We start from the raw sequence: 142,695 nt of genomic DNA on the forward strand, positions 1-142,695 counted from the left end.
TGATTACTACGGCACTGTGGGGACCTTTGATCGTGTACAATTCGTGCGATGCTGCCACGATTTTGCGTACTCCAAGAGGGCGGGGGTTCAACCTTACCCAAGGTCGAATTTGGTGTGGATACTTGATGGGGCGTCCATCCACCGACATCCTGAAATCGTGCACTATCTTAGAAGCATTGGAATTGTACCGATTTTTCTTCCTGGTTATTGCCCGTTTTTCAATCCCATTGAGTTTCTGTTTGGCTACGTGAAAAAAGCGCTCCAGCGCTTCTACGTGGAGTTTAATGATCGTGATTTGATGCCTTTCATATTGGAGACGTCCCGGCGCCTTGAAAGGGTCAGTATGGCCCGAGTATTGGAACACTGCGACTGGATGGCTGACGGTACCTTCAATTCTGTCGGACCATTGTCATCCGGGACGCGATCAGCTCCAGAAATGCATCAAGATTTGGGCGAGATTGAGGAAATCTTAGATGAAGATGTTTTAGGATTTCGTACGCTAAGTTTGAATGCTTCTGATGAGTAAAATAAAAAGGAATCAGGAATAAATGCTACTACTGGAACAACCCGGTAGCTATTGGTGCTCGATGTCTTCAACATTTTCCATGTTCTCCAGCGGATCGGCCAGTTCGTCTGGTTTGGGAAGGTCGATGTGGTGGAGGAACGACTCGATCTGAGCCTTGCGTGTCTGAAGGCTTTATTTTCGAAGCATTCCAAACGTCGCCCATATGCATCCCAGTCATTGCGAAGGCGAACAGCCTCGGCAATGGATGCGTTCACACAGTCGAGCGCCATGTGTGTTGATTGGTTGATACTATTGAGATGCTCCTGCATCCGAGAAGCACTTGCTTGGGGGAGTTTCAAAATGCGTGAAGGCGTTGGAGCTCGTATTGCATCATCCCATGTGGAGCGATCAAGCGTCCGAGTCACTTCATTTGCCCACATTCGCCAAACTATAGCTTCACCAACGTAAGTAGCCCCCATGTGTCCTGTAGACGACTTACAATCTCACGGAGCGAGACCTCAGCTGATGCACCAGCTCTGTCAGTTTCTGCAGGCCGGATGCAGTCTTTCATGAAGGTCTGACGATCTTGCTTCCTTCCGATTCCAGCTCCATAATCGTAGATAAGCAGAGTGACAGTTTTGTCGTGCATAGATTGAAGCCAAATGTTCCAGTCTCCCTCGGATTTGAGCTATCGACAATGTGTTTTTTTTTTCACCTTGAATACCATGAGCTTGGTCCAACTGGATAGTGTAGCAGGCATAATGGTCCAAGTACCTCGGTTTTCACTGCCCTGCCTTTAACTTGACGGCTGAACTGCTCCCAAAGTTTCTGCAATATCTCTTGGAACGAAGTTCCGCCAGCAACAAAAGGATCAAGAGTGTTGCCGGAGGAGTCGCGCTCGCCTACTGTTACCTTCACGATCGGCTGGACGACCAGCCGGTAGACGTGGGAGACCACGGGCTGGTAGACTTCACTCGAGACCGGGCTGCGGCGCCGTTCTGGATATGGGGAGACTCAGACGTGCTCTTGAGATGTTGGTGCTGGTGATGTCGTCGACATCTTCGAGACTGGCAGCGTCAATAGAAGTCCCTCCCATTTTGCATAGAAATCATATGCTCTTTAGTGGTCGAGCAACTGACGCTCGATTGAGATCGATCGATTAAACCAGGCGATCTGGAAAGTTTTGAGTAGAACCCACAATAAAACCAAGCCTCTCCCTAATAGAGTCATTTTACAAACTACCAAACCTGCTATTACAAACTTGCTGACCATCTATTCGACAGAGAGGGGGGCTTTTCCGTCATTTCCCAAAATGCCTCATCAAAGGCAGTCGGTTAGCATTGCTCGTAGGCAAGAGGTGATCAAGTGGATTAAAGATGTCGGGGGAGGGATCTCTACTCGCGCTGTCGCGCATTTTTTGTCTGTCGGTTAAGGTACCGATGGTGGAGCGGTCCGACGTTGGTGGCGCCTTCGTGAGAAGATTTGAAATGCTGCATCTCATCAATCTCGAGTTGCTGGCGGAGGTTGCAAGCCTCGGTCTGAGACACTAGAAGAACTGCTTTACGAGGATTTTGTGACTAAGCGAACGAAAAAGGAGATGGTGACGCGCAGACGGCTCGCTAACATGGCCTTAATCATTTATGCGAGGGAAACGAAAGGACAAGACGCACCACTCTTTGCTGCCTCGGACAACTGGGTCTCAAACTTCATGATCCACTTTGAGATTTCTCTACGCCGCCAGACTAATCTAGCAATACTCGAGGACGACATGCTGGTTGACCGTGCTGTCGCCTACGATTTTGTTTAAGAACTCAGCATGGACGAGACGGCTGTCTATTTCGAAGACGCTCGTTCAAACACTTTGGATTTCACGGGTGCCCATCATGTCGTTGTTCGCTCCACTGGTTTTGCTTCGATGCGCATTACAGTCGTTCTTGCTGTAAGTGCAACAGGCCGAAAGTTGCCCCACGTTTGGTCTGGAAAGGAAAATCTTCACAGTCTTTTGAAAAAAAGCCAAGTCCACTATTCGTGGCACGACAACCCCGACCTTGGGCTGGTAGCCAGCTGTTCATGAAGTGGATTGATTTGGCTTTTCTATTTGTGATGCACGGTGAAGGTAAATGCTTGGTAGGGACAGCATGAGAGCCCACATATTGAAGGCTGTGAAAGCTAAGTGCTCTTCGAAAAACAATTCGATGTGTAATGTGCCTGGTGGCATCACGCCTTTTAACTTGTACCGCGGAAAATTTCAGCAACGAATAAAGTCCTCGCCCGTATAAAGTCCTCTCTGTCACTTTCGGGCGGCATTTTAAAATATTGTCCGGACTCTAATAAGGCGCGTCCTTTAGAAAGACCCACCAAAAAAGAAACAGCACACCACACTAAACAATGGAAGGTTTCGCAAAAAGCACCGTTGTATCCACACAAAAATCTAGCCACCGTATAATTATTTGCAGTACTATTACACAAGGAGGATATAACTACGTAGCCCTCGTTTTCAAGCACGCAGCATGGATGATGAACACGGCGGTCATGTTGGACGCCTGCCATGGCCTAAAGTGTTGAGCTCAGGAGACACTGTTTCGTATAGCGACGTTTTAGCGGGCTTGCCAGCCTTTTCCCGACCGACTAGTGAGCTACATCACTGCACAATAGATCACATCTCTAGCTACGAGGACAACCTAGCGACTGCATGGTACAAAATGCGGTACATAGTAACAAAGTTTACCTCCAAGCGTTGCAAGACGTCTGGTGAAACCTGTCGCTGTCGGTACAGCTACTAGAATGCCAAGAAAGTGACGGCAAAGTTGTATTAGAGCAAGGCGTACACATCATGGTTGAAGATGCGCCGCCTTCACCTACAACAGTTAAGCTAACTCCAGAAATGAAAGCCTTTTTACTGTCATATTGACTAAACTGTATGCTACTAACATATTTTGAGAGATTGGCAAATATTATACACAGAAAGCTAACATGATTGGCTTGTTTCTAGAAATATGGAGTGGTTTACTTTGAGTGTACTACTTGCTGTTCTTGCAGAGCGACACTTTGCGGTAGATTGACTAATATTCCTATAGTCTGTAACGTACTGAATACCGCAAACTTTGTAAGCTGACTGCGCTGATAGGCCAGCAATGCGTCGATCACCGTAACGTCCTCAATGCAGGCCTAAAACGTTACAAGCATCGTTGTGAGGGTGTACATCATTGAAAGATGCAAGTTTGCGCTGCCATCGGTACTAAATGGCTTATTTCTCCACAATATATTTTCATATGTATTAAAAGCATTTGTGTGGCGGACGATGGATAATTGGTGTTCAGTAGCTCGCAATCGTGAAAGGCTTAAAATGGGCAGGGTTGTATATAGCATGTGCGCTAGGATTTGAAACAACCAAAACAAAAAAAATACGGTCAGCCGCCCAAATGACATCATTTTCTTAAAAGTTGAATTTGTAAATATGCTAAAACCTACAAACGTGACCTGTCCATCTACATATCCACCACGGATAGTACTTCACTGAAGTACTGAAGTCTATAGGTAGAGCGCCCCGTGCCCGACTTAGAGGAACAGGCTATTGCTTAAACTGCGTGGGTTGCGCGTCGCTTGCTCTTCTCGGTTCAAACTGCTGACTGTATGGTACATTTAGTAGTTTGCTGCTGAGAGCAGTAGGTTTTTTAAGAAGTTATCATCACTCAATAATTATACATCAATATTGTGCGTTGCAGCGATCTGGACACTAAACTCGAAGACACCCAAGCTTTGTGCGCGTTTCTGTGTCGTGAGATAAGAGACCATCGCTTTAGGGGGCCAGCCCCAGCGCTAGCCAAGCCGCAGATCTATCAATAAGGCTGGCGGCGCAGAAATCGGCCGGACTCAATAAAGCCTGTGCTAGAGATTTGTCGATAATGCATGTACGATTGTATAGATTCTCGTAGAGTTTGAGAAGATCCAAATTCTCTGCTAGTTTTTTGAGATAGCAAAGTGATGAATGGTGTAATTGAACCAGCTCTTGGCACCGGTGCGTTAGGCAATCCATTTCGAATTGCATGTACAAGACTACTAGAAAGCTATGTGGATGTGGAGCAAAACTCGGATCTTTCAACAAGACACTATGCACGACTGCGTAAAGCACTGGTACCATGTTTATGATGTAGGTATTTCAGATCGCGCTGGACGTTTTCTGTCAATTCCTTACTGCTGTACACCACAACGTCGCAATGAAGACGTTGCATGGTGTTTGGCTTTTGTAAAACATGTGATTCTGGAATTGTTTGGCGTGCAAATTTCGCCCGACTTTGTCGTGATGGACGCTGACAAAGCTCAGTACAATGTCTGCACAACTGAACTACCTGATAGCACGGTCTTAATGTGCTGGTTCCATGTTACACAAAATGTACAATGACAAACGCAACAAGCAAAGCTGGATGGAGTTTCAGCTCAGTTGATTTTCCGGAATTTGTATGATTTGCACTACACTACCGATTAAGAGCACTATCTTCGTAAACGAGAGTTTGTTCTGAGGTCAAGGCATGGAGCGGGTATGATATGTCCTCGGTTTCGACGTGTGGCAAATCACATTATTTCGCAGTGGATATTAGACGCCCGCTTTTCACGCTTTTAAGCTTTTCGTACCCCCACAGGCTACGCGGCTGCTACCAACCCGCTTGAGCAGTACCACTTCACCTTAAAACTTGTGATGACAGCAAACGGGCGAATCCGGCAAAGCTTGTAGTCCGCCTTGATTTGTCACGAATTTCGTTTATCTCCTCGATGCAACTCTTTAGCGATCAGCCTACTGTATCCAAACGTTACTGACTGCTTACAGGAATACTAATAAAAAGGTCATGACTGTAGAATTGATTCACCGAGACATCAATTTAGCTCTGGCTCGTGTCGCACCATCTCCGCTTCCCACGAGTTCATCACAAGAGCCAGGAAAATCTGTCCTTTCTCCTGCTGCAAATACCAAAAATCCGTGTACGTACGAGGCCAAAACCTACGCTAGAATAAGCTGGGTCGACATGCCCGTCGGTGGATGGGTTGTTGATGCTACTGCACGCACGTGTTTGTGTCTGTTCTATAAGAAAGCTGGGATATGCCTACACGTTGTCAAGGCAACCGAATTTGCTGAGCTTGCATGTCCTGGTATGTCAGCTCCTTCAAAGATTTGTGCGGCCGCCACAGCAATCGCGCACTGCAGCTCGACGGATTGCAAATGGCGTCGTAGATACAGACAAAAACGAAGGTGGCCTAATAGATCCATAAGGTATTATGTACGGGCCACCTACACTTGCTGATTTCATGGAAGCGAGCGAGGCCCTGGTAAAGGAATATCCAGACCCGGTAGCACAGCTGCGTGAAGTGCAGAATGCAGTGGCTGTACCGGTACCTGGGCAGCACCGTCCTGTTGCTCCACCACCGGCAGATCCACTGCCTGAGTACATGTAGAGCAGCAAGTTGCAGTACCACAGACCGATCCTGTTATTGCGCGACTTGAAGAGAACAGCACACGTCAGGCACTGAATGTGCAGATACCGGTGTACATTCCGTTGCCTCAGTCTACCAACAACTTGCGCAGATCTGCAAGATCAAGAACACCCACACGCAGAGCACAAGGGCCCCGAGACCAGACCAAGTGTCGTCGAAGGTAACATCCTACATTTTTACAACTTTGAATTATACAGTTTTGGAGATATCATCAGTGATGTCATCACAGCCGCATGCCTATCTGCATCCCGATGGATCTGCTAGCAGTGGGCAGGTTGAGCTAGACCTTTTCAAGCGTATGTTGTATTATACAAATGCTAAGTGAAAGACAAACCTCGGTTGTTATATACAGCGTTTGGGAGCGGAGGGGGGGTGTAAGGACAAAACTCGTCAGATTCGATAGTTCAGCTTCATACAAAGTGGCGTCAACTGTTATATCAGACAGAGGCAATTGGGCTTGCCACCAGGGTGTACGTAAAAACCAATGGGATTCCTTTGATATATGGCCATAATGTATGGAATCGCGAACGAAACCCATAGTAGCCAATACAAAGTACGAGTGAAAGGTGCAAAGCTCTATCTTCAGTTGCATTTAGTGTCTTCTATTCATTGGCAACAGCGTAATAATATCACATATGACGCATCGATAACAGTGCATTATAAATGTGCTCTATTGGTGATCGTCGATGGTGCCTCTGCTCCACACTTTCTGCTGTGTATATAGTGCAGATCAAGGATTATGGGGTATCTCCATTATGGACTATGGGCCCATAATGAATGGAGCTGGGATTTGGCCCTCCCCATCAATAGTCCATAACCATTTGCTGACCCCTGCAGCCAGATCGCAGACGTCGTAGGCGCAGATCTCACCCAGTTTTTTTCTTCGAGCGGATCAACTTCACCGTCTCCGGCTCGAGGTCGGTGCAGTGTGGCACCTCAATAGGCAACGTAATCCCCATAGCACGTAGCTCGAGGATCAGTGAGAATCCGAGACGGGCAATAGGCTCGTACAAGGGCATCACGATACCTCGCTAGGTCGTCGTACGCTGCGTGATCTTTTTGTAATCGAGACTCGGAATTTGAAGATCTTACATCTTATTTCATCTTCATTTTGACAAATTTTGCTGGAGTTATTAATCTTGCACCTGTCTTTACACCAGGCAACAACAGCACTTTCAAATAAAATTCGAAGCTATTACATAGAGAGCCAAAGTCGCGCAGATAAATTCTTTCGCACGACGGTCGGTATGCACGTGTACAGTGCAAGCCACCGTGTCTGTCAAGATCCTTCTTACGAAGTGGCATCGTTTACGTTTTTGAGGCTACTTAAAGTTTGCGATCTCCTCTCGCTCACTAAAAAAGATGTGAGTTTTCTATAAACTACAGTATTTCTTATTTAGTAAAGTCTGATTAATCGACTGAGTTTCTCGTGGACACAGTTGGCCTTCGATTAGAGAATGATCGGTACAACCCACTTTTAGACTTTTGAGGCTTGGTAGGTGTATCGTTAATTCTGGGGGTAGCGCGTTTGACCTCTTCTTCTTTTGACGGAGTGCTGGCAGCGCTATTGAAAGAATGTCGCGTCATGATGGTCTTCAAAGATGGGTTCACGCGAATGTCATCAACTCCCTGCACCTGCGCCTGAGAGTTGCAAGCGCTCGTATTGTCAGCGTAGTCTTCGTTGGTTGTACTGAATGGAGTGTTTGGATCCATAGTTGGTACACTCCCCCTTTTGCTGGTAGTCGATCCCTTCCGACCACGGCGGTAAGGAGGTGGTCTCTGCATGTTTCGAATCCTATCCATTTCGTCCTCTTCTTCAGTATCATCACGTCTTCTTGGAATCGCCGGGCGCAAATACACTTTGTAGTTCGCCATGAACTCAAAGTAAGCAGATTCCCTAGATGGGATTGCCGATATCGGTAAATCATCCGTCAACGAAAAATTCCACGTACGGGCAATTGTTTTGGTCTCTGGAAAGGCCTCAGAAGCAACTGGGGCACTTATTTCACCACCAAAAGCGTTAGTAGTAGTACCGATTCCTGGTTTCGTCGCGAACACAAACATGGTGAATCCATTTCCAGCATCAAGATGAGTCAACCCTAGACGAATCGGATCTGGTTTCGCTGCGGCCACAATCTCACGCAAGCTTGAAACACATGATATCGAAGTCGACAAGTTACACGCAGCCGGTTTGGAAGCACGCAAATCCATGTACGAGAGCTGTTTTGGTTTGGAAAGAACCGACTTTGTACCGAGTGTAGTGTTACCCGATACGGGCATTCCTAGCTGTCCAAGAGCGTTGTCACCCCACACAAACACTCGCTCTTTATCATCAAGGACCAAGGACATGTTGTGCTTTGTTACAATGCTCCGAGCCGTGACTCGATGTGTCGCGCTCTTTAGAATCGTTACAGGATGCGGGACCCACACGCCGACAGTTGAATTTTCCTCCAAGTCGATTCCCAACTGTCCTTCAGCCTCTCGCCCCCACGTATACACGACACCAGATCGAGATACAGCCATTGAGTCCGATGTCCCACAGCAAATGTCACTTATCGATAAGTCCTTGAAAAACTCGAGTTGCCGTGGTACCCACTCACTTACTGCAGCTCCATGGCCTAGCTGCCCATCGACTCCATTCCCCCAAGAGAAGACATCTCCGCTAGCTGTGAGAGCTAAGTTGTGAGTACTGCCAGCGCAGATAGCAGTGACTGTCGGAGGTGCCATGTAGCCATTGTTACCAGGAATGCCGATCCCAGGGGCACTTGACGCTGCTAGCCACGTCGACACCACAGCTCCTTCATGTTGGTCTTTCTCGTCTCCCAGACCGAGTCGGCCATTCATTCCATCCCCAAACGATATAATACTCGTTTTGGTCTTCGTACTAGTGCTCCAACTATCCGAGTTAGCTCGCGTTATTCGAACAGCGAGTGTCAACGTGTGTCGGTCGCCGCAGCTAATGTCCTTAAATCGCACTTTGTCTTCATCTTCATCCGTCGTAGAGTTGTTCGTTGGTTTACGCTTTGTGTTCGCAGCAAGGAGAGCTGACCATCTCATCGCTACCAGTGTCGGAACGTTAGTGTTGGCTTCATTTCCAGTACCCAAACGTCCGTAAGATCCACAGCCAAACATGTAGAGCTCACCGACATCCAATACAAATCCTCCGTGGACACTTCCACATGACAAACGAATTATACGTCGTCGCGGTTGTAAACAGTACGGAGAGGACAATGGCGTCGGCGCAGCAACGTACGGTCGCACGTGACTCTGTCCGAGCTGTCCGTATGTGTTGTCCCCGAACGAATAAGCTCGTCCATCCTCACATTGAAGACAGCTCCAGCCGGAACCGCAGCTAACCTGAACTATCGGAGAGTCGAGATGTACCGAAACTTCGTGCACAGCTGATAGTTCACTAGGATTTCCTCTATTTGGAGACAAGATAGGGTTTATTCTTGTGGGGTTGATGGTGGCCCAGTCACCTAGCAGACATAGTGTGTACTCGTGCGAGTTGGACGTCGTAATCTCGCCATTATTGCGCCATTTGGAGGTCGATGTGGCACCACTAGCCGCGATCTCTGACATTGTCAGTGCCTCGATCTATTGTTCTCTTTTTTAGATGTTTATTATTAGAGTAAACTGTGGGATAATGCAACTTTATTCTCTTATCGTGGACGGATTTAAAAAAATGGCGAATGGATTCATCGTACAACATTATTCGCAGGGGAAGAAAATACTTTTTCGAGAAGTACAATTCTGGGATCGTTGAAGGGTGTAGACACGAGTCAGTCCTTCAAGTTTTTTTAAGAATCGGTCGTAGCATTAACGTTATGATTAATCTATACTTCAATAAGTAGAATGTAAGTAAAGCGTATTTGGTGTTAAACTGACTTTAGATTTCCAGATTCATCTATGAAAAATGACCATGAGCCGTCCTAGTTGTAAATCTCGTGCTCGCGCCTCGTTTTAAGGCACCCGGGCGCAGAGCTAAAACGGCCACGCAAGTTTAAGTGTCTCGTCGAGATTTTTGTCACTAAAGGGGACCTTTGACTCGCCGAAATCCACCGTAATGAGTGCTGTACGCGCTTCGTCCGTAAGTTGTTCCCACATGATGAGATCCTGATACTGGCCGTCCGTTTCAGAAAACTGTAAGGCCAGCCACTCAAAGCTGTTCCAGTATGTGTGGAAAACCCGGATGGATTCGTTTGAGCCTGGGATGATCGTGAAATTCCAATGTCGATAAGATATTCTATTACGACGGATTCGCTGCGTGCCAACATAGTACATCGGATCAATGTATGTTTGCTTGTAGTATGGTTCCCTCGGTTCAGTAAACATAAATCCTTTAAGCCCTCGCGTTTTCAGGAGCTGTTGTTGCAGCGATGCACCAATAATCTTGGGCGAATCAAGCACCGGATTATCAAGCCACAGCACCATACTTGCCCAGTAGTGACGACTTACTGCTTTATAACTCTAAAAACCTTTTGGAAAGTACCACGCAAACACCATCGCCCATTTATCGCGGTACCATCTCGATCGACCGTACACTTGAGACCCCAACGGTGCATCCGTACAGCCCTCCGTGCCTTTCGTCCCCTTGATCCCTCCGCTAACCTCACCAGCAGCATTCACAGCCGGAAATGAAGCGCACCCTTCTGCAACAAGTAGTTGCGGTTTAAAAGTGACGGCAGTCTTTTCACTTATCGTAACTGGGAGGGGCTGGGCGAATGGCTGGACTTGATCATGGTTAATTGTACCGGCATGTGCGGAAGCGAGCAGCAGTTGGAGACACAGCAGTAGCGCAGCTGCGAAATCCATCTCCCGAATACGACGAGCTGTATTGTCGGCGAGTTTAGAAGTGCGTTGCGAGGTGAAGCACATATATATGAATTGGTTTTCGTAATACATGATTACAGGCATTGTATTAGATCATGCATTATCGTAATCTAGTCACCTTCCTATCCAGCGTAAAGCCAGCGCTGCCGTCACTAATACATGTAATGCCCAATCTTAACTTTGAAGCAATCAAAATACAAAGCCGCGCGCTCGCACAGAACAACTCTGGATTTTTGAGATACACACCGTCATCCAAGTTAAAAGTAAGTAATTTTAAACCTAATCAGATCAAAGGAAAAGATCGGTTATACTTATCGCGTTGAAGCTGTCGATAAACGCCGAAGGTCATAATTTTATAATTATCGTACATCCATTACTTGTTGTTCATTAATCTAGCAGCAAATCATGCAAGTAAGAGATGGATGGTGTCTATTCAGTTTCGACATTAAAATGACTACTATAAATACAGTATACGGCTATAGCCGCTGATAGCATCCGAGACGAGAGGTATCATGTTTTTCAAGGTTATTTAGAACAGGTTTACCGTAATGGAGTCTGGCTTCGTTTCGCTGAAGCCATAGCACCGAAGCGCGAATTCTAATGTACAGTATACCGTTTCTTTCTCGAGAACTTAGGAGCTGGGGGGACGCAGGGGTTGCACTTACTCACGTGGATTCAGTGGGATCATAACTGACGGAATCTTTCAGCGTTTGGTATGACTTGAATAAAACAACACCAATTCCAGATACCAAGCCAAGAGAAACCAGAGCACCGACAGCTTTCGCCCACTTGGGCGTAGGCTCATGCGCATGCTTCTTCGTGGCGTGTACAATTTGCGATTGCGTCGAAGGTGTCAGCGCATTCTGCATACGGTAATAAGACGCGGCAATTGGTGGTACGATAGCTTCACTCCTAAGACGGCGAACTTTCATATCAGAGGTGATACCTCTGGCACTGTCGGAGTCCAAACCGTGAGCGTTGTCGATCAGGGCAGTATCGTCGGCTCTAGTGAAGCTCATGGTAATCGCGCAGAAAGTTACCACGATGATGGACAGTGAGTACGTGCCGTGCATTTTGGTGTGGGCCTTACGGGAATATTCGGTAATGACCGACTCTCAGAATACATTCCCAACGAAGAAATTTTGTTTTTGTCGATTACGATTCAGAAGTCAGTAAACCATTATATCGGTCGAAAAATTTGACTCCATGTTCTTCCATGACACTGCCGTGCTTCTCCGTGGCTACGTTTTTTTAAGGTTACAAATCCAGTGGCTTTTACCCGAGATTGTGGCGTTGTGGCTGTACAGACAGCACAGACTCGATTTGTGCTAGATGGGACCTTGATCTATGTAACATTACCCTATTAACAGCACGGAGCGCAAGTGCCACTCAGAAACCAACACTGGTCCTATGGATAGAAGACGGATAATAAACAAGAATTTTAGTTCTGACCTTGGCATGGTGTATTTTGACCCAAAGTCTGTATGACTAGCACTTATCATGACGTTGGGAGTGGGGGCTGGCATAATCTACGCCTATTAGATCACCTCAGCGGCTAACACCGATCCTTGAACTCCAGTTACATTCATTTCCGTGACAGAAAGAAGAATGGATCAACTTTGTACAGTAGGTAAATTTATCTATTTACTTAAAAGGCCAGAATCACTCTTATCACTTCCACATATTACTTTAAATTTTTTATCGATCTATGAGAGTGGTTATTTAGTCTACATTTGATTAGCTCTAGGTCAAAACCTTACTTTAAAATGGGGCGAATCCTGCAATTATAGTGAAAGACCTATTATATTCAAAGAACAGCGTTACCATCAAGTCGGTCAGCTGAAAGTGGTGCCAAAAGATCATTGCTGATCAAAAGGGGCTCGCAAAAGCAAGGGCAAACCCAAAAGACGTTTTGCACGAGTAGCAGTGAGTGCGGAGTAGTAAGTATCTGAACACCGTATCGATTCATTTTTCCGCTCCTAGCCTTCGTCTGTTTGAAATAGCTTACAATATCATAGAACAGCTCACAAGAAGAGAATGATGTTTATTGCGAAAGCTCTAAAGCAGTCGAGGCTCCTCCTTCTCGCGAATGTTAGCTTGATTTATGGCGAGAAAAGGGATAGACTCTACGCCTTTGAAGCGACTGTAACTGCATTAAATAGATCTCCATCAGCTACGAGCATTTTTACCTTGTCCAAGATGTATCCACCCTGGCGTTCAGCGAAGTATATGGTGTACGCCTTCAAGTTGCCGAATCTGGGGTGGAAGTTTTGATGCAACGTTTGAAACCGGTATCGACAAATGCCTCTCGAAAGCTAGTGGAGACAACGTGAGTTTCTGATAGAGTTGTGTTTGTAAACTTCCGGCGAGTGGCTTCAAGTCCGAAGTATCCTTTATCGATTGTAAGATGGTTCCAAATCTCACCTCGTTTACGGGCTTCGCATTCTTCAACACGAAGTAGATATCAGAATACGAATTACCCCCCACTCGAGCAGCGTACAGTTCGATATATCTAAGCCACTGAATAAACAAGGGATTGTTATCAAGTGACGCCTCTCCAAGACGTACGTGCTGCGGAGTTTCTCGCGACTTCAGCCATGCCTCATTCACTGCTCTGTGACTCGATGGTAATGACAAGACCATGCGCACTTGCATGTTTTCTGCGATGTTCTTCGTCTTCGGGGCTTGCCGAAGCGTTTCAAACAGTGTGGCCAACCCTTCTTCCGATTTCGCTGACTTGAGCAAGTCAAACACCTTGTCATCACTGTGGTTCAGTGATGACTAACATATATTAGCCACTTTGTTGGTTGGATTTGTGCCAGCGTCCCAGGCTAACATATACTTGCCATCATTGACCCACAGCTCTCCTCTGTGCTTATTCCTGTAGTTGATAACATGTTTTAGCCACTTGATGTAGGTCGGGTTGTCGTCCAGCGTCCCGATAGTTTTTGTCTTGGATAGACGTTGGAAAATGACCTCCGGATCCGTCATCTTCAGTTTGTCAAACCATGGGATCCATCCAGGTGTTCCGACAATAACATTGCAATAATATTATCACAGCCCTTATAATTAAGATATTGTTCTTCTGAAATCAACAGCGAAAATAAATAATTGCAGCCAAAATAAGCCTTCCATATAAAAAGGTTTTTAAGCTGAAAACACGGGAAAGTAATCGAAAAACAATATTAGAAAGACCATGTGAAAATAATTTATTGAAAGTGATAGCTCCGCTGTCCGTTCGTACGAAGCACCTCCTGCGTACCTCAAAAATAAATCATTTATTGTATAATATTGCTTTGAAATTTCAATACAATGATTAATTCGGAGCACCTCGATCCACCCTCTCTCTTGGTTGGTCTTGTCGTCGGTGTTGGGCTCATCATTCATAGCCGAGTCATGAGACCTTAAGCCTCTTCTTGAGACGCCCGTAGTGAATGCGTTGGGCTCGTAGATGATGGTGCTAGGCTCTTTGACATATGCTACGTGCGGATTGAACGAGGAGCAAGCCGTGCTCGCAGCAAGAAAGAGGATGGAGGTCAGGTGGAGGAGCATGCTTGTCCTCTCACCTCTGGAAAGTTTGCAAAATGATAGGGTCTTCTTGTGCATCACAAGTGTTACGAAAACGCCACAACTGGCATAGGCGTTATGTGGTGACGCGTAACGCGAGACAGCGTCAAACAAAAGGATACTTACGAACCATTTAGAGTTATCGAGATATTCGAGCTTATAGTTGGCCAATCGATTTTCGCACTTGACCGATATTTGGTGTAAACTTCCATCGAAAAAACTGTAAAACTAACCTTAATCAATTGCGTTTAACAAGGGCTTTTAAATAACACTTGAATCTTTAAAACTGAAAAAAAATATTGAGCCCACAACACTCCTAAATGCATCGTCATTTCGAGGGCCTATAAATGGAGATAATTTTTTTAACGACCACAACTTTTTCAGTTTTAAGCATTCTGAATTTAAGGGCTCAAGAGATAGAGGAGACTGTTGTTGTTGCTAAAGGCAAATGCCGAAGTGAGTAGATTAAAGTCAATTAAATATGTCCTCTAAACTTCAGTGCTCCTGGCCATCCACCAGATTAACCGGTTTGGGACCGGTCCATTTTGGAACGTCACGCCGGTTAGCCGAGCCGTGCAGAGTCGGTGCATATCAACACTACCACTCACCGCTACTGCACGTCGTTCATCTTCTTGATTCCACTTGCTTCGCGAAGGAACGCTAGCGACTTCGTTTCCATTGCTTTCGTAAGCATGTCAGCTAACTGCTGCTTCGTGTCGATGTAGGCCACCTTGACTGTGGAACGTTCCACATTCTCTCGAATAAAGTGGTGACGGATATCCACGTGCTTGGTCCTCGCGTGATATCCAGCGTTGCTTGCAAGTGCAATAGCACCTTGATTGTCTTCCCAGATCTGCGTCGCTCCCACTTGCTCGTGACCCATGTCCTTCAGCATGACACGTGTCCACAGTATTTTCTGAGTACAAAGGCCTAGTGCCATGTACTCTGCTTCCGCTGAGCTAAGCGCAACCGTCCTCTAATACTTGGACTTAAATACCACCGGAGCGTTCCCAATCATGACCATGACGCCAGACACTGAACGTCTGTCGTCGATGTTGCTTCCGCAGTCTGCGTCCGTAAACGCTTCTGCCTTGACAGCTAGTGCTCCATATCCACTCGTTCCACTCGTTCCACTTTTGTATACGATACCATAATGGTGAGTGGACTTCAAATACTGCAGAGCACGAATCGCTGCCTTCCAGTGTTGCGCTCCAGGATTCTCTAGCAAGTGTGACAACTGCGTGACAACGTAGGCAATACCCGGTCGAGTGCAGGTTGTGATGTACGTGAGGCACCCGATTAGGGACGATACGGCCGTGGCCGCATTTCGGCACGTTCCTTTTCCGTAGTCGGCGACATCATCTTCGACAACTTCAGGTTTGCTGCACAAGGGTTCTCCACCATCCTAGCGTTCCGTTGATTGAATCGTTCCACAATGTCGTCAATGTACCGAGTTTGCTTGGTCATCAACGTTCCACATTCTATATCGTGGTCAATCTCCATTCCCAAATTGAATTTGGCCTCGCCAAGCTCCTTCATCTTGAATGCGCTCTTCAGGGCGTCCTTGACCTCGCGAATTTCGTCGCGATTCTTGGCCGCAATGATCATGTCGTCCACATATAGACATACGTACACGAATGCATTTTTGAAACGAGTTGCCATTCCACGTGGAACGAGCGTTCATGTTCCGTTCCGGGAATGCGAATTCAGCTCTGACTGCATAGCTCGACGCCACTCTTCTGCTTCATTACTGGCAATAGCTTCTGCGTATGTGTTAGGTGCATCTGGAACGCCACTAATGCTGCCCGCGTACGCCAACACTGCCTCTGCGAGCAAACCATCTTCGTCGATTCTGGCACGCTTAGGAGATGGCGGTCCATCACTTCCACGCTTCACATCTTCATCGTCACCGTTCCCAAGTAGAAATAACGGTTCACGAGGGCGAGTAGATCGTTCCGTTTCAGGATGGAAGATCATTCGGTCCTCATGGAACGATGGAGACTGTGAATGGAACGTTGCCAAATCCAACCCATTTAACCTGGGTCCTTCCGGCGCGGGTAGCCGCTGTATTTCTGCGCTCCGTTCCGGTTCAAGGTCGTTCATCTCAATGTCTTGAGCAGGCTCCTCTGCTTCTTCCATCAGTTCATCCTGAGCAGGCTGACGTTCCACTTCAGATATTGGAACGATCGTATCATCGCTCCTCGTCACATGGATGACTGTTCCTGAAGCTGGCGACTGCGTGCCATAGATTCCGCCCACCTCACGCTCGTCCAGCCTGACCGACCGTGTCACCTTGACCTTCGACGCATCCATGTCGTACACACGATATCCTTTCACGTTCTCAGCGTACCCGGGGAACGTGCATCTGAAGCTCTTGGGTTCCAGCTTAGTTCTCATCACGTCGTCCACATGAGCGTACCCTTGTGATTTAAATACACGTATGTGTTCCATCCGTGGCTTCACCGGGAACTCCAACTCGTACGGCGTGACATCATAGTTTGATGTGTTCGTGGAACGGTTGATTAGATACACTGCAGTACTAACCGCTTCCACCCACCACTGCGTCGACATAGACTTGTAGTGCAGCATGCTTCTAGCCTTCTCCATGATGGTACGGTTCATGCGTTCCGCCACTCCATTCTGTTAAGGGCTGTATGGAACGCTATGTTGATGCACGATACCGTTCCGTTTGCATAGTTCCAAAACTGTCTTGTTCACGAACTCCGTTCCATTATCGGAACGAAGACATTTTAGACGTTCCCCCCACTGGGTTTCGTACAATGCCTTGAACCTTTTCAGTTTACTGCCCACCTCGATCTTGCTCTTCATAAAGTACGCAACGACAAACCTTGAGTAGTCGTCTACGAACGTCAGAACATATTTGGCACCACCCTTTGAGATCGTTCTCATTGGGCCCATTACGTCCGTGTGCACTAGCTCCAACACACGCGCCGTTCTCGTTAGCGATCGTAACGGGAATGTCGTCACGGTCTGCTCTCCCTTCATACATCCACCGCACAAAGTCTCGTTCCCATTTTTCACATGTGGGATACCAATTCTGGAACGTAGAGTCTTCGTCAGCGCGTCCTTGTTGGGGTGACCCATGCGAGCGTGCCAAAGCTTCCACTCGCTGTCAGGACCGGCGTATTGCACGAAGTGTGCCTCCTCCTGCTGACAGCTCAGCAGGAACGCCTTACCGACCTTCTTCCCTGACGCTATCGCAGCGTTCCGTCCCCAAATTACACAGCTGGAACGCTGGAACTCCACGCTCATGCCTCGTTCCGCGAGCTTCCCGAACGACAATAACCGTCTATCGAGCCCCGGAATGTGAAGCACGTTTACCATTCGGATGCGTTTCCCGTCCAAACCAGTCAACTTGACCGTTCCAGTTCCTGCGACGCGCAGCTTCTTACCATCTGCAATCGTCACGTTGATGCCACTGTCTAGTGCCTCGTACCTAAATAGGTCGTTCCGGTTAGGGGTCATGTGCGACGTCGCACCACTATCAATCAGCCACCCGGTCGAGCGTTCCCCACCAACTACAACCACGGCATCGTCTTGACTGCTCTTCTTCGCAGCAGGACAGTCCCGCTTCATGTGACCCACTTGGCCACAGCTGAAACACTTGCCCTTGAAACCAACGTTTCCGTTTCGGACCGTTCCATTTTCGATCGTTCCATTTTTGACCGTTTCCTCGGCCGTTCCGGAACTTGCCTGCGTTCCTATTCACTTGAAACGCCATCTCCGTGGTTTCCTTCTTCTCGAGTCGCTCGTACTCCTTCAACAGCTTTTCCTTGGCCTCAATGAGCGTCACATCCTTGGCGTTCTCCACGATAGACGAAATGAGCTCGTACTCAGCGGGGAGGTTGCTCAGCAGCACCACCAGCTGGCGTGCCTCGTCCATGGGCTCTCCCAGCGTCTGCAACCCGACGACCAGCTCGTCAAACGCATCCAGATGCTTGGCCATAGTCGATCCACTCTCCATCTTGAACTCATGGAGGCGACGCGTCATCGTCACGCGGTTGTGGAGCGTGGTGCGGTTGTAGAACTCTCGCAGCGTTCCCCAAGCTTCTATGGAACGAGTGGCCGACCGAATCTTGGTCTGATGCTGGCATTCCACTCCCTGAGCGATGATGCCGAGCGCCTTGGTATCATTGACGAGCCACGCCTCGGTGATCTCGTTCTCCGGCTTGACGGCTTGAATATGCGCAAGCAGGCCCTTCCTGGCTAGCGTCATGCGCATATTGTACTCCCAGTGAGCCTAGTTCCCACTCCCGATGAGGACTTCGGCGCGCTTGGTCGTCTTCATGTTTTGGAACGTTCCGGTAGAGTTGAGTGCGGCTGTTAACCTGCTGATGCTGCTAAAGGCAAATGCCGAAGTGAGTAGATTAAAGTCAATTAAATATGTCCTCTAAACTTCAGTGCTCCTGGCCATCCACCAGATAAACCGGCTTGGTACCGGTCCATTGTGGAACGTCACGCCGGTTAGCCGAACTGCAGAGTCGGTGCATATCAACACATACGCGTTTAGAGTGCTTAAATCGCGACTCGTACTTAGGTTCGTAAGTATCATTTTGTTTGACGCTGTCTTATATGTACATGTACTAATGGAACGTTGGGCTGGTAGTGCGTTTCTAATACTTTAGTTGCTGTGAAATATTATTATTCAGTGATACTTAATTTAATTCAAAAAGTGCTACAAACACTAATCAAGCGCCGCAGCTTTTATTCTAGATGTTTGCCTTCCCGCCTCCGCTTCGCTTGGAGGGGATAACTATTCCAAAAACTCTGAACCCCAAATCGACTTCATTAATTTCATAAATCTGGGCTTCATTAAGACCAGTCGCTACAAATGCTGGGTTCCCAGTAAGCCGTGGAATTATTTTTTCAAAAGACTGAGCCCCTAGCATCATACTTATCATGCTTAAAAAAGACTACTCTAGAGATTTTGGCAGAGTCTCATTATTATTGTTAGCTTTCACCGTACCCTCATCTTCCACCCAGAATCACCTGCACTTCAAAAAGCACTTTTACAAACGCTACACAATATATTTAGTTTAGCGTCGTGCTCGATTTCATGGGCCGTTTCTGAAACTTAGCTCGAATCAATGCAAAGGATAGAAATGGCCTTTCCAGCTTGCACTGAATACCCGCTTGTACTGCCTGTTTAAGCTTGTAATTAGCTGAAGAATAATCACTTCTCATACCAAACGCTATGAAAGCTACTTTGAAGTAAAACAATATTCAAATTGTAACACATTCAAGTGCATTCATTTTGTGCTGATACAGATATAGTCATTAGACACTTCAATCTGCGCCAGTTATGGTTAAATCATTTGGATACAATGACACACGACGCATTGCTGTTGTTGTTGTTGTTGACGGCGGTGTCTTTTATTTGATAGTAACGATGATTCCAGGATCGTTTATATCATTTGGGCTTAAAATTTATCAACGTTTCCTAATGGGGTCTACTCAACCTACTATAATTTCATCTCTCGTATTGTGTTGTTGTCTTACCGCTCCAATTAAATCGTCTCCTACGCTCTTGTCGGCGACACGTCCACCCGCAAAGTAGTATCGGATTTTGCTGTCTAAACAACTCCTAGAAAATAACGGTTTACAGCAGTAACACATCTGAGTTATTATTTAATCTAAAAATATCTATCTTCATGGCTCAAGTGACAAAGTTTATTAGCACAGCGTTGCTCTTACGGCCAGTTCTTACGGCCAGCTTCTGCTGTACATGTACTATGATTTGGCAGTTCAGTCAGCTACCTCACACTCAGATAAGTTTTTAATTTTTCTACAACAAAACAGTTGTTGTTATTTTTTAGTCATTGCCACTTGCAGAAACTATTGAGTACAGAATTTTACGTATATCATTATTAGGCCCTCGGGAGCACACATTCCTACGTGTACGCTAAGCTTCTTGCATCATTGGAAGCGTCTTTAGGGGCTTTTTTCATTTGAGAATAAGTAGCTCTGTTTAGCACTCAAATATTAAAAGCAACCTGCATTATTAAAATAGTTAATATTAGTGGGCATTTCAATGTTTTGTCCTTTTCACTTAGCCTGATGCTCAATTTAAAAAATACGTGTCGTTTAAATCGAGGTTTATAAAAGTACGAACCGATCTAGCTAGACTGGCTGATAAATCAAGCTACGACAGTCAAATCGACCGCTCGGGATCGATCGACCACCAAATCCACATCGATATCCTGTAAATCGACCCTTTTTGCCGTTTTGACATGGTAATTCGATCACAGATAAAACAAATCGATGCCTGCCTCTTCCCATCTTATTTTTACGCATGGCTTTAAGCTCCGACCATGCTCGATCTGGGCTATAAACGGATGGACATTTCATCAGAGGTCGCAAACGGCTAGCCGTACCCGAACGGGTAGCATTCGGTTATAACCGCGGCCGAGTATGGGTAGCCGAAACGTTTTCCGATGCGAGTGAACGGGTGGGTACGGGCAGCCGAAACCTACGACCGGTTGGTGATGGACAGCCGAAACTACCAGATGACTGCAAGGTTCCAGTATTCATTCACAAATTGGAGGCTTCCGTAGTAAGCTTGCTGGTCCCGTACATCTCGTGGAGTTCTAGCTGGTGGGCTCGTACGTGTCGGTGGTGGAGTTCTGAGTGGTGGTTTCGTACGTCTCGTGGAGTTCTAGCTGGTGGGCACGTACGTGTCGGTGGTGGAGCTCTGAGTGGTGGTCTCGTACGTCTCGTGGAGATCGAGCTGGTGGGCACGTACGTGTCGGTGGTGGAGCTCTGAGTGGTGGTCTCGTACGTCTCGTGGAGATCGAGCTGGTGGGCGCGTACGCCTCGGTGGTGGAGTTCTAGCTGGTGGGCCCGTACGCCTCGGTGGTGGAGCTCTGAGTGGTGGTCTCGTACATTTTGGTCGTGGGTTAACAAAATGAATTCTTTTGTTGTTCGAGTAGTTGAAAAACGGCCCCGTAATGATGGCGAAGTTGATGAAGACGTGAGAGCAGACACTGCTAACATTAAAAATACAGAAATTGAAGTCTCTTGATATGAAGTCCCTCAAAGCTGCTATAAAGACTGAACTATTGTCAGTAAAAGATGATGCAGTTCTTACTCCTCAAGCTGAATCATCTTCGAGCCGTTGGAAATGTTTCTCCTTTGTTGTAGAGAAAAAAGTGGCGTGCGTTTTACAGCAAGTAATAAGCAGTACGCTGCGTGCCGAGTGTGCTTTCAAGCGTACGTTTATGAAAGTGGAATGGGAACCAGTACGTTGAACGGACACACTACGAAGTGTTCCATACAAAATGCAAACCTAGGTATTGGATCAATGGTTAGGTACATCGCTCATGACAAGGTATCTGCGCTCGACAAACAGGAAGTTTGTCGAGCTGCAGCAATAATGTGCAGTACAGATCTACGGCCATTTTCAATTCGTGAAGGCTCAGGATTTAAATTGCTCGCGTCTACTTTAATAAAAATTGGGGCTAGACTGAAATCACTTGTGGACATCGATGCGTTGCTACCTGTTGGTAACACTGTGAAAAATCACGTCGTGAAAGTTGCAGAAGATGCTCGCTCTCGTGTTAAACGACTTTTGGCAGTTCATTTTAAAGAAGGCTGCTCAGCAGATTTCACGGTTGATTTGTGAACAGACAAAGCCCGCAAATTGGCTTTCATGTCCATCACGTGCCATTGAATAGACGAGTGTTACAAAATGCACTCACGAACGCTCCAAGTCAAGCATTTCAGCCCCAAATCTCACACGGCTACTGCGGTACTTGACTTTTTAACTGTTGTCTAAGAGATTACGACATTTACGAAAGCAGGCTGGCAACGGTTGTGAGTGATACCAACTCAAATATATGCGAGCGCGAACTTTTCACTGTTGTCACCGATATCGACTCTAACATGTGCGGTAGCAATGGATTTCGTTCTGAGTACGATTGGATAGCTTGTGCTGACCACAAGATCGCAATCATTTTGACGACGGTGCTGTGTAAAACTACTGAAACGGTTGGAAACACAAGGTCGGACCCATTTTATCAGTTTAGAAGGAGCGTCCCGAAGGTTTTTGAAATGATTGAGGGGTGCAAGACGTTAGTGCGCTACGTTAAACAAGCCAGCCTGCAGCCGCAGCTCTCAACCACTCTCAAACAAGAGAATGTCACTAGGTGGGGCTCTCATTATCGTATGATGCACAGCATTAAGAAAATGTATGATGAACTGCCGACGCTGTTAGCATCGCGGCGGCTATTTCACTATCTCGAGCCCATAAACCGCCAGCTTCTTGAAGAGCTTGTTAATGTTTTGGAATCGTTTCAGGAGGCTACCTTGAACTAGAAAGCTGGACAAAATCAACGCTGCATTTGGTGGTCTACGAGCGTTTTAGATTGCTGGATCTACTGAAACCTTGTACCGAACCCGAGGTTGTCAGCGAAGACGGAAGCCCCGATAAGGTTATTCCACCCGATTCACCTTCCCTCATTGCAGTAAAGCAGCTCAGTTTAGCTCACGGCATGCCAAAGTGGAAATTGGTTGACAAACATTATGTAGCGGCGATCCTTGACCCGCGCCAGAAGCGTAAGCTACGATTGTACGGAGTCGACGAACTTCAAGTTACGAATGCTCGCAATATTTTGCTAGCCTTAATGCGCGTATCTTCGACTAGGATATACGTTAATGAACCTGGTTCTGGTGTCAGCAGCTCTAACGAAGCCAAAAAACAAAGACGGGGGTTTATTAGCTTGACGAGTTGGACGAAGAGAAAAATACCACGGATCCACCAACAAAAAGACCAGAAGAAAATTGAGATGGACAGGTATTGGGCCCAGCGTTTGAGTGAAACTGAGATGTGTAACTTCAATTTACTCACGTGGTGGGCAAAAGCTGCCAACTCGGGTAGAGATGGAGAACTTCTAAGCTTTTCGTTATTGGGGCATGTGGCGAGGTCGGTTTTGGCAATTCCAGCTTCGAGTGCTATGTCCGAGAGCAACTTCTCCGACGCCGGAAACGCTTTTGGAATAAAGCGAACGATGCTGAGTCCTTCAGTATTATACGACATTCTAGTTGCTCGCTCTAATGCACATTTGCTATAGTTCGTAAGAACACACTTCTTTATTTTTTATGCACTTATACAGAGTTCTTTTTTTTAGTCAGCCCAAGACAATTTTTCGCGGTTGCCCGAAAAATATTGCCGGGCGGGTACGGGTATCCTTTTTTCCACGTTTGCGACCTGCATTCCATCTGCAAAGCACACGTATTGTGGCTTGCAGGTTTTTTGGCAAAACGGATGGTAAGATATCCGATATATCGGGTCCAATATATTTTGCAGCTCCGAAATGGAAGAGCATGTCTCCTGTCTTGCTACGATTTACACAGATCGTTCTAGCCCAAATAATCAAATAAAGTTCGTTTTGCTGATTTAAAACGGCAAAAATGAGTGGTCGTTGCTTTGCTTTGAGTTTGCTGCATTTTTTTCGCCTATTAATTCACTGTCGTATGACTTACCCCGACGACTTTCGGTGGCGTGCAGTCGCTCTCCTTCACGTCTACAATATCCCTGTCACGCATGTGTCAGAGCAAAGCTACGGTCTATACGACGCTGGTACGCTCTTTTCTTAAGTGATGGCATTGTCAATGACAAGCCTGAACAAAAAGAGAAGAGGACCAAATGGCCACCAGAGGTACTTCAGTTTGTGCAAGCGTATGTGGATGACCACCCACGTTTTACATTGAGGAGCTACGAGATAGCATCTCCATACAATTTCCTCTTTTTAGAGCGATTTTAACCTCTACTATTTGTCGTGCTCTCAACTTTGATTTAAATCTCAGCCGCAAGGTGCTGTCGAAGGCGGCACGCGAAGCAGTTCCAGCCGAAATTCGTATCTTCAAGGAAAAGCTGCTACCACTTTACTCGTACGCTGAGCAATTAATTTTGTTTTTATGAAACTTCCAAGGATGGACGTCACGCTTATCGACGCTACGCGTTGTCCCGGCGAAACACGAAAGCTATCGTGAGGTTGCCATTTCGACGGGGAAAAAGACTCTCGATTTTGGCTGCACTCGACGTCTCTGGGTTTATTGCATGGGAATGGACAGAAGGAACGTTTACAAGAGGAAAATTTCACGAGGCTTTTTTAAAGCATGTCATCCCGCTGCTAATCCCGGGGCCACTTCCAAGATCAATTGTCGTAATGGATAATGCGAAAATCCACGTTTATCCTGAGCTTCAAGCTGCAATTCATGCGTGCGGTGCTCGCCTGATCTTTCTTCCACCATACTGTCCGCAGCTAAACCCAATCGAGCAAGGTTTCGGCCTTTTAAAACGATGAATTCAACGCCACGCGAATCTTGTATTTCCTCTCTACCCAGAATCGGTATTGGATGTTGCCATGAACAAATGCACCCAGCGGGAACGAGAAAGTTTTTTGGGTCTTTCCAGCACTGTGGCTACAACAGTTTCTCGCTGCGAGATGAAGTATTTGAGGGTTTAATCGATAGCTGCAAGAAACACGAGTAAAGTGTAATACATTCAGGCGAACAAGTGATCTAAATCAATCCTAAATCAGAGAGTTCCATGGCTTCTCCTTCATTGTCTTCTTCTTCATGCTCTTCTTCTTCTTTGTGCTCAAAGTCTTCTAGGTTTGGTTGTGATGGAGCTGTTGGCGTGAGCTCGTGATAGATTCCAGACGTAAAAATGTCGTGGTCTGGTAAGCCAATAGCTCTCCTCAGTGAAACCAAATCAACTTCTACAGGAATCCACACTCCACTCCATTTCAGTTTGGTAATGCCTGTTTGAGCTAGCGCTTGTTCTTCAACCTGTATGCGCTGGGTTCTTAGTGCTTCCCGCTGTCTATCTAATTCCATCGCTTGAGCAGTAGTATTGTCGTCCGGAACGTGAAAGACAGCGCTGTCTGGACGACGCGCATTGACGATGTCAAGATGATGTCCGGTAATACCACCAAACGTAACCGCGTTGGTAGCTTCGTGAGCTAAACGCTGCAAGCGTGCTCGCTGTATGCGCTTCTCGGTAGCTCGCTGAAAGTCAGCCGATGCAGCAATCGGTGTAGCGTTTTTCACATACAGGAACGCCAAGAATCTGAATCCACTTCCTGGGGATCTGTCACTAGACTTTAAAAGCTGCCACCGCCGGCCCAAAGACTCCACGAAATTTGTAGTCGACAATCGCATGTATTTGTCTTGATTTTCGTTGCTCGATCGCTTCAGGTAAATGTCACTGTTCTCCCGCAATTGTAGTTGCTTCTTGCGCTTCAGTACGTCACCACTTGCTGCTAAAGCATTAAACTTCATAATGCACTTTGCGCGAAACACATCGTAGCCTTCGCCTATGTCAAACATCACATATTGCTTCCAACCGCCTCGAGCACTACCGTGTGCTTCGCCAATTCGGACAGCTAAACAGGCAGTTAAAATTCTTGGTCAATTACCTTCGGGTTCACTGGTAGAAATCGAAGCTTGATTCTCTCTTGCATCCATGACAAAACGCACACACTAGCAATTGCAGACAACTCGACTTGTGGTGACAATTGTGTTTTGGAAATGCCACTGCCAGTATATTAAAAACTAATCTGCACAAGTGCACCGTACATTTAATTAGTATATACTCAAGTAAAGCGGCATAGAGGACATTTGATGGAACTTACATGCTATCTCGCCGCGTGGTTGATGCATCTCGTTGTCTGTTAGCAACCACGATACCGCACCACACACGCTCTACCGAACAAGAACGTCACATGTCTTCGCCACCTATGCCGCCACATGAACAACGCAAAGACATTAGCCAGTCACCTGTAATTTGCTGCCCATAAGACGCTAGTACCTGTTTGTCTGCCTCTCCCTCCAGTCTATCGCTTTTGTTTGTCAGTCTAGCCTTCTTATACTACAAAAGAACACAAACACGAGAGGATATTAGCAGCTAGACAGATCATACAGGGGAGGTAGTGAGGCTTTACCTGCCGGAGCCTCGTGTCTTGCTGGTGAGGGCTGCGGACGGGTAACTGTGACTTTGGGGGGAGGTCGGATTAACGAAGTTTCAGCAGTGGCAGAACGGTCGCTTTCTCTCAGAAATACATCAACCTAACCCTCGCACAGACCGATTTATTTTGTCGCACCTCTACGATATCCGACGTCAAAACGATGGGCAAAAAGACTGCAAGCCACAATAATTCTTTGTAGTATTAAAACGGTACCGTCTTCTGATAATGGATATCCTTGTGCAAATCACCATATGTACACTGTGAACCCATGAATTTACTGATGTAAGATACATAATCCAGTTTTATCCAATTGAAGCCGCCTTGCTCGACAGCGGCAGGCACGTTTGACATCCCTAGCATACACATTTTTAACCCCCCCCCCAACGCGAGAGCCTGTATTAGACACTAATCCCGAAAATGCTTATTCTGTATTAGACACGATAAGGATTTCTGACGTCTTTTTTGTATGTGCGTTTACAAATTTTAAGTCAAAGGGGGTAGTTTTTTTTTGTTTTTATCACATGTATCTTCCACTCAGATCAACTGAGATCTGCAAGATCTTGATTTTCTAAAAATAAGAAGCCACAGGTAGAAGTGTGCGCCACACAATTATATCAAAAATTGGAGGTGCATTTGCGCGCCACTTGTTTGCCACTCATTCTAGAATCTCCCCCCGTTGGCAAACAATGGCCTTTCAAGCGCGCTGGCGAGAGCTGAGAAGAGAAGGATGGTCGTCAAAGAGACCCCAGGGCCTATCGGTGGACTTCACGTACATTATGCCTGGTCAAAGTACGAAGGGCGTCCGCGGGAAAGATTTCTTCGTGGGTGAAAAAGAGTTGATGGCCTTTTTGGATCAGCTGGATCTCGGTACGTATGATTATGCTTAGTGGGGATTTTTTAGTCTAACGACTTGTGTTTGCAAAGCGGAGCTTCGACAGCAGAGCTTTAAAAGGCCTGTACCAAATCCACAAGTCAGTACTGCGTGTGATCCTCCACCCCAGAGTCGAGGGGAGATTGAAACAGGTATGAATTGCTATCCTGTATTAGATGCAATATCAACTGATTGTATCGTGTATCATACAGCCGTCGCTACATCCAGCACCCCTGTACGAGATGCAACTGAGTACAACGACTCAGGACCGCCAGGTAGCCCAACTGAGTTACCAGATAAAGCAATTTGTACAAGTAATGAAGGTATGATGCTCTCGTGTATAATAAATGCTTTAGAAGTCTAATCTTATTGTGTCTTGTACAGGTTTAACGGCCCCTACCAGCTCGCAAGAGTGTAGTGTTGGTGGTGATGCTCTGATTGCATCATCAACCCACATCTCGCCTGCATCGGGTGAAGACGGTGGGCTACTATTTTGTTGATGTGAAACTTAGGTATACACTAATGCGTGTTTTGGTTTGTGCCTCAGAGATACCACTTGCTCAGCGAACCTTAGAGTATGACCTGATTGGAGATGACGATAGCAGCGAAGAAGACGTTGTTGAGAGTGACGAAGAGTTCGTGAGTCTCGTGAATGAAGGTGGCGATGAGATAGAACCTCCATCGGAGGTAGTGACGAATGAACCTGATGCAGTACAGCCTCTTGCGATAGGTATTGTTATAATGTCCATACACTTTTGTATTTTACGTTACTTATTCATATCGTGTATTCTTGTTAGTAGACGACCCAAACCTTGTGCAGCCTGGTAAAAGACCTGAGGATTTTGCTGGCCTTGATTCGGATGACAACACTGAACATGGGTCTGTGTACGACGACGACGATGACTTGGGACCAGAGGAGCCTGACCCTGCTGAAGTTGAAGATACTGAGCCTCCAGTAGATATGCATTTTGATGAGTCACTTCTCGAAGCCGTTGGTGGAGCTGACTTCATTTCAGGTGGGCGCATACACAAGAACATACCGACAGACATGAAGTTCAATGGTTGGTCTGCACCGAGAACTGAGTTACCGTATCCCTACATGGAGGAGCCGTACGATATGAGACCAGATGATTAGATCAGTGAAGATTATCCAAACATTTACAATGGAGAGAGTGGACCTACTGCGGAAGCGTTGTTGGCTGCTGAAACTGCTTCTGGGGCTTTCTTTTGCTTTGCACCGCCACAGATGTGGGAAAATATTGCCGGTGAGACTGTTGACTACTACAACGAGCACATGGCCGCTCGTGTGGAGGCCCAGTATGCCAAACAGAAAGCTCGGAAGTTGAAGCGTCCAGACTTTCAAGTCCAGACTCCAGAACAAATCAAGACGTGGCTCGAGAAGGTGGTTGATGTTTCGGGAAAAGAGGTTTGCATTTTTGTTGGTTTGCTTATCGCGCGGACAATTTGTCCGAACAAGGAAAGATTTGAGAGCCATTGGAAGACCACTGATGAAGGGGCCATTCCTCGGGGCTGTTTTGGCCAGTTCATGACCAGAGACCGCTTCGCTCACATATCTCGAAACCTACACTTCAGCAGCAATATAGAGCGTGGAAATTGCGTCCTGTATCCGACACTCTGCAAGAAACGTTCCTGCGCAATTGAATTTTACCGGCAGTGATGGTATTCGATGAAGCTATGCTTCCGTCGCGCTCCACCTTCAATCGCATGCGAGTGTTCATGAAGGATAAACCTCACAAATGGGGAACTAAACTCTTCATGCTGAACCGCTCAAAAACAGCATATTGCATACGGTGATTAAAAGCGAGCCTTCGGGCTCGCTTTTTTTTTGCTTCTAAGTTCTCTTATCGTGTCTAGTACACTTTAACTGACGCTGTGCAACATGTATGGTACAGTTTCGAGGTGTATTGCGGCAAACAGCAGCTGCAAGACACAAGTACACCACCTGACACAAATTGCGGACCAGCAGCAGTCGTGCGAAATCTTCGCCATGTATTTGGACCTACTGGACCTCCAAAGTTTCGGTTGATTATCACCGACCGATTCTATACGTCCGTCGTCCTTGCAATGCAGTTGCTGACCATGAAGTTCTACAGTATTGGTACTATTATGACCAACAAACAAGGTTTGTGCGAAGCTATTCTTCCACCAAAGAAGAAGAACGGGAAACGTGCTTCAAACAAGAGGCCACCACATATTGTGAAAGGGACATATCAAGTGGCTGAGTGTCTGAAGGTGCCCACGATCAAAGCGGTTCGTTGGTATGACAACCAAGGTGTCTTCTTTCTTGCAGCGGGAGGAAGCGCAGCTAAGGATCGTATTGTTCGTCGCGATCAAGGCACCAGAGAGCTGGCGGAAATGATGGCACCCAGACTGGTGAAAGACTATCAAACATACATGGGAGGTGTGGACGTACACGACCAGCTACGTCTACAGAGGTAAGTGTTGTTATTGAATATGTACGGTTTAACATGGAATGCTTATCGTGTCCTATACGTAATCTGTATTTAGATACTCACTGCAGCTTTTGCGTCGATACAAGAAGTATTACAAGTCACTCTTCCTTGGTCTTATTGACCTGGTCATAATCAACACGTACATTCTTTTCAATTGTCGCCGGACTTACGATGGAAAGTCAAAGGTGTCGCACGTGTACTTCCTTAAAATGCTTCACCTGGAGCTGTGCCAACTACAAACGGACGATTGGAAGCAAATGCTACGTCATCGCGGCATGCAGCCCACCCCCACCAAGTCCAGAGAAACTGCCAACAGTCACGTTCCGGTGCAAACGGATGAGTGGCGTAAAGGTAACACAACGGATACCAGAAAACGCCGCCAACGCGCCTGTAAGGTCTGTTCAGTGCTGAAGTCAGCCAGTGAATCGCGTGGAGGTGAAAGTACGTTTTTCTGTGGTGGGTGTAAGCTGAAATCGTCGTCCAAGCACCAACAAGCGGCGCGAGTCTTCCTGTGCAACAAGGTCAAGCACACAAGCAACGAGCAGGCACTCTCGTGCTTCGAAATCTGGCACAGACACTGGAAAAACGGTACACGCATCCCTCAGGCGCGCGCGAAGCGCCATATTCGTGCGCGTAAGCCAGCGCAAAGCAATACGGGAGACGGCAGTGATTGCAGCGACGAAGGTGACGTCAGCGACAATGGAAATGAAGCTCCAAGCAGCCTTCGCCAACGAAAGCGTGCGCGCGCTAGTGATCACGGCAGCTAGACTCGTCTGACTATCTTCTGGCTCTTGTTTTTGACTTGTTTTAAATAAACATGTATATCAGCTGTCTACAAACTCTAAATTTCAGCAAATATGTGACCCGTCTTGCACCTACTACTGCGCTGTCTGTGCACTACACGGACACGTTATTGTAAATATCCTGTATCGTGCAGACACATTTACCGGATGGGTACATTGCTATACACGATTCAAGACGTGGGGTTTGGGGTGTGCCCTGGCTGTGGCCAAGACATGATAACTAGCAACTAGACTTAACTATGTGTTCCCATCTTTGAGATAAATAGTATCGTGTATGGGGTTTCGGGAAATGGGCGCAGCCAGAAGCTCTCGCGTTGGGGGGTTAAAATGTATCAGCCGAAAAGATAAGCAGATTTTTATTTCACATGGTATTTCGCTGTAGTATCTTTCGTAGCAGGTTTAGCGCGATACACAGTATGTGGTTTTATTTATTACAAGCACTAATGCTCGAGCTTTGATTCCAGTCCTCGGACATACGCCGCTGTTGATAGCAATAGCGTAACCTACACATTAGCAGCCTCGTAGTCACCGCTATTCTTGTACTTATCTTTCACCTATAGTAGCTTGAATAGAACTAGATCAAGAAAAAGAAAACTTCAAGGCTGCCTATTTTTCGGTCTTCTCGCGCTGTGTGGTCAGAGCTTTTATAGTGGGAGAGTGATACATGTCGTTGCCGCTGCGGGTGACGCCGCACAGTCGCTGCTGGCGGTGCTTCCGGGAGCGCGATATGTGCCTCGTTGTAGCATGCTTCTTCGCCTGGTTGCAGATTTTGCTTTGCATCCACCGCAAAGGCACAATGTTGACATAGGCTTCGTATTGGAGGAGTCCCTTACTACTTGTAAACCTGTCCGTCTTCTCCTGATACGTATCCAGCTCCAAAACACCGGTCTCGCCGGCTCCCGAGGTCGTTGTGCACCTAATGTAAACTTCCGCATTTGCAGCTTGCTTGCCGGTTCCTTTGCCAGCTTGTGCACTACCCCTGACCTGCCTCAGTGGTGGGCGTCGGAGGCTGTGATTGAGGATGTTGAAGGCAAACCCTTGTAGCTTACGCAGTTGGCTCAGACGCAGAGGACAACTAGCCGCGCTGGTCCATTAGTTCATGCGTGTGATGCGCATGGGGGTCATGAAGAATAACACGAAAATTGGTTGCCCTACGCGTATGATCGCTTAAGGTAAGCAAATTTTATATGAAATGATGCACTTATAAAATGAAAAAGAATACGAGTTTGTATAACCAAACCATTAACTACTACAGCAATCTAGCAAAAAGCTGATCGGGCTCGGCGTGTACTCTGCTGTCAGCGATGATATCTTAGGTCTTCGTCGTTCGATTAGCTAGGTTAACATTAAACGTAGCACGTTGCGCACACATAACTCTGTTGTCGACGACACATGCTCTACGTAACTGGAATTCCTCAGTATTTCTACTCATACTGTCGATCCATAGGCGGGTACAGCTACTGGATCGTCATTGCAGCTCACGACACAACCTACATGATCACAAATGTAAGTATGTGCTGCAAAACAGATTTGTATGAGACTTAGCAGACTTGCTGAGTGGGCTCCGACCATCTTTGTATTTGACGTCGTACAAGCATTACCTAGCCTGCTCTAAAATGATCCGACTTTCTATTGCTCTGTAGTGACGACTACAATCATAGAAATGCCTCCACTTGTGACTGCTTCTTTGTGCTATGGAGTCGTCGATGCACACTGTATATAACCTCTACATATCACGTCAGATCCATGTTGGCGGTATCTTCATTTGAGTTGGTGTAGAAGTAGTGCTCCGCTCTTCTGATAAGGGATTGACTACCCAACAGTTGGTGCATGTCAGCTCCACTATTGTTAGTGTTCTGCTCTTCCTATCCGTGGCTCGTATCAGCGTAAAAGTGTTTGCGGAATCAACTGTAGTGATTCTATCTTTTCTCCAGCTCTAGTGAAAGTGATACCTCTGCAAAAAATCTGTATCACTTGCAAAAACAATTGCACTGGAAGTTGTAATATAGCTGGCTCATGCAACTTGCGCATATAAAAAATCAAGTGGTGGCTTTCAAGCTGGTAGCAAAAAATCCCGCCGTCCGCACAATTAAAAACCGCCCTCACACACCAAAGCAAGCAAGATGCAGACAAAGCGATATAATTTTATCCTCCTCGAGTTGATGGCGTTTAAAACAGGCCATTCCTTCAGCACATATACTGTTTTCAGCAAAAGCGTCTTACTGGTGGTTACACTGGTCAATCAAGTCGGACCCGCAATTAATGAAGCGATGGGGGAGGAGGTTGCGAAGGTGCTCGCCCTGCCACTACTTTGGGCATCTCTCGTCCCGGATGGAAGCTTTGATTATGACCTTCTTCCTAGTTTACGAGCCTTCGCCAACGCTCGAAGAGCGCTGCTGTAAGCCCCGTTGAGCGATTACCCATACACGTTACCGATGATGGTACACAGCTTCGGCTTGTTGAAGTTCGTGATACCCCACCGATGACAACGATTCTGTGCAAACGCATGGAACCCAGAGCAACATGTCTGCGGACAGCACAAAGAGTATGTTGCACTCCATTTCCAGCTATTTAGCCTGCAACGCCAAGTTGCTGGCTTCTTGAACGAGGTCCTCCGCTCGCGTACCGAAAGCCAGCAAAACCATCAAAAGTATTTGGCTGTATTGCGGCGTATTGCTCTACAACCTGTTGCAAGGAGAGTGTTGTCCAATTCGATCATGGCCATCGAAGCAGACACAGATGGTAGTGCTGCTCACGAAGCTCACCACGCGGTACTGTCATAGAGATCGAAGGATCTGTACGAGTTGGGGGGGGGGTCGGTTTGAGCGGCTTAAAGCCAGCGAAAGATTTCACCGCTGCGGAGCGAGGAGCCAACAAGTTTACTTACTCGCGCCGCATAGTGTTCTGGGACGTAGTCTCTGGGTTTGCTCGCGCAGGACTCACCAGTGGTGCTGCTATCAGCAAAGTATACGCAGCATACGGTCGACAGCTTCCTGTGACTCAAGTTCTAGTTGCTCTTCGCCGAGACAAGCAACAAGGTGCTCGTTTGTCTCTTCAATTGTAGCTCTTTGTGCGTTAGATTCAGTAAAAAAAATTTCCACCAATCACATCGTGGTCGCACTCTCGTATTTATTCTGTGAATTGTATCGTCATATTTGCTGAACTCTCAAATTACAAAGGTCCACCCAACCCAAGCTTTTCACTTGTCTACTTCGAGGTACGATGGCATTATGTGCACTGCAAAGTGGTTGCAAACAACGCATGGAGGAGGCAAGTTTTCGTTGTGCCGCGCAATGCTGTCCGTTCGTTCGCACTGCCGAAAGTGCAGAAACACTGAAGAGACTTCAGCTCGTGAACCACCGTGATAGGCGCCGCGGGCAACTCGCCGCCTATGGTGACAGTGTCGGACCGTGTGTTCGCTTAACGTGCACCTGTGCGATCATGCATGACAGTTGTCTGCGTTATCGATAGCGATGAGGTCGTTTAAACTTTAATAGCTTGGCATGTAGCTTATGTCCTCTGTAGCACTCCGCGATCTGCACACCTTGGGCAGGCAGTAAAGTGGATCGACTCCGTCCTTTAGGATACCACGCCTATCCAGAAAGGTTTTACTGTTAAAGCGAAGTGTTGGTCGTTTTTTTTTACATTTTCGGTCTCTTTGGCTAGGGCGAAATGCGAACTTAAGCCTCGGAAAAGGAGTCTACATGATCTAGTGTCTTATGATGCTCGAGCCGATGGCGACAGGATAACGGTGGGTCTCTGCTCTGAAGGAACTCAATCTCCAGTGGTCGTTGTTGTTCTAGTCGTTTTGTCGTAAGTTCACAACAGTACAAGCTGACGATTGTCGCCTACTACAATATTCACAATAAGAAACCAATGAGCACTCTCGACTAGTGCAACACTGTCTCCTGATTGGTCACTAGACGCACACAAGCCAGCAAATTTGACGTGCGTGGCCAGGTGTTTCAGGTTCAGCGCTCCATCGTATAAGACGCACGAGGCCGCCACCAGAGGCAGAGAGCGAGAGCGCGCGACAGCAGCAAGGGCCAGGGCGAAGCTCGATCCGGCAGCAGCGCTTTAGATCAACACTTTCACGGCGCCACACACGTGGACGTTTCCATCTCCTGACTTCCGTCGAAAAGCGCAGATAAAACATCAAGTTGCCTCTGAGCAGCTGCCCCCTCCTATCGCTTCCAGACTTTTTCCGCATTCACTCTCAATTCCGCATTCGCGAAAGGGAAACCAAGCGTGACGTGACGTGACGGACGAACACTAGTCCGCACTCGATAGGACCATGGGCAGAGCGCGCACGTTGAGTCGGAGGCGCGCCCAGAGCGGCGCGTCGGCGGACTCCCGCGACGATTCGTGGCAGCCGCCGTCGCTCACAGCCAGCGAACGCGCCTACATGATCCGCAAGGCCAAGGAGGCGTCTGTGGCGCTTGTAGACCACGCGCACACCCTGGACGGTCCTGTGCAGTGGCACTACACCGGTAAGTTTCGCGGCATCCAGATGTACCGCGGAGAAGGAAGTTACGATCATGTGGGTACAACCGGCACCGAGTTCCTGTGCGGTGTGACCACGATGATGGGGTCTATCGAGGAGGTAGCGAGCCATTTCGACCAGCAGACAACGGAACTCATGCTCTCCAAGAAGGCAGAGGACGTGCTGGACTGTGGCGTGCTCTACTCGCTGGTGCACGGCGACCCACAGAACCCGTACTACCGTGTGTCGGCTAAATATCAGCTTTACGAAGGGCCCTCCGCCTTCTCTCGAGAGCGAGACTACTGCTACTTGGAGTGTCAGAACACGTTCCGACACGCGTCGGGAAGAAGAGGTTGGGTGCTCAGTATGCACTCCATCAAGCTACCAAGTTGTCCTGAAGTGGACGGCGTCGTGAGAGGCAGTATGTACCAGTCTGGCTACGTGTTTGTAGAGGCCGAGAAGGAAGGATACATGGACGTGATGCACAGTCTTCAGATCAATTTCAAGAGCACTAGTCGGTTGCCGCATTTCCTGCTGAATTCGGCGCTAAAGCGACGTATCCTGTCTGTCGTCTCCATCAGTCGAGAGATCCAGACGTCGAGAATGGGACGCCAGACGCTACTGAGGAAGAAAGACCTGATGCCCAAGCGCACGAGATCTCTGTGTACGCTTTGCTCACGCAAATTCTCTTTGTTTGTACGTAAAACGCGATGCCGCGTGTGTGGTGAAGTGGTGTGCCAGCCATGTGCGCCGCAAGTCATGATCTCTGCGAAGCGTGGCCCCATCAAGACGCGAGTGTGCACCAGATGCTACCACTTGTCTCCTAGTGACGAATATGAACCGGTCGGAGCGCTGCCTAGCTCTCATAATGGAGGCGACCGGCGACGCTTGCAGAATGAGACACGCTACTCGGATATCTTGCAAGATCATCACGACCATCCGGACTTGTACCATGAGGAAGACGAGGATAGCATGGAAGAGGACGGAGACGAAGACGGACTTGAAGAGCAGTCGGACTACAGTGTGTTCGCCCAGTCTCGGTTCACAGAAGCGAGCCGGGACTCCATGGCTGCGAGTCAGTTCAGTGCCTCCAGAAGTCAGTTTGAAAGCCACTTTGAAGACTCCAGTCAGTTCGACGCTACCAGCGAGCTGGACGACAGTCAGTACTACGACGGCGGCTCCAGCGAGAACAGCTTCGTTAGTGGTACTAGCACGTCGTACTGGCAAGGTGGTAATAGCGCGGTAAGCAGTATGGCTGGCTGGAACCAAGCTAGCAGTGTCAAACCTGCGGATGGCTACATTTACGACCCGCAGGCTTCGACGTCGAGCAGCAATTTCTATGGAGCAAGTAACTATGGAAGCGAATATGGGGCGAGTAAATATTCGACTGAAGAGGAGCGTCGGAAGCGGCCGGATAGATACAAAGCAGCACCGATCCCTGAAGACGAGCCGTCGAGTCATCGTGGTTACAATAAAAGCCCCAACTCGAGCTACGACGACTATAAATTGGCTCAGGGCTCCAACTACAACTCCACGCAAGTATCCGATTTCAAGGCGACGCAGGATTTCAAGGTTACGAAAGACCCCAAGCCGGCGAAAGACTTGAAGTCTACAGGTTCTAGTCAGGGCAGTCAAACGTCCAACACGAGTACTGCGAGCAAGACTCTGTCAATCCAGAGCCTGGCCAAGGCGCGCTCTGCGCGCTACGGAATCAAGAGTCAGTTCCCGCCGCCACCACCTCCACCACCACTGTCCCCGCCACTGGAGGAGGAGGAAGAAGAAGACAGTCCTCTGCATCTTGGAGAATTAAATACGGACAATACTCACGGCTCTAAGAACCGCAAGCCCAAGGGGATCGCTGCACGGAAGATGTTCACTCCGCCGCCTCCACAACGAGAAGCAAGTTCATCAAGGTCGTCATCAAACCGCGATCCCAAGGTGCCTCGAAATATGGCGTTCAACGCAGCTGTGGCCAACAGAGACTCGCGGGTGTCCCAGACAAGCTCCAGAGATTCAAGACTGACCAGTAGTACCCGCTCTTCTGCGATTCTGGAGCAAATGCGTCGCAATCGCGGCCGTACGTTCCAGCTTACTCCTGAAAGCGACCGATCTTCGGCGGTGTTGAAGTCGCTGGAAGAGGAACACCTGAACCGGATGCGCGAAATCGAGCGGATGCAGGCTGTGGCCAAGGAGAAGGCAGCTCGGCGCTCCATGTCGTCAAACGGAAGTCGCAATTCCATGCGAAGTGCTCAGAACTCCCAGAATGGTGTTAGTGCTGCTGTTGGTAAGGAACCGGAGCAATTCCGTCGCAGTTCTCGTCGCTCTCGTGGTGCAGCAAGCTCCTCGACAGGCCCGATGCCTGGTTCTCCGCCCGGAACGCCGCCTAGCATGCGTGGCCGTCGATTACCGAATCCAAACTCTTCTTTTAACAGTCAAGGACACCGATCGTTCCGTGGGGATCGCTCGCGTCGTACAGATGCCAGTAGCGACTTTGGAGCAAGTCGTTTCCTCTCGAACCGGTCGAATGGCGCGTTTGCATCGGCTCAGAGTGACGATCTCATGTTCGACTCACAGCGGTCTGGTAAACGCTTCGACTCGTCATTGAGCTCAAGCAACAGCAGCAAGTTTGGTGGTAAGCGGTTCGACGCGTCCCAAGTTTCGGGAACTCACATGACCAATCATCCGGACGATCTCGCGTTTGATGCGTCTCACCTATCGGTGGATAAATCCAAGTTCTCGAGCAGTATTGCGATACTGGAGAACCCTGATGGGTCTCCGGAGAACGTCGCAATGATGGAGAGACCGAGTCAACAGCGCAGCTCGAACGACTCACTTCTAAACGAAGATTTACTGGATCAGTCTTCAGCCGGTATGAGTGACCACATCAGCTCGATGAGAGCTCGTGCTGCGTACAGGTTGCCAGACGAAGAAGACCGTCCGTCTGATGAGCTACGAAAGAGGCAGGAAGAGCATCGTAAGCGCATGGAGGAGCTATCCAAACTGGCAGCCAACCACGTCGTCGTGGAAGAAAATGTTCGGGATAGCACGTCTACGCTTGGAGGGCTGCACGACAGCTCGATTAGTCTAACGCAGTACTCTGCGAATCGCTTTGGTGACAGCACGATCAGCTCGGCCAGCTCCGCTAGTTCTGTCGACATTGATGACGAAGAATTTGACTTTGAGACGAGACCTCTTGGACGTACCAAGCGCAGCGGCACTATCCCCTTCTCGTTGGAGGAGCTGGAGCAGGTTCCAGATGTGGAAAGTGACGACGAGCAGAGTGAAGGACCGGATGACTCAGACACTTCGTTCCGCCTGAGCGAGGAGCACGCAGAGTACGCGACGCCATCGTACCGATCGAGCGAAGAGTCTGCGGGTGTCGAGTTCGAGAGTGAGCCGTCGCCGGCGTACCGCCCCGGTGAGGAATCGGAGAATGAAGTTGAACAGAAGCGTGGATTTGCCGCGATGCCATTCCGCTCAAGCATCGAGTCGGTCAAACAGGAGCAGGAGCAGAAGAGTGGGCTTGCTACCCCATTGCGTCAGAGCGAAGAATTGGTCGAACACGAACACGGGTTGGCTGGTTCGATGTACCGTCCGAGTGATGAGTCTGTAGAGCAGAAAAGTGGAGTTAATACCCCACCACGCCGTTCAAGTGAACACAATAGTGGATTTGCTACTTCACCACGTCGTCAGAGCGAGGAGTCAGTGGAGATGCAGAGCAGCGGATTTAACTCTTCGTCACGTCGTACTAGCGAGGATCTGCAGAGTGGTTTCGCCACTCCTTCTCGTCGCTCGAGTGTGAGCTCCGACGAGCATGAACACGAGAGAGAGTTTGCTAACTCAGCGTTTCGGATGAGTGAGGAGTCTGTGGAGTCTGCAAAGCACGAACCTAAGAGTGAATTGGCTACTCCTACGCGCCGTTCAAGTGAAGGTCTTAAGAGTGGGTTTATGACCCCACCACGACGGTCGAGCAGTGATTCAGCGGAGCGTGAAAGTGAATTTGCTAACTCAGCGTACCGACCTAGCGAGGAATCCGTGGAACACGAACTGGAACATGAGAATGGTCTTATGACGCCTCCTCGTCGCTCGAGCGACGAGCACAAGACTGGACTTGTCACCCCACCACGTCGTCTGAGTGTGGAATCGGTGGAGCAAGAGCAAGAGCGTAACAGTGGATTTGCTACTCCTCCCCGTCGCTCAAGTGAGGACCACAAGAGTGGGTTTATCACGCCACCGCGCCGCCAGAGTGAGGAATCGGGGGATCACGCACTTGCAAATTCGGCGTATCGTTCAAGCGAGGAATCGATGGAGGACAAACAGGAGCACAGCAGTGGACTTGCCACTCCTCCTCGTCGTTTAAGCGAGGACCACAAGACTGGACTCGCTACCCCGCCGCGCCACAGTGAGGAATCCATGGGGCACGAGTACGACAATGGGCTCGCTAACTCGTCATACCGTTCGAGCGAGGAATTGATGGAACATGAGCAGGAGCGTAGCAGTGGATTCGCCACTCCTCCTCGCCGCTCAAGTGAAGACCACGAGACTGGCTTCACCACCCCGCCACGCCGCCAGAGTGAGGAGTCCGTGGAGCACCAACAGCAGCATGCGCTGGCTAACTCGGCCTACCGCTCGAGCGAGGAATCTGTGGAGCACAAACTGGAGCACAGCAGTGGAATTACCACGCCTTCCCGTCGTTCAAGCGAGGACCACCACAGTGGATTCATCACGCCACCACGCCGCCAGAGCGAGGAGTCCACGCACGAGAATGAGTCTGAAGATGCAGGTCATCGCTCGAGTGAGGAGCATGAAGCCACCAAGCCTGAGTACCGCTCAAGCGCCGACTCCGTGGAGCACAAAAGTGAACGGGGGTCAGACTCGAGCTCAGATTCTGACTCGGACGCAGCGTACCGCACCAGCGAAGAGCAAGTTGCTCCTGAGAAGAGTGCGCCCAAGTTCCAGCCGTTCAGCTCTCAACTTGTACCAGGCGAGGGAAGCGCAGCAGTCGACGAGTTCCACGCTGACAGCTCACGAGTCATCTCCGACAGCAAACTCGCTCAAGTGGATGAACACGACGACGACACGCGCTCGCCGCGTGACACGTCGGACTTTATCCCTGAAGACCACACGCAGACGCCGATTTCCAGCAGCAGTACGGAGCCTTCGGAGCACTTGGCTTCTCCCCGCGAGTCGAACGTGTCGGCGATCGATGAAGAGTTGATGAACCGTCCCACGAACGAGCTTTTCGAACTGATTCGCGCCAACCGACCTATGTACGACACAGATGGGTCCCGTTCTTCCGACGTGATGCACGATCTAGAAGCGAGCCACTTGCGTCGAATGGAGGAGCTGAACCGGATCGCTGTTGACCACTTGGGCAACCGCATCTCCAACTTGGATGAAGATATGCTCGGTAGTGCATACCAACCAGGTCGGTCCATGCATCCGGGCTTCCGAGATGACAGTGAAGAGATGCAGTGGCGTTCGTCCAGTGTCATGCAAGAAGTGCAGTCCAAACACCAGGTTGATATGGAGAGACTGCGCCGTAGAATCCGCCAGCTGGAAGAGGAATGTCGCGAGTCTATCGCGTCTGTGTTGACGCCCGAGGAAATGGACTTGTCCGAGTTTGACAGTGACGACGATGACGACACGTTTAACGGTCATCGGAGCTTCCATGCCAGTAGAAGCTTCAATCCGCAGTCGTCGTTCATGTGTGCGAGCGATCTGAGTGCGTCTACGATCTCGGAACGCAATTCGGACGACGAAATGGACACACAACCGCTGCCTGCGCGCATATTATTCGAACAGATCGCACAGTTGACGCAGTTGCAACGCGAAATGTCCGAAGCCGAGGACGACGATGATGAGGAAGAGTATCGCGAACGTATTAAGGAGCAGTATCGCGTACTGCAAACGATCAAGTCTAACGGCGCTCGTCAGGAGCGCGAGTCTCTCAGTCGCGAGTCGCTGACCCGAGAGTCATTGGAGGAAGAGAACTGGATCTAAAGCCGGTCAGTAGTTTATATGCCAAGTAGAGTGGCGTGTGCACATGCATTTATTATCTGTCGTTACGGAATTGCTTCCTGTATTGCAGTGATGGCTGTTAGGTCATATTGGTTGTACATGTAGGTGCCTGGAGGGTGTTCATAGTCTTCTTAGTCACCGCCAAAGATAAGTCGACGAGTCCCCATCGACTGAGCGTCTCCATTACCATCTGGCAACTCAGGGTCGCGTTTGGCCTCGTGCTTCGCCAGAAAGGTTGGTCCACCCGGTCTCTGCTCTGGAAGTAAATTCCTACGACAGTCGCCTCGCAGCATCGACGTCCGTCATTTGCGCTTCGAAGCCACGTCGTGCACACGAACTCGCTCACGAAGACTCAACTGCATTTTTCGTGCCTGTTCGAGGAAGAGCCAACGCGGCTGTGGGTCTGGGCTTTGCCTTTATGTACATGTATCGTGCACCTGTCTGATCGGCTAACAGTCTCGATCTGTTTCCGAGTCACTTCCGGACTTCCGTGTCCGCTCGTGCCACTGGCTGCCCCCCAGGATACTAAATCGTCCGTCGGTCTGCAAGCTCAAGCTTATCTTCCAGTCCGTACCGGACGCATTGCGTCACGCAACCCCACTGCACTATCGGCCACCTCTTCGCTTCCTGAGATTTGCTTCATAAACATCCCAAAACTGAAGTCACAACCAGAGCGACAATGGGGGAGATCATCGTGTCGGAGCGAGAGCGACTCGACCTGATACAGCAGGGCGACCACGTCTTCCTCGAGGCCCAGGAGAGACTGTACGATGCCAAGAAGCAGCGCGCCGCCCCCGAGTCCAAGGACAGAGTCGTCACGACACTCGACACCTTCACCGTCTACGGCTCATTGGACGAGGTCACCGAGTTGTACTTAAACAACGAGAAGAAGATGGTGCTGGACTTCTCCGAGTCGCGAGAACTCGCAGTGCTCAAGCCCAATACCCACCAACGTCCACTTGATCATACGAGTCTTCGCTGGGCGCTGAGTCACTCGCCGAGTCGCCTGTTAGCCAAGGACCAGGACTTCTGCTATTTGGAGATCATGAAGCCGTACGGGACCGCAGACGGACGACGTGGCTGGGCTAAAGTATCGCACTCGATCAAGCACAAGGCGTGTCCGGAGTTTAGGAACGCGCAGGGTCTCGACGTGCACCGAGCCGAGTTGTTTTACTGCGGCCTGTTCTTTGAAGAGACGGACGCCTTGGGCGTACTGAATGCCACCGTGTACTACAACGTCAAAGGTGACAAGACGCCGTCCGTGTTGATGCCCATGGTGCAGAAATCGCGTGGCAAACGGACGATCGAGCTGGTGAATCATTACCTCAAGATGTCCAACATGATTCTCAAGTCCAGGAAGATCTCGCTCACACGCGCTCTGCAGCTACAGGGCGAGAAACGTTGTGCTGCCTGTGCGAACTACCTGTCCATGTGGAGACCCAAAGACAAGTGCGTCATGTGTGGATCGGTACGTTGTTCAGTGTAGACTATAATAGGTGGTTCAAGTGGGTCTCATTAGGTCTATTTCTTGGCAGTATTTGTGCGATAAATGTTGCGATATTGTGGCACGGAACTATCGAGTCGATGGAGTCGCCACGGGACAAGCGTGTTTCTCGTGTGCGCATCGACGCGGTAAGAAGATTACGCTGGAGACGGAAGGCAGATACGACGACTCGGACTCCAGTGACAGCAGCGGATCGGCTGTCAAGGTCTTCACACGGACACACAGCATCTTCGAAGTAAACCAACAAGGTGGACTGCGAGACGGCAGCATTTCATCTTTAACCAGCGAGGATCATCCGAAATGGTTTGACGACGAAGGAAAGCCGTCACTTGTGCTCGCTCAAGAGAAAGCGCAGCGACAAGAACCCAAGTCCCAGCGTCAAGAACCGAGACAACAGAAGCCCCAGCGTCAAGAACCTCCACAGCCCAAGCCTCAGCGACTAGAGCCACCACAACGCAATGTTCAGCAGCGGAAACTGTCCCAGCAGACGTCGACTCCAGCTCGCAACTCGGAATGTACGTTATCTGTGGAGCTGCTTTCACGTCTGGTCGTCTCACACTTGTGTATTTCTTGCCAGTTATTCCTCATCAGACGTTCTTCCTGCCGACGGACCATGAAGAGCAGCAACGTCGACGTTGTAATACGCGCGTGTCCACTCGACGTCCAGCAAAGGCACTGGACGAAGACTTTATCGCACGACGTCGCAGTCGAACGACAGGCAACTCGAGACTGTCACGTAGAGCCAAACCAACTGGTTGTGCTCCTGGGAAGGGCTCCGAGGCCCCCAAGGAGTCTCCGATCACGTTCGACACGCCAGTAGAGGAGCCGATGGACTTCGCCCCGGTGGGTAGCCAAGTGGGCCTCAATCTCGAGGAATTGAATTGGCGGATGCGACGTTATACGACTAACGCTATTCCGGTTCAACCGATGGATTGGACAGAGCAAGGAGTTCGAGCTTCCGCGCGCTGCCACACCGTAGATGGAACGCGTAAGCACGAGCGCTACCAGCCGAGTCGGTTGTCTGCGCGACCGTCAGCACCCGCTTTTACGCCGGCCATGATGGACTTGACGACGACATCTTCGGCCCGGTACTCGAAGCAAAATCCGTGTGATCTATCGTATTTGGCCAGCTTCAAGTAGACACGAAAGACAAGACTAATCAAGGCAACAATGGAACAATGGAAAGGAGAGAAGACACCAAGAAAAGGAGCCGCAAGATGCGTTACCCCGGCCCCAAGATAAAGGATGCTAGAGTAAACATGATATTGAGCTTGCGGTGATGATGGTCGTGCAGTGCAAGTCGGTCGAGACTTGGACCAGATAAGGTGGCTGCGTTTTGCATCGTGGACTTCTCAGCTGGTATCCTTTGATCAGATCTGGTCTTTCAGTTCAAAGTGCAGTTTGCGGTGTGGAGACATCCGTACACAGCAGCTACATGTACAGCAAAAAACAAGGCTGTACTGTTCTGTACATGTAGACCTTCGTGATGTTCTTCTGCATCCTTTGAGCTGGGCTGACTCAATCTTCGATGAATTCGCGATTTTGTCCCATCCACGCTAAAGTGCACACATGCCAAGTTGGCATTTCCACCGTGGCGCATGACATGTACACCCCGAGAGCCTACAGGTACAGCAACTTGAGTATGTTGAATTGTGGTGGGTACTTTTTTGGGAGGATTCTGAGCGACTTGCATTGAGCGTGTTGATGCCTTCTAAGAGGGCGGAAGAGTGTGCGGCACTACTGTAATCTCTCGTCGACAAGTCTTCCTTTTCGTCCGATTGGGACGATTTTAAAGGGACACTTCGCTGCACGATTTGCACTCTTTCGTGCACATCTGAGGTTGATCATTAAAAAAAGCGACTTTGGACCGAAGTGTCCGGTACGTTCCATGCTCCATGCTCCATACTTGAGCATTGCTTACAAAGCTCGCAGCTCTGCACACAACCCAACCGGATATCGCCTTCCAAGGAACCGGCACTTGAGAAAACACCGAACTGCGTCCACAACCGTCGATCTGCGGTCGAGCGCCTCTGAGCTCAATCCGCAGTCCCTAAATTATCATCTGCGCTTTAAACCAGCATGTCCAGCAACAGCTGTAGCTCCAACGCGGGGAGTTGTGCGTTCTGCGGCGAGGTATGTCGCTCTGTACGCCTTGAACACACCCACAAGTATCGCTGTGTACTAATGTACTCGTTAATCCTTAGAGTCTCAGTAACACGCCTAATCCGATCCCAATTGCGTACGGGGCTTCACCAGAGGAAGGTCGTGGAGCCTTTACGAAGCTCAAGCCCTTGCGATGGCGTTTCCTTACCAACAAAGCCCCTCGCACGAAGTACATGTGCTCGTCTTGCGCTGAGAAGCGTCAGGTGCCTCAGAAAGTCGAGCCATCCGTAAGTTTGGATTCGTGTTGGGATGGCTTCCCGAAGCCTTCGGATCAGGCGCTAAAACTCGAGCATCTAGAGCCGTACGTTGCTGGGCGTCAGCAGCGAAAGACTCAACGAGAGCAGCCAGAGAAGCGAGAGACGCTTCAAGATGGACGCCCTCAGCGTCGTGAAAACCGGAAAAGTACTCGTGAACCGGTCTCGAGCAATGGCAGAAGACGTCGATCGTCCCAAATGTCGGAAGACGCTGCCAGAAGCAGCAGCGGCGTGTTGAACCCGTTTGTGAACCATCGTGCGTCCAGAGAATCGAGCATTCGCAATCGTCCAGCGAGTACGGTCGAAATAAGGGCCCAAACTTCCGTCACAAAGCAACGTGCTTCAGTTGAGAATCCGACTCGTCCGAGGAAGTCAAGTACGGGACAGTCGGAGCCCCGCGGGTCCGAAAAGCGCTTGAGTTCGACAGCCGACATCCTCGGAATGTCGCGGTCGCTTAAGCTGCCTCCCAACTACTTCGACATGAGCTCTTCCTCGCCTACATTCTCTGCTCCGGAACACGATCCTGTCGATTGGAAACAGATCGGAACACCGGCAGAACCTCTTATAAACAATGAAACGGAAGAAGAACGTCAGCGACGAAGAAGCGCTTCGTACGCTCACATGCTGCTGCGCATGCGACAACATTACGATACTGTGCACGTGAATGGAGCCCACAGCCACCCTGCTACAGCTCCGCCGCGACGGATCCGTGCTGAGCGACGTGCTAAGTCCGTGGCTGTACGCAGCGTCACGGAGGACGAGCCGGCCAAGACGGATCCGGCAGACTTCGCTATCGATCTGGACTATTTGCGTGCGTACAAAGACGCCCGGTAGAGCGACCGAGCGACGGATTGCATACGATATCTATTGAAGGGATCACTTTCAAGGCGAGATGGCGACAGTGAGCTACCATTATGAAGATGGACGATGAGCTGACGAAGGTGATCGCTGAAAGCTGACTCAAGTGCGAACCACGAGCTAAAATTGCAGCCTGCAATTGCGTTATTAATAAGCGCTGCTCTATTGCAACATTACGAGCTTGCAATCACCGACTGCCAGTCGGTATTCAGCACCAGGAACCATCTAGAAACACGGCGAAGTAGACGCACGCGGTTGTCCAGCTCGTCATTATGACCTTCCTAATATGCGGCTGGTGGTGCCAGAAGAGGTTTCTATTTTGAAATTGCGAGAGTTAATTCCCAAATTTCCCTCATTTCAACAGGTTTCTAGGATAGAAACCTAGGAACTCATCAGATGAAGTATCTGATCAACTGTAGTCATTGTGCTTATCATGGCGCACGCTCTCGATCCGCTGTACCATGTAATTTATCATCGCTAGTGATGGCTGTTGTAGGTACCACGCACTTGTCAGCCATGGAAGTCGAAAAAAGAAAACGCCGATCTTCCCAGCCGACATCTTGGTGTCTTTAGATACTTAAACAGTACGTGTACAGTACCTCGAAGTACACTCCGCGGCTTACGATCGGCGATGTTGACGGTCAGCTTGACCTGCTAATAATAGCAGCAGCAGAGCCGACAAGCGATCCCTGCTGGAGAACTGGATCCGATCCAATTCGCATGTCAAGCGAATTGACAGTCAACAGCTTCATGATGAAGTTCATCTGGTCGAACATTGGCAGTGTGCAATCGCCAGCTGCTTTGACCGCAGCACGCCAGCACTTTCGAGTCCCCTCTCAAGCTGATGCCGCCTGGTTTCTAGATATTTCACTCATCCCGCTCCTCTGCATCCATCGACCGGCGTCTCCCTTCATTGCACATTCCGACAATAGCGAACCATTCCCTACTCCACTCGAGCGGATACAATGGTAAACTGCAAGGGCGTCGTGAGGCCACCCAAGAGCCCCGTGAACCAGGAGATCTGTCGCTACTGTAGAACGGTACGTCGCCGTCTTGTACTTCTTGATAATCCTCGAAAACTAATGGTCAGTATGTGCTCACAGCGAGTCTGCGAGGAATGCTTCGTCGCTGCTACAAGCAGGAGGTCGACGCTGCAGTCGACTGCCCGACATCAACACGTGTGTCTAGTGTGCAGTCAGCTGCGCCCGGAAGCGCATTCTCCGCCACGCGAACGTCGTCAGAGTCGCTTTCAGCGAGTGAATTCAGCGCCCACTTCAGTAGGACCTCGCATCGATTCGCTCTCGAACATGGCAAGAGAGCACAGTACTAGAGGTCACAGGAGTAAACCAAGTGCCACGTTCTTATCAGCAGAAAACACGTCACAACAGACAGGATCTTCGAAGAAAAACACAGAGATGGAGCAGTCTACAGTGGACTTTCGTCGACGTCGACACACGTCATCTATCGCCCCGTCGAGACCATCCAGAGCTCGACAATTGCTACTAGCGAATGCCACAGAGCTGCAAGCTGCACGGAGACATCAGAACGCTACGGAGCTGCACACGTCGACGTCAATGTCGTGTGATTTTACACAGACAACAGGCCGTATGGTCATCCGTGATGCCACTTTGACTGAGTCCAGAGATAGGGAGCTTGCGACGACGACAGGTTCCAAGCCAACTCTCGACGTGTCGGACGAGTCCACTGAGATGAGACTGTCAACAGTTGATCTGAGACTGCCCAAGTACAAGGTGGACGTACCGGTACCTACATCCACCAAACGAGGACGACGCGTGTCAGCTGCTGGTCCGTCCAACAGTGCGCTCACTCCGATTTCAATTGAGCATCTCGCAGCCATCGACGCGAAACTCTCGTCCGTCGAGCTTGAGTTAAAAAGATATGATGCGCATCCCAAAGAGCAGCCGAAGCAACCGAAGACAGTGACCAAACGTTCGAAGAAAACGGAGAAGTTCAGTGAACCGATCGACTTTCACCTGTCGACTGTGGATCTACGACCACATCGACATACTACAGTGAACACGGCGAGTACGACGCAGAAAATTTCACGGCATAGAAACGGAGGGTCGAAGGTGGACGAGGTGGAGCTACGCGGGCTTGAATCTTCTCGACGGAAAAAAGATGTCGAGCCCATTGATTTCCACTTGTCGACGTTTAACCTCAAGCCACGAAGACACGAGGATCGTCGAACAGAGTCTCGTGGTAAGAAAGAGAAGAAGGAAAAGAAGAAGGAAGAGACGATTCCGAAATACTCCAAGGACGAACCGTGCGATTTAGCGTACTTGTCGAATTTCCGATCGTACACGGTATAGACGGAAACGGGTGAAAGTGAAGGACAGGGCATGGCAAGACTTGGTTTCCGCAAAGTTCTGGAGTTCATATGTGTGTGCAGTCGCATTGGTGGTTGTGAGTTGGGATAAAGTGTGAATGTGTTTGAGTTTGGCATTATATTTGTACAAATACATCGGAATATGTTGAATCGCAACTGACGAAGTTTTTTTTTCTTCTACGTGGTGGACGATGTGAAACCCAAGGTTAATCTAGAAGCTGCTAGGCAAAAAGTTGTATTTTCATCTCCAGCGGAGCACTACACTTCAGTTCTTGTGTTTATACTTACATGAAGGTGATTTTCAGCATTTGTTCTCAAACCAGAAGTTTACTTGTGTCAGTTATCCTTGTCATCGTGTCCTGGAGTCATCACTGTTGACGCTGCTGTCAACTAGCCGAGCGCCGCCGCTACGCGGCGTAATTTAGATTTTACTTTAGATTTTTGCCTCCCCGCCTTCGCTTCGCTTCGGCGGGATAATTAGTCCAAATCCTCTGAGTCCCCCGTGTGCCTAAATTGACTTCTTAGATTTCATAAATCTGCGTTTCATTTGCTACAAAATGCTGAGTTCCCAGTAAGCCGTGTATATATTTCTACCGGTACAAAAGACTGAACCCCTAGCACATACTTACCATGCTCATAAACGCTTACGCTAGTGATCTTGGCAAAGTCTCTTTATTGTTGTTGGCTATCACTGTACCTTAATCTTCCACCAGTCTAAAAACGCTAAATAATATATTTAGTTCAGCGTCGTGCTCGATTTCACGGGCCGTTTCTGAAACCTAAATTGCATCAATACAAAGAATATCTGTCCAGCTTGCATCAAATACCCGCTTGTACTGCCTGGTTAAGCTTGTAATAAACTGACTATTAACCACTTCGCATACCAAACTCGCTACTTTGAAAAAGTGCTACAATTTGAATATTTAATAAAAATATTCAAGCTGTAGCATATTTTTATGCATTGAAGTGTGTTCATTTTGTGCTGATTCAGAATCAGTCATAAGACACTCGAATATGTGCCTGTTATGGTTATAGCCTTTGGATATAACGATGCGTCGCAAGACGCCTTGCTGTTGTTGTTGTTGACGGCGGTATTTTTATTTGATACTTAAACGATGATTCCAGGATGGTTAAACGTAGAGTAGGCTTTAAGTTGATAAACGTTTCTTTACGGGCCTACTTATAGTAACCATAATTGACACCTCTCATGTTGTGCTGTTATCTTACCGCTGCATGTAAAACCTTATTCTACGCCCTTGTCGACAACGCGTCTACCTATTAAGAAGTATCAGAATGTTGTTGTCTAAAAACCCGCGTAGAAAACAATGGTCAAGTTCAATTCGCTTACAGTAGTAATTGTCATCAGCACATATTGTTCACACGTCAATCTAAAACTATCTATCTTTGTGAATCAAGTGACAACGTTTATAAGCACAGCTTTGTTCTTACGACCAGTCCACACGACCGGCTACTGCTGTACATGTAACATATACGATTTAGCAAAACCAGTACAGAGAATTTAGTATACTTAAGCCATGTCCTCGGAATCACGCATGCTTACGTGTACGATAGGCACCCTGCCCTCCGTTTAGTACTCAAATATCAATAGCAACATGCATTATAAAAAAGTAAAAAATATTTAAACGATGCCTTTGGATATTATAATGTATAGCCTTGTGCAAATCCCCATATGTAAACTGGGAAACACATGAATTTATTGATGCAACAACACAATCTAGTTTTAACCAATTAAAGCCACCTTCGCTGCGCTCGGCAACCAGTAGAAATATTTAAATCATTTTATCCAATGATTTGTCCGGAAAAGCGTGACAGGCACGACAATTTAGTGTGACGGACAGACAGGTTGCTGCAGTAGATGTTTAAGACTAGCGGTCTGGGCGTCCGCTCCGCGGACGCTAGGGCATGGTTGGTTGGTGTAGAGAGGGCCGACCACCTCCGCTGCGCTGCGATGGGCTTAGAATTTCTACTCAAAGCGAAGCAACATATAGTACATGTATACTGTGATCTACGTATATTACGTTCCAAAACAACACCGCACACAGTATCCTTAGTGCTCACATGTTATGGTAGACACGACCAGGGTTTAACGTGATCTGCAAGCAGAGCACCATCTTACCCGGGAAGGTTTTGTCTATAATCTCGTTTGAGCGCATTGCTCCTAAAATGACACGAATCGAAGGCGCGCGTGGTTGCAAAGCTAATATATGCTGTACGGAAGACGGGTCAGTATCAATGATGCTACGAAATATGCGTAGATCGGTGAGGAATCCCAGTGTAGCTGGAGTAAATACGCCTACTCACACATTTTACCCATCTGCACGTCATCGCCGTGAGGCAGTCGACACATATCATCGATTGCGACGGTCGAATAGAGCAATGTTAATCAGCTCCGCGCGCGAAGTATCTTTTAGGATAGGTAGTATTTGCCGATGGTCGCCACAAACATCAATATTATGCTTTGAAATTATTCTGCTGAGCTGTTTGTGATGTTACTGAAGGGTATTTCCACTATCTTCCGCATACATTTATCTTACTTGTATAGCTGACGTACTTTCTGACTTATTTGTATAGCTACTGACTGACAGAGTGGCGTAAATCCTTTCCGACTGACATTATACTGGGTCCGATATGTACGACAAAAGGCCTCGTCCACATCGGACGAAGAGGCACCACTGCGTGCACATTCTTTTTACCGGCTGCAACATACGAAGATATATGGCTGTAGGCAGAGTATCAGATCGTAGTGATGGTTAGACTTAAATTGAATAATAGTTCATGTACATTAGATGGAGTACTTTCGCTGCCTACTTATCCGCTCGGCGTGCTATTTGATGTGTCCGTGCATATATCGCGAGGTCGTTAATGAGTGTATTTGCCACGCGCTCGTGATAGTTCAACATATGCATGGGGTCCCTGTTTCCTTATCGGGACGTTTGCGTCGTCGTGCTAGCTTTCTGTGCTTACGCTTTGATGTTTAGTCTGTATGATCAAGCGCGTCACTTACTGGGCACAGGCTATTCCGCAGCGATACAGGTATGCTGAACGCGCGTCTGTTAGCAGTAGCCAACGCGATATATACGCGCGAGGCGGGCACACCTTATAGTCATCCGCGACTCAACCGAGCTCTTATCTTGACTATTATGGACAGGACACTAAAGTACAATATTGCATTCAGACACATCGACGTGCCACGTCCATTTGTACGGTCTGCACTGTCACGCAGTGGTAGTATCTATGTAAACAGCAGCTTATTCGTCGCACGTAGTTCCCACTCAATACTGTGGTTTAAATTGTGAGCGCCAATTAGTGCAATATACGCTATAAGAGCTGATGATACAGATAACATGGTTTTGCGTGTGCCCACGTGAGCGAGTGTACGTGCCATCTACGGTGACGCGTATGCAGATAGGAACGGTCAGCTTGCGGCTGTCCACAGTAGATACCATGTGCTAAATATTTTTTGAAACGCGCTACTCGATTTAGGTGTGTCAACACAACTGACTGCGCCATAGACAGATTACCGTATGTGCGGCTCCAAACCTCGCACTGTAGCCGATATACTAAATACAAAGATAGGTAGAAACATGGAGGCCATAAAGTGTATATTTACCATTACTTGCTCTTCTGCTGCTTCTTTTGCTCGATGTACTTAACGTTTCGGGCGGCCAGTTTGTGAGGGCGGCTGCGCCTCGTTTTCTTTTTGGGGTACCAGTCAGGACCCATCGCTTTCTTGACGTTTCCCAGGCTTTCCTGGCGGCGCACTTCGGCCGAATCAGGTTGTGGGAACTTTTCCTCCCAGAACTCAACCGCTTTTGGGCCGTTCTCGCAGGCAATACAGCGCCGCACGATGTCCCGCCCGCTGATTGTATGGAATGCGTAGCCGTACTGCAGCTTTCCGCAGTAGACGCAGCGCGCCCGGGAATTCGTCGTAGACCGCTGCGGGTTCAGCAGAAGCGGGTCAATATATGCCTTGCACGTGGTCCTGCAAATTGTGAGTAAGCTAACAAAATTTATTTGTTTTTACCAATTACGTGCGTCAAAATATTAGCCAATAGCCCGGTAATATAAGGCTGGTATTTATTATTAGGCAAAATATTAAAATGTTTTATAATATTACTTTCTATTGCTATATTAATGATAATAAACAAATACATTCATTACATGCAATATAAACTGATAAAAACAATTATCTATCGTGCGCGCATGCATTCGTCGGGTGGGGTGCACGGGAGCATATAGCGCAATGACCGTGCAGCCGCGCGCCTTCATTGCACGGTGGCAGTGGTACGTGCCAGGTGAAGTAAAGAAGATATATATTTGCAAAGTCCCTACAAAAAGCGCTGGTCGTGAAGCCTACTTTAATATTAAAAAATACTATCGTCTCTACTTTAGAAAGTCTGTGGAAAATAGCATCACAGAGCTCTTACAAATGCGGCCTGTTAAGCTTATATGAGTAATATTAATACTATTAATATCGTCTTTACTTTGAAAAGTGTGTGGAAAATAACATCCCTGAGCTCTTACAAATACTGGTCTGTGAAGTCTACATTAATAATAATAAAATTCTCTATTTTAGAAGGGTGCAGAGATCTTAGAAAATAAAGTGGTTACTGTGCCCGATTTGCAGTACATACGACAGGTTTTGCGTAGCTAAATGTCAATAATCAAGTATCTGCGCAGCTCGCCTGGCTGTTTGCAACCAATCGATGCCTTTCGTGCTGGGTAGAAATGTTAACATCACGTCCAATCCCGAGGGCGAGAGACGGTCTGATCGTGCGACAGATCCAGTCAGTGTCGCAGGTCGGCAGGTATTGCCCAATCAGGGCGCGAGTTAATTGTGTCACGCTTTTGGATATATTTGTAATTTTGGCATAGTTAGGTCGAGTCAGAAAGGTAGGCGCGGTCGGTAGGATGGAAGGAAACTGTATTAGCCAGGCCGGGTGTAGCCATGCGAAAAGGCAGGAAAAAGCAGAAAGAGAGGAAAGCGACGGACTGATTGACAGACGGACGGACGGACGGACAGACACGCTGCAAGTTCAGGTGGCGGGAAACTAGCGGTCTGGGCGTCCGCTCCGTGGACGCTAGGGCATGGTTGGTTGGTGTAGAGAGGGCCGACTACCTCCGCTGCGCTGCGGTGGGCTTAGAATTTCTACTCAAAGCGAAGCAACATATCGTACATGTATACTGTGATCTACGTATATTACTGTACGTTCCAAAACAACACCGCACACAGTATCCTTAGTGCTCACATGTTATGGTAGACACGACCAGGGTTTAACGTGATCTGCAAGAAGAGCACCATCTTACCCGGAAAGGTTCTGTCTATAATCTCGTTTGAGCGCATTGCTCCTAAAATGACACGAATCGAAGGCGCGCGTGGCTGCAAAGCTAATGTAAGCTGTACGGAAGACGGGTCAGTATCAATGATGCTACGAAATATGCGTAGATCGGTGAGGAATCCCAGTGTAGCTGGAGTAAATACGCCTACTCACACATATTACCCATCTGCACGTAGGCAGTCGACACATATCATCGATTGCGACGGTCGAATAGAGCAATGTTAATCAGCTCCGCGCGCGAAAGTATCTTTTAGGATAGGTAGTATATGCCGATGGTCGCCACAAACATCAATATTAATGCTTTGAAATAATTCTGCTGAGCTGTTTGTGATGTAACTGAAGGGGTATTTCCACTATTCTTCCGCATGCATTTATCTTACTTGCATAGCTGACGTACTTTCGGACTTATTTGCATAGCTACTGACTGACAGAGTGGCGTAAATCCTTTCCAACTGACATTTTACTGGGACCGATATGTACGACAAACATACGAAGATATATGGCTGTAGGCAGAGTATCTAATCGTAGTGAGGCTTAGACTTGATTTGAATAATAGTTCATGTACATTAGATGGAGTACTTTCGCTGCCTACTTATCCGCTCAGCGTGCTATTTGATGTGTCCGTGCATATATCGCAAGGTCGTTAATGAGTGTATTTGCCACGCGCTCGTGATAGTTCAACCTATGCATGGGGTCACTGTTTCTTTATCGTACTTTTGCATCGTGGTGCTAGCTTTCTGCGCCTACACTTCTGATGGATCAGTCTATATGCCCAAGCGCGCCACTAACTGGACGTAGGTCATAACCGCGGTGATACAGGCAAGCTGACCGCGCGTATGTAGGTAGTAGTCAACGCGAAATATGCGCGCGGCGGGTACATCTTATAATCATTCGCGACTCAACCGGACTCTCGTCTCGACCATTATACACAGGAAACCAAAATACAGTACTGCGTACAGGCACATCGACTTGCGACGACACCTGTATGGTCAACACTACCATAGACGTGCTTGTGTCTATGTCGACAGCAACTTATTGGTCGGTGCATAGTGCTCACTCTATACTGAAGCTTACACTCGTGAGCGCACATTAATGAAATATACGCTGTGAGCGTTGGTGGTACAGATAGCATGGTTGTGCGTGTGCCCACGTGAGCGAGTGTACGTGCCATCTACGGTGACGCGTATGCGGATAGGAACCACCAGCTTGCGGCGGTGCACAGTTGATTCCATGTGCTAATTATTTTATGAAGCGCGCTACGCTCTGTAGGTGCGTCAACACCATAGTCAGCTTACCGTGTGTGCGGCCCCAAGCCTTGCACCGTCAGCCAGTATACAAAACTATGCGGGGTAAGGGCTATAAGGATGTATTTCCAAATCACCTGCTCTTCTGCTGCTTCTTTCGCTCGATGTACTTGGCGTTCCGGGCGGTCAGCTTGCGAGGGTGGCTGTGTCTATTTTTCTTCTTGAGGTACCAGTCAGGGCCCATCACCTCTTCGACGTTTGACAGGCTTTCCTGGCGGCGCACTTCGGCCGAATTAGGTGGTGGAGGCTTTTCCTCTTAGAACTTAACCGCTTTTGGGCCGTTCTTGCAGGCAATACAGTGCCGCACGCTGCCCCGTCCGCTGATTGTACGGAACGCGTAACCGTACTGCAGCTTCCCGCAGCCGACGCAGCGCGCCCGTGCATCCGTCGTAGACCGCTGCGGGTTCAGCAGAAGCGGGTCAATCTTCGCCTCGCATTGCTTGCACGTAGGGCCCACCATTTTGCAAACTGTGAGTATGTTAGCAAAATATATTGTTTTAACCAATTACTTTCGTCCAAATATTAGCCAATAGCACGGTAATAAAAGGCTGATATTTATGATTAAGCAAAATAGTAAAAGGTTGTATATTATTAATATTTGGCTTATCTTTAATATATTATTATCAGATTTCCAAACAAATACATACTTTACATGCAATAAAAGTGACTAAAAGACTATGTATCGTGCGCGCATGCATTCGTCGGGTGGGGTGCACGGGAGCAGATAGCGCAATGAGCGTGCGGCCGCGCGCCTTCTTGCACGCTGACAGTGGAGAGTGCCAGGAGAAGTTAAAAATAATATTTGCAAAGCCCCTACAAAACGCGGTGGTTAGCGTGCCCGATTTGATGCACATACGACAGGTTTTGCGTAGCTAAATGTAAATTTAGAATTGTCAACGCAGCTCGCCAGGCTGTTTGCAACCAATCGATGCGTTTCGTGCTCGGCAGAAATGTTTACCTTACGTCCAATCGCGAGGGCGAGAGGCGGTCTGATCGTGCGACAGATCCAGTCAGTGTCGCAGGTCGGCAGGTATTGCCCAATCAGGGCGCGAGTTAATTGTGTGACGCTTTTGGACATATTTGTAATTTTGGCATAGTGAGGTCGAGTCAGAAAGGTAGGCGCGGTCGGTAGGATGGGACGAAACTGTATTAGACAGGCCAAGTGTAGCCATGCGAAAAGGCAGGAAAATACAGACCGGACGGACTTATTGACAGACGGACGGACAGGCTACAAGGTTAGGGAGCGGTAAATTACGTACGTGAAAATATTTTGCAATTTACAGATACAGTACTGCACCCCGTTTTCGCGCCCTTGGACCTTTGATAAACTTCCGGGTGTGATGATCCTGAATCCGATTAAATAAATATTTGTATGTTTAAATCTGATTTGTTCGCAAATCCTATATGGTCCATTCCCGCGAAAACGAGGTGCAGTACTGTATATTAAAAAAGTAGTAAATTATTCAACCAAAAACTGTGCTGTAAACTAAGATTAAGGCGATCAAGATATCATAAAACATGGCTCGAGCTTGCCAGCATCACGCAAAACTACGACACGATACTTCAAAGTGAGAGCGAGCGCCAGATCCAAGGCTCCGGTATATCTTTGTCAGGGAGTGTAATGCGACGGTCTCCAATATTTCTAGACTCTCAATGGCGGGCTGACAATGTCACGTTCAACCATGTAGAGGCCTAGATATTGGCAGACAACCTCGCGGACCACTCCTGCTGCCGCTTTCAGCAAAAGCACAAAGACTCGTGACTGCGTCACCTCTTCCTTCGCCTTCGCTCATTGTCAGTTCGGAGTCAATCGTGACAGCGTTGTCTGTCGTCTCCATATCTTCCAAATTCGACTTGCGAACCGATCGGACAAAGATGCTTTCGGCATTGGAGCCCATCCGGTTCACGCCAATGCAGCTGTACGATAACGAGCGCGAAGATCTTATCAAACTCGCGCACGAGCAGTACAAGACGCTGTTCAAGAACGTCCGCTTCGCACAGGCGAACGGGTTCGCCACGCAGGTTCGCGCATTCGCTCGCACAACGCGCGCCACGATCTGCGCCGAAACGAGAATCCGCGCCACGATTCCCGAACTCGTCGACGTGTTCCTTGGAGACCGTACGAACGCAGCGATCGGGTTTGCCCAGTCGCAACAGATCTACCGGTTCCTGGCACCTTCGGATGAGCATCCGTACCGTAGTTGCGGGATGCGCTGGTCTCTGTGGCACTCACCGTCGACGCTCATCCGACAGCGAGACATCGTCTACATGGAATACATGGACACATTTGTGGACGAACGAGGACGTCGCGGATGGGCACGGATGACGCAGTCGTTAGAACATCGAAGCTGTCCGCCGCTTATGGGGTCGCATAATATCGTTCGAGCGTTCTTACATTGCTGCGGCACGGTGTACACGGAGACGGACGATCCGAAAGTCCTGGAAGCTGTCACGTACTACGATGCTGATACTCAGGGAGTGCCACCCTGGATGACCAAGATCGTGGCCAACCGGAAGGCCAAGAACCCGCACAACCTCGAGCATCTTATCCGTCTGGAACATGTTCTGAAAGAGGGAGTGGGTCCGGATTCAGGTGCACAGGAGAAACACCTGAACGCGAAGTTGTGTGTAGGATGCAACACTGTACTACCGAAATGGGGACGACACCGCAAGTGTCGAGACTGCTGTGCGGTAAGAACGGATACACGTAGTGAATTATTTGCTGTTCTGTGGTAGTAAACGTCTTGTGTATGATAGCTCATTTGTAAGAGCTGCAGCGACGTGGTGTACTGCGCGATCCAGGGGCGAAGGAAGCTCCACCGGATCTGTGTACACTGCGTGGACAACTTTTTGGCACGAACGAACCGGCAGTTGGAGCTCACGTTGCCGCCCAGTGTATCGCTCCAGTCGGACGACGTAAGTTCACCAGAAAGTTTCAACCCGTAAGTAGTTGGCTGTATCATTTATTGTTTCAAGGTGGAGATGCTCATCGGTCTTACAGCTGCGGACTTGGCTTTCAGGTTCGAACAGAGCGGAGAGAATGTTAACTAGCAGCTTCTCGAGCACAGCGGGGTCTGAGAGCTTGCAGACGCAATGTAGGCAGGAGACGCGGAGTCGTCATGCCATGTCGGACGACCGCCGCGGTGGACTTGTCGTATTTTGAAAAACATTAAACGAGCGAGGATCGAAATGCAATGATTAAGGACGTAGAATGACGTGAACGGATTCTCGTGTGCATGAGGTTGAGACCTCGGTTTCTCTCGACCGGTACTGCTGTGACTGTCCGTCACTGACTGATGCCTGGACGTAGGATTGCAGATACCGGTACCCATGCTACTGACTGTAATGTCGACTGCAGCGGACGCAGACGTGCAGACCTTATTTGGTGGGACCTTAACGACACTCCTTGTAAAAGCTAGGCAACAAAGAGGACGCATGAAGTGACTGCAAGATGCTCATAAGCAAGAGTTGACGGCGTTCATGACTTAAGGTCTATCAAGCCTTGGTGTGATCACGTGATCGACTATGGACATGGTTGAGTCCGACAACAATTTACACGTAGCGTTTGAAAAAGTATGGAGCAAGAGAGCTGCACGTTTTGTTCCATACGCCTTCTACGGCATCTTGCCGTAGTGGAATCGGCAAGTAGAGAGCGTCGTGACTTGATCGTTGTGCGGCCGTTCTGTTCAGTCATCCGCATCAGTTGACGCCAGTGACAGCCAAAGCTTCACTCGTAGACCGATTCGTACTGCTGAGCAGTCCATTTGACCAGAATACGCGGCGACCTGAACATGAGCTCACAAGTTTGTTAATAACGATGCCCAAATGCCCGAGTGCTTGTACACTGAAGGTACAGGAGTTGATTTCGCGCTGACCAGCGAGAAGTTTCCAGTCGGGCTGTGGTGGCTCGCAAGAAATGTATCCGGTGAACGGTGCTCTGCTCGCCGTGGCATTATCATGCAGTGTGTAATGCTCGCAAAGTGTTGGACAGCGAGTTGCACCAACGCTCTCCTTGGCAAATACTTCGAAGTACATATTGAAAGCAAGCTTTGGTTTCAACATTCGTGATCGGGAACGAACGAGGTCTTCGAAGCCACTACGTAACCCGTCAACCTACTGGCCGCCACGGATGCATCGAAAGCTCGCCGACTCTCAACAATCGGCGATGCAAATCTCAATAAACACAGCAGCGAATTCGCGTTCCCTTCCGCGACACACACAAGTCTACAACAGTACTGCACCCCGTTTTCGCGGGGATGGACCATATAGGATCTGCAAATAAATCCGATTTTAGCTGACAAACAATTGATCAATTGGACTCAGGATCATCACATCCGGAAGTTTATTAAAGCGCGAAAACGGGGTGCAGTACTGTACTGTAATACCGGTGTACCTGTGCTGAAGTTCCCCTGAATAAGCGTAGCTTGTACTTCATATACCCCTTTATATCGGATCATTTGAATTGGGGACACATTAGACAAATCACACGAGCATTGGTAATTACCTATGTAAATTGATCATACGACCGTCGACGCTTATTGAGAGGACTTCTGTAAATATGGTGCACATGCGGACTTCATATCTTCAGTACCCATCCGCGAAATACACCGAAATCTCATCCATGTTACATTTTCCAAAATTAAAGAACAACAGGAGCCTACACCTCAAACGAGAACGTCGAGGAAAGAGTATTTTGGCAGCATGAGCCTCCCACCCAACAATGAACCTGCGAAAAGTGGCATAAAGGGATCACGAAGCTAGACGAAGCTACCCAACTCATGGCTCGCACTCGCATCGTCTCGCTTCTGTCAGTGCTGGCGGACCAACTGTTTGCGAATAATACAGAGCGACCTTGTACATGGCGCATCCCACGTCAACATGTAGGACATGCACTCGTCCTGCGCTTGGCACGACTACAGATGGATGCCTCTCTTCTCCTCCGATCAAACATCGAAGCCGTTGCCGTCCCCATTCTTCTTCCGGAATCACGACTGCAGAGCCCCAAGTATTGACAGGATGGTGCAGTATACGTACTCACGGTCACCCGACCACCCGTACGCGCTGGAAATGCTACCGCTGCCCAAGGAAGAGCTAAACAACCTTCTAGGAGACGCGAGAGCAGCGTTCCAGTCGCTGTTCCCAGCCGTACATGCCGCCGTTCGGTTCGGAAGCGACGGAGAAGTGTTCAACGTGGCGCATCGTAGCGGCAGCAACAGCAAGTCCATGGCCATGTGGACGACGTCGCTGCTGAACGGCACACTGGAGGAGGTGGCCGCTTTGTATCTAGACCCGAACGGACGCGTACCAATGGTACTGGACTCGGCGCGGTCTCGACGGCTCTATGAGCTCGAGAAACCTTCGAACAGCAAACCGTTGCGAGGCGCCGCCATGCGCTGGTCGCTGTGGAAGCCGCCGTCCAAGCTCTCGGACGGCAGAGACGTCTGTTTCCTCGAGTATATGGACTCGTTCGTGGACCGTGAAACGGGACGTCGGGTGTGGGCACGCGGCATGCGATCCATCAACCACCTATGTTGTCCGGCGTCGCAACATCCGGACGGTCCGGTGCGAACGTACATGCGCGTGTCCGGCATGATCTTCCGAGAGACTGACCGTCCGAACGTATTGGAACACGTCATGTTCATCCATATCGACGGCAGAGGCGCTCCGAACTGGGTCGTGCAGCAAGCTATCGCTTCGAACAAGAGGGCGGCGGATAATCTCAACCAGGTGCTTAAGATCATGCGTCAACTAAAGCCTCGACAAGCTCCTGGTTCTTCGAATTCAAGCAAAGACGGCAGCCGCGACTGTAAGGCCTGCGGAGAGCGCGTCTCCAAGTGGACGATCGCAAAGAGATGCCGCTTCTGCGATGCTATTTTGTGTAAGAAATGCGTCGACATCTGCTACCATCGCGCTGACGCAAGCGGGAAGAACCACCGAATGTGTTTGTCTTGCGCGATCTACACGGGCTCGACGAGTCGTAGCTTGAGTGGACTGGACCGTCCGAATCGGTCCCAATCTCGAGCTCGGAACGCTACCGAGATCCGCGACCGGAAGCTGTCCGAGTCGGTATTGACAGCGTTATCCAAGCAGAACAGTCTTCCGACCTACGCGATGCAGTCCAGTGTCTGTTCGGAAGGCGAGCGACCGTCGATTTTCATGACGGATTCGGTTGGTAACGGGTCACGAGACGATCCGGCTGCAGTCCGTGAACGCCTGGAGAACATGCAGCTGTACAGCCCCACCAGCTACACTTCGAACCAGGAATGGAGACAGCGAACACGCAGTCGAGTGCTCACGCTGGACTTGGCGCTGGAGCCGCAACGAGCAGAACCCATCGATCTGTCGTATCTATCCGAACTGGTTACGCCTCGGGCCGGCGCTACCAAACGCGCCGTCGATATTTAAGAAACAAGAGAAGTACCATTAAGTACTTGAAAAACATACCTATCAAGCTGTCAAGTGGACGAGAACCCTGACGAATACCCAAAACTCCGAAAGAAGGAGCAAATCAGCACACTGATGAAACAAAATGTCATAATTTGAAGTTGCTTTTTTTTTGGTAATTTAGAAATGGATACGGTTGTCAAATGAGGTACCCATTTTGCTCATGAATGCATTTTCTAAATAATCGACATGGAGGACACCGAGAACGAGCTGCAGCGCCTGGAATCGAACCACTTGGAGCTGCTGCTGCATCAGGAGACGCTTAAGAAGCAATTGACCTTCAAGAAGCAGCAGCTGAAGCAGTTCCAAGCTGCAGTGAAGGAGGCGCAGATCTTGCTGGACGAAAAAACTTCCAAGTGAACCGAGCAAATGGCTACAGAACGATCAACTCACATGCCATTTTACAAAAAAACAAGAAAACACAAGAAAAGAACGAAAAAACACAAACTCTTCATCAGCATTTCACGCTCGCCGTGCCAATAAATGTCGTTCGCTCACTTCCGTCTCCTGCAGACCTTCCACACCTTCCTCATTGTGTCTTCGTCACCTCTCGCTCGTGTGAATGGGTCTCTCTCCTCGTTCTTGGCTGCAATTCTCGCTCCATTCTCCTCCCATTTACATGGACCCAGCCATCGCAGTTCCATTGGAGACATCCGCCCCCATCGGCGTGTACGACGCATTAGAAGTCGGAGGAATATTCTACACAGCACGAGCAAACCACACATTAGACCAGAGGACAGCAGACCGCAGCACAGCTGTCTGTGTACCTGGTACGCACGTTGAGAGGCGAAGCGGCGATTCATGGCTTCAATGTCGTCGGGCCGCGTGAAATCGTGTTGCTGCTCGTGTTGCTGACGCTGCGTGTAGTTGCCGTGGTGTGCTTGTTGCCCAATGGACTGCTGTTGCTGTTGGTACCCACTTTGAGGCTGGTTGCCTTGTTGGGCATACTGACCATAGGCACTGTAGCCATAAGCACCTTGTTGGTACTGCGGGTAGCCATATGCAGCATTGTAGCCATAGTAGTTCTGTACCCCAAATAGTAAAAAGTTACTAATTTGAAAACATTTCAAAAAAAAATTGTTCCAATCCCCACATACCTGGAATCCAGCTTGATACTGGCCGTACTGCTAGATGTAGTAGCTGGTGTGGTTAGCTGCACGTGCTGCGGCCGATCGCCCCCACGCACAGCGCACCTTGACTCCACTAACAGCCTGCCCGTTCATCTGCGAGATGGCTACTTCCGCAGCCTCCTTGGACGAGTACTGCACGAAGCCACAGCCACGTCCAGGCGGCACTTTGACCGACACGATCGCTCCTAGCGCTCCAAACCTCGCTCGCAGCTCATCCTCCGTCGTGGCAGGGTCCAATCCACCCACAAACACCGTCGTGTTGGTGCCTTCCTCCTCCCCCATGGTGAAGCCAACTTGTTGTCGAGATTTGTTCCTCTCGGTGGCTACACTGACGCGCATGGGACGAGAGGAACAATAGACGCCATTCATGGTCTGCAGCGCTTGATCCGCCTCTTCTTTACTGCCGAACCGCACGAAGCCGAAGCCCTTGGACATGCGCGTCACCGGGTCCATGACCACTTTGGCGCCTCTCACAGTGGTAAAGCGAGCGTTGAATGTGGCCAGCAGCAGCTCGTCCGTAACATCGGGAGCCAAGTCGCCCACAAAGATCGAGTGATCGTCTGATGTTTCAATCCGCCGTCCGCCAGCGCCCCAGTTCATCCGGAACCGGTGCATCGTGTTCGCTAGTCGAAATAAGAAAAATGTTACATATTATCAGATTTTTTGTTACAGATAATAAAGAAAAGTATTTGCAAAGAAACGAAGTGTTGCCATACGGATAAGTTGCCCGTTGAGCGTCTCCAGCACTTGCTGAGCCCCTTGTTGTGTCGGGAACTCGAGGAATCCGTAGCCTGCGGGGTATCCCGTCACCTTGTCACGGATCAACTTGACCACCGGCTGCTCGGCTGTCGAATATGATAAAAAAACAACCATAGAATGGGTCATATACGTCGTGAGCTCTTTTGAGTTGAAGCTCTCTTTTCGAGGCTTTAAAGACGCACCGGCCGAGGAGAAGAGCGACGTGATAAAGGCTTCGTCCCAGTGCATCTGGATGTCGCCCATCCACAGCGTCTTGCATTCCGTCTCCATGGCGCTCGAGAGTCTCCCAGACGCAGCGAACGACAGAGAGGGAGGGCACGTTTCGTCCGCGGGCGAGTTGGCTTGTGTTTTTTCTCCCCCGGCAGGCAACGTCGTGACAATGACTGGTACCACAAATTGTGTCACCGAATGTACCTGTTACGCCACTAAAATGATGGTACCTCTTATGGTTAGGGCTCCGAGTGAGCGCTAAAAAAAATGGCTACATTTGATCTGTTACAGAAATGGCTCCACATTTCGATGGCACTTCCATTTTCGTCGTCTCTATCGTCTAGACCGACGTCCACTTCATAATGATAGCACCCACGCCGCTGGGTAACATCAGTGAGAATATGGCTATGACGCTGCATTCGTCCATGGCGCGACGCAGCTCGCTGGGAGTTCCTGTATCCACTTTGATCTTCCCACGATCCGCAGCTGATCGAAGTGAGGCCATTAAATTGACCAAGGCCATGGAGGAGAAGTATGGCTTCCACTATGTTACCAACTCGTTTACGAAGGATCCGCTCGTGGAGCTCGACTTCCAAGCCTTTTACACCGAAACCAACCTGGCTCCTGCGCTCTACGCCAGTCTAGTGTGTTGGCTCATCTGGATCACGCTTAGTACACCTGATTGGGTGGGCTTCTACGACGACGATCCAGATGTCCGAGAAGCCTCAGGACTGCGACTGTGGGTCTCCGCCTTCATCTACCTCCCTGTGCCCACACTAGTAGCATGTTGTCGCTCGAGATACTTTGTCGGTCACGAACAAACTCTACTGTGTCTCATCGCACACTGCTTCGCTGCCGGTATTCTAGGCCAGGGGCTCATCAACGCGGACGACTATACCCGAGTTTTTCTCAAAGACTTGAAGTCGCTCTTCTCGCTAGCTTTCCATGACGAACCTCATGGGACGGACGACAGGAGACACTCCGAGGGGCTCGACACCTCCTCGAACAACGACACGATTCTATTGGACGGCTCTACCGAGTGGTGGATCTATCAGAACCTCGAGTCATCAGGAAGAGATCTCGTGTTGGCATATATTAATCGAGGTACGTTTAAAGATACTTTGCTGGCTCAGAGATCTTCACTAATGCTACGCTTGAGGTAGTGGCGATCCCTATGGCGCATCTGAACATGAACTTGCTGCGACCATTGGTGGTGCTGCTTGTATCGCCTCTGTTCAAGCTGGACGCGTTCCACTATCTGCTTCTGGCTTTCGGTATTAACCTGGAGTTCTGCATTGTCGTCTCGCTTCAATACCCTCCCTCAAGTTCGACTGTCTTTGTGGTCAACAAGTTCCTGCTGATCTTTATACTGGTTTGTGTATCGGCAGTACTCGTTGTTCGTGTACGCCAGATAGATCGCTTCTTGCGTCTCAACTTCCTACACGCTAAGATCGTCGAAGAGCGAGCACGTGCTTCACATTTGCAGAAAGAAATCATCCTCAATGAGAACAAAAGTCTTAAGAAAATGCTCGAAGAACGAGTAGGTGGCCATGGAGATGGCAGTCCACCGCTAGACTTTGACTCGCCGATGGCCAAAGTTCTGCTCGACCTCAAGGCCTTGCAACGCGCCACTGAATTGTCACCGGAACTTCGTGAAAATCTGGACGGAATCGTCACTTTACTGATGCGAAAAGGTCAAAATCTCTTCGCCCCAGACATCCACGAGCAGCTTAAGATGAAACGTGACGGAGACTTGGACGGCGACATTAAGTCGTGGGCTACTACCGTTCTTGCCAACAAATCCTACACGCGCAATCGTCGAGCCTCCGCCGTGTTCCAGAACAGCGTCGAGAATCCCACTAATACCAGTATTAAGGAGTCAGAGAGGAGTATGACTGCGAGTTCTAGCAACACGAGCGTCTCTATAAGTCCCACCAATAACAGTAGCACCAATCGAGCTGGTGAAACACGACTGCACCCTGAAGTTACAGCTCCGACTGATGAAGTATTGAACGCTGTTGGAGAACTCATGGAACGTGACGGATGGAGTGTCGACACCTTCGAGTACGTCTAGATTATGGCTGTATATCTCTAGTTTACTAATTTGTTCTGGTTTCGTAGAGTGGCAAGGTTGACCAACAACAAACCGATCTCGTTCATCACGTACATCGCATTCGAGCAACATAACCTCTTCGATCTCTGCTCCGTCAATAAGAGTACCCTAGCTAACTTTCTTTACTTCTTGGACATCGGATACCACCGCAACCCTTACGTACGGGCCCACTTCTCTGTCGTCTTCTAAAAATCTAACTGGCGTACTTTTGTGTGCAGCATAATAATTGCCACGCTGCAGATGTCGTGAGTTCGGTGGAATATCTCATCTCGGTCATGGACAATGGCTACTTGCAGGATTTACTAACATACCAGGAGGTATTTGCAGCGATCATTGCTGCCGCTATCCACGATTTCAGACACCCCGGCAAGAACAACAACTTTATGATCAAGAGTGGCAGTGACTTGGCCATCGAGTTCAGCGACTCGTCCGTTCTGGAACGGATGCACTTAGCCGAAGCCTTTTTCTTAGCGAAAGACCCACTTTTCAACATCTTTGTGGGGCTGTCGCCTGGCCAGTTCAGTGAAGTACGCAAGGCCATCGTTGAGATGGTGTTATCGACCGATCTTACTGTTCATTTGCAGCTTGTGGGGAGCTTGAAGACAGCGCTGATATCTCAGGAAGATGCAGAGGTGGAACACTCGCCCATGCTGCTTATGAAGATCGTTATCAAGTGTGCGGACCTCGGTCACTCATCCAAGGCATTGAAGCTCCACGCCCGCTGGTCGGATCTCATTATCGAAGAGTTTTTCTTGCAGGGGGACGACGAATACACTCTGGGGATGGACATCTCGCCGTTCATGAACCGTAACAGCGAGAATAGCGCTCGTAACCAGGTCGGATTCTTTGAGTTTATCGTGTTACCGTTTTTTGAAGTCGTGGCCGAAGCGGTATTCCGACCCGAGTTTAAAACAATTCTGGATCAGGCGCATCAGAATTATAAACTCTGGAAGAAGGCGGATAATATGCAGATTAATTCTATCAAAGATATTCTAGACCAAGTTCTGGACCCTGGAGCAGCCAAGACAGCAGCTAGAGCTTCAGTCGGTCACTAGACGCGTCCATAGGGACTTGTACTGTGTCTGGAGTGCTGACGCCCGATCCAGAACTTGGTGTGGTCTCCGTTGCTCTCAAGAAGCGCGAAGAGAAGATACAGACACGACACCACGTGGCCCAGACACAATAGGGCGCCCACTATTAACGGACCGTAGCGGGCGTTGCGTAGCCATTGCGCTGAGCTCCCAGCAGCGAAACCCTTCTCTCTTGTGTAGATCCAGACGCCGACGAGCGCCAAGCCGACGAATTGATTGAGTATGGACGCAGTGGGATAAAGAATGATGGTCTCATGGTAGAAGAGCGCGGGTATTAGCAGCGGAAGCAGCGCGAAGGCGTCGGGAGAAGGGTCGAATACAGCAGCCAAGTCCACGAGTAGCAGCAATACTAGCGTCCCACAAGCCACGAACCACGAGTATCGAGCGGCATTGCCTTTAGTTGAAGAGTGAGTGACGTCCGGAGGATCGAATACAGAACGACGAGGAGATGATGCAGCCTGGGCAGCGCTCAGCAGTTCCTCTTCGCTGTCGCTGTCACTCACAGCGCGGATAATCATTGCGATCTTGTGGAAGTGCCGCTGATGATACCGGTTTTACTCTCACTAAGTACGATTAAACGGGTTTCGGGCTGGAAAGTTGACGTTTTCTGTTGGACAAGTACATGTACAAGCTCACAAATATACGAGTAGTGACAGCGACATGTTACACGTACATGTAGTTGATGGAGGAAAGTGATCCATCCGGCTAAGTTGAAGCTGTTTAACAACCTTGACTTGTTAATCCCATCCGAATCGGATTCAGATTGTCGCCTTCACGAGATGCGAGATGTGTTGCATGGATGCATTTACATGTATACCTGGCGATTGACCTCCATTGCTGCTTGTATATGCAAGACATAAAAACAAGTAAGCTAAGGTCTTCTACGCAGAAACCGAGTCTTGCACTGGTACATGTTATTGTATCCTTTATCGCTGTACTAGCCACTCGGGTCGAGACCTCGGCATCACGCGCACTTGAAATTGTTTCGTGCGGCCACGTTTTTGACACAACTTCAAGTGCCACGCGAAACCACCTTGTCGACAGCTAGGACTGAACCTTGCTAGCATTGCAAAATTACCCCATCGATTCGATGATCGAAATCGCCCCGTACTACATGTACAAGTGTAGCCATGTCAATTTAGCAACGTACAGTCCCGATCGAAGAGGCATCCCGTGGCTAGAAGCACTGATCCGGTGCCTTCAGCAATAGACAGGATCGGTTATACCGGTAGTGCCTCCGGTACCACATCACCTTGAAGTTTGCCAACGTCGCTCATTCCGGATTCTGCTCCGTAACCAGCAGCGCCCCAGTCGCGACAACCATTCTCCCCGCCAGCATGCTACGGGCATTGTCGCACCAGCGCATCGCGTCACATCATCTGCGTCTCTCGGCCCGCCGAGAAATCGCTAGCTACACGGAACAATACCGTCGCAGCCTCGAGAAACCAGAGGAGTTCTGGGCCGAAGCAGCGCAAGACATCAAGTGGTTCAAGCCCTGGTCCAAAACGCTCGATACGTACGCAAAACGATAGACGCCCTCGCATGAACGGTAATAATTTACCCAATCTAACTTTTCGATTGTAGCACGTCAGGACCATCGTCGAGATGGTTCGCTGGGGGTGAGATAAACACGTGCTACAACGCACTGGACGTACACGTGAACAACGGACGGGGCGATGCCGTGGCGCTTTATTATGACAGCCCACTCACAAGCACGAAGACCACCATGACGTACAGTCAACTACTAAAAGAAGGTGAACCAGCATTTTATCTATTTAACCTTTATCAATAACCCTCTCACGTCACCCCTTTAACTGTAGTATCTACCTTTGCTGGAGGACTACAGAAACTTGGCGTGAAGAAGGGAGACTGCGTGGTCATCTACATGCCGGCAGTACTGGAGACAACCGTGGCTATGCTCGCTTGTGCTCGTCTCGGAGCTATCCACTCTGTCGTGTTCGGCGGGTTTGCGACACTGGAATTGGCTGCTCGTATCGAAGATGCCAAGCCCAAGATCATCATCTCAGCGAGTTGCGGTGTGGAGCCCAAGGGCATCATCGACTACGGTCCACTGCTCAACGGTGCGCTCGAGCGCTCGAGCTGGAAACCCAGCAGAGTTGTCATGATGCAACGCGACCTTTGTCCCTTCCCCATGACCAAGGGACGTGACGTCGACTGGAGAGATGTCATGGCAATGGCCAATCCTGTTGACGCAGTGCCTGTGCTTGCAACAGACCCACTATACATCTTGTATACATCCGGCACTACCGGACGTCCGAAGGGTGTGGTGCGAGACAATGGCGGTCATGCTGTTGCACTGAAATGGGCGATGCGCAATGTGTTTGACATTACGCAAGGCGACACGTTCTTCGCGGCGTCCGATATGGGCTGGACAGTGGGGCATTCACTTGTTGTATACGGCCCCCTGGTACATGGCTGCACGGTATGCTTTTGAAACAATGATATGGCGTCATAAGCGTTGCTAACAGTTAAATGGTATTTACAGTCGGTTTTGTATGCCGGTAAACCGGTTGGAACACCGGATGCTGGAGCTTACTGGCGTTTGATAACGGAGTACGGCATCAAGTCGATGTTTACTGCGCCGACTGCGTTACGAGCGATCCGAAAGGAAGACCCACATGCTGCACTGCTGAAAGAGAAGAAAGACGAGATCCGCAAGACGTTCCAGTACGTGTTTCTCCCAACCGATTATCAGTTAAGAGCAATTTAACTTGTTATGTTAACATCCAGATCGATGTTCGTAGCTGGCGAGCGTGGAGACCCCAAGACGTTCAACTTCTTCTCAGAGGAGCTCGGTGTTCCTCTAATCGACCACTGGTGAGCTTATCTCGTGGCTAGAGGGGCGATTTTCCGCTACTAAACGTGGATTTACGGCTTGATCAGGTGGCAAACGGAGACTGGATGGCCGATCACGGCCCCGTGCCTAGGCATGCAGAACGAGGATCTTACAGAGGACGGCCTTCCGCGTATTAAAGTGGGCTCAGTAGCTCGTCCGGTGCCTGGCTGGGACGTCCAACTTCTGACGGCAGATAACGCCGACGACGATGAGAACCATGGCCACAACCACGAGAAAGAAGAGAAAGATGCCGAGCTGGTGGTCAAGCTGCCTCTTCCTCCAGGTACAGTACGGATTCGTCCTCGTTTGTTGTGTAATGTTGCTCTAACGTGTCGTTGTCATCGATGCAGGTGCTCTGACTACTCTACACAACAACCCGGACGACTTTCATGCCAAGTATTTCAAGCGGTTCCCGGGTTATTACCACACGGGAGATACCGGACATATCGACGAAGAAGGATTCGTTTACGTAAGTGAACGTTGCTATGAGCTTTAACCCAGTTAACATTTATCTGTTATCCTAACTGTTAGGTGATGTCACGGACGGATGATGTTATTAACGTTGCGGGCCACCGTATCACTACTGGATCGATCGAAGAAGTGATTATCGAGATTCCGGAGGTTGTCGAGTGCGCGGTGGTACGTACTTCTGAAGATTGAGGACATATTAGCAGTAAAATTCTCACTTTATCGTTTAATGAGTGCAGTTCGGCGTAGCAGATCCGCTCAAGGGCCACGTCCCGGTCGCTCTTCTGGTGATTGACAAGAAAATCGATCGTTCGAAGGAAGAGGTACACTTACTCCGTACCCTGTAACCCCATAACGACCTGCTAACTTGCCGATTTGTGTGCGATACTAGATCATTGAGCAAGTGGTGCGCGATGTGCGTGAGCAGATGGGCAGCTTCGTGTGTCTAAAGGATGTCGGACTCGTGGACGCACTGCCCAAGACTCGCTCTGGCAAGGTCATGCGCGCGACGATCCAAGCTGTTGCCGACTCGGCGCCATTCCGTGTGCCAGCCACCATCGACAACGTTGCAGTACTGGATGATATCCGGAAGGTGTTGCACAAGCTAGGATACGCCAAAACGAATTCCGTCGTGGGCAAGTAGGAGGCTCATTAAAACATGTGGTGAATGTAAACAGTGTTAGCGTGAGTGAACGTGAAAATAACGCTGTAAATAACGCCCCATCATCATGCATGGATCACCCACTCACAATCATTCTGCACATGTTTACAAATTTTTTTTACTGGACACTCTTGCAGTTGCCATGTCAAGCCAGGACGCGGCGTTCTTGGGCGAGGTGGAAGACTTCCTCGTGTCCTTCGATCTGCCCATATTCCCGACGCTTCAGTCGCTCACCAACATCGAGAACAGCGACGAAGCGTCTCCCTCTGAAGCGGTGAAGAAAGAAATCGTCGCGTTGCCACAAAACGGTGCGAAGAGTGCAAAAGGCAAAAAGAGAAACAAACAGTTGCTCGACCCAGTTGCCAAACACGAATTGGAAAAGGCACAAGACCGCAAGAGACGCAGTTTGTATAGAGAGCGACGCAGAGAAGCTAAGGAGACGCTGCAGCAACAGATTGGGGAGCTCTCGACCGAGTTAACAGAACTCCAAAAAGCCAAAGATGCCGCGAGGTCTCTGGCCTCATCGGCGTGGGAAATAGTGGCAAAACGGCAACTACAGGCTCAAGTCAACGCCGAGGAGACGCAGCGTCGACTCAATACAGCTATTGAGTCCCGAGCTGCTCTCATCCACGAGTTCCAAGCCACCATACAGACAAGAGTCAGCCATGTTCACGATGACGCAACACACCAGCACAAGAGGATTCGTTTCGAACCTTCGGATGCTGAGTTTTTTAAGGCGTACGTAAAGGAATTAGACCATTTCTATGCCCAGACGGATGAGGTTTTAAAGACCTATGGCTTGGACGCAACGGATGCCAGTTGGGATCATCCGAGACGACAGTGGAACGAGGATGGGAAGGCGGGATACTACGTCTACACCGATAAATACGTCTTGCCATTTGCCTTTCAGCAAGTTTGCCGGTTTACGTGGCTAGTGGCACAGATGCAACACCGTCAGGAAGACCGAGAACGTTTTGACGGCGTGGACGATCCCGAGAGCACGTCGGCATTTAAATTTCGAGTCAGCACGCGTCTCAACTCGGGGAGATCCGTGTCGGTGCTGGAGCGTGCGGTAGTTCGTCGCTACGTCCGAGACGTTCGATTAGTAATCGTTTGGCGGTTGTTTACCGAAGGAGAGGGAATTTTTACTGGCATGCACGCGGATGAATCGGGATGGTGCGTGTCGATCCCCTTATCGGATTCACCGGTATCGGAGACTTTAACTCGAACGATAATGCGCCACGTTCCAATGCACTTTCGCTCGAAATCGACACAGGACGTGGCTGCACAGCAGTTTACCGGTTTTTTACTTGACTCGGGCACCGAAAACGCTCGTGAAATTGGGAGTAGGATGGAAAAACTGCTTCTTCAAGATAAGTAGGAGAGAGTTTTACGCTACTGTACTACATACCTGAATAGAAGCCACCGAGGGAGCACAGTGGATTGCTTATCGTACACGTAGTCGAATCATGGCAACGCGGTATTCACGACGCGATGGAGCTACATGTTCTTCTTCCGTATTGTTTATCCGCATTTTTCACAGCAATAAAAATGTTACAGACAATCCTCGTTGTTTTTTCAAATTACTTCGGAGTAGTGATACCCTCAAGTTTCTAGCACTTCTGACGTCGTTAGTGCTAGAATTGCAAGTATTGTGAATTCCGACCAAATTTGCCGTTGGTCGAATTCAATAACACATTTCGAAAGCCCAGATCGTACTTAAGTGGTCGAATTTCGTATTGAAGTGAAATGAAAGTGCACACTATGAGTTTTGGTAATTTACGATAAGAAAACGGCTACGAAGATATATAAATCTCTACATTTGAGCTGCCACGGATTTCAAAAATTCACGCCCTCTCCCCCCTTTCACCCCTCCCCTCTTTTCGCGCCTTACAGCCTTTCATTTTGAAAGATTTGAAAGCGCTGCAGAAGCTCGCCGTCATCGGAGATATGAACAGCTCCGCGTCTGCCTCGGATTCCAACGCCGCTGATGAGGCCACGCAGAGGCAGAAGGGAAACGCAGCTACGGTCTATGTCGACAAAGATAAACTGGCTCAGACGATCACTTTTCAGACTCATCAGATGCACCGCTTCTTTGAGGCTTTTCCAGAAGTGATGGTGGTGGATGCCACCCACAACACCAATGGCGCTCGGTATAAGCTGTTTAGCTTTATGATTCATGACGTATTCGGCCATGTAAGTGACAACTATGTGGTTCTTTGTGACTCAGTGTGCCATTGAGTCTTTTGGGTCGCTTTGTGCCCCTCGGTGCCTTATCGTGGCTTTTGTGATTCTTGATGCCTCATTGTGGCTTTTTGTGATCTGTGTGTGAAATAGGGACAATATGTTCAACATTCACTGATGGAAAATGGGAGCGCTGAATGTCTTACGGACGCCGTCACTTCTTTCAAGATATCCAATCCTACCTGGGATAAAATTCGTGTCATCATTGATGACAAAGATTTTGGTGAAATTTCGCTTCTTCGTGCAGAGTTTCCTGGTGCTCGGATTCTACTTTGTGTGTTTCATGTCGTCGAAAGTATCCGAAGGGTTTTATTTCCTGAGAAGATATCCCTGATGTCAATCATTCACGTGAAGTCACTGAAACAAGGCGACAGAGTCAGCTGCGGGCCACTGGTATTGCACTTCTTTGAGTGTACAGTGCGCGGCATTGCAATAATCTGTTTCAAAGACCATTCTGCGGTATATTCGGTTGCGGTATTTGCTGAAGTCACTGCATGGCTAAATTGTTTAAATACACACCATTGAAAGGATACGTCTTATACGCATAACTCATTTTTTCCTTACTTATATGTGTTTCCCGCAAGAATAATAAACTGCGTAGCGACACGACAGACACGACCTTGGTTCTCGCCGATAAAACTTGTATTTGACTCTATCTTTTTTCATGCTATTGGCCTCCGTGCAGGGGTAGTGACGCGACAGGACATGCCAGTAAAAAACACTTAGACAATTGTACACTCACGTAACTTTCATTTCGAACCAGTGTACGTGCTACATTCAAGCTACAATTAGATTCGATGATGTATGCGCATACACCCCAGAAAGTCTATGATTGATAACATTTATGAATTTAACTTACGTACTTTATGTTCAACGTGTGCCTTTTGTGACTTTGTTTCCTGGACACACCTATGTGTGCCCATGTGGTGGCTTTTAAATGCACTTAAGTACGAAGACACACAATCATAGTGTGACTCTAACATCGATCATAACAAATTGTATACGCGTGCATATACATGTTAGCATGCGATCCAGATAATAAGGGCGAAAAACGCATCTAAAAAGGGAATTTTGGAAAGTGGAGTACCTGCGGAAACGGAGCTTGCGTTCGATTATAAGTTACACCAGCTAGATTCCTACCTTAAACTTGATTACGTGGAACTGTCACGAAGGTAATGACATTCATCTACTCGATGCGAGCACCGCAACCGGACGCGTTAAGGGCCTGTTTCATTTCGAAATATCTAGAATAAGAATAGCGAGAGATATTCTTACCCTAGCCGCCGGGCTAAACGCGTAAATACTATTGGTTAATAAGTTATTCTTGGCGTAAAGTTATTCTGACCTTCAGAGTCAGAATAAACTTAGTCCCCGAGATTATCCTGTATAAGAGTGGTTGGTCACGACGTAGACACTTTCTCCATTTGACACCACTCATGGAACACGAGCTAGCTGTTGGTGTCGCATGTGTCATGCTGTGTGCATTCGGTCTACTACTCAATGTGGATGGTAGAAGCGTGCGAGCTGAAAACACAGACATCTACACGGTAAGAGCCAATTTCTTTAGACAAAAAATGATGACCAGCGGCAAGACGATACCAGCTTTAGAAATGCTTTCCGCATAGGGAGTGGGTGTTCCGACGCTATTGTGGCATTCGTCACATTCTAAATGGCCTATATATTACAAAAGCAATCCTAACTCTGTAGGAGAGAATCGGAAGTTTTTCCTAAAGGAGAAGATAGCTCAAGTGATGTTCTATCTCGGATCGCGCGGAAGTCTGAAGGATGCGTGCCAAGCGTTTGGTGTCAGCAAGTCTACAGGGCCGCGAGCACTAGCTCAAATCATACTTATTTTCTTCAGTGAACGCGAGCGCTTTAAAATTCTACCCAAGACATGCATGTGAGTGGTCTGAGGTAGTTCTGGATTTGAAGGCGTATGCGGAATCGAAGGAGCTGCCGGGGCTTTTGACGGAACACTAATCAAGTGGTCTCGCCAAGCAGGAGTTTTGGGGTTGGTATTGTAGAAAGGGTTTCCCGCTTATAACGCAATGGCAATTGTTGATGCCCATCAGCGATTCACGGTGTTTTCTCCGCCCAGGAAGCTGCAACGATCCGTCTATGTGGAAACGCAGCATCGTGGGTACATACGAGAGGCAACGGCTACCGTTCAGTATGGAGATACTGGGTACGCGCATGCTAACACCCTTCGCACTCAACCAGCGAGATAATCCTGCAATTAACAAGTTCAACAAAGCGCACTCAAGAGCACGCATCCCGGTTAAATTGGCGTTTGGGGCACTTAAAGGCCGTTTCCGGATACTACGAAGAGAACTCGACATGAACAGCGATATCGAAGCTGGGAAAGTAAATGCAAGCTGCTTCGTGTTACACAATGTTTCACTTACATTCGAGCGCAACACCTTAGAGGAGCTGGATACAGCTGTCCGAGGCGAGCACAACAGCAGCATGCATGACGAAATGCTTCTACACAACGATAACAGTGGCGGCGACCTGAAAGTGTTTCAGGTCGAGGAGGACGTAAAGGAGGACTTGCTAGAAGGGCAAATAAATGCAATTATATCGCTAGTGAGTTAGTAAAGTCAGTGAGCGTTTAATACCATAAAACTCTTACATTTGCGTGATTTGAGATTGTCATACTTCCTATAACCGCTTTCTGCACGGTGGATGCAATATTGTCAGCCACCGCGTCGATTTTCGCAGCCATTCCCGCCACACAACCACTAACTTAAAGAATATCCTCGCGCATCGATGCGAAGTCTGTCTGGACAGACGTAACTTCAGTTCGCTCTTTCCCGAAGGTTTGACAACTATATGGTCCACCAGAGTTGACATGGATGATGCCAAGGTTGATAGGACCGAATCCTTTTTTTGTCTTCTTGGATGGGGTCGGAGAGAACACGGAGCGTCTATTACTGGACCCTTCCACGGTAGTGACAATTCCGTAATCGTGTCCGACGCCGTAGCTCCCTTGGTCTTCGTCCTCGCTATCAGACTCGACTGCTGTTGGGGCACAAACCGTCGTAAGGTGCCTCTCACTGTCGGCTGTAGCGGTGCCGTTCAAACCACTGTGCGGACCAAACATTCAATCAGTACTTTTTAATACGCAGGGTAAGATGTAGGGTCTTCCGTATTATTACCAGTCCTGGTATCTTCCTTCACAAGTTTCTACGACAGCAGAAAAAGTCAATCCTGTCGAAGGAGCTTCAACAGTATGAAGTCACAACACTTTTCGCTAACGTACTTTATATTGTGCGGTGGGTGTTTTCAGTCACCCACGACACGGCTTCCAGTCCCTTTTAGTGCTTAATATAGCCGCCGCCACCGTATAATTGTTCTTTTGTCATCTGTATTGCCCTGTTAAAGAAAGCCTACAAAGAGGGTGCTTTATCCGCAAAATCAGGTTTCAAACATCATCCATTGCCACGCGGTGATTGGAATTTTCGCGGATGTAGCTGTAAGCCCTTGACGTTCCACTCCACTAGCAACTCGATTTTAGACACCAAAGGTGATTCCACTAAAACCTGGCGAATACCTGAATAGGACCTGTAAATATTTTTTCTGAGCTCCTGTGGTTGTGACTGTAGATCTCAAATTTTTATCTTAATAGCCCACGTTACATCGCCGCACTTTGCGACTTGAGCCAGCATCTGGAAAGGACACTCGATGGATTTAAGTTTGTGTGACGTATGCTTGCCTGTAGACCTCTCTCGCTGAGGCCATTCATGCGTGCTAATGTGCTTGCGCTGGAGCCAATTTCTTGTGGGACGAGAGGAATCTCCGAGTCCATGCGTCCGCGGTAGCGTACTTGCTACGGAGATCTGCGCTTCAACAAGCCACGATATTCACTTCTTTGACGACAAGCGTTTGCCGCGTAGTCTCCATGTACCCCTTCAAACAAACTTCGGGTGTGGCCCATGAGTCGTGCTGCACTTGGAATGATGGTCTAAGCGTTGTTTCTCGAGCCTGCGTGCCTCCTCCTCTGCCCGATCCTCCTCAGCCATCTGCGTCTTGATGTTGGTGGTGTCGTGCGTGCGTGATATCGGGGATGCCCCGGGTCGAAGTCGAGCGCGTGGCGCCAACGTGGTGGCTGGGAGGCAGAGCCAAAATGCGAAAATAAATTACTGATTACCCCCCCTGGTATTTACCTGGGTATACAGCTGGATAATCAATGTATCACAAAACCTGGACCGGACTAACAACTCCCGCGCTTCCTGCGACATGTGAATCGATGCGCTATTTTGCTGATACACAAAATCCACACCTTATTTTAAATTCGCAAAATGTATCAAATACTCTGCCAAAATAGATATACCGCGCCGAAGCTTGTCGGACACGAGCACAGCCAACTCAGACTTACCCTAAGAGCTAAATCCTCCACACACCATGACGGAGCATCCGCCATTTTGAAGGCGCATTGTGGTTTGCAATGGGTGGCGGACGTCGTGCCAATACTGCTGTAGCTAATCTGGGTCGTCCAAATTGATGTTTTTTCTCGTCCGAAAAAAAATAATTGAGTAACTTGTTTCCTTTGAAACAACAACCATGCCTTTGGTCCACGCTAGACGAGTTTTGTTTTGTGCATTTCGGTGAGCGGAAGAGTGGTTTCCATCTTTGAGTTTACTAGCAAGTCGACGTCAGCTAGCCGACGCCTGATCGCTCGCACCGAGCAAGTGAAGTTGCAGTCGACCCTTGAGCTGCAGTGCCGAGAAGCTCTCTGATGCAGCCTTGCGAAGCAGTCGTCGGGCGAGTTTCTCCGTGATAAACGACTTACGTCCTGAACGGGTGGCACTACGAGGTAGCAGCGCACGATCAACTGCGTCTCTAGAGCGTTTGACTTTCCTTGAAATTGCAAATTTTACTAGATGGACAGCTTTAGCTGGTTGGACACTGACTTCCCTGCCTCACGAAGACCTTGGACTCTTCCTCTCTCTACATTGGTTAGCCCCGAGTCTATGCGGCTGCAAAAAAGCAAGTGAGCAGGTAGTTACAGCTCTCGCGATCCCCATATTGGTGGGAGCGCAAACGGTTGGAGGCGCGGTGTCTAACCGCATTTGCTGACCATCATTCTATTAATTTAGAGTTTTAAATGAATTTCGGCTGGCTGGAAGCTTGGACCTCCTCGCCAAAAAACGTTGTATGGGGGTATTCAACGCACCACAAAAACTGGAGTGTTAGCTTAAATAAGCTTTTATGCTGTACAAAAGGAGTAACATATCGAAAGCACAGCCACAGAGACCAAATCTTGGCTGAGCTATTGACGAAAAGGTGGGTTGTCGGTTTCTTCTGTCCTGCAGTATTTAAAATGTTGTGTTTTCAAGCACAACATTTTAAACAGGTTTAGGGAAGAAAATAATGATCGGTCGCTCAGGGCCTGCTTTCGGTCTAAATTACTTGGGTATAGTGAAAGTTTAGATTCGAATCTTGAACACGGCTTAATAAAGCGCGTAAGTGATTGCCGAGATTGTATTAGCAGCTATTAATAATGAGAGTAGATTTTATGATTCCTATAATACTCGAACATTCTGTGCGCGGTTCTTTAACAGACCAGCTTGCACTACTTACCCGCTTGTACTGCCTATTTGAGCTTAAATGTCCACGTAATAAGGACAAACAATCGAGGGAGCACACAGAAAAACTAACTGCGGAAATAGTCGCGTGAATGATATATTTAGGTACGAGGAAATATCAAATTCTATCAAGTAAATGAGCGTTAGATTACTTGCATAAACATAAAGACATGTGGCGGCGTGCTTCATGTTGTGGGCTGCATGTTGTTGGCACTTTGATAGTAGCGCGACATAAACATTCACAGAGATTCTAAGCGGTTTAGAGATGCTACAAAGAGACGATCTGCGCACAGCCGCGAACCTCCTAAAATGAAATTCAAATGAGAAGCATCATCTTTCCCAGAAATGGCAGGCTGGTCGGCTACGTACACAGATTTTTTGTAAAAATACTAGAAAATGTGCTCACAAAGCTTAGGCCCTGTTTCTTTTAAGATTGTCTTTGGAATAGCGTAGACCAGAAAATGACATCCAAACGAAACAGCTCACGGATTAAGTCTAGCACCTTGCAAGACGATATCGGTTTCAAGAGGAGAACCCGTCACGGTCCAACAACTCATCAAAACCCAAACCGTTAATTGAACGGCGGCTGCCCCGCGACGTAAGTGGACGGACAGCCAAGCAACCTCTTCGCCGCGTGCAGGTTCGTCGGCACTACACGAAGAATATTCAAGTGCTGCTAATACCAAGCTGTTGCTGATCTGTTGTCTCTCTTCTCCTAGGCCTTGAGTGCAAGGCACGAGACACTGCAGCTCGGCATCCAGCAGGGGACCTTGCTGGCATTGGGTTTAGCAAGAAAAGGAGGGTAATGATCCATCTTGCTTCGGCGTCAGGCTGCGAAACGGCCTCGACCAGCGTGGGATTGAATGATGTGCCTGTTAGGCTGAGCTGGGACAAGTCCGCTCGATTTTTAACCTTCCCGACAACGCAAGCCGCGCGCTAGAAACTGGATAGCAGACGAGGTACGTCGTCATTTAATATTTGCGCAGCAACAAGAGCGTTGCCTAACTTAGCTATAACGCGACATGTTGTTGAGCAGCTGCGACTTCGGTTCCAGACAGAAGGCAGGTATTAGTGTGAGCACATATGTGTGTTGGAATGTACTTACGATTATGAGCTATATTTGGAGATGTCAAGCTATCAGACAATGATGCAGTGGCCGATATGGTTCTGAAATTTAAGGAGGAGCCGGTCACGAGCGTATCTTCAGTGCATGAAAGCGCACGCGGTGACACTGGAGCAATTTCGATCACGAGCGGACACATGTGGGCTACGGCGGACAGTTTTCCTGAGATCTTGCAGACGGACTGCTCGCGCAAGTCAAACCAGTAAGTAGTCATTTGTATTCAGGTTTAATCTAGGGAGGAGGCAGGTTTTGACCAGTTTTTTCTTTTGTCGGTAGATACAACTATATGCTGCTTTCAATCGCTGCAATGGACCAATACGGTGTAGGACAACCAGTGCACTACTCACCCATCGAGACAAACAGCGATTGGCACATGGGTAAAAGTTTGGATCATATCAAGCGGGCGAATGCGCACTGGCGATTCGTTCGAATCATAATGTTGACAAGGATATGCGACAGATTGATGTGTTACGAAAACAATTGCCGGAAGCCCGCGCTCAACTCGGTCACTTTTATGTTATCAAGTGGATTCACGATAAAATCCGCATATCGAAGCAATTTGGTACCTACGAAGCCGACGTGTTGCAGCAGATGAAGCATACCATCACGAACATGACCTACACCAGTACTGAGGGGGACAACGAGTTGCATCGGGCCGACTTTAAAAGTTTGTCGCTAAGCGTTGTGGGAATACTTCGATAATAATTGAAATGATTATCGTGAGATGTGAGCTATGGCGTTTCATCTGGATCTCCCCCACTTCACGAGACATACGAATAATCGTGTTGAATCTTGGTTTGGCAAATACAAGCGATATCGGAAGGGCCACCTGGCAATGCGTGCTAGCTTGAAGGTCCTACCGGAGTACCAGAGCCGAAAGGAGGAAGAATGCCGGAGTAAATTACGATACCAGATACTCTGCGCGATGTGTCGTATTCTGAAGAGATGAATATCACACTCGAAATGACAGCTCGCTGGGTAGCCGCGTATATCAAGAAGCAGTACGATGTCGCTGTTGACGCTGAAACTGAGTCTTACGCTATGACGTACAATGGCTGTAATATTAATATACGTAATAATTAGTTTCTGCGAGTTACAATGACTAAAATACAACTTTTTTTTTTTTTTTTTGCATTAATAAGTTATCTAAGTGAGTTTCTATGATGTTCTGCTAAATCGAACATGTTACATGTACAGCAGTAGCCGCCCGTAAGGACTGGCCGTAATAACGACGCTGAGACGCTGTCGCTTGAGCCACAAAGATAGATGGCTTTAGATTGAACAAAAATAACTTATACATGTATGTGCCGATGACAACTACTACTGTCAGCGAAATGAACTTGACCATTGTTATTTAAGCGGTTTTTAGACAGCAAAATTTTGATTGTACTTAATAGGCGGACGTGTTGCCGACAAGGGCGTAGGATAAGGTTTTACATGGAGCGGTAAAACGTGTAAATTATGTAAAGGAAAGTTAATAACTTACACTCCTGGACGCAATTACATGTATACGGCCACCTCGTCGAGTGCCCAGAAGTCAGTCAATTTTTACTATTTGACGGTGCGGTTTTCACACAAGTTGCAAAACATGCTTTAAAATAGCAGGGATGTGCTAACGCTCGCGTTTTTGCACTTTATATGGAGGCTCGCATACAAAAAAGAGATTTGTCAAGCTGGACACAATTTACGGCCACCATCGGCCCCATACAAAAACCTATATAAAATAAAACCTGTGTCGTTTTGGCTGACTAGAAATTTGTCAAGCCTGAGTTTCTGTAGGCGGTTAAATGGACACCAGGGATCGAAAGCTCAAAGTAGTTGCATGGGGGGGGGGATGTACACAATAATATTATATGTAACGTGTTGCACTCGTACCTCTGTTTGACCAATATTGATGGAGAATTTTGTAAATGTAAGATCGCGACGACTACACGGTGTTCTCCATATGATCTGCTATAGTAAAAAAATGCGGATGGGTCTATTGCCACTAGCTAAAAATTCATTTTTTAAAGTATCAAAAAAAAAACACTGCCGTCAAGAACACCAACAGCAAGGCGTCTTGGTTTTTTTTGCTGGTTTAAACCGAAGTGAATAAGATTGATGTTATCGCTCTTCCGCTTGTCTTTCCTGTCCTTTGTGCACTAACTGCTCCTACCTACCGTCGCTACCAATCGTATAGGTGTTGTACGATATGAACCAGGTTCACTACTGAACCGGTCCAACGGCTCGAACCGCGCATGAGCGGTGCCTGCTCAGCACTCCCACTCACCGCCTACTACACGGTGTCCAACTTCTCATTGATACCGCTAGCGTTCCGCAAGTACTTGAGCGTATTGGTGCCAAGCCTCTTTGTAAGCATGTCCACGAGTTGGTGCTTAGTGTCCACGTAGTCAATCTTGACCGTTCCGTTCGCTACACTTTCCCTCGTAAAGTGGTGCTTGATGTCGACATGCTTGGTTCTGGCATGATAGCCAGCGCTCTGGGCCAGTGCTATCACCCCTTGGTTGTCTTCCCAGATCTGCGTAGCCGCTTCTTGGCCCTTGCTTATGTACTTCAACATCGCGCGCGTCCACAGTACGTTTTGGGTGCACAGGCTCAACGCCCTGTATTCAGCTTCTGCAGAACTCAGCGCTACCGTTCTCTGAAGATTCGACTTAAACACCACTGGACCGCTCCCGATCATCACTATCACACCTGACACGGAACGCCTATCATTGATGTTGCTCCCCCAGTCAGCGTCCGCGAAAGCTTCGGACGATGGTTGGCGAAGGACGGTATCCCTAGGTGACCTGGATATGTGTCAGTGGGGTCCCGCCACTACAAAGAATGGCAGAATCTGGTGTACGAGGCGACTACCGAGATCGAATCGCTCGGAGAAGTGGAGCCCTCGGCGGAGCCAACTGGCCCCTTGGTGGATCGGCCTTCATATCCAACTCCGCGAAAGATCCTGCAGAGGGATCGACGGGTTGAGATCCAAGCAATGGACGTAACCTTGCTCGATCCTCCGTTGTACACGATCCCAAGTGTGCGTGTCGTCTTCAAGTACCGAAGCACACGAATCGCAGCTCGCCAGTGCGGTAGACCAGGGTTCTTGAGGAATCGCGACAGCTGCGTCACCACGTAGGCAATATCCGGTCTAGTACACGTCATAATGTACATCAGACACCCGATTAGGGAACGGCACGGTCTTGCCTGCCTCTCAGTACACTCCGTCTTCGTTCCTGGTGACTGTTCCTTCGACGATTTGAGGTTGGACGCACAAGGGTTGTCGGTACCCTTAGCGTTCTGCTACCCGAACCGTTCCGTTACATCGTCGATGTATCGCGTCTGCTTGATCATCAGTGTTCCGACACTTTTGTCGTATGGATCCGACAGCTGTGAGATTTGAACTCACGCGGGCTACCCCAATCTCCATTCCTAAGATTAACTTCGCGTCGCCACTCTTTCATCTTGAAAGCGTTCTTGAGGGCCTCTTTGGCTTCACAGATCTCGTCGCGGGTTTTGGCAGCGATGATCATGTCGTCCACATAGAGACAGACATATATGTAACCGCTCTTGGAATGCCTCACGTACACACACTGATCCGCACCGCAACTCTTGAAACCGCTCTTCATGAAGACTCTGTGAATGGTCTTGTTCCAGGCGCTCGCAGCCTGCTTCAGCCCATATATGGCCTTGTTCAGCAAACAGACGTGATATTGGGCGTTCTTGATGCCGAACGGTACCTCCATGTAGACACGGTCCTTCAGCTTTTTGTTCAGGAACCCTGTGTCTGCATACAGCTGCTCCATTTCGTATGCCTACGCAACACACACAGCCAAGACTACACGGATTGAGTTCATGTTCGCCACAGGAGAGTACGCCTCGAAAAGGTCAACTCCGTACTTTTGCTTAAGCCCCTTCGCCACCAACCGTGCCTTGTAGCGAATTACTCGACCGTTCCCGTCACCCTTCTTAGCGAACACCCAATGAGACGGACCGTTCTTCGCGGTACAAGTGTCCAAGTACCGTTCTTCTTGTGCGATAGAAGTTCTGCCTCCATCGCCTTCCGCCACTCCGCTTTCTCATTGCTTGCAAGTGCTTCAGCATACGAGTTCGGCGTGTCAGGTACGCCGTTGATTCTTGCCGCATGCGCCAGCACTGCCTCTGCAAGTAGGCCACCTTCGTCGATTCTTGGACGCTTAGGTGTCGGTGGACCGTCACTTCCTTCCGACTTCCGTTCCTCATCAAGCTCCAGACCGTCCTCCAATAGAAATACTGGCTCTCAAGAACGTCTTGAGCGTTCCACTTCCGGACGGAACACTAAGCGATCCTCCTGGAGCGGTTGATGGGCATGGTACTCTGCCAGTTCCAACCCAGGGAGGTCTCACCTTCCCGTTGCAGCGGCCGCTGTACACTGATATCTTGTTCCATATAGTCCATCTCGACATCTTGAACGGATTCTTCGACATCCTCCATAGGCTCATCCACTACTGGACGCTCAACCGAAATTGGGGTCACTGCTGCATCAGTGCCCTTGGTCACGTGGATGAACCTTCCTTGCTCCGAGCACGGGGTATCGTATATACCGTTAAGTTCATGTTCGTCAAGCTTGACCGACCGTGCCACCTTGACCTTGGACGCTTCCAAGTTACCCCTGTGTGTTCTCTGCGTATCCGAGGAACACACACTTGAAACGCTTCGGATCAAGTTTTGTTCTCTTTGCGTTGTCGATGTGAGCGTACCCGTGAGACCCGAACTCACGCAAGTGCTCCATTCGCGGCTTCTCCTTGAAGCCCACCTCGTGCGGGGTCATGTTCGACCATTCCGTGTTCACCGAACGGTTAATCAGGTTCGCTGCGGTACTTACAGTCTCTGCCCACCATGTCGTCGGTAGTGCAGCATGCTTCGTGACTTCTCCATGATCGTTCGATTCACGCTCCGCCACACCGTTCTGCTGAGGGCTGTATGACACAGTACGCTGGTGCATGATACCGTTCCGATCACATAGTTGCGTGACCTTCTTGTTCACATACTCCGCTCCGTTGTCAGAGCGAAGGCACCTGATCCGTTCCCGCCATTGTTCCTCGTAGAATGCTTTGAACTCGGCTAGCTTAGTGGCGACTTCGCTTTTGTTCTTCATGAAGTACACCACCACGAACCGTGAGAAACTATCCACAAATGTCAGCACATACCGTGCTCCGGCTTTGGAGACCGTTCTCATAGGCCCCATTACATCCGTGTGGACTAATTCCGGCACACGTGATGTCTTGCTCGTCTACCGTGCTGGAAACGGTGTCACTGTCTGCTTTCCCTTCATGCATCCACCCCATAAAGTCTTGATGCCACGGCTCACGGCTGGCATACCATTCGTGGCAGACTGAGTCTTGGCCATACCGTTCTCGCTGGGGTGCCCCATGCGAGCGTGCCAAAGCTCCCACTGGCTGTCAGCCCCGGCGTATTCCACGAACCGTGCTTCTTCTTGTTCACAGTCAAGCACGTACGCCTTGCCAACCTTCTCGCCCAGTGCCACAGCACTGTTCTTTCCCCAGATGACACACGAGGAACACTGGAACCCAGCACTTAAACGCGTTCCGCAAGCTTCCCAACCAACAGCAACCGTCTGTCAAGTCCTGGGATGAATAGACCTTCCACCATCTTGATGCGCTTGCTATCCATACCGGTCCAATTGACCGCTCCCCTGGCTGCAACCTGCAACTTCTTGCCATCTGCAACTGTCACCTCGATGCCCGAGACCGTTCCCTCATAGTCGAGCAGATCTTCACGGTGCGGTGTCATGTGCGAGGTCGCACCGCTATCGATTAGCCAGCGAGCCGTTCTTCGCCCACAGCAAATACCGCGTCATCCTCAGCCCCGTTGCCCCCCCCCCGGACAGCCCCGCTTCATATGAACAACTCGGTTACGCTTGAAGCACTTGCCCTTGAAGCTACCACCGCTCTTCCTTGGACTGTTCCCCTTTCGACCGTTACTTCGGCCACCCTTGAACCGTCCACCGCTACCGCTCACAGGAAACGCTTTCTCCGTTGTCTCCTTCTTTTGCAACCGTTCGTGCTCCTTCAACAACTTCTCCTTGACCCCAATGAGCGTGATATCCTTAGCGTTCTCCACAATAGACGCGATCAGCTCATACTTCGTCGGAAGACTGCGTATCTTCGTCTGGTGTTGCAGCTCGACGCCTTGTGCAATTGTCCTTAGCGCCTTAGCGTCGTTGGTGAGCCAAGCTTCAGTCAACTCCGCTTCCTTCTTGACGACTTGGACGTGCGCCAGCAACCCTTTGCGCGCCAACGTCATGCGCATATTAAACTCTCAGTGGAAGTAGTTTCCACTACCCAGGAGGACTTCGGCTCACTTGGACGTCATGGTCGAACGAAGGTGGGGCGTGCTTAATAGAGTTCTTGTTGCGGCTGTTAACCTGTTTGTTTGCTGGTTAAAACCGAAGTGAATAAGATTGATGTTATCGTTCTTCCACTTGTCTTTCCTGTCCTTTGTGCACTAACTGCTCCTACCTACCGTCGCTACCAATCGTATAGGTGTTGTACGATATGAACCAATCACAGGACGGTTCACTACTGAGCCGGTGCAACGGCTCGAACCGCACATGAGCGGTGCCTGCTCAACATCTTGTGATGCATCGCTCTATTTTAATGCTTTAGCCATAACTAGCACAGATTGGAGTGTCTAGTTACTATATCTGTATTAGCACAAAATGAACACACTTCAGTGTGTTACACTTTAAATATGTTTTACTTCAAAGTAGCTTTCATTGAGTTAGGTGTGAGAAGTGATTAATCTACATTTAATTACAAGCTTAAACCGGTACAAACGGGTATTTAGTGCAAGCTGGACAGGCCATTTCTATCCTTTTTGCATTGATTCGAGCTAAGTTTCAGAAACGGCCCATGAAATCGAGCACGACGCTAAATTAAATATATTGTGTAGCGTTTGTAGAAGTGCTATTTGAAGTGCAGGTGATTAAAGGTGGAAGCACGGAGGAGAGCTGTGGCTCAGTGATGACAAGGTGTTCGACTTGCTCAAGTCAGCGAAATCGGAAGAAGGGTTGGCCACACTGTTTGAAATGCTTCGGCAAGCCCCGCAAACGAAGAGCCTCGCAGAAAACATGCAAGTGCGCATGGTCTTGTCATTACCATCGAGTCACAGAGCAGTGAATGAGGCATGGATGAATTCGCGAGAAACTCCGCAGCACGTTTTCTAGATCTTACGTCTTGGAGATGCGTCACTCGATAACAATCCCCTGTTTATTCAGGGGCTTAGATATATCGAACTGTACGCTGCTCGAGTGGGAGGTAATTCGTATTCTGACATCTACTTCGTGTTGAAGAATGCGAAGCCCGTAAACGAGGTGCGATTTGGAACCATCTTACAATCGTTAAAGGAAACTTCGGACTTGAAGCCACTCGCCGGAAGTCTACAAACACAACTCTATCAGAAACTCACGTTGTCTCCACTAGCTTTCGAGAGGCATTTGTCGATACCGGTTTCGATCGTTGCGTCAAAACTTCCGACGACTGACCCCAGATACGGAAACCTGAAGGCATACACCATATACTTCGCTGAGCGCCAGGGTGGAGACATTTTGGACAAGGTGAAAACGCTCGTAGCTGATGGAGATCTGTTTAATGCAGTTACAGTCGCTTCGAAGTCGTAGATCCTATCCTATTTCTCGCCATAAATCAAGCTAACATTCGCGAGAAGGAGGAGCCTCGACTGCTTTAGAGCTTTCGCAATAAACATCATTCTCTTCTAGTGAACTGTTCTATTAAATTGTAAGCTATTTCAAACAGACGAAGGTTAGGAGCGGAAAAATGAATCGATACGGTGCTCAGATACTTACTACTCCGCACTCACTGCTACTCGTGCAAAACGCCTTTTGGGTTTGCCCTTGCTTTTGCGAGCCCCTTTTGATCAGTAATGAGCTTTTGGCACCACTTTCAGCTGACCGACTTAATGGTAACGCTGTTCTTTGAATATAATAGGTTTTTCACTATAATTGCAGGATTCGCCCCATTTTAAAGTAAGGTTTTGACCTAGAGCTAATCAAATGTAGACTAAATAACCACTCTCATAGATCAGCTCTGGGCGATCTAGAGGATAAAAAATTAAAGTATTCTGTGGAAGTGATAAGAGTGATTCTAGCCTTTTAAGTAAATAGATAAATTTACCTACTGTACAAAGTTGATCCATTCTTCTTTCTGTCACAGAAATGTATGTAACTGGAGGTCAAGGATCGGTGTTAGCCGCTGAGGTGATCTAATAGGCGTAGATTATGCCAGCCCCACTCCCAACGCAATGAAAGTGCTGGTCAAACAGACTTTGTGTGACGGGGTCACACAGCACCTTGCGCTAGAGGAAGTTATCTTCCGAGAGTATACAAACTCTCAGTGAACGGCAGTTCACAGGTCCCCTCTTTTGTTAGAGGGAGCGAAGTGACCCAAATAAGGTAGATTGTAAACTGAGTATATTTATAGGTAGGTTAAGTTTGGGTTTAATACAAACTGTTAGTTACCTATAGAAATGCAATGTCATTTATTGGCTTTGAAGGACCTTGGTACCTTGTACCAAATATCTCGGAGTATGACGTGTCATACTCCTGAAGTGTGAAGTGTCACACTTCATGTAACCAGGGTACACTTAGGGCTACGTACCCCGTTACATCCTCCCCCACTTAGGTTCGGTTTACCGACCAATCAGAATGAAGAGGTGTTCGTCACAAACTCTCATTCTCAAAGTCGAAAACCATCGACTTGACCGCGCGAGCGCGGCGGAGGCTCACTTCACAGCTAGAGCCTCGAGCAGCAACCTGTGCGCTCTTCGTCTAGGTCTCCACTTCGACCGTTAACATGCCTCGTGGCACTACTAAGAGCGGTGCTAAGACACGCTCCAAGGCTGCAGCCGGTAAGGCGCAGGCCAAGAGCACTAAGCCTCACGGCAAAGGCTCTGCACTCAAGAAGGCTACTCAGGTGGCCTCCGAGGCGATCGGATCCTCGGGTGACGCGGCTGTGGACAAGCGCGCAAGCAGGCGCCGCAGCCCGTCGCCCTCGTCTTCAGACAATCGTCCGAACCCTCGATTCGTAGAACGTGAGTTCGACTCGGGCAGTGAAGACGATGCCGAGTCCGAGAGCACTCATGATGCTCCTGCGGGCTCTGTGGGAGGGCACAGCCCAGTGCCCAGTGAGCACAAAGAAGACAGCGTGCAGTCGCCCGCTAGTGATCACGGTGATCACAGTCCCAGGACCTCTGTGCGCTCTGAGAGTCCGGCCGTTAAGGCTAAGGGCGCTCCCAAAGCCGGTGGCGATGAGGAAGAGAATCCTCGCAAACGTCTCTCGCTTGCCGAGGGTCTTGCGCGCGCTAAGGCCTCTAAAGCCGAAGGCGCCAAGTCCTCAAAGAAGCGTACCGCCTCTAAGTCTCCACTCCGCGAGGAGAAGGAGACTCGACGCTCCTATCAGAGTCTCTTCGGCTCCTCGGATGAAGAGGAGGAGAAGGAGGAAGAAGAGGAAGAGGAGGGTGCCATTGTTGAGCCCCGGGAGGTCTCGAATGACCTCGACCAGCAGCAGGAGGATTTCCAAGCTGCCCGGCGTGTGCGTGGGGGTTCGGTGGCGGCACCCGTCAGCCAGGGAGCTGCTATCAACTCAAGAGGGTATTGGCCTCCCGAGGAGAGCTCTGGGGCTGACCTCTTCTTAGAGCTTCTCGTCGCTCCTCGTGGCCTTGTGGACGGCCACACTTCTAGGGGCATTTATGAACGAGCCCTTGTTCAGACAGAACAGTTGTTCGTCGACAACTTGGAGGCTGCTCGGTGTGTGCTTCTCGCGCCACACCGCATTCCCCTTAAGGACTTCACGACTTGTCGTAAGATGCCCGAGACCCGGGGTGGTCTCTATCCTGTTTGGGGATACCCCTGGGTTATGCCCGAGAACTGTCCCACGTGGAGTTCTTGTGAGGACATGTTCTGGGCGTGGGTGGAGACTCTCAAGTACTCGCCCACGGAGTTATGGGAACTCCATGAAGATCAGCAGCTGTCCCACATCCTGGACCAGCGTGATCTTCGTGTGAGGTTTGCCCACTTGATCAGCAAGCGTATGCTGCCAAGGGACATCCTGAAGCGCGCGGCTTCTAGCGCTCACGATGAGCGCGGGTACGGTATGTATTCATCGACCGTACCCCGTTCGGGCAAGAAGCCCCGGACTACTTATGAAGCTGCCGCCGCTTCTGTTCCCAGATTGCGACAGCCGCATATGCCAATCCGGAGCCGGTCTCGATAACGGAGTCCTGTACGAACTGTCCCGACGACGTGAGGCATCCAACACCCTCACACTTCAAAGCAAGTAGTCGTCGCTTGCCGCGACACCGTTGCTCCTGGAGGATCCGCTCCACGTGGAAGTGGACTTCTCCATTCCGGTCAAGCAGGGGCGCAGGTGCCCTCGTACGAGTACGAGTACTCGGCGCCTCCCGAGAGCCACTCTCGTCCGAGTGCTCCGACTGCGGGTCCGACACAGGACCCTGAGGTTGACCGCCTCCGTCAACGTGTCCTCGTGCTTGAGATTGCACTTGGCGTTGGGACTGGCGGTAATGCTGCCGCCCAGGCTGGGAATCAGGGTGAGCTCGCTCGTCTTGCGGGCCGCCTGGACCTGGTGGAGCGAGAGGTCGCGAGCCTGCACCTGCGGGTGGATCGCCGGGCCTCTTCGTCCGATCTGGACGAGGCCTTTCGCATGATCCGACGGATCGAGGCTTTGTTGCCACGTCCGGAGCCGCCTGCGGCACACTCCCAGACGTACGCGTATGGTGCGTACCCGGCGTATTCAGCGTACTCGGCGTATGGCGCCGGGGTCCGTTCGTATGGAGCCCCTCCGGCGTACGGTCTTGACCGCAGCCTTGCCGTCCCGACCGAGGCTTGGGTGCCTGCTCCGACGCCCTCGTCGACGACTGTGACCGGCCCTCGCTTCGAGGAGCTGGGTCAGGGGGGGACTGCGAGTCAGCAGCCCCCTGCGGGTCAAAGTACCGCTTAAGACGTTCGACATAGAACGTCGGGTGCGTCGTCATTGACTTTGGAAGGTCGATGGTGTACGACGCACCATGTCTGGCCAGGACTGCAAAAGGTCCGATGAAGCGGTGCTTCAGTTTGTTGCTGCCGACAGAGCTAACAGTGTCTAGAGGTAGGTTCCTCGTGTCTAGCAACACTAAGTCACCAACCTCAAATATACTTAAGTTTCCTCCTCCTTGTTTGTCTGAGTACTCCTTTTGTTTATCTTGGGCCGCTGCCATGGCATCGCGGACCCTGCGGACAATGTTCATCTTGGTATCCATAAAGGATTCCACCTGTTTCCGCAGCGAAACTGGCCTCACATCCGAGACCTGGGAGGAAAGGGCTTTCCGAGCCTCTCCCCCACTTAGAATAGAGGAGTCAGTGTCTCCTCGATGAGTAAGAGGCACTCTGGGGTGGCGGAAGCCGTTCAAGTAGAACGGCGTGAACCCCTTGAACGCGTGCACCGCGTTGTTGAGCGCAAACTCAACAACTGGAAGCTGCGTCGACCACGTACGTGGCGCTGCCGCGCACACACTGCGCAGAGTGTCCTCGAGCACTCGATTGACGAGCTCTGTTTGGCCGTCTGTCTGCGGATGATCCGCAGTGGACATCTGCAGACGAGTTCCCAGTAAAGGGAACAGCGTTTTCCAAAACGCAGCAGTGAGCCGCGGGTCTCGGTCCGAGACAATCGTCTCCGGGAGACCGTGATAGCGGAACACGCCATCTACGAACAACCTTGCGGTTTGTTCGCCCGTTACAGTGACGGGAACTGGAGCAAGATGTACCATCTTGCTCAGCCGACACACGAACACCAAAATCCCGGTGTTGCCGTGTCCGTCGGCGGGAAGCCCAAAGATGAAGTCAAGACTCATCGACTTCCAACAATCAGCCGGTACGGGCAGGCTCTGTAGTGGAGCCGAAGAGTGCCCTGCGGGTTTGACCCGCTGACATGTTTCACATGTCTTGACGTATCGGGCGACCCACTTGTACATGTGGGTCCACCAGAAGGACTGAGAGACCGACAGAAAGGTCTTCTCGCGGCCCAAGTGGCCGCTGGAGGGCGCGTCATGCGCCTCCGCGAGGATGTCGAACTTCAGATCCTCGTCGTTGGGTACAACCACCCGTGGAGAATCAGTGGGCTCCACCCGATAATAGAGGAGGCCCTCCTTCAACTCATATCGGTGGAGCCGTGAGCGCTGTCGCGACGAGAGCCAGTCGGACTTCGCGCTCGTTCCGGCCTTAAGGAACTTGACGATAGGCGCGACAGCCTCATCGTCCCGATACGCCATGCGTATCCGATCATATAGATCCGTTGTCACCCGCGTGATGTGGGCCAACTCATAGTCGGGACGCCGAGAGAGGGCGTCCGCAAGCACGTTGAGCTTGCCCGGCTTGTATTCGACGCGGAAGTTGTATTCCGCGAAGAAGGACAGCCACCTCGCCATCCTTTGGGAGAGGTGAGGCGAGTTAGTCGCCGTCCTCAAGGACGCGTGGTCTGTGTAGATCACAAAGGGCCTAGAGCCCAGAAGGTGAGCACGGAACTTTACAAGGGCATATTTCATTGCCAGGAGCTCCTTGTCATGGACAGGGTAGTTCCGTTCGGCGGCTTTGAGCTGCCTGGCCTGGAACGAGATGACTCGTTCATGTCCAGCCGTGTCGGCCTCCAGCAATGCACACCCGAAGGCGTAATCGGAGGAATCGCAGACGACGCTAAACGGCTTCGTCTCGTCCGGCAGAGCCAGGACAGGGGCCTCTTGGAGACTGGCCTTGATGCTGTCAAAAGCATCCTGGTGCTCTTGTTCCCAGCGCCAGTCGACGTCCTTCTGAAGGAGGCTCGACAAGGGCTTAGCGAAGCCCGCGTACCCAGCGCTGTACTTGTGAAGGTAGTTGGCCAAACCCAACCACTTTCGAAGATCCTTCTGGGATCGGGGCGTCGGCCATGCTGCTATGGCCTTGACCTTGTCTGGGTCAGCCCGAACGCCCACGTTGCTTACGAAGCAACCGAGAACTTTGATCTCTGGTGACGCGAAAACGCACTTGTCGATGTTGGCGTAGAGCTTGTTCGCTCGCATCACGTCCAACACTCGACGGAGGTGTCCTAGATGCACCTTCATGGCCGTCTTGCCTCCCTCGGCACGGCTATGGACGAATATGTCGTCGAAGTACGTCTGTACGAAGGTACGCAAAGGGCGGAACAATTGCGTCACCAGGCGATTGAACGTCGCCGGGGCGTTAGACAAGCCCTGCGGCATGACGAGCCACTCCCAAAGCATGCCGCTTGGAGTGCTTACCGCGGTGAGCGGGATGTCACTCTCTCGCATCAGGATTTGGTAGTATCCGTCTACCAAATCCAGCGCACTGTACAGTACGCTCCCGGCCATGTTGTTCAACAACACATCCTTTCGTGGGATCGGTGTTTGGGCCGGCACCGTTGCGTTGTTCAGCTTGTTATAAGCGTGAACGAGACGCCACTTTCCGTTCGGCTTCCGAGCGCAGAAAGTCGGCGTCGAGTGCGGGGATTTCGATTCCCGCACCATGCCTGCCTTCGCTTTCGCGGCGAAGAAGGCATCAATGACCTCGCACTGTTCGCGCGGGAGAGGCCATTGCCTCGTGACACAATACTTTGTGCCGGGCACGAGATCTATCTCGTGCCGTACGCCTCGATCCGGTGGGAGTTGGGTCGGTGGGTGTTTGTTCACCACGTCCGCATACTCCGTCACCAAAGGATACACCGGATCCTTGGGGTTCTTGAGAATCTCAGAACCTAAGCGCGCCTGACGCTGCTTGTTCATGTCTTCCAGGACGTTCTCGTCCAAGACAGAGGAGGAGTTCAGCTCCTCCTGAGTGGTCTCAGGTCTCATGAGCACCATCTCAGCAATCTCTCCAGCCTTGAGGTTGGCCAGGAAAGACTCAGCCGTCATTTCCTCGAGGTTCAGTATCTCTGCAACCTCTGGCAACGGTTCCAAGTGGACACCAGATGCCTTGACGGGTAAACCTGTCTCGCCATCGAAGAAGTGATAACACTCTTCCACCGGCCTTGTCGGAGGAGCCCGTGCCCTGGACTCCGAGTCGCTTGAGGCGACGTCGATCGGAGCGAAGTTCGGATCCGACTTGAGGCGGCGGCGGCGTCTTTGTCGACGGCGTCTGTGAAGGGGAGCTTTGCTGCCCACGTCGAGGGATGTCGTCGCTACGACATCCGAGGCACTCGTGGCCTCGTGTGGTACTGTTGTACCCACACAGGAAGCGTGTTCAACGCCTTCCTCTTCAGTTAAGGTATGGGCGACCGCGTGTGGCACTGTGTTACCCACACAGGAAGCGTATCCGACGTCTTCCTCTTCAGTTAAGGTCTGGGCGACCGTGAGTGGAACTCTGTTACCCACTCTGAACACGCTGTTCTCAGTGTTCATGACAGCTGCAGCTGTCTGCGGAACTAAGTTACCCGCCTGTGGACCTAAGTTATCCACTTGGCCAGCGCCTCTTCTGGGCGCGGCCACCATCAAAACATCCTCGGAGTCGTCATATACGTCGACGACTCCCAAGCATCTGCCAGATGCTTTGGTACCCTGGCAGCCCTCTCGGGCGCCCCGGGTCCTGACAGAGGTGGGAACATGACTCACCAATGCTCTGTCGGACTGCGCAGGGCAACTGGCACCGATTGCCTTGCCTCGCCAGTCGACCCAGGGCTCGTGCTTCTCAAGCCAGGGCATGCCCAGGATCATATCATATGGATCAATATCGAAAACAGTGAGCTGTTCGAGGCTGTCAAAGTCTTCAAAATTTACGGCCAGATCCACTTGGACGTTGGGGACAGTGACGACCTTCCCGTCGGCCAGTCGCACTGACACCGTCCCGTTGCCCTTGCTTTCTCTCAAAGCTTCGGACAACTTGTTGCTGTTACGAGCAACCGTCTGGCGGCGTGCAAAATTCTTCGACGCCCCAGAGTCAATCAAGATTCTAAAGGGATGATCGTATCCCCGTACACATCCGTGTACTACGAGCAACCCGCCGCTGCTCTTCGCCGATTCGAGAGTGCGAAGACTCTCAGGGGCTAAGTCCCCGTGGTACGCGCCACCCGCGCACCCATCACGATTACTTAGTTCTTCGCCCCTACTGGTTCCCTGCGTTCCCCTGTCCCCGGGATCCTGGCTTCTGCCAGCGACCCTTGAGGACGGGCTTGGGGAAGGACCGTCTGCGGAGTCTTTCCGCGGGACAGTCGCGCTTGAAGTGGCCCATCTTCCCACAGCCGAAGCAGCGGATGTCACGCTGTTGGGCGGACCCGAGTTCCATGAGACCTGGTCCGTTGGGGCTTGTTCGACCGGGAGCCGACAAGGAGCTCCCAGGCCACGCTGAGGCCGGCGTACGCGCCTGGCGATGGCTGTACTCTTCTTGAAGAGCCACTTGAATCGCCTCTTCAAGGGTGCCTGCCTGCACCCGGAACAGCTGAGTGCGTGCGGGGCCCACTCGAAGGCCGTCCATGAGCACAGTCATCTTGATGTGTTCATTGAGTGGGTTTCCCACTAGGGACGCCGTGAGCTCCCGTATCTCTTGCACATACTCGTGCAGTTCGCGCCTTCCTTGTTTACACGCGAGGAAGCGCGAACGCTGGCGGTACTCGTAGTTCGCCGGGAGGAACGCGGCTCGGAGCTGTTCGCACAGCTGAGCCCAGGATGTGAAACATCCAGGGGATGTTGCTTCTCGAGTGTACACCCAACTCTTAGCACGACCGCTAAGGTTGGAGAGTGCAAAAGCAACACGCAGTTGCTCGGTCGAGATCAGAGCCGCGTCCATCGCGAGCTCTACTTCTCGGACCCAGAAGTGAATGTTCTCGCCTTCCTTCCCTTCATACGGCTTTACCTTCAGCCGTATTGGCTTCGGGTGAGGCGGATTTGCTTCCGCCGCCGGAGCCTGCAGGTTCTCCCGCACATGCGCGATGAGGCCCTGCTCGTACGCGTCGAATGCATTGACGCGCTCGAGCTGCTCAGCCGGTGTTGACACCACCAGGCTCCGCAGGGCCTCCATCCCGAAGATGCCTGCCATCTTCCGAACCGACTCGAACTGAGAGTCGTTCAAATGGGAGAAGTCGTTCCTATCCATGGCAACGAACTTCGGAGGTTCAGGTAGTCTACCGGCGATGGCGTGGATTGACTACAAGTGCTACCAAGTGTGACGGGGTCACACAGCACCTTGCGCTAGAGGAAGTTATCTTCCGAGAGTTTACAAACTCTCAGTGAACGGCAGTTCACAGGTCCCCTCTTTTGTTAGAGGGAGCGAAGTGACCCAAATAAGGTAGATTGTAAACTGAGTTTATTTATAGGTAGGTTAAGTTTGGGTTTAATACAAACTGTTAGTTACCTATAGAAATGCAATGTCATTTAACCAATGGTTGGCTTTGAAGGACCTTGGTACCTTGTACCAAATATCTCGGAGTATGACGTGTCATACTCCTGAAGTGTGAAGTGTCACACTTCATGTAACCAGGGTACACTTAGGGCTACGTACCCTGTTACACTTTGGGTCAAAAATACACTATGTCAAGATCAGAACTTAAATTCTTGTTTATTATCCGTCTTCTATCCATAGGACCAGTGTTGGGTTCTGAGTGTTGCGCTCCGTGCTGTTAATAGGGTAATGTTACATAGATCAAGTTCCCATCTAGCACAAATCGAGTCTGTGTTGTCTGTACAGCCACAACGCAACAACATCGGGTAAAAGCCACTGGACTTGTTATCGTTAAAAATAAACTGTAGCCACGGAGAAGCTTGGGGTGTGATGGAAGAATGTGGGGTCAATTTTACGACCGGTATAACGGTTTACTGACTTCTGAATCGTAATCGACAAAAACAAAATTTCTTCGTTGGGAATGTGTAACAAGTCTTGTAACGCCTGCTTGACGGCGTGTCGTATAGCTGGTGACGTGCTGCGTTTGTGGCCCAGGTCCGTACGATACCGACTAGTAATAACGCCTGTTGGCTCGGTCACACTCTGTCTATATTTATTAATATCAACCCTATAAAACCGTACACTCGTTTGACCCGTAGTCGCCGCCCTTGGTGTACACAAACACCCGCACGACCACCGATCCAACTCGTTGTACGGACTCGACTCGCTGCTCCGCTGCTGAACGCAACAGAGGCTTCTCGCTTTCGTCTCCTTGGAGACTCTCAATCACTCTCAATCACCTCGGCCGTCCGTGCAACCGTCCTGCGCCGTCCCTAGAACCCGCACGTCACACTGCACAACCTCGCGAGCCCCGGTTGCTCACGAAGATGCTTCTAGTGCCCCGCACCGCCTAAACCCCAGCGCCCTGAATTACTCGTCCGCCTCAGTAGCACTCGACAGTGCTGCCACTGCCCTTCAGTGCCACACTTCTCGCTTACTCGTCCGTCTACTCGTGCCAGTCTTGGCCGACGTCTCGCACTATGTGCCGCACTCTGTCGTACGGCTCTGTCGCGTCGCTGGTGTCTCCCGTGCACCCGCGATCTCCAAACTGGTTGTGCTCGACACCGCCAATTCCGAACTGAGCTCTCCCCCTCTTAGCGCCGCCGGTCTTCGTTTTGGCCGCACGCCACACAGCTCGCACGATCCTGGTGCCGCCAATCTTCGTTTGGCCGCACGCCAGTCCGCAGCTGCTCACCTACCTCACTTCGTCCTACACTTCGGCACTCTGGCCGTACTCATCGACCTTCGCGCCGTCCGCAAGCGATCCACCGACGGTAATCCTCTGCTTATCGCGACTCTTCGCACTCCATCCAGGTTCGCCGACTTCGCCTCGCCCTTCTTCAACTTGGTCCCGTCCCACAAAGGTTCCACAGGCTTGCTGGATCCGCACTGCGTCACCACCACAGGCCCATCGCTCACTCCGGGCCACTGCTCTGTTACAAATGTATTCTGAGAGTCGGCCATTACCGAATATTCCCGTATGGCCCACACCAAAATGCACGGCACGTGCTCACTGTCCATCATCGTGGCTTCTTTCTGCGCGATTTCCATGAGCTTCACTAGAGCCGACGATACTGCCCTGATCAACAACGCTCATGGTTTGGATTCCGACAGTAGCAGAGGTATCACCTCTGATATCAAAGCTCGCCGTCTTAGGAGTGAAGCTACTCCGCCGATTGCCGCGTCTTATTACCTGATGCAGAAAGCGATGACACCTTCGACCCAATCGCAAATTGTACACCCCACGAAGAAGCATGCGCATGAGCCTACGCCCAAGTGGGCGAAAGCTGTCGGTGCTCTGGTTTCTCTTGGCTTGGTATCTGGAATTGGTGTTGCTTTATTTAAGTCATACCAAATGCCGGAAGATTCCATCAATAATACTCGCACAGAATCCACGTGAGTAAGTACAACCCCTGCGTCCCCCCAGCTTCTATATTCTCGAGAAAAAAACGGTATACTGTACATTAGAATTCGCGCTTCGGTGCTATGGATACAGCGAAACGAAGCCAGACTATATTTCGGTAAACCTGCTCTAAATAGCCTTGAGAAACATGATACCTCTCGTCTCGTACAGTACGAGTCGTACTACATGATACTATTGTAGTACATGTAGTAGTAGCTCGTATTACTCACGCCAACCGAGCTGGTTCCCAAGGATTACTTTACAGTCATCTTGATATTGCCGAAACGACAAATTTGATTCAAATGTATAAGGCATTTTTGTATGCAAATGTATGTGGTGGTAATACATGTGTACTGCATGTATTAATAGTTAGCGAATACATGCTCCCGATGCTATCAGCGGCTATAGCTGTAAAGTAGTCATTTTAATGCCGAAGTTGAATATACACCATCTATATTTAAAATTTACGTGTATAAGGTTACATGTTTGATTTGCTGCTAAATTAATGAGCAGCCAGAGGTGGATTTACAATAATCCGAACTCATAAAACCATGACCTTCGGCGTTTATCTACAGCTTCAACGCGATAAGTATAACCGATCTTTTCCTTTGATCTGATTAGGTTTAAAATTACTTGCTTTTACCTTGGATGACGGTGTGTTTCTCAAAAATCCAGAGCTGTTCTGTGCGAGTGCGCGGCTTTGTATTTTGATTGCTTCAACGTTAAGATTGGGCATTACATGTATTAGTGACGGCAGCGCTGGCTTTACGCTGGACTACTAGATTACGATAATAAATGATCTAATACAATGCTTGTGATGATGTATTCCGAAAACCGATTCATATATCTGTGCTTCACCTCGCAGCGCACTTCCAAACTCGCCGACAATACAGCTCGTCGTATTCGGAAGATGCATTTCGTAGATGCACTACTGCTGTATCTCCAGCTGCTGCTCGCTTCCGCACATGCCGGTACAATTAACCATGATCAAGTCCAGCCATTCGCCCAGCCCCTCCCAGTTACGATAAGTGAAAAGGCTACCGTCACTTTTAAACCGCAACTACTTGTTGCAGAAGGGTGCGCTTCATTTCCAGCTGTGAATGCTGCTGGTGAGGTTAGCGGAGGGCTCAAGGGGACGTAAGGCACGGAGGGCTGTACGGATGCACCGTTGGGGTCTCAAGTGTACGGTCGATCGAGATGGTACCGCGATAAATGGGCGATGGTGTTTGCGTGGTACTTTCCAAAAGGGTTTTGGAGTTATAAAGCAGTAAGTCGTCACTACTGGGCAAGTATGGTGCTGTGGCTTGATAATCCGGCGCTTGATTCACCCAAGATTATTGGTGCATCGCTGCAACAACAGCTCCTGAAAACGCGAGGGTTTAAAGGATCTTTGCTTACCGAACCGAGGGAACCATACTACAAGCAAACATACATTGATCCGATGTACTATGTTGGCACGCAGCGAATCCGTGGTAATAGAATTTCCTATCGACATTGGAATTTCACGATCATCCCAGGCTCAAACGAATCCATCCGGGTTTTCCACACATACTGGAACAGCTTTGAGTGGCTGGCCTTACAGTTTTCTAAAACGGACGGCCAGTACCAGGATCTCATCATGTGGGAACAACTTACGGACGAAGCGCGCAGCACTCATTACGGCGGATTTCGGCGAGTCAAAGGTCCCCTTTAGTGACAAAAATTTCGACGAGACACTCAAACTTGCGTGGCCGTTTTAGCTCCGCGTTCGGGTGCCTTAAAGCGAGGCGCGAGCACGAGTTTCACAGCTAGATGGCCATTTTCTACAAATGAGTCGGGAAATCTCAAGTCAGTTTATCAGCAAATACGCTTTGCTTACGTGCTTTGAATGAATCATAACGTTAATTGAAACTGAGCCGAAGATACAGTATGATACGAAAAAACGTTTGTGCTTAGACAAAATCTTATTTTTTTTAATGAACAAGGAAGGGTTGACTCGTGTCAACGATCCAGAATTGTACTTCTCGAAAAATCTCTATTTCCTTTGCGAATAATTATGTATGATTATTATCTACTCACCAGTTTTTTTAATCGTCCAGATAATAAGAATAAATTTGCATTATCCCACAATTTACTCTAATAATAAACATTTAAAAAAGAGAACGGTAGTTTGAGGACGATGACAATGTCAGAGATCGCGGCTAGTGGTGCCACATCGCTCTCCAAATGGCGAAATAATGGCGAGATTACGACGTCCAACTCGCACGAGTACACACTATGTCTGCTAGGTGACTGGGCCCCCATCAACATCACAAGAATAAACCCTATCTTGTCTCCAACTAGAGGAAATCCTAGTGAAGTATCGGCTGTGCACGAAGTATCGGTACATCTGGACTCTCCGATAGTTCAGGTTAGCTGCGGTTCCGGCTGGAGTTGTCTTCTATGTGAGGATGGACGAGCTTGTTCGCTCGGGGACAGCACATACGGACAGCTCGGACAGAGTCACGAGCGACCGTACGTTGGTACGCCGACGCCTTGTCCTCTCTGTACTGTTTACAGCCGCGACGACGTATAATTCGTTTGTCATGTGGAAGTGTCCACGGAGGATTTGTATTGGATGTCGGTGAGCTCTACATGTTTGGCTGTGGATCTTATGGACGTTTGGGTACTGGAAATGAAGCTAACACTAACGTTCCGACACTGGTAGCGATGAAATGGTCAGCTCTCCTTGCTGCGAACATAGTGCGTAAACCAACGAACAACTCTACGACGGATGAAGATGAGGACAAAGTGCGATTCAAGGACATTAGCTGCGGCGACCGACACACGTTGACACTCGCTGTTCGAATAACGCGAGCTAACTCGGATAGTTGGAGCATTTGTACGAAGACCAAAACGAGTATTATATCGTTTGGGGATGGAATGAATGGCCGACTCGGTCTGGGAGACGAGAAAGACCGACATGAAGGAGCTTTTTTGTCGACGTGGCTAGCAGCGTCAAGTGCCCCTGGTATTGGCATTCCTGGTAGCAATGGCTACATGGCTCCTCCGACAGTCACTGCTATCTGCGCTGGCAGTACTCACAACTTAGCTCTCTCAGCTAGCGGAAATGTCTTCTCTTGGGGGAATGGAGTCGATGGGCAGCTAGGCCATGGAGCTGCAGTAAGTGAGTGGGTGCCACGGCAACTCGATTTTTTCAAGGACTGATCGATAAGTGACATTTGCTGTGGGACATCGCACTCTATGGCTGTATCTCGATCTGGTGTCGTGTATACATGGGGGCGAGAGGCTGAAGGACAGTTGGGAATCGATTTGAAGGAAAATTCAACTGTCGGCGTGTGGGTCCCGCATCCTGTAACGATTCTAAAGAGCGCGACACATCGAGTCACGGTTCGGAGCATTGTAGCAAAGCACAACATGTCCTTGGTCCTTGGTGATAACGAGCGAGTGTTTGTGTGGGGTGACAACGCTCTTGGACAGCTAGGAATGCCCGTATCGGGTAACACTACACTCGGTACAAAGTCGGTTCTTTCCAAACCAAAACAGCTCTCGTACATGGATCTGCGCGGTTCTAAACCGGCTGCGTGTAACTTGTCGACTTCGATATCATGTGTTTCAAGCTTGCGTGAGCTCGTGGCCGCAGCGAAACCAGATCCGATTCGTCTAGGGTTGACTCGTCTCGACGCTGGAAATGGATTCACCATGTGGGTGTAGCGACGAAACCAGGAATCGGTACTACTACTAACGCTTTTGGTGGTGAAATAAGTGCCCCAGTTGCTTCTGAGGCCTTTCCAGAGACCAAAACAATTGCCCGTACGTGGAATTTCTCGTTGACGGATGAGTTACCGATATCGGCAATCCCATCTAGGGAATCTGCTTACTTTGAGTTCATGGCGAACTACAAAGTGTATTTGCGCCCGGCGATTCCAAGAAGACGTGATGAATGTGAAGAAGAGGACGAAATGGATAGGATTCGAAGCATGCAGAGACGACCTCCTTACCGCCGTGGTCGGAAGGGATCGACTACCAGCAAAAGGGGGAGTGTACCAACTATGGATCCAGAAACTCCATTCAGTACAGCCAACGGAGACTACGCTGACAATACGAGCGCTTGGAACTCTCAGGCGCAGGTGCAGGGAGTTGATGACATTCTCGTGAACCCAACTCTGAAGACCAGTATGACGCGACATTCTCTCAATCACGCTGCCAGCACTCGGTCAAATCCGTCAAAAGAAGAAGAGATCAGACGCGCTACCCCCAGAATTAACGATACCTATCAAAATTCAAAAGTCTAAAAGTGGATTGCCGACCATTCAACTGTGCCCACGAGAAGCTCAGTCGATTAATCAGAGTTTCTGATATATTGATTCGTTTTTAGAGAGCTTTTCTTAATAACCCTTTCGCTACCAGAATGTATCCTTTTACGTCGGCCATACTGAAATCAAGAAACGTTATTGTCGTATTTGGACCCCCACATGAAACTCGCCTGATGCTCTAACCAATCAAAGCGGGGCAAACCTCGCGCCACCCTATACGTACGTGACTTTCAAAGCTTCGTGCTACAGACCTAACACTAAATTCGATTGTTCTCCTTCCATGTCGTGTAACAAATAACAAGATGGTTTCGGCCCCAGCAAAGCTGCCGTGGTCAACGTGACGAACGATTGCAGCTCTTATCGGTAAGCGGTTCACGAAGTCGCCGTTGCGCCACCGTCTAAACGAACTCGGTTTACCTAATATCTGCCTGGAGGGCAGGATGCGGGGCATTTGAGTAGCTTTTTCGCGGCAGGTAGCTTTTGGCAACATGCTGAAGGCTCAAGATGATGTGCGGCGGTACAATTATCCATCCCTTGCTCCTTAAACATTTCAACGACCGCCACGGCTATTTCAGAGACGCACTACAAAACTCTGTGGGGGCTAGGGTGCCCAAGCACATTGGCGTTAATGGAAAAGAGGAAGGCCCTGCATACTGCTCGCTCGATCAGTTTATCCAATTCTAGGTGCAATAAAGCCGTAGAATGTGAATACCATGAAGGATAAGTCTCTGCGATCAGAAGGATGAAAAAGCTGGTACGAAATTGATTGTGGGTGTCAAGCCTGCGGTAAGCGAGGCGTCTTGCCCGGGCTGCTTGACAGTGTTACGACGGTTGAGACGGCAAAATTGCAAGGCTCTGGCACAGCATAGTAAAGACAGCGCCAGGCATGACCAACAACAATAAGCTAGAGATTGTGTACCTGATTGTACAACAAGCCAATACCGCTCGGACAAAGGCATCTGCAAAACTACACACCGCTTTCAGGAAACGTCCCTGTCCTAAAAAGCACGATAAAAAGAGAACGTTTAGCACCCGAGTACTGTAGTTACGTGTTATATCTCGATGCTACCCCTTTTCCTTGACGCAGCTCTTTTTAGAACGGGATCTGTGCTATGTAAATCGAAGAAGATCATTTCAGGTTCCCATCGACTGTGTAAACTTGCTTTGGCAAGTAAAATAAGTGATATTTTTGCTAGCACGTTCAGCCTTCCTGCTGACAGAGGTGAGGCTTAGCACCGTCAACAAGATGTGTACGCTTACAGAGCGCCACTTGGTGTGTCTCGCAACAATCCGTTTTTTGGGTGGGATATCTACCCTCGAATTTGCAAATTGTGCATTTGGGCTTTGCTCTGCTTCTGCCATTTAGGGTGGTCGATGCCTCCTTTGCAACACAAACCAGCGGCATCACAACAGGTCTTTCGGTCTCCCTTTCAATCGGATAGGATATCATTTCCGTCGTAAGTGATGAGGTTAATGCGTACACCATACCATCAGCACTATCAACGGACTTCTTCCAGTCCCCGTTGAAAAGCTCTCGCACAAGTGATCGAACAAATGTGCGGTGTTTGTCTCGCGCACTCGAGCTTGAACGATCACCACAATTCGTAGGGGAATCGCTCCTGCCGATTGCTAAATTATGGCACACGTATGCGCTGCATCTCGCTGTATCAATAATGACCATAGCTAACTTCTTGTGCCACTTTTCAAACGAGTGGCCATCGGCGAGCGAGAAACGACTGCAAAGCTGGCCGTGACGGTCAACACCTTGCATCGCCGAGTTGTACCACCAGATACAAGAAGGGGCAGAAAACGCAACCTTTGCCTCCTTGATTCGACGATACACGGTAGATGATGTAGACACGTCTGCATTGGAGACTACATTGACAATCAACCCGTCGACCCAAGATGCCGCAACTATACGTTTTTCCATACAAAGGCCTTGCTTCGCGAACCCTGGGTTTTTCGTATTTTTGTTTATCATCGTGAAGCGGGGAAAATGCTGGCTGGAGGAGTGACCGTGCCGCGTCCGTATAGGCCGACCGATTTCAAGCTTTCTAGTATTTGACACGACATGTTAAAGTTGTCGGTGTTCACGATTCGGCCAAAACCCTCGAGAGAAGATATTACTTCAAGTACATGAGATCGAGCTTCAGATGAACGCTCGGTCCTTTCAGCAAGCCGTGATAACTCTAACTCTGGAACGACTCCATTCAAGCGGTCCTGGATCTCTCGCTAGCGCAGTGTAGTTTGAAACTTGAGACGTACTAGGAGGTAGAACAGCAGCAAACATATAACTTGAAATGGTACTTTCCCGTAGGCTTTTGCGAATTGAAAACAATAAGATGCCTTGCGTTTTAAGGCGACACGCAATGCTAGCGTCATCTACTGCCACATTTCGCCCAAGAATAACATGACGCGAGCTTCGGGATTTGAGCATGATGATAAGGGGTCTTATTTGAGCTGCAGGATCTCGTTTGATGTCCATTGCGGTAACGTTTGACCGAAAGCACAAATTCTTGCGAATGTAAATGAATCTCTTCCACGTCATGACCAACGCCAAGTTTGTTGACGGAGATCCAGGAAAGATTGCTGCGTCGTCATCATCTATTCAGTAGTTCCTCATTTCGCCACTATCGAACAGAGCCATATACCAAAGAGTACCTAAACATTGTATCATTTCGTTTAGGCTAACTTCTTGAGAAGAAGGATTACCCCCAGCATCAGCGTAAGCATTCGTTCATTGGACCACTTGAATCCATAAATACAGAGGAATAAACGCAAAAATGACGCCGTTGCTGAGTGTTCAAAGTATTGGCGGATCTCTTCTCTTAGTTTGGTCAGCGTTGACCCGTCATCGTGAGTGTATAAGCCAGATAGCTGTCCCAGTGACCCAGATTTTGAAAACGTCATGGACTGAATTACCTCGATTTCTTCGGTACTTAGTACAATCAGCAATTCTTTCCGTCCACGAAATACAGACCACCCACTGTATCCCTGGTCATTTATTTCATCGTAGTCGTCTGAAACATCTGCGATGTTTGTGAGTTGGGGTGCAGCGCAGCATAGGGAGGTCCACGATTCTACAAACTGTAACGAGCCCTTCGGTAACGTTGCAAAGTTACGGATTCCTCTAGTAACGATCGACTCGGAAACGATGTGAACGTGGTTTTTTTTTGAAATGCAGTGCTAGTCCAACCAATTTGGAATGCAGCCGAAGGAACGGAAATATTGTCTGCATTTTTGCACTTTCAATGCCGTACCTTGTCACATGCCCCAGCAAATACGAGGTACCAGCTTCTCTATACAGTTTTTCCGGCATCCAAGCTTCTTTAGTAGGCGCAAACGCGACGGTAGCCTCCATGAACCTCTCTGCTGTCAAACGCGCCACACGTTTCAACTCGTCCTTCATGAGGACTGCTAACGTTTTTCGTTTGGGCTCGTCGCTGTGGATAACTTGCTCTTCTTCTTTGGAGCACTTGCTTTTGAAAAGGCAGAATTTCGCACTAGTCGACGGATCGGCGTTGGGCTCACTACTTAACAAAGTGACGGTGTTTGCCGCTTCCAGGTTTGGCGGAATTGACTCATAGCAGTGTTTGCTGCAATATGAGTTTTCACTAAAGTCTTCCATCAGCTGACTGTCAGGACTCCGGATGTGCAGCTATATGCTCACGTCATGTGAGCAGAAATGATGGATAAATTGCCCACATCGTGAGCATGCTATTTCCTTGGAGCAAGAAGTGTTACATACTGCGCAATTACGTGAAGCGTTGGCGACGACTGGACAAGGTGGCGTCGTACCCTTTGATGATGGTTGGTCCTCTCCAGTCGATACTGGGGGCGATACAAAACTATAGCCACGATTGCAACCGTTATCCACAGATACCGGGTAACACGAAGCCGCTGAAGCCTTCCGTGAACAACCCGACGACGCCAAACCAGTGTCATTTTCACCACCAGAAAATGCACCAGTATTTTGGATAACGTCTTTGTTTGACTTTCCATCCTCACAATTCGCACTTGCAGTGTAAGTTCCTATTTCACGATCACCGAGCGTACGAGTTCCAGAAGGTATGTGATCTATGTTTGAGGGGACACTGCTATCGAGCTAGCGTCACCGTTACGAGAGCACCCAAACCGTTTATCTGAATTACACGTTTCAGTATCACCACCCGCGTTGCCACACGACATGGCTCTGTCGTAATGCTCCAAAAGCGCTCGTTCTCCCAGAAAAAAGTCGACTCCGGGCACGCCTCTTGGATTGCCGTTAGGGGGAACGCAACGATAAAGCTCACTCAAACCGGTAGGCTGGCGATGATACCAGCCTTGACCACGGAGATACCTCCATGTCGCACCAAATACAGCTCGGTTGGACGCTACATAAATACGAGCAACGTTTGTTTAGTGGGGTAAGTCACCATTCCTCGATTTTATTACGTACCCAACGAAGTGGACGTGTCGACAATGATGCCAGGATCACGAGAAGGTTGCCATCGCTTAGGAATGGTCCCTCGGTCACCCTGCCATCGCTGTTTTCTTTTGGTTGACCCCATGAATTGCCGCAGCAGTGAAGAAAATGATGATTGTCCAGTATGTAGCAAGTTATCAACTGATTGTTAAGTGCAGAAGGTTCAACCACTGTGTTTCTTGTATGAAGGAATCTGTGCTTTATGGAACAATCACGCAGCTGTCTTCGAAGGGACGTTCAACCCAAAGATCGCGGCAGTAGCTGGCTGCTCCTCTATGTGTACAAAGAGGACCAGCACGCATTCCTTGTCCATGAGCGTATACCGCAACTCACCTCCTTTGCTGGCGTCCATGTCGCAGGTGCTGCGGGTCGATCGGCTTGCATCTACCTACCAGAAACATACTGTAGCACAGTTAGTTGAAAATGTATTACCCAGTTTCTTTTGAATAATTAGATCAACATGGATGCCGTCTCACCACTAAGTACGTTTTGCATTCAACAAATCCAGACGAGCACTCACATGATGCAGTTTAGGTCGTCACGGACCTTTTCAATAGTGAGCGTTGTCCGGACGATTTAGCAGCGCCACAACGAACGTTGTGAGCCAACATCATGCTGGTATTTCGCAACCTGACCTTGTACGAGTACAACGATACCCTGAAGACGTGTTTCAGCAGCTCTTCATTGGCGACAAGTAGCACACTGGTCGGCAGAGTTGATAAGCATCTTGTCGAAAATTCCTCGGTGTGTTGCATGGGAGTGGCACATGCAAAATGAAGCAGCAATAGCAGGCGTGGCGAGCGAGTTGCCCAGCTCAATGCAGGAATTGTAGCTCTCGGGTTGGATGTAATGGTGTCTACTTTTTTGATCTAAGAGAAATGGGTGGTGTAAATTTAAATAGTGTGGCCGGCATTACAGTTGTAAAATTGCTTTTAGAGTTCATTCGCGCGACAACGTAAGCCTATTTGCTCGCCAAATTATGTCAGGATATACGATTTAAGAGTTATTATATTTTCTTGGGTTCTGAATCAAGTGTTTGTACCACCCAACACTAAAGTTGGCGCGAAGTTGAAGTGAGTAGATTGAGTTTTTTTTTTACTTTCTGTCCGCATCGCCAATTCCACGATTTAGATACCTTCATTTTACGTGGGATATACTGTGATTGGTGGAGCTATGGATACAAGAAATGTGACTAGCGGAACCACGGTCAAAAGAGATGTGATTAGTGGAGCCGTTGTTCAATACAAGAGCGATCTCACCCGCGACGGCAAAAGTTCCCGCCCCAGCGTGTAGCAAGCAATGACCCATTTTCAAATTATCCGAGAGCCACACAAGTCTTTTCAGAGCCCTACCCGACTTAGTCATAACTTTTTTACACCTATGTAGATTAGACTACAAAACTATAGTTTTTTAATGTTGAGAAGATACATCTGTAAAAATCACAAGTTCAATTCAACCATGATTAGTCTCCTTGAATTTGCATGCCCAAATCAACATGTGTGCAGCCCCTCCCAAATTTCATTCTGAATGTCACAGTTGTGGTGTGGTTGGATCTTCTCTGACCCACGGACCCTGAATAATGCCGAGCACTACCTTTTTCGAGGAGGAAGACAAGGAGCTGGTGCAAATTGTTCGCCAATATGTTGACCAGGGAGTAGTGCGTATTGCGTGGAAGGATGTCGCTGCGAAGATGAAACATTGGAGGCGTTCACCCAAGGAACTCGCCCAGAGATTAAGCTCGCTTAAACGCACCTTCGGATCGGAGTTGTCAAAATTTCCACGCTGTTTTTAAATCCATGTCCGCGCCTCCCGAGGTCGCAGAAGTGCTCAAATACTGCGCATCCGTCAGCCCCATGGTAGCGAAGGCTCGTCCGAATCGACAGCACAGGGACCTAGCCAGCACGGGCATGGTAAGTCTTTCAAACAACAGCGAGGCAGAGTATCATCTCACCCAAACAACGTGGAATTAGTGTCTTCGTTATCGGAAGCCACGCGGACGTCAACTGTAGAGGATTCTGGTCCAGCAACGACCAATTTTGGCCAGACGTTAGCAGAAAACACTCTGCTGTCAATGGATAGAACTATGTTGGAAGCTCCAGAGCTGCAGTGGCAGCCAAGTTTTTTGTTTCGGCGAAGCAACATGACACTCGCCCATTACTGCATGACAACAATGTACCACGTGATGTGCATCAAGTTGTAATTACGATGCTCAAGAATATATCTCGGAGCGAGGTCGTGTACACACCCGGTGCAGCTCATTTAACTGCTGGGGTGAAACTACCGATTGGGGTGTCGTCCATGATTGCCTCAATACACCAGATTGGTGCGATTGGGGCTTGGGATGTATTTCTGGATATAGGCCCTGGCGTCGGGAATATCGAGGTTCAATTTGTGCTTTCAACTGCTGTTCGATCGAGCATTGGGATTGAAATACGTCGTGATCTAGTAGGTCGTGCAATGGGATATTGAGTGATCACGTGGTGAGCTGGCCAAGACTGCGAAAAGCCGAGGTTTACGCTCCGAATGTGAAAAAGATCGATCTGTCAGCTCAGGCTCCGTTCACAAGCGCCACAATCGTGTTCCAAAACAGCTTGCGCTTTGATCCTTCAGCCACAAATCACATCGCCGATCAGCTCGCATGTATGCCTGATGCCAGAGTTGCTTCGCTCACCAGTGCGGTTTGTCCAAGACACAATTCTATCTGCACGAAACACTTCTGCCGTCGTTGGAAACTACGCACTTGTGTACACGTGAATGTGAGTTGGACATCAAGTGTGGTGCCGATGTATATTTTCGTTAAAAGAGGCGAGTAAGCAGTGCACGAATGTACTGAAGTTACCACGAGATTTGGTTATCGTCACTGCACTTTTAGTAGCAATCAATTCTACCCAAGTCCGTATCTATTGAAATGTGATTCAGTGATAGTTGATCAGCGTATGCTAATGCCAACTTCACCGTCGGGAAATCTGGTACTCAAACTCAGATGGCATGCCTTCACACTTATGACGGCACCCTCACACACAGCGGCTCAACTGAGCTGGAAATCTTCAATGACAAGTATCAGGAGATCCATAATTGCCCGTATACACCACGAAAATGAAATATATGTAGGTGCATATCGCTAAATGTTTTTCAGGACGTACTTCTCGAGTGCCGGTACGCCTTACTCGTTCCTCCGCACAAATGCAAGTAAATACAGCATAGTTAGTGCCCCGCCATTAACCGTTCAATGTTCGTACACCCGTCAACCATGGACAACTCCATATCGCAGGATCAGATGCCCTCAGCATTGCCCAGCACACTAAAATGTGAATTATTTTCATCGGTTCCCCGGTTTTGGTAAGTCTCAGGAGTTGTTTTCTGTGTCGTGACCACCGATTGGGCTCGTATCGCCACCACCGGATGGGCTTGTGTCGCCACCACCGGATAGGCTTGTGTCGCCACCACCGGATAGGCTTGTGTCGCCACCATCGGATAGGCTCGTGTCGGGGGAGAGAATGCCTGTCAAAATTGCAGTTGTCCCATGCCTGCTAAAGAAAAAAAATATATGGGAAGGGTTAGATTGAGATGTGAGGAAGAATATGGGAAGGTGGTATGTTTGAGAGTTAAAGCATATTCGATTTCGTCTTTATCCTCAAAAGTCGAGTCGTGGGGTGTATAATTTTAAAGATTTCGTGGGCGTGCTAAAAGACCCACCACGCGAATCACCGGTTCTGGAAGGAAGCTGCTCCGTTAACGTCTGCTGGAGCCTGGGCGCGTGGCACATCATCCTTCAAAGCCTCTAGCGCCTCGAGGATCGTGGCCACATCGGCCTTGAACGTTCGGCCAATCTTGCCCTTGTTCGGCTTGATCTCCACGATCAGGCGCTTCTCGGGATTGTCGAACTTGTGCGTGCCCACCATCTCGACCTTACTCTTCTTGGCGTCAACCGACAGGTCGTATCACGAGCGGTCGGCGTGGCCGGCGCACTCCACCCAGCCGGAGCTCAACTTGATCTCCAGGTCTATGAATATGTATACTTTTAAACTGCTATTATAGTTTCACTTGATACTCTTAGTATCTAGTGAAACTAAAGAAACACTGAATACTATGAGTTATAATGATAGTAAATATTCTCGGTATCAGTGAAACTATAATAACATTATAGGATTAAATGTACGTCATAACTTTACAAAATGGCTACATTTCAGGTTTAGTACTTCCACCCATTGACAGGCTTCGATGGTTGTGGGATTGTGGAGATCACTTGTCGATTAATCTTACTTTAGCGATTTATACGACTGGATTCATACTCAGTGGTATGTAGGACTCTCCTGAAATGGATTTCACCCGAAGACACTCTGCATGCAAGTACGTGAAATTTTCAATGTTTTAATATACTATTCAACTCAACTTTTAAGAGCTGCTGCATGCTGTCGGCGAAGGTGTACGTTAATTGAAATATGCACTTTTATGGGGAAAATATAATGTATACGAGAGAACAATATATCAGTAAGAAATAAAAAATAACGTAGCAATTACCAAGATGAATTTAAATTTGGGCGACGTTGAAGTTACCAGGTTTGGAATTGCGTTTTTCCTCGGGGTGACCTTTCCACCAATCCGATATTGGTATTTAAAATGTCGTCTTGCGATTGGTGGAGCCGTGTATAAACGAGCTATGATTGGTTGAGCTGTTGCTTCAACATGTCAAGTGTTTGCTTTAGGTGACTATGGCGGCGTGTGGCGGCAATTTTCCGGCCAGCGTGGTTATCAAACGGTCAATTTAAAATTCGCCGACCGGCGCTTTTATCCGTCGACTCTGCTCGTGAGCAAACCTACACTACCCCCCCCCCGTTATCGACACAGCCCAACTCGACCTAGTCCTCGCCTAGTCACTGATTAACGGGGATCGTGTGGTGTAGTATTCACCATCAATGAAGAAATCGTTCGACTGAAGCTACCATGAAGAAGATCCAGATGGTATTGGCGGACAGTAGACTTGACCGGGTCGAGCTACTGAAGATCCTGCTGAACGTGTATACTGTCCCGCGTCGTTCGTGATCCAAGCAAGCGGAGATCTTCTACACGTCTATCGCGTACAAAACCAAGATACTGGGGTTCTGTCGCACGCTGAAGTGGTGCTCTCCTCATTATACTTGTCATTCTGGCTGTGGCAGAAGGTCCATACTATTAATACGCTCGCCCAATACCGACCCTTTGAAAGCCCACACGTACGTCGTACGTTATCTGGACATCGCGGAGCTGCTGAACGAGGGGACTGTGGTACGCCCGCAAAGGTAAGCCACCGAGAAGCTACTTATGGGCTAGACGCTTAGTTCACGTAAATGTGTCCACTTTTGAGCGATAAAAGACCGTCAGAATTCACATGCACACGCACACACACGGCTAGACAGCTGCTAATGGACGCACGTACACCGCCATCGATGCAAAGGGCAGATCATTGAATACCCAATCCCACCGAAAGGATGTTTAAGGCTTAGCTACACAACGAGCTCGAACGCCTTTATCACATCCGCAACTCGTAAGAAATCTTGAAGGTTCTGAGCACGTGCTGACACCGCTGTCTCCAAAACCACGGTTGAAGGCTCTGAAGTGCGTCAATTTCGTATTCGGATACAGTTGATGAGCTGTTGAAGTACCTCCCCTCGCCTCCCCTCGTACCTACGAAAGGCTTGTCTCGAGTTTGTTACACCGGATGCACTCGAAGATAGCCCCTTGCATTATGAACAAGTCCATTCCATTAACAGTCCTGCGGATACGCATGGTGCTACAATAACATAACAGATAGCATCACATATTTTTATTTTGAAACTTGAGAACTTCATTTTCGTTTGGAAACGGAAGTATTCTTATAGCTTCTGTCCACGCTGTTTGCGGTAAATCGCTTCAGAGGGGCTCACTCCTTTGCTCCGCGGCGATGAAATCGCATTGGAGGTAGCATGGCAGGCGTAATGGCATCAGGTCTAGTTTGGCACCACTCGGGCGACCGATAGTACGCGCACTTGGTGCATTGGCACCGCTGCCATTCATACTTGTCCGTTTGCTTCGCCAATACGTTGACGACGGTCATGGCCATACTTAAATATACAAAAATACTGTAGCCACGTTTCTTGTGAGACCCGTCCTTCTTGTGGAGGTAAATTATCTCGCCATCAACAGCCTCGTCCGCTTTCATTTTCTTGTGCACTTGTACTACTCTTAGTCCGGGTATACTCAAGGTAGCCCTTCAAGAAGCTTAGACGATCATGAAGGTGTATGACTGTGATCTAGTGCAGATAATAAGTAAGGCGCTGATAGCGGCTAACAAAAACACGCATAAGCAGAGTCATACCTCCGAAATTTCCATGGATGATTATATCCATCTCAGCATCATAATGTACTCGTGAAGGTGATCTTGCTTGCCTGCATAAAGCTCTGCATAAACATTGTACATCTGTTTCACAGGGAGGGCCCCAATGAAATCATCAATTCCGGCGTATGAGCCAAAACTGCGCTCGCGTTCCTAAGAACAAAAAAGGCTTCCGTCAGCGGAGATTTTATCATTAATAACAAAGCCACATAGCGTACTTGGGGGTCAAGCGAATAGGAGACAGGGTATAGGTTGTCGAATTCGATAGGCTGATGAGTGCTGGCAGCGAAGTACTCCAGAGCCTGGGTTGAGCATACATCAATTAGTAAGAGCTTCACATAACGAGCTTACATGTCACGCACCATGTTGATGTCCACGCCACAACCTCCATTCCAGCCCAGCGTCTCCTCTGGGGTTGGTAGCTATTTGAGTACATCATACACAGTCAGCTGCAAGATCATATAATAAAAACATATTTGAGCAACATACTAGACAATCAGCCATATTTACAGGAGACGGCAAACTCTAGAATGAAAAGCACATCCCTTTACAATCCAGGTGCGGCTCGTGGGAGATCACTGGTCTATGCAGCTGAGTTAATCGAGCACGTGATTTGAGTGGATAAAATTAAGCTGGGGCAGTAAAAGGTAAGAGTCTTCTTTACGTCAAGCATTTTGGCGAGAAATAGTTTGTAAAGCTGCTGAGGTTTTAGATATGGCTACGCTGCGGAGTCCGTAGCTTTTGTTCACTATCGTGCATAGTAGGCAGGCACTGCCCACAAATCTGGCTAGCTTCGTTAGCCTAAAAGCTTGTCGAGCGTCCATGACTTGTGCGAAAGGATCCACGTGAAGTACGTAGACTTCAGGCCAGTCTGTTCTTGACACAAGTGGCGAGTGCGCGGCGCAGATGTCGGTGACCTTGCAAAATATCCGTTCGACGCGAGCGCGCCTAGCACTGAGCAAAATGTGCAGTCTTTGGATACCTTCAGGTCAGTAAGTCGCCTCCTCTGTGAGTTCCTGGCGGTATACGACAGCCTTGTCGCTTACCACTTTGTGCTTTCGCAAAATCTGGAGTTGTGGTCTTCTCAGCTTAAGACCCCGGCGCAACGAAGCCACATAAACATTTTCATAAAAGCTGCATCATAATCGTTAGCTGACAGAGCATTTATGTTAGATAACACGCATGAACATGACCTGCGTACCGTCGATCTTCGCCGTGGGTTTGTACGTGATGTCACACTGTTCAAGTTTGCATATGTTGACATCTGCGAGTGTATCCCTGCTTAGATTGTTCAGATCCTGTGTCTGCTTTGCTGGTTAGTATATGTAGCGCGCGAGAAGTGTGTGGGGGCTGCATAATTCTAAAGGCCGTGTAGGCCACGGATGATCCTGTTTTGCTTTGCTGGGTAGTAGATGTAGCGCGCGAGAAGTGTGTGTGTGTGGGGGGGGGGGGGCACATAATCCTAGAGGCCGTGTAGCCCACGGTACTTCACCTACTGACATTATTCCGCAAGCGAAAAACCGGAAAATTGCAGATGAGTGAGCTACCAGACAGTTGCTGACCAGAAAAAAAATGGTGTTGCAAAGTATACATGAGGTACTCTTCTTTTCCGTTTTTGTATATAACATCTACAATTACATAGAATTTGGACATAAACCTCTGATATTTCGTGCCGTAGATAGCTACAGTACTTAAAGTATCCTTTTAGGACTTTATACTTAAAAATGGTATGGTGCTTCTTCATATCGAAGTGTATGGCTCTAACGGAAGGGTTAAGTAGCCTCAAAAACGGAAACGATTCCACTTCGTTTTTTGTCTGAGAAGGATCTTGACAGGCACGATGGCTCGCACTGTACGCGTGCATACCGACCGTCGCGCGAAAGGATTAATCAGCGCCACTTTGGCTCCATTCAAAGTCTGAACACTATCCTTCACATAAAAAAAGCATTACGCGCAATACCCGTCCATAAATATGATTGGTTGAAAGTGCTAATTTCAGCTCAATGTCATCACAGTGTCCAATAACAATTTTCAAAATATGCAAAACCAATACAGATCCGCCCCAACACGTGAAACGGATTGGTTGAAACAGTTTTCTTTAGTGGGAAAGCCACGGGCAAATATATCGAATAACATATGTTATCACATACAGTAACACGTATTAATACAACAAAGAGTCGACGTATTGGTGTCCTGTTAGTGATTATTATAATATTGCGCTGTAAAAGGGGCTAAATGGTAAATTTCACCTGTATGCACAGCATACAGAATGTCATAATATACCGGGGTATGGGCAATTTTATCTTACATATTCTGACGGATGTTGAAACTGAAAAGTGAATCATGTGAGCTTTGCTCGCAACCCGTTCTCTCTTTTTTGATCATGATTGTAAGCTTATAATGCGCCTCAAATTGAATGGGAATCTACAAACCGTACTTGTTTAGCCCTAATCGTACGTATTTTGTTGCCACAGCACAGACAAGCAACAACGAAGTAAAGTAAAGCCCAGAATACCTCCATTTCTTTTGACAGAAAAACATCTGGATTTTCAGAGCCCCTAAAGAGATGTGATATTTTGCGATCGCACGGTACGACTGCCGCCAAACCTTGGATTGGGTTACATACCAACCAGAAATAATATGATTGGACAAAAGCGATGGATTACAAGATGGATAATTTAAGTATAACGGTAGCGGTACTTGCACATAACCTTACAGAACGCCAACAAGGGGACAACTGATAGAAAGTGATTAGAGATACATGTAGGAGCGTTTCCATTGGCACTACTCAACTCACTTCGACATGTTCCCGAAATAGCTTAAGCAGCAATTCAACAGGCTAACAGTCCCAAGAATACGCATCCAACCCACTCGAAACATGGCGACTTAGAGAGCCGAAGTCCTCCTGGGTAGTGCAGCTACTTCCACTAGGAGTATAACATGCGCGTGGCGCTGGTTCACCGGGGTCTTCGCGCGCATGTGGAGGTATTGAAATCTCTATCATTCCTTGCGGCCCATTATTTTTTGCACTTTTTCGAGCGCATTCTGCGGTCTCCTTCTTTTGCGACTGCCCATATTCTTTTAGGAGCTTCGCCTTAACGTCGTTCAGCATCAAATCCATTACATTCTTAACAATCGTAAGCCCGATTTGTCGTGCCATCTGGCTCCCCCAGCGTATGCAATCCGATGACATGTTCGTCGAACACATCAAGCTGTTTAGCCATTGACGTATCATTGGCCATCTTGAACACGTGTAGCCGTCGTGTCATCGTGAAACGATTGTGGAGCGTCGTGCGGTTGCAGCACCCACGAAGAAAATTCCATGCCTGCAATGGCGCAGGTCGCAGAACGATCCTTCGTTCGATGCTGGATCTTAAAGGCTTGAGCGATGATAGCGAACGATTTTCCATGCTGAACCACCCGGCCTCCGTGGCTTCATTTTCCGGGTTGATCCGACCGAGTTGGTCCTCGGATGTGAACCTCTCCGGCCAAGGACGGATATCGTGGGGCGACTACGTATTTGCAGTATGTGAAGATTGGAAGGACGGATGGATAGATCGCTTAGTGACAGAGAACATGACTCACCATTACGAGGATCTGTTGGAGAATGAAGACATGACTAGCGGAGTTGATAGAACATTGTGGACGGAAAGAAGCTGTGTGTAGCAGGCCAAGAAACGGTCCGCCTCCCCGGTTGGATAGAGAACGCATTAGGATGTTCGAGGTACTCTTTATCCCAAATCTGGATATACATTTTGCTAGCGGCTGAACGCGGACTGAACATCAAGTCCCTACCGCATCTTTTACCATTTGGGGAAAGGTCATACCAATTGCGCTGGGAAGAATATTGGCAAGACGCCGTCCTGGATTGCCAGCAGGATCAAGCACGGCTCGTGCAGAACGCCAGTGCTAGCAGTAAGTGGGAGCAATGCATAGCTCGCAAGACACATCTCGGACGGAGCGGGACGATCGGAACGGAGTGCCGGCGGTGAAGCAGGGCATTGAGAAGCCATGCATGGAGGTAGGGGGGGGGCTAAGAGGGAAGCAAACGGTAACACTCCTTCTGTCCCGGTCGGAAAAGACGAAGGCATCGCGTGGGTTGGAATTGGTACACGCGGATGTGGTGGGACCAATCCGGACGGTCTCGAAGGGATACACACTATACATTCTGACGATGAAGGACGACCAGTCAACATAAGTGGCCTACTTCTCTAGTCCTTTTCCAAAAGACGATTGGTGTTTTCAAGGATCGTACATAGACTAGTAAACGTTTACACTGGATATGAAACTTTCGTGATCACGCCTGTAGCAGAAAACTAATTCTGGCATCGTGGGAGCCAATCTGTTTCGCCCTCTCATTCAAGATAATGTATATACCACTCAGCATCGGTATTTGAGCCCAACAAGACTCAAAAGCCAGCATTTATTTGGCGAAACTACACTTGACAGCCTTCCCCTTAATTATTTAAACAAAAACTATCCACCATCGACATTCTACAGTTGATTAAGTTTTTTCATTTTGATTCGTTATTTTTAGGTTAATTTTATGTGTCTGCTGATTGGGTAGCTAGATATGGTGTTTTTCGTTTCGCCCAAATTGTAGCCCTCTCAGCCCGTTTCTGCAATGGAGAGTGTGTGTAGTGGAAACTAATTGGTTGGTCTACCGCCCCAATAATTAATTGTAATATCGGTAAATTTTGACTGATCTGCGACAAAAAACATAATAACATTCAGAGTACGGAGGGTTTAAGCGCGGCGTGCTCACACGTATCTAGCGTTAGACAGCGGAAAACATAACTGTATGCGCAATGCTTGGGGCTTTAATGTGGTGCGTGCTTTGCATCAGCCCTTGTGCTCTGGTTGCAGAGATATCGGTCAACAAATGAAATCGGCATTTTGGAGTGGGCTAGAGTAGCAAAGAGCAAGGCCGAGGTGGCCACCAACTGACCGACTTCAATATGCGCAACGGGACCAATGGGTTAAGCGGTTAAAGTGCCTATGGTCAGACAACAGAACGGATTTTGTGAATAGAAAGGTCTCTGAGAAGTCATGAAGAAGGGGAATATGCATCAGCGTTTCGGTCATCACAGAACGCATTTGCTGAACTAATGAGCCGTACAAACGTGGGAAAGCACAAAGTATGATGCACTTCGAGGGTGTGTCTACAAAATGGTGAATTGAAGCAGAAAGTACAGCATTTACTTGAGCTACCGGTCTAGCAACATGGCGAACGGGGTGGTAGCGCCATACTAGTTGGGATTAAAAAAACGATACATGTACAACTAGGGCGTCGCGAGTCAAATTGTGATAATTGGGTGTGTTACATTAAAAATAATCACGGCAGAGGTCACACCAAAGTCTGCTGCATTTGCTTTTGAAACCTGAATATGGGGCCAAAATCGGGCTATCCGCTTGTTCGCTAGGACCTTAGAAGTTGATGTGCCGGTTATCAATGATCGTAGGTCAGATTTGTTAGCTGAAAATGGTGGGTGTATCGCCCCCCCCCCTACTTTAACTGTATACTAAGTCCACACCACACTATCTGCTTGCTAAATTTCGTTGTAAAAGCTACTAATGCATATTTTCTCTGAGCAATATATAAAACCGATGAAGGTTGCCTGGGTAACATGCCTTGGTAATGTACATGACCTGTAGCACAATATCAGCGAGGATTCTGCAGTAGATCGGATTCAGGCATCTATACCAATGCTGCATGGATGCGCAAATCCAATTGCATTTTTGACACCTTAATCAGGTATAAACTTTCATAAACTACTGCTCAACACTAAAAGACGCGGGCTATTGAACGAGGCTGACGACACAGGTACCATTCGTTAACTTATAACGATGCTACAGGTACTAGGTTTTGGAGGCTTTGGGGTTCTGAATGCCTTGCAGTATGTATTGTTCTCGCATAACATGCTCAAATTGGAAAAATGGGACCTTACTCAGGTCGGTTCTTAGCTCTTAAATAAATATAAAAGAATTGGTATTGTGATATTGAAAGCGTGCGCTCGGTCCCATGCTAGCTGATGAATTCTGTCAATTCTTAACGTTGGGGATTGCTGTTTAGATATGTTGTAACTTAGATTAGTAAAAAAACAGTGTTAATCGCGCTGAAATTTGCTTGATACTAGCCCTATTAGCCTTCTAGCAGATCGCCAGCCCCGCCCCTCCAAACAAGAGATGTTCCTAGGGCTAAATACATGTCATTGGCACTGCGTCGCAGCTGGTACCGACTTGGCCTTTATGGCTACTCTCAACGCAGCCAATGCCCAAACTGCACTGAAAACGATCGGCTGGCGTGCACGTCGTCAAGGGAACAAACCGCTTACCAAAGCTACGCAGTTCATCTCGAGGTTGGCTTGATTGTGTTAGATACTATAAGTACCATACCTTTTACTTCAATTTATCATGGTCATGGGCGGCCGATTTTTTTTTGTGAATCACACACCCTCACTCGGCTTGGTCGGTAAACCATAAATAGGATGATAGGACAGTGTACCAGCGACTCTGGCAGCTCACAAATTAAAATACTCAGATATTTAACTATATACTTCGCTCCCTCTCACAATGGGACCAGTGGACTGTTGTTTACTAATGGTTTGAATACTTTCGGAAGCCATCCCCCCCCCCAAAGTGCTGTGTTGCGCCCCGTCACATGTTGGTAGCACGTGTTGGTCAATCCACTCCAACGCGGGTAGACTGCACGACCTCTAAAGCTCTGTCGCCATGGACAGGTTAACTTTCCCTCGACTAAACGACTCGCAAATTTAGTCGGCTCGAAGGATGAATGTGCATCTTCGTGATGAAGCCCTTATAGAGCCTGGGGCCATCAATACCGGACGATCAAGACGAACGTGTCAATACGATTGCCACTTACGAGAAATAGATCGCCATGTATGTGCGGTACAACCTACAGGCTTCGGCGGCGGAAGCAAAGCCGTTATGCCGAAGCTTATTACGGCTAAAGGCAAAACCGTATGAAGTAAATGAAGGCGGGAAACTTAACTTCTGTGTTTGATATGTAGGGGACACGGCTCCGATCTCGCCATAGAACCCGACGTTTCGCACCCTTCAACCTTATCCGTTGTGCTAACAGTTGCTTGTACACGCGAGAGACGACCCCGCCCGGATGTTTCACATCATGGGCTCAGCTATGCGAACGGATGCGGGCCGTGTTCCTCCTGTCAAACCGCAAGTATCGTCGGCGGTCGCGTTTCCTCTCGTGCAAACAAGGAAAGAATGACCTGAATAACTACATGCCAAAGATGCGAAAATCCACGGCATTCCTAATATATAACTCACTCAATGAAGACACCAACGCGATGGTGTTTATGACCCGACTTTGTATGGACCCTGCGCCAACCCAGTGGTTCCGGGTGCAGCCAAACCCCCTCGACGAAACATAGAGACACCGTCAGGCGTGTGCCGGCGTCATGATGGGCAGGGAATTTGTCATAGAAAGCCAGCAGGGCCAGTTTACCGGACCAATTATGATTTAGCTTGGCTCCACCGAGCCGCAAGACATTTGATGTTTCATTTATGGAAGCTAAGCGATGCGATCATCCCTTCATATCTTGATTGGTGTTGGGGCGCCGAGGAACTTTGCACGCTCCCGACGGTTGCTCGTAAGCGCAACAAGTTGACGATGGTTTGAGAGCAAGCATGAGCAACGGGACAGTGTCGGTGCGCTAGACCAACGGGAATTTGGACACTGTCCCCACGTTCCAGTGGCTCTAGCTGTCACGCGTGAAAATTTCGATAGCTTGCTTCCGAGGCATATTCGAAGGTGGCGGCTCTAAGAGGCGACCCGCGGATGGTGAGCCGCTATTCCTCGCCTCCTCCGATCCGTGCGGGGCCCACGTTGAGCAAGTGACCCACGGTTCCCGGCCTGGGTGGCAGCATCACCGTCATCCTACAGGAGAAGTTTGAGAGAAGACGGTCAGCTTTGAGACCCGTGCTGAACTCTGAGGCGGAACCGGCTCGTGAGAAGCACACTGGAGGTATATCGTACTCGTGGTAGAGTACCTCCACCCTGCTTCACCGGAGCGGATTAATCGACTATGACGTGGAGAAAGCTCTCCAGGAGCGGCGGCTTCGCAGTAAGTGTCAGCTCATCGTGATGTGAGGGCGCTATGTTCACTCCAAGAACTCGTGAGATCCGATTGAGCGACTTCAACATGACGACCAGGATGATGTAGGGATCTGAGAAAAGTAGCGTTTTCGTAAGTAGATGGGGCTTCTCGCCTGGACGGGGTACGTACGACAGCGACACTTCGCACCCGCGCACATCGTGAGCGCGAGACGCCGCGCGCTTATGAATGTATCTTGGCATGCTGACGAAATGACCAAATCAAAAACGAAGCTCCCGATGTAGAAGAGCTGTCAAACTGCTTGGAGCTCCCGCAACGCCTTGGGTACGTACTTGAGGGTATTAATACACGACCATAACATGTCTTCGCATGATTTCCAGCCCCAACAGCGCTCAAGACATTTAAGGGTAGCGACATACAGACTAAAGCCCACCCCGGCTCTCAGGCATCTTACTTCAAGTTGCTAAGCCCTTTAGAGGGATCCAGTGCTGCGCACGAAGCAAGCTCCGGGCCACCACACCTTGATCTACAAGCAACTTATCCTTCTGAAGCCGGGTGCTGTTAAGCTCCCTTAGAAGTGTGGCGACTACCATACCAAAAAGAAGTTAGCCCCAACGCTCTTCTTGGGATGTCAATCACCTCTTGAGGAGACGGCGGCTTCTTGCCTGATGGGTGTCGCCACCGACCCCCACCCCCACGCATTAGTTGGACCGCTTGGATATCTCCTTCTGTGGGGACAAGGTCGCTCGTGATGTTTCGGGGCTTATCAAGAGCGCCCTCCTCCTATACATTATAGTAGTCGAAGATACCGTGATAACGATCACCTGTCCCTTCTCCTCGCCGAGCTGATACTTCTAGGGCTTGCGCTGCTTTGAGTGCTTGGCCTCTTCGGCTACCGCTCCAACCGTCGGAGCACGATCAATGCCCTCGGCAAGAAAGAGGTCTAAAGAGGCTTCGCTTCTTCCGTCAGCACCAGCTTTAAGCGAGCCTTAGCCTCGTCGTCCGGGCACTCAGATTTATCAGGCTTCTAATCGTGATCTGTGTGATCACTAACGAGCGAAAGGTCACTTCCGTCGTCGTGCTCGCTGTGCACTGGATATTGCTCTTCCACGGAGCTCACATGTAAGCAGTGCTACCGCCTGACCTAAACCTTGGCCTTAGTTCCCGGCCTGTGCTCACGGTACGTGAAGCACGGTGTCAGGAGACACAGAAAGTGCCCGACTACGACGTTGGCTCGCGCGGTTGCACGCAGACGCGTCGCCACGCTAAAAATCACTTCGGGATCCTTGCTTTAAGAACTAACGCCCTGGGCTTGCGGCTTCACTGCAGCAGCGCTGGTGTGATCTTTCGCGCCGCGTTTCGCAATACCAAGTGTACGCTTAAGGTCGAAGTGCAGAGCGCGTTTTAGAGAAAGTGTGCTGCTCGTAGCGCAAAGTGTGAAGTGAGCCATCGCCTGTTCTCGCGGCTAATGCGATGTATTTTTACTTAGAAAATGGGAGATTGATACTTACTTACCATCATTCTGGTTGGTCGGCAAACCGAGCCTAAGTGTGTGTGGGGGGGAGGGGGGGAGGGGGGGGGGCAGTGTACCCAAGTTACGTGAAGCGTGACCACCCTCGGAATGCCTTGCACATGGTACCAATGGCGATAGAGCCCAGACATTATATAACAACATAACTTCACTGTATTGCGAAAATGGATCGATGACGCTATTAAGGCAGGGATTCCAGAAGCTTTTCGACGGGAATTGAAAGGATTAGTGCGGAAACATGATATTTGGCGGATTGATCTACGTAATGATCCTCCTGCATGAGTACCTGCGTACGAACTCCGATTAAAAGAAGAGGCACGACCGTTCAGATTCAAAGCAAAAAAGCAATCACCAGCTTAAAGCAAATTCATGCGTGAATTCAACAGCTAGTTGGTGAAACTTGGATCGGTATATCGGATCCAGAGTAGTCGGTGGCCGTGTCCAGCGCTACCAGTGCGGAAGCCAGGCACAGATGAGTTCCGGCGGGCCAACGACTGTAAGGCAGTTAATGTTATAGCAGAGCCGATGTCAGGAAGCATGCATAATTTCGACGCCAAGCTGCATACCGTTCGACGCAGGAAACATTATGGATTTGATTTTTTATTAAGGGTGTATGGTCAGCTGCCACTTTCGGAAGAGATCCAACAGATTTTTTCTCACACATCTGATGAAGGCTTTCACTCTGAATAGGGTGCCACAGAGTTGTTGCGATGCACCCCTTCATTTTTAAGCCACTATGGATGGTCGTTTAGCTGATCGAGGCATTCTTGATATAGCGTTATGACCTGCCTTCGGATACTATTGAAGAGTATCTGAAGGCAACGAGATGTTGTTTGACAAGATGGCTTACTATTGATCCAAATTATGCGTGACTAAGACAAGTTTGTAGGTTCCATTTGTTCATTTCTTCGTAAAAGTCGACGGTAGATAGCTTACTGAGTTTATCAATAAGCGGTTAGAAAAGCGCTTGAGCTCGTGCGTATTTCTCAGCATCCGATAATACAATCATATCCGCTTGTTCATCTCTTCGTAGGCGCACGTATTCCACAGAGTTTTTCCCTGTTAGAGAAGAACCGGGCGCTAATGGTGCTGCAGCGATTTAAGGCGCCATAACAAGAGCTTGTCTTGCTTTCACCAAATGAATTACTCGCCGAAGGGGCTCCAAACCCTTTTCAAGAGAATCGTACATTTCGTCTGCTTTTACCATAACGTAAAATGCCAATTAGGGGCCGGTGGCCAGTTAAGGGCCGGATTCGGTTGGCCAATAGACAATTCGGAATTGCAGGCTTATCTTTTTTCATTGGCCACTACTAAGGTATCATATAAGAGATTACTTAGCAGCCCATAGTGAAATCAAGCGGCCCTTAATTGGCAAGGCCGTCACATTTTATGCACTGTTTTAATTTGTCCTACTGAACGCACCATAGCCGATGGGAAACAATTCGATAAACAGGGAAATATACAATTGTGTCAGCTTTTGATTGGTGTCAAGACCATATTTTACTTTTTACTAGATCAAAAGATACAGTCAAAACAAGAGAAGGTTGCTTTGAACGGCCCTTAATTGGCATGTTCCCTTACTCCACCGACTTGCAACTGCCCCCGCTGGTAGTTGTTTGAATCCGTGAGCTTTGCGAGCGACCATCATAACAGGTTGGCACGGCACACGACGACTTTTGTAAAGCATTTCTCCAGAGCTCTTTACTCTTTAAAGTCATTGTCAATCACAAAAGTCTCGACCGCGGACCACGGCGAGTTCTTTTGCTCCAAGGCCATCTCCATCGTTTTCATATTTTCATCGAGTGCAATAAAATCCAGAACTGGTACACCACGACCTATAACACTAGTGACGAGAAGACATCCTACAAACCAAACGGCAGGCCATTGCTTTAAAAATACTATAATACTAAAGATAAGGTTGCACCACCTTAGATAAGGGCGCAACAATAAATAAGTACTTACCAAGTTGAAAACCCAGGTTGTTCGTTTCGTACGTCCAATGCACAGAGCGTCTCGCCCCACTGCTCGAAAGCTATTTTTTGCACAGCTGTCTGTATCGCTGCTCCACTCGTGATGTCATTTTGATCTCGAAGAACAAGCACATCGTGATCACCGAAGCTCGCCAGTGTTTCCAGCATACTAGACAGCTTCTTATCCGCAGACGTGCTCTTCAGAACCTTTCGCACTATGTTGCGTGTTTGCTGGGATGTTACGTGCCTCTCCAAAGCCCCTGACAAAAAATGCTGAATGTGATGTGATCCAGTGTTGGCATCAGCAAGAACTCCGACTTGATCGTACACCAGACTATGTACTGGTATTGATCCAGCCCAGAAATAGCTTGCATAGATAGATGCATTCGTGCGATGATTGTGCGTCCATGTCTACACCAAAAAAATATTCTTATCTACTCGATCATGCACCGACAATGGATAAGCTGCAATACAGACATGTTAATCTTACCCAGTTGCGTAGAATGATTCGCCACTTTTCAGCTTGCCCTTCTTCTGCGGTATTCAGCGATGCAGCTGTAAACCGGGCCTTGCATCCAGTATAGCGACTTGGCGTACTTCGTTGGTCTTTACCGCGGGACTTCTGCGGGCATCCGTGGGTTATCAAAACACTTTGTAGCTGTAGTCCATTGTTTCAGGTATTTGAAGATCACTCACGCTAAAAATAATGCAGCAAATATGTTAGTATATGCTTCATAAAACTGGAACAATAAGACTTACGAGTTGTGTTTTTTCACGGTCCGAGTGTGCTGGGCTCTAAATAACAGATAGTTATCACAGCTATACTTCTCCAACTCGTCACTAAGCTCCGTTCACGACGAATAAAAAAGCCCCTGCATCGGCCGGGTCTTAATCACCACACTCACGCGAGATCTTACCAAGGCAACGCGCTCTGGATATGATTCCGTGCGTCGGACCCGAGGCGTGCGATCAGTATTCGGGTCTTGGAGGTCCAGCTGCACGTTTTCGACATCTGCGTCCTCACGTTCCTCGTCTGTTGGCGGCAACGACTCAGTATCCGCCACGCTCCCGTCATTAGTGCCATAACTCTCCACGCCGGGCTTGCGTCGCCTACGCTAATCAGATTTTCTCGCGCGACGGGATCCTCTTTCTCTTCCTTTTTGCGTCTTTTGGTGTGCCTTGGGAGCTGTATCAAATTTGTAAGCACCAATCAGTCAGTATTCGTACAGTGGTCATATCAATACGAGCTCGAGCATCAACCCCTTCTTTTCCGCGCGCTACCTCTAGCGATTGTCCATACCAGCGTTTAAAGCAATGTGTTCGCGTTTATAAGAAACTATGCAATTCAAAACAATAAACGGTCACCAATCTCGTTCAAAAGCTCCTGCAGCGTATCGCTCGAGTCGCTTGAATCCGTGGGAGGCTCGAAGTCGTCGTCTCCATCGTCATCTACGGAAGACGAACCGGGGTCCGATACGAAGTCCCGTTCGCTGTCATCATCTTGACCGTCGCCTCCGGGAGATGAAATGAGCTCGAATTGGGCGGGAAATTCATCTTGCAAAAATGCATGTCAGAATAGCTCAGTTCACCGCACAAATATTTTAAAATAAGTACCGTCAGTCATGCTTGGGGTGTCTGCTTCAGTGAAGCGGTCCTGCTGCGCAGAGATCGCTTGTCGTAGGGGCGTCAGCGTATCAGTCGTCGGAGAGGAACCCCGCCCGGAAACGTCCGCGATGCAGTGTTTGACGCGTGGCGCGTTTTCTTAAATGAGGCCTTTAAATCCAATTGCCAGCATTAATCGTACTTAAAAATGTATGTACTGTACGTATCGGTAATTTTTTAAGAATTTAAAAATCCACGTGTCAGTTTTGCAACTCTTAAAATATAACAATTACATTAAGGGTGCGCAAATTTTTAACCCGTATTGGTACCTTTTATGAAAATTCCTTATGGTGCGTGAACTTCTTCGCTTTTTAATGATACAAGACGCGTCCCAGCTGCGAGCTATGGGGCCAAGAATGGATTTTGCCGCGGCTTTATCGACAAAATCGGCAAAAGCGCTTTTTTTGCCGATCGGCAATTTGGCAAAATCTGCAAAAACGGCTTTATCTTTCGGCATTATCCGTCCGGATTGCCCAGAAGACGTGATCCGTATCCGGACACATCTATATGGCCAACTCTCCACCGGCTTAGCGTCAGAGTCGTCTTCTTCCCCGCTCTGGCCCATGTTCGAGCAATCGATATCACATCAAAGTGGCGGGCGACTGGCCCGCCATCTGCTGCGACTCGCGGACAGGGCTGAGCTCGGCGGGAGTGTGGTGATGGACGTCCTGCTGGACGGGCCTTACGGTAGCGTGTTCGTCGACGTGTACGGGTCTAGAGGCGCTCACGTGGTGCCGCTGGCGGAGGACGTCTGGGGACAAGGTGGCTGGAGGAAAAATACTGGAGATCCGAGTGCTGTATCGTGACAATTGTTTCTTAAATGCATCGTCGACGACAGAAGATGAGAAAGCTCTGGTGAGATGAAAGAGGCGGGAACTATGTGGAGAAGAACGAGAACATGGTGATGAAGAGGACTTGACCTGATGAGGTGATTATTTTGAAGGCGTTCTGGTAGCATGTGTAAGCTGACGTAACTTCTTGCTCTGTTGTAGGCTACGATGGGGCTGCAACGAAGTGCTGGTCCGGTCGTACACGTACAACAAATTGGTAATGCCGATTTTTACGACGATGAGTATCCTGGTAAAGCGAGCTACGGCTGTATCGATTGAAGAAACGATATCAGATCGAGTAAACTTCATTAATGCACCAACAAACATATATTCTTAAATTCTTACGTGCGTTGCTGCAATCGAGTCACGTAAGGCGTCAACCCAAACGTTCGTTCTGATGGATAGAGTGTTTTGAGACTGAACTTTCGGCCTCGAATACCAGTGAGCTTTGTTTCTTGTGGAAATGTCTTATCCCAACCACTATGTGGCCACCTGGCTTAACAGGGCATGAACCCGACGCCGACAAGAGGACGCACGAGAGTCTACCATGTGCCACCGGCACCTCAAGGCCATGTTTCCCTCTACGCCAGCTAACGTGCTGCGCGCGTTAAGCAGGACGTCTGCCCCGCGATATTGAGCGAGAGGGAAATCTCCGTAGACTTCAAATTATACGCACTGCGTATTGATCCCGCTATAAGCGGCGCATTTGGGTTGTAAATGCGCCCACAATGATAAGCATTACATATTGAGCCCGCTAAAAGCGGAGTACATGGGCAGATATGTCGCCCCCGCATTGGCCCGCTACAAGCGGAGCATACGGGCTGTAATATCGCCCATGATAGTGTTGGAATTATCATATTACTATCTCCACTACTACTACAAACAATAATGGCAGTATACTACCATTGTAGTGCAAAGAAAGCAAGCCACCGTGCCTCTGCATATTCAGGCAAAGTGTCATTTATTGAATGATCCGACAATCAAAGTTTTGATTCAAAAATTAAAGGAGATAATCCAAAGTAGGCAAGCCAACGAGCCACTACCATCGACGTTGCTACATATTTGCTCACAAAGAAACATAAGTAAGAGAAATCAAAGTCCAGGCAAGCCACTGAGCCGCTGCCACTATCGACAATTCTAAAGAAAAGGAATAAGGAGTGAAAACACACTACACACACGAAAACGTCAAGTTGACAATGCAAACACAAATGATGCCTACTGCCCAAATCAACCAAGTAAAAAAACTGTGTTGACTCTGAGTTAAGAAACTGGGAGGCCTTAATCTGAAAAGATATGCCAAATTAAAATGAGGAACTGGAAAATAACTTAGTCAAGGTGAAAATGAAAGGCAAACACAAAAATGTATAAGCCTCTGCCGTAAAATGTCTCGACAGATAATGGGCATACTACCAAGCTTTTGTCGGACATTCAGCTTCCTGAACAGTAAAGATATGCTAACAATGCCTCCATCTACGCTTACCGAGCAATAACAATTTTTTGCATGAGCAGTGTCTCTGTCAATTGACTAAATAGTGTGCATGCTTCTCACTACAGAACTATAATAAAATCTGGAATACAATCCGAAGAGCCACTAGAGAGAAAAACGCCCCAAAGATGTGAGCTAGGTAAAATGTGAGTGTGTGTGTTCCTACTGAGAATATTGCTTTGGTGCAATCATTGTTACCTAGCTGCTCAAAACATATTTATGCTACGTTCACAAAAGAAATATAATGAGTAAAAACAAGCATGCAATTTGCATGATGCAAATATAAAATTGCAAATTTCACAAAGACTGCCTAGCTTGTACGACAAAAACAAATACCCCAAATGTTGAGAGAGAAATACTTAAAGAAATGTATGAAACTGGGAGGCATCAATGCCAAAAACTATTCATGCATTCGCCAAGCTTTAACATTTATTGTCACTGGCAAAAGTTTTAAACATTTCCAGCACAACAGTACCAAAAGAATGAATAAAAAAATATTCAGCACTTTATGACTACAAGGCAAGCCTACAAAAGCCTCTGTCTACTGAAAGCTAACTATAGTTTTACTACTGTACATCAATTCCATCTACAATGAATTCGATAGTTTGCAAATCTATCGCTAGCGCTTGCTAAGTAAAAAAAAAAATTAAACTTGCAAATGAGAAACAACTCGATGAGCCTCTAGGGAGAAAAATAACCCCAACGACGAGAGCCTGCGCACTTACTGCAAATATGATGCGTACGCTACCGATGACACTGTTTGATGTTATTTATGCTTTTAAAAGCTGTAGCCTTTCTTCAAAAATATTTGAAAAACTAGAAACCCTCAAAAATAATAGTCAGATCAACTTGAAAATGACTGCAGCACCTATATTTACCATTTCATGAAATTGAAAGACAATTCTATAAGACCTCAGCAGCGAAGAACATAAACCAAACCACACATTGTGAAGAAATATCCACATATGAAGCAGCAACACAATGGCAGTTTAATAAATGAACAAAGCTAAAACGCTTACACAAAATATATAAAGATAAATACGGTGAACAGGTGTATCCTCAAAGGTTTCCTGAGTAGCCAACAACAGAGCGAACAGGTTTTGATCCTTAAAATGAAAGGTTTTCCTGAGGTAGCTTCTACAAATTTAAATAACTAAAACGATAACAGCAACAATTCAGCGAACAGGTTTTGATCCTTAAAAGTAAAGGTTTCCCTGAAGTAGCTGCTACAAATTCGTATAACTAAAACGATAATAACAACAATCACTACGGTGAACAGGTTTAATCCTCTAAGGTTTTCCTGAGTAGCCAAAGTAAAAATGAAAACAAGAAATCAGCACAGTCCCTGCCAAAGCAAAACGGCACAAGATCACAAATCTGACAATGAAAGTCAAAGGAAAAAGATCATCAATATCAAAACAAGATCTACTTCTTGTAAATGCTCATGTACGTACAGGACTGTTATAAACAGCCACCTGTGGTACATTAACCCTTTAGCTACCAGACCGCTTAGAGGTCCACCTGGACCTGTAACAAAGCGTTTTGCAGATTCTTATTGGTTAAAAAGTGGCATGTACATCGGACAGTGCAGCCAGCGACATTCGTAGCGGTCCCATCGGACCTATAGCAGCATCTGGCGGGGTCGCGATATGGGGCCAAGTCGTGTTCGTAACCGCGGTATAAGCGGCATAGAGGTTTCATCTTGCCCCCGCACACCCCGGCACGGTGTCGGGCGAGAATTTATCTGGATGGGGATCCCTGGAGGCACTGCAGGAGTACATTCTTGACGACATCACCGTGGAAGACCTCGTGGAGGACTGGGAGAGGCTGGCTGGTGACGATAACGGCGTTCAGACTGGCGGAGAAGTCGCGTGGGTGGCTGACGAAGATGATGGTGCTCAAACTGATGAAGACCACACGTGGATTGCTGGCGATAAAGCGGAGCTCGGTGGAGATACCAACGGCGCCCAAGGACGTGAATGAGGTGTTGTACGGCGCAGTGGCAGTATGGGACAGCATGTTGCGCGTAGTGAGAGTGTTGCTGGAGGCTACTGTCAGATGCAGGTTGCCGCAACGATCATGGAGAGCAGTGCTGTGCTGCTGAGGTGCAAATCCGAGCCACCGAGGCGGCCCAGCTTATCATCGGCGGTGAGCAGCCTTGCCACACGTATCTGCCGCGTGGTGTCAACGCATTGCACAAGGAAACGAGAGCAGATGTACAGAGCACCCCATAACTGCCTTCAACATCTGCACACCGAGCGTCATGAGGAAGTCGTACATGGAGTCGCTGAACATGCAGAGTGGACTACACGTCGTGGCGGAACAGCAAGTAGCCAAAGCCTATCCTGAGAATGAAGAATATGGATTATTTTCGCTGTTTTTCACTTCATCGTTTCGCAGTAGCTTGCTTTCGTGAACATCCCCTGAAATGGCTGCTCGAGGACAAAATACACCCACGGAGAGCGAGTTTGATGCGTATTGCGGGCTGGAGATTGCCATGAGCATTTGCGTGCTGAACGATATCAGTGAGTTTTGGTCGGAAAAGCGTTTTCTTGGTCAGAGTTCATTCCCAGAGACCATGGCGTGGACGCGGTTTCAGCATATTCGAGCGGCCCTGAAGTTCTATGCTAACGGTGATGAATCGATTGACACGTTGCGCGATCGCTGTGTCACAGCAGAGCAATACTCGGGCATTTCCAGAAGCGGTTTGCAGCGTTTGCTACCCAAACCGGAGTCAGTACCATCGACGAGATGACTGTGGCAACTAAAACGCGCTCGAGAGCGCGCACGTACATGCCCTCAAAGCCAGATAAGAACGGCGTTCGCTTCTACGCTGTGGTAGGCTGAGACTCGCTGTACGTGCATTCCCTACGGGACAACGGATCGGGCAACATGCAGCAATCGACGCCAGCCCAGCGTTACACCGATCAGTTTCTTGTGCTTCGTACGTGCCTTCACAATACGCTAGCGCTTCCAGACGTTGAAATCAGCGGTAAATCTGCCACAGCACTCTGGATCAGCATGGTGGGGCATCAATCTAAAATTCTGCGCTCACCTCGCGGATATCGACGCACTGTTTTCGACAATTTCTACACTCGGCACACCTTTGCCAAGGCAATTCGTGCCTTTACTGACGGTGAAATGCATACCATCGGCACCGGGCGTATAAATCTGATTGATAAGTGGAATAAACCAGCCGCGGAGAAGGCTGTAGAGCGAGTGGCTGAGTCGAACCGTGGCTATTGGGGGTTAGTTGCTGCTGTTGACAGAGCCCGGGTGGAAAAAGAAAGATGCTGATCATCAAAAGGCGCAGAAGTGTCTTCCGAAAGCACAGCAGAGCGAGTTCAAGCCAGAGCTTGTGCTTGCGGAAAGAGCTGGCTACATCGGTTTCAAAGATCGAAAGGTAGACATCTTCTACTCGAACGATCTGCGAGCAACTGCGTCGACTCGAACCCTGCCCGGCTCATCTCAAGAGGCTGTCGACTGTTGTCATGGCCTCTATCCAATTGAGCGCTGGACAGACGACCGTGTTTTGCATCGCAAGATAATCATGGTACCAACCGTGATTGCAGTTTACAACCGTTACATGAAAGGTGTTGATCGCGTTGATCAACTGCGATCAGTCAATCCATCTCGCTGCCGTGAGCAGCGTCTGGACATGACCATTTTACCTGGTGGGTTGATCTGGCGATCAACAATGCCATCGCTTTGCTGAAAAACACGACGTCATCGACTCTTACACTGCGCGAGTTCAAACGGCGCATTTCGGACGTCTTGACGAGCAATGAAAATAATATTCGGAGACGGAAATTACGGCGTGAAAAGTCGAGGAAGCGTGAAGCAGTCGACGAAGTTGTTGGGGCCGACACTTCGCTCCACATCATTACTCCTAACTGTACGGCACACAGCAATGGCAAGCTGACTTGCTACCTGTGTAGCATGCGAGGAATCAGCAACAAAGCGAAGTACGGATGTACTAAATGCGAGAGAAGCTTTCACGTGGAGTGCTTCAGTGCATCCCACTACCAAGAGGTCTTCAAAGTGCGATCTACATCTATTCGCGATGCTCTTGACGCGGTGTGTAGATCGACGACGCAGGATCCTGTGGTGTTTACACGAAAGCGCGTCAATGGATCAATCACAAGAGTAGCTGACCTAAAGCTTCCAGACTCTTGCTAATAGAGATCACTCACCATGCTTTCATCCGGCCGGTTGTTTACCAGTCCTACTCAGGAACCGCTCCGCTCGTGCTTCCAGTTTTCATGTAAATATACTTGCGACGGAGAATAGCGCGCACGACAGGGTTACGCCGTCGTTTGCGCGACAGCGTGTCCACAAGACGAGCTGCTGTCTCTTGCAGCTCGCCCCCGCAGACTGCCCAGTCGCACTCGGAAGATCCACACCAACCGCAGATATGCTCGCCTTCCATGCTCGTCGTCAATATGGATATGAACAGGAGGGGGTTTCAAGTTAGAGGGGGGTATAGTTTAGAGAGGTTATGGGGGCAACTATGATTGGTGAATTTTTATCCATTCTTCGATTTGATTTGCTGAGATACATGTCTCATTGAACCTGTAAGAGATGGCTCGGTAGTTATTGTGGTTTTCATCAATTTTGCCGCCCGATTTACTGTGTTATCTCGGGGCCCGATTTAAATATATTGGGCAGGGTGTAGGGTAATTAGGCTCGAATTAGCTATATGTGACCCTACTTAAGGTCTTAATGATGAGGGCGACATCATCTCCAGACAGTTTTACTTATTGAGGAAGAGATAAACACTAAATGTATGCATACTGTAGCGCGATTGCCGAGTAAAAGGGTGCTATGATTCTCCTATGGCGGTTAGACTGGAAGTGTTCTAGCATATGTGTTTGGGCAGATCACTTATGCCGTCCAAAGACGGCAATTCTGGACCTTCCTCTTTAATTCGAAGTGTCCATCGACATATCCGGTCCGAGATAGCAATCTTACCTTACCCCTTCTTTCTATTTCGACGGCGTTCAGCAAATCGGATCCGATATAGTGGATCTCGGATCATCCGCTTTGCCAAAATGGATGAAAACCACAATAAAGGGTTAACCCCTTCAACCCGGCTGATTTTCCACACCCTAACGCTGTATATACATCGCATTAACATATAGGAAATTGTATACAAATGCGGGAAAGGATTAGAAGATAGGCGGGTAAAAAATGATCAAGTCATCTCGAGCACTGATTAAGCTGTATATCATGGGGGGATTGCGCTGTATATATACAGCTTGTAGTGTGGTGTGTGCCACTTGGGTAGCAGAAAAAATCTCTAATAATGTGAAAAACGTGTCACAAACAGGGCGTCTGCACTGGCATACTGAAATGCAGTGCCATTTTCCTGCAATCAACTGATGTCGAGACTGCCGTGCATACAAACTTTCTAACATACTCCTTGTCATCAAACAAGTGCATCCACACACCTCCAAAACGTGGATAAAGACGGATTGGCAGTCGCAACATCAAGAGAGACGCAAATAGTGAAGCTACTTCATTGATCACACAGAATTTATCCTGGGGAGGCAGCAGCGGCACGGCGGCGCTTGGCAGGAGACTTGCCAGGAGATCCTGTAGTCTTTGCCGCGCGCACTCGGATCTTACCCTTCTTGTGCGCTGGAATTTCAGCGCCGTTCTTGTATTCATTGTGCCACACGCCCCAACAGCTCTTGATTGTACCCTTCATTGGCCACTTCGGCTTCGTGCACAAGTATATTGGCCCCGGAAAGTCACACCCATCGCAATAGTACGTTGTGGTGGCCCCCCTCTTGCCATCTTCGGTCAAAATTGTGCATACCTTGCAGTTCTTCTGCACTCGCTTCCTCTGTCCGGAATGGTCTCGCCACTCTTCATTTAGTTTCGGCACGTGTCCGCTGGCATCGACGGACTCGCGCTCCTCGACTGAAGTGTAGCCATCTGTATATACACGTTAATGTAAACAGTATATACAGCATGTCAACCAAATAGTGCTTACCTGTGCTGAAAGTGTTCTCTTCGTACATATCCTCCACGGAAAGTGTGATCAGTTGCTTGTGCAGCTTGCACATGTATTGCGCGTGTGTCATCGCTCGAATCTGCCTCTGCTTGCAATATGCTTTGTGCACGATGTACCCGTTTGTAATCGCGAGATCAACCAGCCCCAGGAACAGTGACTTATAGTATTTCCGGAATGTGATCGAGCGCTGAACGGAGTACCGTTGCAGGCGGAGTTGATCGTGCACATCAACTCCGCCCATAAACTTATGGTAGTCCTTGATGACCTTGGGGCACGCCACTTCATTCTGTTCTCCGGTCTTCTCCCTTCTAACCACACGGTCTAGCTCCAGGTTTCCACCAACCGATAGGAAATGCACAGGTTTGCTGTCCCACCAGCATATCGAATTCATCTTTTTTACATGCTTAGACCGAGCAAACGTGAGCGCTCCTCTCGGGATACCCTTCGGCCTAGTCTTCTTGCTAGACACCACCGCCTTGCAGAAGCCTCTTCTGTTTGTCATGATTGTACCAATTGTGTAAAACCCCATGAGCAGTAGCTGTACGGCTAGCACAATAGACGTGTAGAACCGATCGACAACGACAAGTCGCATCGCTTTCTCTGGAGGCTTATCTCCAAACACAGCTTTCAGGTTACGAACAACGGCAGCAGGGCCGGACTTCATGTCCACAGCACCTGACTCAGCAATGTGCTGCTTCTTGCCGCAGTACACCTCGAAGCTGTACATTGTCACACAGCATACAGATCATAAGTAAACGCATACAGCAGAACGAAGACAGCATTCTTACCGAATACAATAAGCGGACACAGCACAACAGAGCATGAAAAGCTTTGTACCCCATTTGTGGGGTTTATCTTTCATGTACACTCTTGTCCGATTGAACGAGCTTCTATTCGGTAGCATGGCTTCATCAAACGAAAGCTCTGCTGGAGGATTGAAGTACTGCACAAACGTCTGCTGCAACACGTTCACTACAGAGCGAATTTTCCATACGCGATCGGTTTTTGCACGTGGGTCTTGGTTGCTCGTGAAGTGGAGATTTTGAGTGAGTTGCATGAATCGATCTCGTGAGAGAAATTTCCCAAATGTGCCTCTTGGAAGTGCCCCTTGCTCTGACAGCCTCCAGTGGTTCGCTTGTTTTTCGCGATTTGGCATGATTGTTCGAGCTATCAACAGGCCGATGTAGACGCACAGCTCGTGCGGCATTATCGGCTTCACCGAATGGAACTCTTGGCATACATCTCGTCTTGTCTTGTTCTTTTCTTGTTGTACTGCGCGTCCAGCTCGTCGCGCCTTCTGTGCTTGCTGTTCCTTTCTCTCAAAATAGGCATCCACACGGGCATCTAGCTGCTCATGCATGTAAAGATTGCTGCACTCTGCTATATGCTGCCACAGCGCCACTGGGATGAACATGAAGAATAGTGCGATAGGCGACGCTCCACGCTTCAAAGCCTCTTCAGTCGGTCCACCGCGTTCACCCATCAGATCTGGATACTCGTCGCTAGATGGAACAGGAGTGTACGGTGTTTGCAGATATTGCGTGACATTGGGCGTCTCGGGATCATGCCATCCAGTAGTACCGAGATCTTTCAGTGCAGGTCCGATGATATCACCAGCCAGAACGCTGTCGTGGCCACCGATTGAGTTGAGAAAACTGTCTGCAAAATGGCGTTCTTCCTTTGCATACATGTCATCGTCCTCTTCATCGATCGTATCTGATCCTGACGAGTCAGCGTCACTGACATCCAAATCGTCCAGGTCTATCTCCTTTGATTCGGTCCCCGAGTCTAGCACACAGTAGGTATCATCACTGCCTTTAGGTGCGTTCAAGTCGTCGTCACCGTCACCTAGCATGTCAACGACGTCGTGGGTACCTAATACACCAAATAATACAGCATAATGTACGTGTTAGGCATACGATGTATGATGTACGATGTATATCCAACTCAAGAAAGTAATCCTACCCAAATCGCCAGTACGACTCTCTTCTTTCGATTCTTCATCTTCTCCACGAGCAGGAAGAGGACTATGGTGTCGTCTCGGTTGCTGCAAGTCGCTATCATTGCTGCGACAGCCGCTTGGTTTGCTACTAGCATTGGCTAACGGTAGCACACAGTCAGCATTGAATAACGAGTTAGCAGTGCATCGTAGCGCAGAATCGACTGAATTGTTCCTCACCTGGCGCACGGGACACGGAAGTCGAAGGTGCTGACGAAGTTTCACGCCTTGGGGGAGGTTGCGCCGGCCGGGAGTCGCTGACTGCACTTGCCATGACGGCTGATACAGCAAAAAGAGCTTATACATCATTAGATACAGCATTTCAAATATACAAAGCGCGATGCAACATCACCTGGAGTAGTTGACAAAGCTACACGCCTTGGGGGAGGTTGCGCCGGCCGGGAGTCGCTGACTGCACTTGCCATGACGGCTGATACAGCTGTATCAGCCATGACGGCTGATACAGCAAAAAGAGCTTATACATCATTAGATACAGCATATCAAATGTACAAAGCGCGAGGCAACATTACCTGGAGTAGTTGGCACAGGTGCGGATATCGCACTCTCAGCGACCACATCACCTGGTGCTGGGTGTTCAGGTAGCGTTCCAAGTTGCTGGTCAGCAGCAGCATCGACAGGAGCTGTAGCAACAGGAACAGCGGCTGACGCAGAAGAAGCCGCAGAAGGAGAAACACCTTTATCCGCCTCTGCGATTTGTCGCTCTTGCTGGAGTCGAGCTTCGTGATTTCTCTTCACCACTATACACAAATGAAATACAACTAGCAACGTCAATAAAGACTAACCAAAACAACTCAAAGTATGGCAAACCTTCTCGAGAGTACAGTAATAGAGCTTGCTCTCCAAGAAAGTAGTCCACTCCCTCTTTTCCACTGGGATCACCGCCTGGCTTGATGTACTTCCAGAAATGATTTAGGCTTCGGCTTGATGGTGGCTTCGCGGTCCACCCAGCCGACTTAAGGCCAGCCCAGAGTACGCGGAAGCTGTCAGGCCCCCGCACGGGCACAGGTACCGGAGTTGCTCCGCCAGAACAACTCCCTCGAGATGTTTCGCGGGTCCCCACCATCACGAGTTCTCAACCGCTTGTTGTCCACCGCAGAAAATCTTTGACTGGCGCTCAAGCTTGCGAAAAGGGCGCGAAATTTACCTCCCAAAAAGTATACTGCTTCGAAAGACTGTGCCAAACCTGGCACTTATAATATCTAAAAAAAATCGAGAAATTAGAAGCGGCCTTTCTCTCTCTCTTTAGACTCATCTGTAGGAAGATACATTTTCCGGCTCTCAAATTTTAATCTTCGCTTTTGTATACCTTGTGAATCTGTCAGAAACAAGTATAGTTTATTTAGGTATAAAACCACTACGCTGTATATACAGCGTAACAGCTGATTTCAAACGCAGCTTATACAGCTACCGGGTTGAAGGGGTTAAATACTATCCGACAGATAGAGCTTTATACACATTCCTCGATGTGGGAGGCTGTTGAAGTAAGCATCTCCGATGTGATGATGACTATCTAGTGGAATATAATTGTGCCATTTTATATATAGAGAAATCGTATATAACTGGACTGGTTGGTGGAGGATAACTCCCCTCCAGAACACCAGACTCTATAATTCATCCCTTCTCCTTTTACCAAGTCCGACACAAGTGTCTTCTCCTTTTACCAAGTCCAACACAAGCGTCTTCTCCTTCTACACTCAAGACTTCCTCTCCACTATGGCCGCCTAGACCACTCTACTTTTGACCTCACTCCATACTTTACTGCCCTAACAACTCTGCGCAAACCATCCCTCCAACAAAACCTGCTGCGTATCTATTATACTACGCGAACCGAATGAACAGAAAATAGTGGAAACACACGCCCATCGTTGGGATACCGGTAACACAAACGGTGTGGTTGCCATAGCCGCGGCGCCAACTAAGGTGAGCTCACCAGCGACTCGCTGGCAGCGAGCCGAGCACTACATGTTACGCGTATGCAGAATCAACGACGTAAGCTACGAATCCAATGTAATGCACACACGAATTCCTATTGACTACTTAGCCTTCAGCTCTCTCGACACTAACGCGTTTCTTATCCTGCAAAATGGAGACTGAGCTAACTAAACGTAAATACAGCGTGAGAAACCCCAGCGACCTTCACTCCCGGGACACTTGCCGGGTCTCTCCTGTGGGAGGCTGCTCCAATGCGAGTGCTGCTTCAACTTGCAGAGCATACTGAATTCACAACACGGCCCCCTCCGACTTGTCGGAACATCAATCGTGAGCTGACTGCAACTCGGCAGCCATTCCGATTTTCTCACGATACTTCGCCAGACTTCGCTTGGGCAATAACTTGGTGAACATGTCAGACGGGTTCTCCAAGCCTGTGACCTTATGGATCTCCATCAAACCCTTCATTACTTGGTCGCGTACATCATGCCAGCGAAGCTCAATGTGGCGGGTACGACTATTATACGTTGGAGCTGTAGCCAACGCAATGGCTGCGTTGTTGTCCATGCCTAACTCCAAACTGGTGCTAACGTTGATCACAGGAAGCACCTCGTCCAGCATATTGACGATCCCACGACCTTAAATCGCAGCTTCACAAGCAGCGACGTACTCAGCTTCAGCTGTAGACTGCGCGACGATTGTCTGTTTTCGAGCTGCCCAAGCCACTGAACCACCGGCGATCGTCATCACAAACCCTGTGATACTCTTCCAAGAATCATGGTCATTCCCCCAGTCTGAGTTGCTGTGGGCGCTTATCACAATCGAATCAGCACCAGTGTCACCCAGAGAGTACACAATACCCAGGTTCTTTGTTGACACCAGGTAGCGTAAGATACGCTTGACTGCGCCACAGTGCTTCTGCGTCGGGTTGGCAACGAATCGACTAAGATATCCTACAGAGTAGGCTATATCTGGCCGAGTGCTTGTAGCTAGGTACATTAGCGCTCCAATAGCACCACGATAATCGAAAGACGGCTCATCATCTTGAGCTATCGTGCTTTGACTATACTTTGCTGTTGTTTCCATCGGGGTCGCACTGCCGTGTGCACCATCAAATCCGAATCGCTCCAGGATCTCGTTGCAGTACTTTTCTTGGTGAATGCGGATGCAGTTGTCACTTTGCTCAACTTGTACTCCCAGAAACGAATGCAGTTTACCTCCATCTTTGAAGCCATATTTTTCGTCAAATGCTGTGAGCAGTGATTTCTTGAACTCCACAGAGTTTGTAGCGAGTACTACGTCGTCGACGTACAACGGAATCATTGCGAACACACCGTCCTTGCCGTATACGTATAGGCACGGCTCCGTCTGCGTACTCACGAACCCCATCGATTTCAGCCAGCGGTCGATTTCCTCGAACCTTTCTGCTCCAGACTGGTGAAGACCGTATAGGGCATGGTTTACTCGATATACTTGACCTTTTAGGCAAGGGAAGCCAGGGATCCCACGAACGTACTGCTTTATCTTCAAAACAGCGGTCAAGTATGCCGTATCGATATCACCTTAGTATAAATCGAGCCCTAGTTTTGCTGCAATAGCCACAACTACACGGAAAGTTACCATCCGAGCCACTGGTGAGAAGGTCCACTCAAAATCAACTCCGAATTGTTGAAAGTCACCACGTCCGACCAAGCGAGGTCGCCATCGTGTAACATATCCTTCATCATCCGTTTTGGCTTGGAATCGCCACATGGTACTCAGTAGATGCGCCTCGTCCGGCATCTCACTCTCGTCTATCAGCTCAAAAACATTCTTCTTGAACATTGCATTGACCTCGTGCTCCATTCCCTCTAGCCACTCACGACTTTGAGGCGAGCGCATCGCCTCTGGAAAGCTTCGAGGTATCTTTATATTCTTGATGTGCCATCGATCTTCTTCAGGTCCAAAATCTGATTCTTTGACTGATTCTCTTCTGCAAAAGCTTGCATAGAGATGGTAGTCTCCTAGACGGTAAGGAACATAACGCTCAGATTCCAATCGAAGGAACATTTGCTGGGGCTGTCCTCCGGCGTCTTTCAGTCGCTTGTGCTCTTGCACATCTTCGAGTTCAGCTTCCAGCGAAGAACGTAGATTACGAGTGACTACTTCCGGCTCCATCACAGTGTCCATTCCGTTGCCGGCATCAACTGCAATGATCTGGTTATCCACTTCTTCTTGAAGTCCTGTGGATTCACGCCGCAGTGCGAATACATCTACCGCATCCTATTCAGTAGGGTCTGTTGCGTACTGAGCTTCGTAGCGCTCAAGATGCTTGCAGTCGTAGGCATCCACGATATCCAGTCTGTCCCACGGTGAATGCAGCGTCCAATCACTTTCAGCAGGTGAACTACCTTCTTTCTTGTGATTCTCGCATTCTTCACTGGAAATTTGACCTGGATCACCATCATGTTCAAAGCGTTCATCAGTATCATAAGGGTCTTCGCACATTTGGCTCTCTAGCTCAGATGACGGCGAGGGTTCCACCTCCATGGCCTCATCATCACTATTAGTAGGATCATCGATCATAGGCTCGCCTGATTCGCTAAGATCATCGCTCTCTTCAGTCTTCTCCTCCGGGGTATTATCTCCATTCACATGACCTTCAGCTTGTTGACCATCGTCTTGAGCTGTTACTTCCGTTAGATCTTGAGACTTTTCCGGTATTTGAGAAGAGACGTCGGGCTGTGACATCGTTTCGTCTTCACTTGCACGACTTACCTCTTGATCTGCCCTCGATTTCGGGAAATCAGTATACATCGGCATACTCATCCACTCCTTAGTCCCACTATGGTCATTCTCCGGTGACTCAATAGTGTCATAGTGTGTGTGCGCAGCAGGCGATAATTCCTCGATCTCCTCATCATCTGGCAAATCTGACGAATCAGGTGGCAAATTGTTGTCCTTCTCGGCAGCAACACCCTGTTCGTCAATGGCGCTCCTGTACGTACTACCAGGTGCGTCTCCTCTTCGTTGTTCTTCATCTACGATGACAACCAGTTCTTGACGTTGTTGGGGTAGCCTTCCTGATACCGGTCCTTATAGAGAATTTCCTCGTTGACAGACGCATGCAGGACGTGCTGCACCACCATCTCCGTTGGGAAATAGACCTCATACCCTGGTTGGTCCTCCAGGTAACTGACCACAAAACCAATACGGCAGTTGTTATCTAGCTTTCGACGCGACGGGTCCTTAGCCCGGTGCATGTTTGCTACTGCTCCGAATCTTTTCAGGCGATGTAGATCAAGTTTCTTGTCCATCATCAAGCGATACGGCGTATCCTTGATAGCTTGACAGTACGACCGATTGCGAATAAATGTAGCCATTTTCAAAGCATACATCCAAAACTGAGGCTTCGGCAAGCCTGCCATGGTGAGCATTGTCTTCCTCATGTGTGTCAACGTCTGATTTGCTCGTTCGGTAAGATTCAGATGCGAACCATGGGGAGGGTTTGGCAGAAACGTTATCCCCTGTTGTTGGTACCACTGATTCATCTCCTCGTTGACAAACTCTTTGCCACTGTCCGTGATCACTTTCAGCACCTTGCATTCGCTGAACTGGCGCTCAGCCCAAGCGATATAGCGTCGCATGGCCTTGTTCACCTCAGAGGCAGTCTTCGACTTTAGCGGATAGACCGTCGTGTAGTGTGAATAGCCATCGACTATAACTAATACAGCCTTAGAAAGTTTGGCACTTGAGCTCTGGTGAGGAAATAACAGGTCTGCAAACATAACTTGGTTCTTCCGCCTGATCTCACGCTCCAGCGTCTGATTGGGAGAAGGTTTTCTCTGCTTCTCCAAGTGACATGCTTCGCAGTCCGCGAAGCTACGCTATCGCAGCAACATACCAGTAACAAGATCATAGTCGACCATCATCTTGACAAACTGCGGGCACAGATAGCCCAGTCGTTCGTGCCATCTCTGCAGATCAGCTGCGCCATCTGCAGCCGTTATCGTAGCACGGGGCGGAGGCTGGTGCGAGGAGGTCTGTTCCTCGACCTTCGGGTTTTTCCTGGTGTTCTTCGGAAGAAATGAGTTCCGAGCAGAAAATGTGTACAGTCCAAATGGGTCACGGCCCACTTCTAGAAGCTTTTATCTTTCTCCCAGAGCTCG

General features: G+C 48.9%; 17 protein-coding genes and 3 pseudogenes across 17 annotated transcripts; 11 read left to right on the top strand and 9 right to left on the bottom strand.

Moving 5' to 3' along the window:
- Window positions 1-7,817: 7,817 nt before the first annotated feature.
- PITG_08923 (regulator of chromosome condensation (RCC1)-like protein) lies at window positions 7,818-9,522 on the bottom strand (the record flags this gene model as incomplete). Its single annotated transcript, XM_002902922.1, has 3 exons — window positions 7,818-7,870; window positions 7,993-9,393; window positions 9,492-9,522. 3 exons carry the CDS (start codon window positions 9,520-9,522, stop codon window positions 7,818-7,820), a joined length of 1,485 nt encoding a protein of 494 aa, XP_002902968.1.
- A 457-nt stretch (window positions 9,523-9,979) lies between these two features.
- On the bottom strand, window positions 9,980-10,741 carry PITG_22867 (annotated as a pseudogene; the record flags this gene model as incomplete).
- Window positions 10,742-13,972: 3,231 nt separating this feature from the next.
- PITG_22868 (secreted RxLR effector peptide protein, putative) lies at window positions 13,973-14,431 on the bottom strand (the record flags this gene model as incomplete). Its single annotated transcript, XM_002902923.2, has 1 exon — window positions 13,973-14,431. One exon carries the CDS (start codon window positions 14,429-14,431, stop codon window positions 13,973-13,975), a length of 459 nt encoding a protein of 152 aa, XP_002902969.1.
- Window positions 14,432-25,743: 11,312 nt separating this feature from the next.
- PITG_08924 (uncharacterized protein) lies at window positions 25,744-25,878 on the bottom strand (the record flags this gene model as incomplete). The annotated part of the gene is made up of 2 exons (XM_002902924.1): window positions 25,744-25,800; window positions 25,834-25,878. 2 exons carry the CDS (start codon window positions 25,876-25,878, stop codon window positions 25,744-25,746), a joined length of 102 nt encoding a protein of 33 aa, XP_002902970.1.
- Window positions 25,879-34,824: 8,946 nt separating this feature from the next.
- PITG_08926 (adherance factor, putative) lies at window positions 34,825-41,103 on the top strand (the record flags this gene model as incomplete). The annotated part of the gene is made up of 1 exon (XM_002902925.1): window positions 34,825-41,103. One exon carries the CDS (start codon window positions 34,825-34,827, stop codon window positions 41,014-41,016), a length of 6,192 nt encoding a protein of 2,063 aa, XP_002902971.1.
- An 823-nt stretch (window positions 41,104-41,926) lies between these two features.
- PITG_08927 (uncharacterized protein) lies at window positions 41,927-42,583 on the top strand (the record flags this gene model as incomplete). The annotated part of the gene is made up of 2 exons (XM_002902926.1): window positions 41,927-42,509; window positions 42,570-42,583. 2 exons carry the CDS (start codon window positions 41,927-41,929, stop codon window positions 42,581-42,583), a joined length of 597 nt encoding a protein of 198 aa, XP_002902972.1.
- A 2,034-nt stretch (window positions 42,584-44,617) lies between these two features.
- PITG_08928 (uncharacterized protein) lies at window positions 44,618-45,789 on the top strand (the record flags this gene model as incomplete). The annotated part of the gene is made up of 2 exons (XM_002902927.1): window positions 44,618-44,671; window positions 44,743-45,789. The coding sequence occupies 2 exons, from the start codon at window positions 44,618-44,620 to the stop codon at window positions 45,787-45,789; spliced, it is 1,101 nt and encodes a 366-aa protein (XP_002902973.1).
- Window positions 45,790-46,778: 989 nt separating this feature from the next.
- PITG_08929 (uncharacterized protein) lies at window positions 46,779-48,143 on the top strand (the record flags this gene model as incomplete). Its single annotated transcript, XM_002902928.1, has 2 exons — window positions 46,779-46,853; window positions 47,202-48,143. The coding sequence occupies 2 exons, from the start codon at window positions 46,779-46,781 to the stop codon at window positions 48,141-48,143; spliced, it is 1,017 nt and encodes a 338-aa protein (XP_002902974.1).
- Window positions 48,144-56,699: 8,556 nt separating this feature from the next.
- Window positions 56,700-57,997, top strand: PITG_08930 (uncharacterized protein; the record flags this gene model as incomplete). Its single annotated transcript, XM_002902929.1, has 4 exons — window positions 56,700-57,515; window positions 57,582-57,744; window positions 57,807-57,866; window positions 57,939-57,997. The coding sequence occupies 4 exons, from the start codon at window positions 56,700-56,702 to the stop codon at window positions 57,995-57,997; spliced, it is 1,098 nt and encodes a 365-aa protein (XP_002902975.1).
- Window positions 57,998-59,840: 1,843 nt separating this feature from the next.
- PITG_08931 (uncharacterized protein) lies at window positions 59,841-61,229 on the top strand (the record flags this gene model as incomplete). The annotated part of the gene is made up of 1 exon (XM_002902930.1): window positions 59,841-61,229. The coding sequence occupies one exon, from the start codon at window positions 59,841-59,843 to the stop codon at window positions 61,227-61,229; it is 1,389 nt and encodes a 462-aa protein (XP_002902976.1).
- A 482-nt stretch (window positions 61,230-61,711) lies between these two features.
- PITG_08932 (uncharacterized protein) lies at window positions 61,712-63,492 on the bottom strand (the record flags this gene model as incomplete). The annotated part of the gene is made up of 6 exons (XM_002902931.1): window positions 61,712-61,967; window positions 62,036-62,293; window positions 62,366-62,395; window positions 62,462-63,021; window positions 63,115-63,243; window positions 63,340-63,492. 6 exons carry the CDS (start codon window positions 63,425-63,427, stop codon window positions 61,884-61,886), a joined length of 1,149 nt encoding a protein of 382 aa, XP_002902977.1.
- Window positions 63,493-63,792: 300 nt separating this feature from the next.
- PITG_08933 (calcium/calmodulin-dependent 3',5'-cyclic nucleotide phosphodiesterase, putative) lies at window positions 63,793-66,476 on the top strand (the record flags this gene model as incomplete). The annotated part of the gene is made up of 5 exons (XM_002902932.1): window positions 63,793-64,471; window positions 64,531-65,431; window positions 65,489-65,639; window positions 65,699-66,384; window positions 66,434-66,476. 5 exons carry the CDS (start codon window positions 63,793-63,795, stop codon window positions 66,474-66,476), a joined length of 2,460 nt encoding a protein of 819 aa, XP_002902978.1.
- A 55-nt stretch (window positions 66,477-66,531) lies between these two features.
- On the bottom strand, window positions 66,532-67,089 carry PITG_08934 (uncharacterized protein; the record flags this gene model as incomplete). Its single annotated transcript, XM_002902933.1, has 1 exon — window positions 66,532-67,089. One exon carries the CDS (start codon window positions 67,087-67,089, stop codon window positions 66,532-66,534), a length of 558 nt encoding a protein of 185 aa, XP_002902979.1.
- Window positions 67,090-67,908: 819 nt separating this feature from the next.
- Window positions 67,909-70,625, top strand: PITG_08935 (acyl-CoA synthetase short-chain family member, putative; the record flags this gene model as incomplete). Its single annotated transcript, XM_002902934.1, has 10 exons — window positions 67,909-68,087; window positions 68,156-68,325; window positions 68,392-69,014; window positions 69,078-69,259; window positions 69,323-69,409; window positions 69,476-69,711; window positions 69,779-69,897; window positions 69,960-70,067; window positions 70,136-70,219; window positions 70,288-70,625. The coding sequence occupies 10 exons, from the start codon at window positions 67,909-67,911 to the stop codon at window positions 70,537-70,539; spliced, it is 2,040 nt and encodes a 679-aa protein (XP_002902980.1).
- Window positions 70,626-76,225: 5,600 nt separating this feature from the next.
- On the bottom strand, window positions 76,226-78,343 carry PITG_08936 (uncharacterized protein; the record flags this gene model as incomplete). Its single annotated transcript, XM_002902935.1, has 4 exons — window positions 76,226-76,274; window positions 76,723-76,909; window positions 77,486-77,661; window positions 78,336-78,343. 4 exons carry the CDS (start codon window positions 78,341-78,343, stop codon window positions 76,226-76,228), a joined length of 420 nt encoding a protein of 139 aa, XP_002902981.1.
- Window positions 78,344-96,935: 18,592 nt separating this feature from the next.
- On the bottom strand, window positions 96,936-97,540 carry PITG_08938 (uncharacterized protein; the record flags this gene model as incomplete). Its single annotated transcript, XM_002902936.1, has 2 exons — window positions 96,936-97,184; window positions 97,295-97,540. 2 exons carry the CDS (start codon window positions 97,538-97,540, stop codon window positions 96,936-96,938), a joined length of 495 nt encoding a protein of 164 aa, XP_002902982.1.
- Window positions 97,541-98,868: 1,328 nt separating this feature from the next.
- PITG_22869 lies at window positions 98,869-99,651 on the top strand (annotated as a pseudogene; the record flags this gene model as incomplete).
- Window positions 99,652-99,877: 226 nt separating this feature from the next.
- Window positions 99,878-102,047, top strand: PITG_08939 (annotated as a pseudogene; the record flags this gene model as incomplete).
- A 22,735-nt stretch (window positions 102,048-124,782) lies between these two features.
- Window positions 124,783-126,225, bottom strand: PITG_08940 (uncharacterized protein; the record flags this gene model as incomplete). Its single annotated transcript, XM_002902937.1, has 6 exons — window positions 124,783-124,861; window positions 125,092-125,135; window positions 125,361-125,396; window positions 125,519-125,634; window positions 125,967-126,155; window positions 126,216-126,225. 6 exons carry the CDS (start codon window positions 126,223-126,225, stop codon window positions 124,783-124,785), a joined length of 474 nt encoding a protein of 157 aa, XP_002902983.1.
- A 382-nt stretch (window positions 126,226-126,607) lies between these two features.
- On the top strand, window positions 126,608-127,687 carry PITG_08941 (uncharacterized protein; the record flags this gene model as incomplete). The annotated part of the gene is made up of 3 exons (XM_002902938.1): window positions 126,608-126,969; window positions 127,256-127,343; window positions 127,598-127,687. 3 exons carry the CDS (start codon window positions 126,608-126,610, stop codon window positions 127,685-127,687), a joined length of 540 nt encoding a protein of 179 aa, XP_002902984.1.
- Window positions 127,688-142,695: the final 15,008 nt, after the last annotated feature.

This window comes from Phytophthora infestans, genomic scaffold, assembly GCF_000142945.1.
Source record: "Phytophthora infestans T30-4 supercont1.16 genomic scaffold, whole genome shotgun sequence".
Lineage (NCBI taxonomy): Eukaryota > Oomycota > Peronosporomycetes > Peronosporales > Peronosporaceae > Phytophthora > Phytophthora infestans.